Genomic DNA, 144,179 nt, shown 5'->3' on the forward strand with positions numbered 1-144,179 from the left:
TTAATGTAGTAAAAATATAATAATTTTGAATTATTTAATTACTAATCATGATGTACATACGAATCACATTCGATCAAAAACGTCTAATGACCTACAGAAGTGATAAGATAATAAAGAATTTTAGCATAGTTGCATGCATGTTTTGCATATAAAAGTATATGAAGACAATTTTATTATCAGAAAGAATTTTACATCAGGAGGAAGTTTATATTAAATTATAAAAAGTTTATATTATATTGAAAATCTTGCATATTTGCTACATGTTTTAGACTGACATGTTATGCTCTCTTATCAATTTTTTATATATGAAAATGAATCAACGATAATGTTTAATACATGTATATAAGAGAGAATAGCATCATTTATATATGAAAAAACATTCTTTTATCTATTGACGTTCTCTATTCGCCGTTGTATATTCGCTTCTTCATATTTTCTTACTTCGTTAACCGCCCTCTCTCTTTCTCTCTCTTATTGTGCGAGTTATTAGTGAAGGTAACTGTGTAACATTTCGAAATCTCGTTTCTGCCAATTAAACTCAAAACGCGAACGCGAAGCAAGAAGAATGAATTCCTTTGTTGGTCAATATAAATTTATAGCGTGATATACATGTTGCGTCGTTCAAAAATGTGCGAATTGCATTTGCCACTTATTGTTTTTTTTTCGTTTAAATTTTTTATTTAAATGTTTCAGTGTTATTTTTCGTCTCTGCTGTTATTAATACTATAGAATAATGCTTAAAACGGCGAGAAAATTTCCGTCGAAAGCGAATCGATTCGCTCGAATCGTCATCGCGAACCGTCCTTATTTTTTCGATCTAATAATTTCCATTCCCGTACAAAATTCTGCTAGATGATCACCAAAATAACGAGAAATATTCAATGTTAAAATTTCTAGTATTAATTATATATGTCGCATTACAAAAAGTTTACATATATATACAATAATGTGTAGTTGATACATTGGTATAAGTTGTAAACAGAATTTTAAAATAAAATATTATATATATATATAATATTAAATTAATTTAAATTTAAATTTTAAATAATAATAATAAATATATATTCTATTATTATTATTATACTATACAAAATAAATCTTAAGTAATAATATTAAATTTATTATTTATTATGATACGCTTGTATGGTATAATTTTAGAAAGACAATATTATATTAGAATATACATATCATAATATCTACATAATATCAATATTATTACAAAAGATGTAAAATGATATTATATATTTTCAGATTTGTTTAAATCTTAAAAATTTTGAAAAAAAATTGAATTTTTAAACGTGGCTGAAATATAACTAATGATGACGCCTATCCTGTCGAGTTATGTAATCTATAAATGTAGTTTTATGTTACAAATATTGGAAATAATCTTTAGTTTTCAGTGAATGAATCACGACACCATTTTTCTGAACGAAGAATTTTATGTTCCAATTGGTTAATATAAGGAACGTAGGAAAACCAATAAGAACCCTGTGGACCCTGTTAAAAATACATTCTGCTCATGCGCAACCCTTAGAAGGAATATCAGAGGGTAGCTTAGTGGTAGGAAATGTCGCTACAATAGCGGAAGAGTATAAGATTGGTCTGATGGACGTAGTGTAAAAGGAGCGGGAGAAGTCCTCTTGTGAGAACACGGATGCTTAAGTGGGGGAGTCCTGCCGCATGACTCTGCCGGGCCGGAGTAAGACCCAACAGTTAAGGCTCACGCGTCGTACTGGTAACTTACTCGGTCTGCTCGGCAAAGCGTTTTGGGCATACAATTTCATTTCGCGTACCGTGAACGAGATATGATTATATCACAACGACACAGGCAACGTTTGCAGCTTGTTTCGGATTTTTCTTGCCAGTGATAGTGGTGGACTATGTTATTCTCGCGCGTGATCCGTCGATCGAATAAGTGCGTGTGTTGAGGATGCTGATCGAGTGACACACAGTGCATTGGATGTACTTTGGATAGATTTACAAAAAAGTCCTCCCTTTGAAGCCGTAGAGACGATACCGATCCAAGTGCTACTTTACAAGTAAGTCGACAGTTACTATCAAATATTATCACTTTTAGACAAACATGCTTTTGTACCACACTTAACATCATCTTTGATTTCCATGTTGATATGCGATATAAACACAAACAAGTATCACGTGAATTTTATAAACATACACTCATATACTCATACATTTATATATTTTGATATATATATATATATATATATATATATATTTTTTTTGATTGATAAGATTTATCAATCGCAAGGATGCCCGTTGTAATTGCATTTTGAAGCATCTCAACAGGTGTCTGGAAAGCAAGGGTGCAGCACGTACGTGCGCGCAGACCAAGTTTCTCCGAACTAATGGCATACAATTGAAAAAAGCAATTTTTTTATAAAGAAATAAGTCGAAAATATGTAAAATAATTTCTTTTTTTATACTAAGTTTTTGAAAAAAATTATTTTAAAAATTGAAAAATATAATCTGTGTTTTTCTAAATGATTTCTCACAATTGATAATAGGCAATTTCAATAGTGATTATAGAAATATGTATAAAAGATATAAATTTTTTTATTGAAGAAATAAAAGTGGTATTTATGTGTTAACAGCCTCTAAATTTACAATTTAATATAAGATCTTTTTGGATATTTTTTTCAAATTAAAAAAAAATAAATTTTATAAATTTCATAATTTTTTTATAAAATCTGTTTTTAAGAAAGTTTTGCATAAAAGAATTTTATGATATTTTATTTATTTTGGACTTATTTTTTTCATGAAAAATAATTTTTTTATCTTACCACGATTGAAATAACTGATATATGAATGAGTTACTATTATAATAATCTAATAATAAAATTAATCCTCCCGCGCGTAGTCACACTGGAGGTTTGAAGATACAGTCTGAAATTTCTTTGATATGAAAAAAGAGCGCAGTCTGACATTACTTCGAACATTTGATTTTAAAATCTTTATTGAATAATGTAGTAGATATTTTGAAAAGTAATTTTATTTTTTATCTGATTTTTTAAAGCCTAGAACAGTAAAAAAAACTTTGAGTTCAAAGACTCAGTGTATTTACGTAAGGTCAGAAAAACATGTGTGCTAATGAAGAATTGATATTTTTGTGAAGAAAAAAGGGAAAATATGAAAAACTGAAATTAAAAATTGATTGTGTAATATTATTGAATAATGGTACGATATCTCTAATGGAAATCATGCAACTGACATCATTGAAAGTAAACCAATGATGCAATTTGTGTTATTGACATTGCGTCTGAATTTGCATAGAGAATATGGGTAAGAATACAGATTTTGAATTGAGAATACCAATAAGCCCCAGTGATGGTGGTGTTCCATAATTTTACGAATCGGTTGTCGTCTAGTACTTCTTGTGCCACATACGTCACTTGAATTACCACGCTTTCTAACGATAGAACTTCGTTCGCTACTCACGATAAGTAACCGTCTATTTGTGCGCACAAGTCGATAATTTTGTGACAGCATCGAATTGATCAGAGCCCATATCGCGCTTTCCGTTATCGTAAATCACACTTGAGACTAGGTCAAGTTTAGATTTAAATGTATTTGGAAATTCTAGAAGGGAGAGAGATTCTTTTAAAAAATGCTATTACTAATCTTTAACCCAGTAAGAAGTCAAAGAGTCTAGAAATCTGACAATTAAAACTTGTATTAAAAGCGAGAAGATTTATTAATTTCTTAATCGAAATAAATAGATGAGCAGTTTTTATTTAAAGTAAAAATTATTTTTTATTTGCAAATAAAATTTTAGTTTCTATTTTCACATATTTTTTTATATTTTAATTAAATATATTATATATTTGATTTTGTATATATTATATATTATATAAGTATATCTTTTATATAAAATAATATAAATTATGAAGACATCTCAAAATCTAAAAAAAGCCTATAAATTTTTTTCATAAAAAATCGAAATTATTGAAACTTAAATAAAAAAGCAAATAAGTCAAATAGTAATCTTTTTTGAGTTAAAAAAAAATTACCAGTTTTATATTGTTTTATAGTGCCTCTTATATTGTATTATACTGCCAATATTATATATTTTCATATTTTTTTTATTTTGAGAAGTATTGTACTGTTAAGGTTTGGCTTTAGAGGTCAGCATGTGTATAATAACGGAACTTAGAATTGATACTATAGAGAAGATTACTTGGTCAAAATTGGGTCGTAAAGAAGCGGTGCTTTTGATAAAAAAAAAAATTTTAAATATATGCCCTAATGTTTTATATTTTTTAAAAGAAAAATATTTTATTAATATTTTGTCACAAATAATTTCAATGGCATTTATTCTTGCGTCAATGTAGTTTTAAGAATATGAAAAGATTTCATATCTTTTGAGATTGTAAAATCTATTCGTTGGGATTTATTTTGAGTACATTTTCTCGATTAATTTAAAATTAATTTTCACACAAATTCTATCCTTTTAAATATATTCTAAGATTCTGTTTCTACGACATGATATTACAAATGCGAGTTTGTCCGCACGATAAACAAAATTTTGTAATACGCTATCTTTTCTTATCTCAGTCCACGTCATTTGAGACTTATTTAAATTTTTGTAAGTAAGAACACACAACTCTCTGTACACATTCTACGGTATATCTGTATATTATCTTAGTGATTTTTGGGCAATTTACAAAAGCCAATTCACCTATTAAGTATTCGAGCACCGATGACGATGGCGTGAACTATCTAAACTATGGCAATGACGACGACAGAGGCTGCTAAGTTTGCGGTGAAATTTCTCCGGAACGACTTCCTCGGCTGTTAGCTAGTGGGGATCCAACTTGTTGCTCGAGGTTGTAGACATCTCGCAAGGCGGTTCGTTGCACCTCGATGCCAATCTACGACTTGGGACAATCTCAGTGTCAGGTCGTCGATTTCTAGTGGCGCATGTATTTTATGCAATGATTCTCTTCTATTCTATTATAGCTCGATTTCGATCAAGAATTATCTTTGCATGCGGCAGGGCAATTAATATTTTAATAGAGAATCGATAGAATCTTTTGTTAATCGCTAGGTCATATACTGCTAACAAATGGATAGTTGACTAGATATTTTTTTGTACACATATTCAGTTTGATAATAATAATATTATCTGCTCAATTTTTTCACGTTTTACTAAATTGTCTGGCCCACTGAATGATAACGATAAAGATTTATCAGAAAATGTCCACATAGAGATACATAAGAATCGTTAGTCTTTGTTTCTCCAGCACTAGTATCTCTTTGTAAATAAGTAAAGTCGTAATAACAATATTATCGTGCTAGATTATTGCAGTTAGATATTCGTTCCGTTAAGACGGTTGAGCAAAATATGTCTCATATATTCTCCCGCAGACTTTTCATCACATAGTTAATGCAGCAGAACGAAGTCTCTATTTCTATTCTATCTCTTTGACGAGTAATAATGCTCATTAGATTTGCTTGTAAAATATTTTACTAAAGTTTCTTCATCATACGCCAAATTATTCTCTATATTAACATATAAGATATTTGTATCGATATAGGAAATATTTTAAACATATAATAGAAAAATACTTTGTTTTACTATATAAATTATAAATTATGCTGGTATAAATGTTGAATAACAAGACACTTAAAGAGAATTTTTTTGACGGAAGCGATTATAAGAATAATGAAATTTGAGAATCTAACATTAATAAAAGAAGTCACTTAATAATGGTATATTATTAAAAAAACGTATTTAAATAATAAAATGTTAACATAAGCGTTTGAAATATATTCATAATTTTTTCTACGTTAAATATTCTATCATACTATATATATATATTTAATATAATTAAATTAAAAAAAATAGATATATATAATTATGTACGTATATTTGTTTATAAAAGATAAATTTTCGGCGCACTTCTGATGGTCTCCTTAAAAAAATCACAATATGGCCAATTAAATTTTTAAATTTATATTATACGCTAATACGTAACAACCAATAAAGACATTGTTTTTTGTGGGTCAATTACTTTGTCGACGTCGTTTCGTAAACGGTCGATGTAATTTTACAAAACAAAAAGAGAGAGAGAAAAAACCAGAGAAACATGAGAAAGAAATGGCGAGAAATAGAAGCAGAAAGGGAATGCGAGGTAGACAAGGAAAGAGAGAGGAAAGACGAGAGAGAGAAAAAGTAGCGCCGTTGTTGCGAGAGAAGGACGGCGGAACAACAGTATGGCGGGGTGTTCTCACTGTTGCAGCAGTGACTAGAGAGTAGGTCAGTGTACCACATTAACCGGTACTCCGACGAGAAGGTGGGGAGGTCTTCCGACTCGTCGGTTCCGTAGAGGCTATAGATACCGCCTTTACCTCCACGGTCGCTCATGGTCGTCCATGGACGGCCATGTCTACGGGACTTCGCAGTGGTCGTCCGCGATCTTCACGGAGGTCGATGGATTTGCGGGGACCTTTATGTTCACCCATAAAAAAGCTCGTGTATGAAAACGTGTACATAACTGATGATGTCCATTGTGAATCTTTTTTTTGTAAAAATTCTTGTAATCTGTTTTATTCACTCTTTCTACCTGCTTTTAAATTTTTAAAAGCATAGCTTATAAATTTAAAGCTGCAGACAAGAATAAGAAAAAATATAAAAAATTGAAGAAAACGAGAAAAAGAAGTTAAACAAATATTTGACATTTTAACCTTCTAGACTATAGTTAATTAGACTGCATTTTTTATAAGCTATTCCAGTTTTTAGACTTGTATGTTATTTGGTCCGATATTGATCTATAAATCTCTGAAATTTTCTAATAATGCGCTCGGAGATTTGCTTCGTATGTACGCTACTTGTCCTTGCAGCGAAAGTGCTATGAAATGTCGATAGACCAGTGTTGTTTCGATGGCTCAACCGCAGCTATGCGAATGTCCACCAATCCGCGCCTACTTCCTCAACATCGTCTCTGTCCTCATCGTCTTTAACCTTTACCTTAAGGGTCGTCGCACTTTCTCCGACGACGGAGCGGTGCCAGGTTGCCTCGCGTACGCATCTATATACGTATCGAGCCACGACTAGATCTTTTTGACATCACAGTCAGCCAAAGGTCGGCTTCAATAACAGATAATACGATCAAGATCTTCGAGAAGAAATTCGTCGCGTAAACATAATATAATCACGATTCCTCGAGTCTTTTCACAAACAAAATTATTGATTTTGAAATATTATCAATTTTCTGGACTTGATTTGATCTTAAAATTTGATCGTAAAATAACTTTGATCAATTTTTTTGCTGATTTTAATTTAACAAGAGTAATATGTAAATTTCCAGATTAATAATATCGTAAAATGCTATAACAATTCTTTTGCACGTATATATTGGTTAATATTCAAGTGTTAATTATTATAAAATATAATATGTTATAAGTTCTATATATTAGAAAAATTTTTTGTTGAAAATTTTTAGCAAGAGAAGCAAATGTCAACGGTCAGATACCTGTATCGAAAAGAGGTCACACACTTTCTAGGGTAGATTATATTAAATTCAAAGTATGATTTTACTGAATTATACTGTTCTGTACATATATATGTATTTATGTATATTATTCTTATTTATCAAAATTCACGCTATCAAAAAATTTGATAACATAAATTTTAAGACTTTATTAAAAATCTATCGTTTCATTATTTAAGATTTATCATCAAAATTAAGTGCCAAGTTTTCAAAATAACGCAAGGATAAAGAATTTCTTTTTTTCTTTTATTTTTATTTCTATTCTTTTGTCAATAGAACTTCAAAGAATTTATATGTCTCTATAGAATACCTTTGGATACCATGCTAAGATATTTATGAGAAATTGGAAATAAAAAGAAATTTAAAAAAAGTTATATTACCTAATAAAATGGTACACAATTAAAATGACATACAATGAATCTCATTACATTTCCTCTTTTTTTAACATTTTTTTATCACCTAATATATCATGTCTGTATTCTTCTATTTTTTTTTATTCCACTTCAATTTTTATAAAAATCTTTACGAATATTGACAAAAGATATAAGAAAAGACATTTTCAATTTACGTATAGTTTTACAGATAATTTCATTTTACGGAATCCTAATCAAATATTGAATTCTAAATTACTCATGAAACATTAAAAGTCATTTATAGTATCTATTAATATATGCAATCAGTCAGAAATTAGCTAGAATATTTTCTGCTCATTTTCCAGAAAATGAGACAAGTACCTAGATAAATGTGCTTATCTGAAATCATAATGCTCTGATGTTTGATTAAAGATACTTTATCGACTTGTGCAAATTGACGTGTTTCGAAAATTGTAGAATAGTAATCGATAGTCGAATTAATTAAAAATGTGGTAATATTTATAGCATTTTTCATTTGCTCATACATGACAATCGGTATTTACAGAGTACTACTAATAACCCGTTAAAAATAACAACTCTCAAATATACCGTTATAATAGATAAAAGATAATACCCTCATTTAGTTGATCTATTTTGTAAGGAATTCATGCTAAAGTATCGCGGCGATACAATCGATCAATGCATATACTAATATCATTTGTATTCCTGTGCAAAAACACATTCTAAAAATGTTTCTTTATTATCTCTAGATTTTTCATTAATTTTTTATTATTAGCACATAAAATAAAATTAAAAAAAGATATAATTTCCTATGCTCCTATTTCTTATGTTTTAATATCCGATATGTCTGACTTAAACGTCTGTTTTCTACTTATAAATTAAATAATTTTTTTATTTGTGAATATAATCAGCAGATTATATCTTTCTTTGTTCCAATATTTTTATTTTTAATTGTGTCATTATAAGATTTTTTATTACTTTGAATTATTTAATTAATAAATGCAATCTGCAATTTGAGATACGCGAAAACTCTCTTTTCTTTATAAATTTTTTTTGTGTTATTGATACCTTACAATATTCGTAAATTGTTTTAATTGTTACATTATTATTCCATTAAATATTATTGTGACGATCACGATAAATATTAAAAATAATATAATATGTAATTCAGTCTTTTAATTCCTTAAGAGAAAAAAATAATTAATTAGTTCTACAAAAAAAAAAAAAAGAAAAATTTAATCTATAATCTGAAATTCAAAACGCTGAAACATTAAAGAAACGGTAATAATTTCCGCATTAATGAAAAAAGAAAACGACATTAAAAAAAAAGCGCGTTAAGCGAGTCTATTGGGAACGGACGAACGCGTTGTCCGTCGCTGCTGCGTAACGAGGCGAAAAGATCCATTCCGCGTACAGCCGGACACGGAAGTATGGAAATGAATTTCACGTTTGGTCGCGTCTGGTTCTGCGTGTGCGGTGTGTGGGTCACGGGTACCGAGCGGTTCCCAACCGGTCGTCCGCCAACGAGGTGCGCGAGGACGAAGACGCTCTCGCGCGAGCATGACTCGTTTGTACGATGTAGGTCATTCACGGGGAACCGCGTTTCGCACGCGCCATTTTTCGTAACGAAAAGGAAAGCCGTGATTGTGTGCGTGTGTATGCATGTATATATCGCTCTGCTCGGCTGCCTCGTACGCTTAGCAAAATCTGACTGGTCTTGCGTAGGCCTCCCGAGCTTCTCGGCTACCCGGTAACGGTGCCTCGACCTACTTCCGTTCTCCAGTATACGTGCCGATATAGTTTAGCCGGGCATAGTCATCGCACGAACAAGTGTGCCGCGCGTTGCGCGCCGCGTCTCTTCCGGCTGCTTGTGGGATGATACAGAGATTAAAATTCAATTTCAAATTGACTTTTTTGGGCGCGAAAAAATTACTGTAAGTAAAAAAATACAACAAATTAGAGCTCATTAAAAATAAAACAATTCAAAAAGAATTTGTAAATTCAAACTCTAGAAATTCTACCGCAAATATAAAAACATAAATATATCTACTGACAATGAGTAATAGGCGTATACTTATATCGAAAAAATGCGGATGTTAATTCGTAAGAGAGACAGGAAAGACGATAGCGCGACGCGGTAGATCGTCACGTGCGAGCAAGTGCGGGCGCGCGCGGGAATCGCGAGGAAAATCGCACGCATGGTCGCTCGCGTAGAAGTGGGTCGGCGCGGAAACCGCGGCTCGCACGCGCCATTTTTCACAACGAAAAGGAAAGCCATTCGGGCAAAATCAAGTCGATTTGCGTAGGCTTCGGCCGTGCAGCCGGCTGTAACGGTGCTCCGGCCTACTTCGGCCGCCCCACTGCGTCGCGGCTTGGGGCGCGAGGCGCGAGCGCGGTATGGTTTCGGCGTGTAGTCACGGCACGGATATTCGCGAGCGGCGCGGCGGCCCCCGACGGACTCGTGCCCCCCCCCCCCCCGACACGGGCCCGATGAGTGGACGGGCAGACGGACGGACGGACGGATGGAATGATGCAGGTATCTCCGCGTGCACGCGGGTACACGTGTACACGAAATGCGTGATCGCGTACCAATGGATGGTCATTTCATTCTGTTCATGACGCGCTATTAAAAAATTTCCTTTTTTCAAAGAAATTATAAATGTTTTTTTTTTTTTTTTTTTTTTTTTTTTTTAATTCCAAAGAAATATCTTACATTTATATTGAGATTGATGACACAACATTTTTTAAAATGAAAATAGATTTGTGATCGATCTCTTAAAATATCTTTTGTTACATGCGAAATATTTAGGTCAATTATTTATTTATTTAGTTCACATTTTATATTTATATTTATGAACGGAAAGATATTTTTGTTGTACGATTATTAGAATAGAAACAATTGCTAATGGGTGATCTTCTGTATCCTAAATTAGATTGTAATTATCAATTAAACGCTGATTCAAAACTTGACAAAAACTCTAAATTTTGTAAAACAGAAATTAAAAACAAACGAGAAAATGAAACAAATAAAGATAAATGTGCTTGTTCTATTTACAAATAAAAAAAATATTTTAACTTATAAAATATTAAGTAGAATATAAACATTATGAGTCTGGCATTCTAAATTTATGTCGGGAGAACTACATGTTGTAGGATGTTGAGAAATGTCGCGATAAATTTTACATATCTTGATAATATACGATGAGTTTTGTTTAAATACTTTTCTTAAAGGTCAGGATCATATACGGCAATTATTATTAATTTAATAATTATACTTATTGTTAATATTATTGTATTATTAAAATATTATATTTTATAATTATTTCATTATTATTTTATTGCAAGTTCTATATAAGTTTATCATCAATTAAAGAAATTAAAAAAATAAATAAATAAGTTTATGTTACATGAAATTTTCAAATATACAATATATATATATATATATATTTTTTTTTTAAACGTGTATATAAAATGATCTTAGGAGCATCTTCAATTTATACATTATGTCATCCTACATAATGCAATGCTGCGACAGACAATAAAAAATAATCTCAAAATCCCCGATAAAAAATAGAAAAAAAGAATTATAAGTAAGCACATCAGAATGTTTTGCGCAGTAGTGTAATGCCGCATTAAATTTGAAAGAAGGAGAGACGTGTTTCTTCGTATGTGCCTTCGTAAACACAGAGCAGAGTCGTAAACATCAAACGACTCCGCGCAGCTACGGCCGAATTTGTCGCGTCGCACGGATACCTGGTGATCCCATTGATAAGTAGCTCACTGAAACATTGTCGTAGGCCCGAAAAAGCAGGCCCGATCGATCGTTGCTCGCGGGCCCACCACGCGATCGTGCGAGGCACGTCCGCGCCATTGGATAACGGTACACGGTAACACGTCATGGCGAGAGGACCCCCCCATCCACCCGCTTTATGAGTCTCGGGGGGCCGGCGGCGACGGTGGGAGAACCAACTCTGAAGCGTTTACCGTCGACCGTTTACATTTGACAAGGACGGACTCTAACCGACGACAAGGACGGACTCGACGCCGAAGTTGAGCGCAAAGAGCGAGGTTTGCAAGAGGAGTAATGATGATGATGATGATGATGATGATGATGATGATGATGATGATGATGGTGGTGGTGGTGGTGGTGGTGCTTGCAGGAGCGACAGATACTACCAAGACGGCGAGGCCGATATGCATGTTTCTCATGACGTGCTTCCGCGACCACGCGGATATGTCAATCGGAACAGAAAGAAGAAAGGATATCAAATTTAAGCTTTTCGTACAGCAGGATGTGAGCAATGAAGGACGCGTGAATAGAATGAATATCCTCTTGGAAGTCGTAGTCTGGCAGGTGGATATGACAGTTTATCGATTGTCATGCAGCAACAGCTGTAAAAATCCGGAAGAGAATTAAATTGACATTTTCTTTAAAATTATCGCTTTTGGTTATCTTTTATATATTTGGTCTGAGAAGGACAAAAAGTGATTTTAATACAAACAGAAAAATATAAATAAAAATATAAGTAAAAGATAAAAAAAAAATATGTATATATATTTGCGAATTTTATGTAACATAAACTTGTATTTATTTTTTAATTTCTGGTTTTTCTGCCGTTTCTTCTCTTTTGGATATTATATATTTGTCTTTTGTTTTTACTCTAATTATCTCTGCTATACTATATTATAATATAGTATATTTGATATCAATGGTGTTTCATTTTCTTATATTATCGATATTGAATATATATTGTCGGAAGCACTTATATTTATTATCAAATCAATTTTGATTATCCGTCATAAATTGCTTCGTCTTATTGAAAATCCTTAATGAACAACGGTAAACGGTACAGACGATAAACAATAAGTATTTTACATTATAAATTTTGCTAGACATCTAGCAAAAAGCATTCTAGCACAATATTTTTTAAAAATAAAAATTGTACATTAATTAATTAAACTTGATAATATTACCATTTATGTGATAATAAACTAAGAAATTATATCGATGCATATTTTGTGATTGGCAGAATGGATCAGAATTCTGTCTGCAAGATTTGTTTATTTATATTTTTGTAAAGAAACTTCAGGTTAACTTTCAAGATGTTTTTTATATATAAGTTATATAAATGTATATAGTATAAGTATACATATATGTGTATCGTAAGTTCTATTTTCGTTAAGAATGAGATATGCAGATTTAATTATACTTATTAATACAAGATATTGAAAAGAAAAATTTCTAATTATAAAATTATATTTTATAAATTTAAATAATCAAATGCAAATATGTAAGGTAGATGAAACTAATTTATTTCGACACATTTTACAAGAAAAAAAATTTACATAATTTTTAATTTTTGTTTAATATTATAATTCAATGTAGCTGCAATAAGAAAGTAGAAACCTTAATGGAAAAAATTGAATATAAGTTTACGTGATAAGTTATGTGAGTGTGAATAAAATAATTATCAATATATTATAAAAATTAACAATATATTATCATATATAATATCTTATAATTTAAGGTAAGTATTTTCTATACCTAATAATGTGATTATAAATTTAATTGTACAAATTAAATAATAATAATATTTAAAGTTATTTGACACATTAATTTAACAACGATACTAATGCAAAGATATTGTTAATAAAACACATAGTAAAGCACTCATGTATATATATCACAATTCACTTTTCTCTTCATAATATAAGCTTAATATAAGCTTCTTTTTCTTTATGTGTCCTATCTGATTCCCTGGACATTGGCGATCACTTTGGCGATCACTCTGACTATCTAACATAGCTAGAAAGAGACAGAGATATTTGAGAAAGCAAATAAATAAAAAGAAAAATAATATATTTTTCTTTTTATTTATGTAAATTTGTTTGTAATTAAGAGAGAATATATAAATACATTTAATACATAAATACAATTCAATAATTTAATACAATAAATACGTTTAAATAAATATATTTTTTAAATAATACATTTCAAAATAATTTTTTTTTTAATTTTTTTAAATATTTGATTAATTTCATAAATTACTATAAGCTCATTACATTTTTCTTCTTCACATCTTATTTTTTTAACTTTAAAACAATATATAGATACAACAATTTAATAACTCTAATAGTAAAGTAACTATTAGAGAATATTAAATGTATATTACGATCACTAATACTAATGCTGAATGTTACGCTATTAATTTTTACATATTAATTTAATTAGAAATAATCAATGAACTAAATCATTGATGTCACAAAAATATATAATATATAGATTATTTATTAAAAAAATGGTAATTAGATATTTAAAACTTTTGATTATTAATTGTGATTTATTTTTCCATTACTCTTTTTTAATTAATTGGCAATAAATTAGAAGTGTAAAAGTAGAAAACATAAGTGATTAAAAAAGTAAATACAAACCATGTTTAAAATAAAAAAATTATTATTGGTTTTAATTACTATATTTTACAATTAGAATATATAATAAGTTAATTTGAACGGCTCCTTTTGTTAAAGATAGAACAATATATATAAAATTATATCGCTTAAGTCAGTTATTATTATATTATTTTTCCTATGTATAAACATATTAAGATTATAAAAAATAAATATAGAATTATACATATAATGTATATATTACATATAATTTTATATTTATTTTTTTTGTTATATATATATATGTATATATATAATATGTGAATGTATGAGAGATTTCGTGATGTATGTTTCTAATTAATGATTTAATACTAATTCTACAATACCTAATGCTTTGGTGTCAAGTTCTATAAAGTCTGTATATATTGCTTCTTGGTTCTTTACTGCATTAGTGATGTAAAAAATAAGAAATTATATAAATTTTTTGTTCCAAATTAATTTTTTATATGTTATTATTTACGTCGATGATATGGATAAGATACAAAAAATCCCTTTTTAATATTATTCATTAGTAAATTCAATATTCATGTATCCTATGCTTGTATAACAAAAATTGACTTTATGATAATTATATAAAAATAATCAAGCTTATGGTTAAAATTTATAATTACTTTTTAATCCACAAGTAAAAAAGAGAATGTTTGATATATTTTATATATATAATGAAATAAACTTGCAAATTTTTAATACTTGCAAGTATTAAAAATTAATTAACTTCTTCGAAAGAAAATAATATACATGCTCATTTCTTGTTTTTGACATCATAACTCAATATATTCTTTGCAGAAGACCAGAAATATTAACAAGAGAGTATATCGATAATCTTTTATCTTTATCATAAAATGATTTATTTACAAAATTTTAACAAAGTTGCAGCAAAGTTGCGCAACGTACAATGTTAAAAGCTTACTTAATAAAAATCTAAGAAAATAAACTTTTATAATATCTCTAACTTTCTTGTGGTACATGGCTAACTCCCTTAATTCTATGATTGTCATCGCTTTTATTACAATATTATAAAAATATCAATATTGTATATGTATAATATATATTGAATTATTTAACTTATATGATAGAAATATGCAGGGTGTTTGGAAAATGGCTATACACTTGTTTACTAACTGTATTTAATTAATAACATAACAGCATAAAATATTCAAATTGCTATTAAAGATTTTATCAGAGGTATATTATCAGAAGAATTGAAAAAGATTTTCGATAACAAGATTAGACGAGTTAGGATTTGTTCATATATTGGTGGAGGTTAGGTTTTACACATCTTTTATAAAGAAAGATTAATAATGTTAATTGTTGTTAAGTGTTAACTAATTTGTTAATAATACATTTTTTTTAATATATGAAATATAGATAGTATAGTTATATTTTCCGGACATCTTGTATTTATATTAAAACATTATTATTAATATTTTAATATTATGATATTGCAGATCAAAGTCAAGGGACAATGAAGAATTCAACAAACTACATCACGGAAAAATTAAACCGTATTAATACTTATTTATACATTTTTTATATATAATTAATTTAATCTCTGCAAGCGATTGTGGTTATTTAAAGAATGTTTTAGATAAAATTTACTTGTTTCGAGAAAAATATCCTCTATCATGATTTTATTCCAAATAAAAACGCTTTTATTATCAAAATCAGATTCAAATTAAAATATAATGATAATATTAGAACAGACTCGTAAAAAAATTATTATTTTATTAGATAATTTCATAATTTATTTTGAGACATATGACATATCGCTTCTTAAGATTAAAATAAATTATCTAGTATATTATGTTGCATACAGAATATCAAAATAAAATTAAATTTTAACATATTATAATAAAAATTATTATACTGTATTACAATATAATAATTTATATCGTAATATGTATAATTATTATATTTGCATGTTATATTATACTTGCATGTTATATTAAACTCATATCCATATTTACACACACACATACACACAACACACACACACACACACACAATATATATTTTCGTCTTATATGTATATATATATATATATATATATATATATATATATATATATATAAAGCAACAATAAAGCAAGAAATAAATATATAATACCTTATATTATTTAGTTTATTAATCTTTTGTTTTAGTACGTCATCTTACCTGTGTATCGTTTTTATTTTTACTTTTTTTTTTGGCTTAACAATCTTAGTTTTCATTATTCTGTATATTATTCTATCGCTTGTATTTTACACGGCTAAATTTCAAATTGTTTATTTTTATATTGACCTTAGATATTTTAATTCATTCCTTATGATATCTGATTTTCCTTTTTTTTTATTTTTTATTCTTTTTTGCTCTTTGATGCTTATGATATTTAATCTTTCTTTCTTTTTTATTCATTATCTAAATTATTTCTTTTTATATCGTTTCTTATTTTAGTTAAGTAGATGATATTGTGTATTTAATGTGTATTTTACAATATTTACGCTTATTGTTAGTTTTACTTTCACTGAAATTATTTAACAGTTTTCAGCACCATTTTTATTAATGCTTTTTATTTCTTATCCTTTTTTACTTATATGTAGAATAGTTTTTATTATTTTGTGCTATTATCTAGAATATATTTTGTGATGTCTTCCATTATAAATATTTTAATATTTTTTTACTTTTGTATATGTTTTTTCTTATTATTTGCATTTTAATAAAAAACTATTAGTATTATATATGTATAATATTAGCTTAATATTAATATTATTTTTATAAGCATTACACATACAATACATATAGAGATACGCAGAAATATATTTATATATATTTAAATATATTTGATTGCCGAGTGTACTCGGCCGTAGCTGGCTAATGTGCCACTGACCTAGTTAGCGTAGAATAAGTCTTTCTTCTTGAGAGAAGAGTGAGATTTGCGTGTACCTAGCGCATGTATACATACTCGTATATATGTATATATGTATACGTCGATATTGGTTATATACTGAATACGTAGATATTGTAAAAAAAAATATACATATGTATATATATTACAATATTAATAATATATATTACAATACTTAAGTATTCTGTACACAACCAATATTAACTCATACATATATATAAATTGTGTTCATACACACATATACACACACATTCGTTTAAATGTAATATGTAATGAGATATGAGAATGCATGTATAACGTACATTTGTGCGTATATATGTATATATGTAAGCGAGTGTGATCGTTGGATTATATCAGGTTGAATTCAACCTACCTATCTATCTACCGTACCAACATTGACCACAAACGAGCTAGGAAGCTGTACGACATGCCTCGCTTGCTTCACGGATTTGCTCTTGTTTATTCTTTTCTTCTTTCCTTTTTCTCTTTTCTATGATTATTAAGATTCGTCAACTTAAAAGAAAAATCTCAAAATAAAAGATAGGACAAAATTTTTTACTTTGTTATTAATAAAATCATATTTTTGTTTAATTTGTAAAATATACGAATATGTACTGTATATCTCTATATAAATGAACATATTCATGCATATAATCGGATTTATAATTATCAAATGATCGTATGATCTATCACGTAATTAAGAAAATTTGTGTATTTTACTGCCACTCTGTCATTAATAAACACAAATTAAAACCAACATTTACAGCAAAGTAAAATATTTCATTTATGTGGAATATTTATGCAAAATGTTATGAGATTTTTAACGTTACTTATTTTCTTGTAACTCTTTTTTTATGTAAGAAGTAAATTTTCTTATGGTTAAATTATTTGATATCCGCATACATTAAATAAAGATTAATAATATTGATTTGGTTAATGTTGGTTTTCACGACAGATACGATATTTCGACATGTAATGCATGTTTGCTCTTGTTTAATTTAAATTTAAATAGCTAATGGCAATCGATTTTTTTTTCTGTTTCAGAGACCGAAATTTGCATTGATAACCAGAGCAATAGTTGGGATAAGCCAGTTTCAAATTTGATTTCATTTCCCGACTCTCCGGAGAGTGGCTATCTGTCTTCGCCTCAATATGATGGTTCACAGTACTATCCGCCATGTCAAACACGATACATTTATCAGTATAAAAGAGCACCAAGATATAACGATTACTCTCTAGAAAAAAATACCTTATATCCAACCTCATTAAATGACGCTCCACAAGTTCAACCAACAACGGTCGAGCGTCTTGCCAATTTCGTACATTCTATACCGGTAGTGCCACCGGTCAACCACGATCATCTGTTTGTCTTGACCCTACCAGAGAAAATCAAGAAAAAAAAATCACAAGCAGTTAAAGAGAAGGACAACGCGCAGCCTCTCACACAAATACCCGAGCGATCTCATTTATACACATCCTCATGCGGACAAATCGGAATTCCTTTCTCTCTGCAACAATCAACCACATTTACGACATCAGCAGAGAAAAAATATACTACGGCGAATAAAATACCGACGAATGAACAAAATACTGTTAATATCGAAAATCTAAAATCGAAATTTGAAGCGACCGTTATTGACAATTGCGATAAGCAATTATATCAAACGAACGCAGTCTCCGCCAACCAGAGCTTTAAATTTCACAATTTGCATCCACAGCAGGAACAATTCCATCACTCTAATAAATCATCAGCTGTACTACTCACAATAGCCCAAAGAACTGATTTAGTGAAAGACACAATATTTCCAGATGATATTGTGGAAACCATTGCACAATTGTACAATGATTACGAACCCTCGATTAAGGTGATACCGTTGAATAACGAACAGGAGATTGGACAAGAAGTGCAAAAATTTCCTAAGATAAAAGAGCCCAATTGCTTTCAGAATCCGCATACAAATACTAAAGTAAAATCAGAAGGCAAAGAATTTGTGACAAGTATAACGACAAATAACCAGGTTTATCCTGTTTACGATCCAAGCATTTTTTTCAAATTGCCATCTCGTTATCCCGAAAAGAATTGGAGGAACAGTGGAGAAAACAGTGCATCGTTACCGCAGCACGTGGCTGTGGCAAATTTTTCAAACACCAACATTTCGCCAACATCGAACATCGTAACTGAGATGAAATACGAGACACAGTCGGGTCCACCGACGACGCCGTCGCACTTGACCTCTTCCGGCGTCGAGCCGCCACATAGCAGTCAGGCTTCCGGGATTGTGATGGGTGATTCACCAGCCGAAGTTGTCGGCGTAGACAGCCTGTTGTTGTCTCCTTGGGCTGCAAATGGTCCCGAATTCCTCGAGGGTGGAGTACCAGACGTGAAACAAACGGCTGGATTTCAAGATACTTCATGGGTAGACTCGCTTATGCTAAGTTCGACTGTCAATGTCGCTTCAGCTCAATCGTTAATGGAAATAAAGGGTCCGCTTCCATCCTTCACTAATTATACGGGACACCTTTCAATCAATGGCATATCTGGCCATCACTATCATACGATAGCCTCATCCGGTCAGAGGTCGTCAGTACCGTCTGCGTCGCCGACACCTTCCTCTAATCAGGAATACTACGAGTCGCCCGTAGTATCCTCAAGTACACCATGTCCTCAGGTAAGTCAAAAACATCAGCCACAAAATCATCAGCAGCCGCAGCAAACTCAGCAGCATCCACATCCTCAAAATCAACAATTGCCACAATCGACGCAGCAGATAGAATATGATATTGACGATATAGCAGAGATCATCGGTTCTGCGATAGCGGATACAACGGTGCCGGGAAATGGAAATGGTCCCAGTTCAGAACAAACTTCCGACACCTCAAGGGACCAGTGGATGGATATAGATCGGATCGCCGATTGGATCGGCATGCCGGAGTGCTCGCCCAAAACCCAAGAGACTACGTCGCCAAACTCGTATGCGCCACAAATTTACGTGACCACGACGCCAACCATGCCAACTCAACAGCACGCTGGTTCCACGCTACAGAATCTGCTTACGCAGAATTATGCGCCCTTGCTGCAAGCAAGATTGCAGGCCGGCAACACGGCCGGTCTTCAGAACGCATCTTGTGGCGAAACACCGTCATCGACAAGCCCTTATCCACCTCTCAGTCCGCCCAATCGAGTGTCCACGTCCTGCAGCCCTGATGACCTTTTACATTCGTCTTTCGCCACCCCTTCGCATCCCAGAAAAAGATCGCGATCCTCGGGTTCTGGACAGAGTCAGAATAAGAAGAATCCGGCCGTCAATGCAGCAGTATTACCATACGGAGCGGAATCTGAAGTGGTTGGCAATGGTCCAAAGAAGCCCGTTCACAGGTGTCAAATGTGTAATAGGGCATTCTTGAACAAGAGCAATATTAAGGTGCATCTGCGTACGCATACGGGTGAAAAACCATTCAAGTGTGACGTATGCAGCAAGGCTTTCAGGCAAAAGGCGCATCTTATCAAACATCAGCAGATTCACAAAAGAGGTGGCAGGGAATAGATTTTTTCTCTGATCGAAGGGACACACTTTATAAAATAAAATCGATAATTCTAATGATACATAACATAGGTAAAGTATATAATAAAAAATAGACTTATAAACATACTTAAATTACGCTATATCGTACCTATGAGACATGGCGATAATGCGGCCATCGTAGTGACAATATGTGATCACTCTAATCATTAGAATTTGTTGATTTAAATACGTCCCTTGTAATTGGAAAAAAATGAAAGCGGATACAATTCCGCTAATTTAATGGAGACGACCATGATCATGGATATTACCAGCGCATTTTTATTCAAGATTTTTATTCTTTACTTTTGCATATAATAGCAATAAAGCCATTAATTGAAATTAGTATTTTGATTGTCATTATTATATATATAAAAATTACGGTTTTTTATTTCTGCTCGTTAATTTTAAAATTAAACTAAAAATTGTTATTAGAAGATAATTTTAAATCTTTTCTTGAGTACAAAAGAGTAGAAAAAAGAAAATAAAATAATTTTAAATCTTTTTTAATTATATAAAAAAATTTTTATTATTGTAAATTTGATAAGTTTAGAAGTTTAGAAACTTTTCGCCTTATTTTTTTGCATTGCCAGATTGATGATGAATTCTGCATTTTATGCATAGATAATGTATATGACTTTATGCCTCATAGAGCAGATTATCTATCTATGTAGATTATCTGAAATATAAGACAATTTTTCGTCTTTGCTTAAAATATATATAGCAATGCAACATTTATTTATATTCAATGTATAGATACGGATTTATCACAGGATGTTGTATGTATGTGTTGAATATCACTGAAAGCTGATAAAAAAGAAGATATAGATAATAAGACAATTGGTTCTACATATTATCATTATTCTATATATTATCATTTTTATTTAGCATTAATAATATTCAATTGGATACTAATGATGATGATGATGAACGAAGTGCGATCTCGATTAATACTTAACTGCAAGAAGTAAAGAATAAAAATTTTGAATAAAAAACGTGCTGTTTAGAAAAAATTTGGATAATATTCAAATATCATCCGAATAAATCTGAAAACATACTGTGTTTAATAGAACTATCGAATCCGGTCACGCTATGTATACGAAACAAAGTTCATGTAAAATGTACACAAAGTTGTAAAAAATTATTTATTATTGATATTTCAAGGATAATTAATGCAAAATGCTGTATATACATATCTATATATGTTATGGTGATTTTTTTATAACTTTTGACATTATAATGACTATATAATTTTTTTTTAACTATTTCACAAAATTATTGATTATATTAATTAATATAAAAAAATTTAAACATTATTTATATTATTTATAGTGCTTGTAACTTTATTAAAGAATTGATAAATTTTATTTACTTTCTTCTAATTAACAAATAAAAATATTTTTAATATAATTATGTAATTGGAATTTAAAAATATTAAAAATATTTAAGAATAAAAGATAAATCAAAATTTTTCAAAAATTAAATTAGAAATTAGAACATAATATATAAATTGTAAATATATAAATTATGAATATAAAACGTAATGACTTTTTACTTTTGATAATAATATTTTATTTTGACTTTCACCGTAACATATTATAATATATATATATATTTTCAGACTATTATATACATAATGTTATAAATTATCAAATGTATACTATAGTATATAAAATATGGCAATAATAATAAAACGAGAAATTATTCAAAATATAAACCAAAAAATATAAAAACGTTCTGAAAAAACAGAGTTTTCATTCTACAACATTCTTTAGATAGTTTGAGACTTGTCATTCTTCGTATCTTTAAATATATTTCTAATATGTTCAAAACTTATTGAAAAACAGAGAGAGAGAGAAAGAGTAATAAAAATTTGACGATTTTAAAAATAAAATAAATGAAATATATAATTTGAACTTAAAATTTATTTTTTCTTATATAACATATAGAATGCCAAATTTGAATATATTGTTCTATATTATTACTTCTAACTCATTTTGAATATATTACTTCTAACTTATTTTTTAAGTAGCATGTCAAATATCGTCTGTCATTCTCCTATACTGTTTTATTGTTAGTCTATCACTCAAGTTTCGTATTTTTATTTGCACCGTGTTAGCTATAATTTTTTTCTTGTATATTAGTCTTGAGTTCGTTAATGTACTAGAAACAAAATTACAGCCATTCAATGCCAGACACATACAACCCAATATGGTGCAAGCAGCAATGCGAAACTTAGTAAGTAATATTGGAAAATGGCGCAGAACATTTGACATGTGCTGTTAAAAAAGTATATAACATGAATATAGTTAAATAACATTCTTTATCCTGATATACAATAAGAAACAAATGTTTAAGTTGTATTGTATTTATTTATTTCATTTTCAAAAACGTTAGATTTTAGAGACTTATAGAATATGAAATGATATTTATACACATATATTAATCTTTTTATTTTGACTGCCAAATTTTATATACTATATACACATATTATTTTTTTATTTGACCATTGGAAAGGCGGAAGAATAAGAGAAGAAATTATTTTACACTCTCATGAGTTATCTCAAAGAAAGAATGTTATGTTCTTTCAAATTAACTTGAACCTACGCATGACATAAATTGGAATTGAATCGATCGATTCTGCCGATTTCAATGACTATTCTAGTATTGAGCAACTCAGTTCTGCAATAGCGTTTAGCGAGTAGTTTCTAGTTCACTTCTATTATTTATATCGCTTTAATATTAATCCTTGTCAACATCCTATCTCTCAATTCTTTCATTATTTATCTTCTTTCGCATACTTTGTAAGATAGCCGTTTTTCTCCGCCTTTTTTAATTTAAGCTTCTATCCTTGTTTTTTCCATTTTTTAGTTTAGAAATTTAAGATACACCGTGTGTAAAATATTGTACGACAAATTAATTGCACTCCCCTCACGATCCTGTGATATAAGGATCAATGTACGGGTTTCTTTTATATATATAATATATATATATATAAATTGATGGAAGAGAGATGTGCGCATGCGCATGCGCGTTTTTGTTAGAATCGTTGTCATAAACAAAATACGAGCTTTCGATGGATCGACAATATAATCTCATAATTGTTCTAACGCGGGAACTTTCGCGATTCTTGATATTAGTCGTCGAATTCTGCGGATGCTTGCTGTATACTTACGCGACCTGTACTCATATTTATCTGTCGCTACTCGATCCTCGAATTCTCGTCACTATTGTGGTAGTTAATAATTACGGAATGTATAAAGTCATACGCATTGTATATGTACATTATTTATAAAAAAATGACGTTTAATTAAATGATTGTTACCGTAATACAATGCTGTCATTTCTTATGCCGAGAATGTATCCTTTTATCTGAATCTCACTTTTTATTATTTTTTATTTTCCACACGAATTCTTTTCGCGGTTAACTTTTTATAATAATCAATTCGGCAGTGATGCTTTATATTAAAAATATTTGTAATATTGTATAACAACTATATAAACTAAGACAGTTGCATTATTTGCAGTGATAGAAGGCAATTATGTATGAGAGATATGTATGAGAGAGAGACGATAAAGTACGATTTGCATTCCTAACATTTGTAAATACATTAACTTAAGCATATAGTTAACAAATGATAATATTACGATAATAAAGGAATGTAAATATTGTATGTTTTATGTGTGTGTATGTTTGTGTGTTATGTGCATAAATATTTAATCTTTTATAATTTATTGTTTTATATTAAATAAAGCTAAGAGATATATGAAAATTCACGTTCACGCGAGTAATATATTTTTTGTAAAATATTTGATTGACGTCATACAAATTCTTCCGTGATAACGCTTTGTGTTGCAACTAAATTTGAGAAAAATCTATATATCATGATGTTCACGAAGTTACGCCACTCTCCTAACATTATTTATTATTATAAAATTATTAGAATAATAAGGGAGTTGTTTATCCAAAAATCGTCGTAGATATCAACTTCCGGACTTTAGATATGAGTGTGTCATACCAAGCAGATAACGAGGCCAAATTACCGACGAACTTTAACAAAGGACAGTATTGAAAAAGGATCTGGGACAGTTTGCGTGGCGGTTTGTTCCTGGTGGTTTATGCTCGGTACATGAACCGCGGATTATTGTTGAATATAATGATATAACGGAATTATGATCTCGGAGGTTGCATGGTCCGCGGTGCGATGTTGTCTCTTCGGTATAGGACAAGGAAACACGTGATTTCATATGTCAAAGAAAGAAGAAAACCGAGAAACACAGTACAAACTGAGAAAGCAAAAAATAAAAGAGACAAAGAGAGGAATCTTTTATTTCTGTCTAACAAGACGCGAGAAGTTCCCTTGTGATCGTATATGCGAATCGTAAACACAGATATGACCACTGTGAATCTAACTGTACTGTTGATTAATCGACACAAAAGAGTATAAAAATATCGACATTAAGAGTAAATAATAATAAAGCACAATGCTAGTAAAAAAAAGGTTACAAAGCGATTAATGAAAAGAATACATTACTGCAAAGAAACTCTAAAACAAATAATTAGAAGAAGCTGGCTATAGACAAGGTAATAATCATAGTATAAGCAGAATAATCATAATATTAAAAGTTAAATGGCCAAATATATGTTTGAATCCAAAGAATGCTATATTTCTATAATATATATATATATATATGTTTTTGTAATGTATATGTCGTATAAAATAATATTTTAGATATTATTTAGTGATATGTATTATATACAGCAGCTTAAAGATCTGCAGAAGAAGCAACAAAGCGAAGCAAGATGATGGACCGACATGTCGCTGACTCAAATGAATCGTGGTTAAACTATCAAGGAGAGACCTGTACCGTGGTTCCCATGATGGTCCACGTACTCAGTCGGACGAGTGACCTGAATTTTTGGAGCTCACCGGCAAGGCTTCCTATCCTCAATCCTTACACAGTATCTTCTCTTTTTCTCCGTCCCTTCCAAACCACGAATATGTAAAAGACTCTGAAAGTGCTGCGAAAGATCGAATTATTTCACAGCGTGATACCGGATTGTTGCTTGTCAATGTTCCTTTAAGAGGAAGAAAGAAAAAAAATCTTATTTGTGTCAAAGTTGGCAGATTTGACGAACATACATCGTGCTTATATTGAATGTGTTCAATTAATGCCTCCTATTAGTTACGATGATTGTGTAATTTATTCGCAAAATGTTACATGTCTCATCACGTATGTTAGCGACCATCTGTTTGTTTAGTACCCTAGATATCTGAAATATGTACGAAACATGTGCAGGAAGTTTTAATACATTGCTAAAAACAATTGGCGAAAGCACTTCTTCAAAAAGCATACGGAACAAGAGAGAAACTTTAATATTTTTTTTATATATGTAATAATTATATAATTTCTCAATATTTTAATATATATAATATGTTTAATATATGTGTGAATATAATATATAATATATAATATGAATGTAATCTCCAAATATATTTAAATATTTACATATTATATTATATATATATATATGTATATATATATATATATATATATATAATATAAACGCACTATTTTAGCTTTATTGTACTAAACGCGGCAAATTTTTAAGTTTATTTACAGAATTTTTTAAAGAAAGACTTTCTCCATTGTTTTAGCAATGTATTAATCGTGAAATTTTTAATGGAAGAGTTGTTTGCTCCCTCCTCCCTCTCTTCCTCATAGGATCTCATATAATTTATATCTAATCTATTATTAATATATAACACTATTAATTATTTATAATTAAAAATATAAAAAAGTACTCATTATAATAAATTATTCAGATAAAATATAAAATTATATTTTGTAATAATAAATTTTTTAAATATTATTAATGTATGCATGTAAGTATGTATGTGTGTATTTGTAAGTATATTAAAAAGAAATTTATGCAATGGAAATATTTTATGACAGTTGTATAGGGTCATAATAGGAAAAAGGAAAGAGAAAGAATATTTTATAGGGAAAAGAAAAGGAAAAGAATATTTTATTATTTTTTATATTATATGAAATAATAAAACAATTAATATTGCATCATATGTGTGTTCCTTCTCCTTTTCTTTTCTCAAATAATATCATAATTATCATAAAACATTAAACATCTATCATATATTTTTTTAATATACTCGAAACTTCTCCGAAAAAGAGGGGGGAGGAAGGAAGAGAGACAGCCTATTATATTCGTAATATTTTTCTCGGATTCTCGAAGTGAGAAAAACCTATCGATGTGTCTACGAAATAGACATGGCGCACGCGACTTTTCAGATGAAGAGGATGCATATGGTGCCTAAATCTATACGTGTCACCGTATATGCATATATATCGCGTATACTGAGAGCGTTTTATATCGTCAAGCATATCGAGAAGACGAAACCGGATGCAACCTGGAGGACCAGCATCAATTATGGCCGTCAAAGGAGACAATGGACAATTCTCTCTCTCTCTCTCTCTCTCTCTCTCTTTCTCTCTTTCTTTCTTCGCGGTGAGTATGTGTAGCGCAGTAAGCAGTAGATGCGTGTAGCTCTTTTACTGTATGGAACCTCCTTAAAGAAAGTCTTTCACCGTATACATGAAGGAGGAGTGCCAGAGACTCGTTGTCGGCTGAGGAAGAGAAGGAGGAGGAGATGGTGGTAGTGGTAAAGAATGATGAGGAGGTAGAAGGGCAAAGAAGAACGAAGGAGGAGAAGGAGGAGGAGGAGGACCACGTTATACTACTTTGGTATACTTCGTCGGTACCAGGCAGCGATGTTCCACTTACATGGCACACTTTGCAACTCGCCTCGCTTCAAGATCCTGAAGAGTAGGTCTGTCTATCCTATGGTTCCGATCGCGCATCGTTAGCTGTTTATTACCCGCGTGTACCTATCTCGACACGAAATTCGTGCGATAGACCTGGCGACTCTGCCGCGGACATGTTTCTTGCAATTTATGTCAGTAAATTCTACCTGAACTATTTAGAGTAGTCAAAGATTCCGAATGCCATATGTTTAGAATTTTTATTTTTATGTTTGTGATAAAAATATGCCACAAGACCGACAGAAAGAGGCACTGTAGAACTATAAAATTAGAAAGTTTCTATTTTTAAATTGTTTTAATGATATGTAACAGAAATATAAATAAAGATCTTTCTTTTCAAAATTTTCTAAATTTGCGATATATGGCAAAACAATTCATGTATGATGTAATTTTTCTCCAACTAAAGCGAAAAACGATGTAAAATGCATCTTTCTCACCTTGCATCTCATTATTACTACTAGTTACTGGTACTAGTTTGAATAAATAAACAGATGCTACCATTTGTAGGACACGCGATCTCAATACAGGGAGTAGGCGTGTGATTAAATATGCTCTTGATACACAGATAAAAATTAAAGCAAATATAAAAATTTGCCTCTGATATATGAAAATTTGTTGTAAATATTACAAAAATGTCATGTCAATTTAATAAATTTTCTACATATATAAATGTAATTCTGTTTTAATAAAATTTGTTTATAAGTTTTTGAAATATGTGTTAATTTTTTATTACTTTTATTACATGTATTATTTTTTTATATATATGTTATTTTTTTATTACTACTATTATTTTAATTTCTTTAAGTTAATAAATCTTTTTAAATAAATATAATTTATATTTTAAATTAAAAATTAATAATTTTAGTTAATAAATAGATTTTAAATTGTACAATAAAAAATACTTTTTCAACATATTATTAAGAACCATGCGATTCTACTAATCCCACGCCATTGCTTTATGTGTTACACGTGCGCATCTTGGCGATTACGCTCAAACTAGGACAAGATGAAAATCGACATACTTGCGATTATGTGTGTAAATTTGGGTACATCCGTCAGATTTCCTGCGGAAAAATTATGATCGAGGAATCATCTGTCCACGCATAAATAAGAAATGGGCAATTTTTCAAAGTGCTAATTCGACAATGTACCGTGTCATGTCGTGATGAAACGACAGATATTTTTGGATTTCTGCTGAGAAATCGAAATGACGTTAAATCGCTCGTTTCAAGTTCGACACGCTTTCGAGAGTCTAAGGAAAGTTTTGGGACAAAAATCCATTTATACGTAAAAATTAAAAAAGCTAACGTGAAAAATGATATCAACGTATATATTAATTTAATTAAGTGCTTTTAATAAATTAATGTTAAATTTAATAAACTAATAGGAAGAGTCTATACGTATACGATGCCATAAATATTGCATCATTATGTTTGTATAATTTGTTTATATAGATAGATATGTATATAGATATATATAGATATAATATGTATATAGATATATTTAAATAGTTATATATTGTATAGTTTATACAGATCGTACGCATCTGTAATGAGTTAATTAATTTTTTAACAAGTTGCATTGTAATGATTTTTATGTGAGATTAAGTTGTCTAGATGTAAGTTATATTAGCATCCTATCTGCGCTTCTTTGTCAATTAATTCTGGATGTATGTAAAAAGAAAATGACATATATTTTTTAATTCTCGTCTAGCTAGAGAAAAACCGAAACATTTTTTATTCTTAATGTTTTTGTCAATTTTCTTCATATGATAAATTTTTAGTGATAAAGATATAACTTTCACGCCGTGTATACACCTAATATATTATGCATACGATACGAATAAACATACGTCTCTGTACACACACACACGCACACGCACACACACACACACGCACACACGCACACACACACACACACACACACACACATCATGTAAATATTTCTCCTAAAAAAATTTGACCATAAATCACAAATGACTCGGTTTTCATCGTATGATTGATTAGTAGTTCTTTTTCGGTGACGCTTAAAAAGTTTGATAATAAAAATACAAGATGTAGAAAATAATTAAAATAAGACATAAGAAAATAATATATACGTGATAAATGTCGACTTGTGTGTTGTAAAAATGCGTGTCATATAAGACAAATTATCTCTCGTAAGAATATGTTTTCAATTTGGGAGACTGTGAAGTGTCTCTTCCCCTTTCGCTCATCTCTCATTACCATCGAATTACGTACACGGGAATGAGACAGGGTGCAGAGTAAGAGGGAAGAAGAGAGAATTTCGCAAATGGACGAATAATTAAAGGCGATTCGGATCATGTGAGTGGTATAGTTCACACAGTTACATCTCGAACTCCTTCTCAATGGACGGCCCGGTTGGTATGGTTGGCAGGTGAGCAGCGATGTGTTGTACACACGCGTGTACATACGTTGCGCGCGTGCACACATACGGCATTCGCACATACACATCCGGCCGGGTAATGAGATTCTCTTCTCCGTGGTAAAGTTCCCATCGTCGTCTTGGCATATCGGTCCTCACACGACGCAACTTTGTTACGAGATTGTGTCAAAAGATACGCGACGCTCCATCGACGCAACACTCACCATCCAGGAACAAATAGACTTCGATGTTTTCCTTTAACGTACAATATATTAAGCTACAATTAATAATAGGCTGATTCTGATGTTAATTTGTTACATAGTAATTGTAAGTAAATATAAAAAAAAAATGAAAACAATTTTAAAAAACGTATTAGTAAATTAATAAAAAAATATGTATAGTGTGGATTATTAAATATTTAATGAATTTAAGTATATGCCTATTAACAATAAGTATATTTACCAAAAACCTACAAAATTTCAAATTCATGTATCTATCTATTTTTTACTGACAGTAACATATTTATAATAAAAATTATAATTTTTTTTACTAAAAAAATTCTTGAAAAGAGAGTCACATTTATTCTATTAAAGTAATTTACGATTTGTGACGATTATTGATTAAAATAGGCGTAAAGAAAAAAATATTACATATCAAGAATTGCTATTAATTCTGTCAATTTTATTAATAATTGTGAATTATTATAATAATTTAATATACGTTTGTTATATCGACTATTATAATCAGTTTACTGTTTATTGAGTTGTGGCAAATCGCGCATTAAATTATTTCCAAATAAATAACACACGCTCAATTAGTGTATGAAGATAAATTAAGATTTTTTTCTGTGAATATATTTCGCGAATGGTCTTGATAGTAGTAAAAGAAAAAAAGAGGAAGAATAGAGAAAAGTTGTATAGATGAGAAAGAAAGAGAGAGAAATACAGTTAAGAATTCATCGCACGTGTAACTGCTATATCTAGCTGTTCTTGCTTTTATCTGATGCTCCATTTAAATAGGAATTCCTAATTACAATTGTACGTTTCCTTCTCGTCGCGGTTCTTATTAGATATATGCATCGTTATACAAAAGCATACCACTTTTTAAGAAGTCTACTATTATTAAACAAAATTTGTAATTCAAAAATTGATGTCGAGAAATACTGTAACATATTATTATAACACTTATGCAAATATCCGTATGTGCTTGTATTTTATAAACATATAACGTTCTTTTGTAAGCATATATCAAGATCTCGATTCCTTGTTTTTTCCGACAATTTTTGACAAAGTGGATCAAATGTTTAATAAGAGAAAAATCACGAAGACATTTTATGAATTTCTAATTTAAATTTCGATCAAGAGTGAGCTAATGATTCGTGTGTTGATTCGTTTATCTTTTTAACGTAGTAGAAGCGCATGTAAAATAAATGATTAGCATGTCTTCGTGTGACGATGCCGTTGCCCTCATGATTGCTTCCGTACGATATGACGATTTAATGATTTATGAGAGTTATTATGATTCGAAATGATTTATGGCGCGACTCATGATAGCATGCGATTCCTTGCGCAAGGCTAAAAAATTCAATTCATCATTACCCATGTAGGATATATGATTAAAAGGACTACACCGTCTATGAAATGTAAATTGCACTATCCAGCTTTATCGTCAATATGTCTTTTCTCTTTTCCGAGAGTTTCGCTCGACAAAAATTATTCGTCGCGCATATATATATCTTTCAAATATTGAAATAAACAAATATGTACGTTAGATGCTGGAAAATGAGTTTTGCGTCGTTAAGTAATTAGTAGAAAGCTGTCCAGCGACATTTTCGTCTTTTATTTCTGTTTAGCTATGGAAATTAATTCGAGGTATCCACGCATAGAATGCGATTTTCGTTTCTAGACGGAAATAATTTTTGACAGAATCCCATAAGATTTCACTCGTGCGTGGCCGCGGTCGTCGTGATGCCAAGAGAAATCGAACTTGATCGTTAAGCGAGTCGCGAATCGCGAGCTCGGCCCATTAGCCGCGTTCGAGTCCCCTCTGGCCCCGTCGAGGCCCCAAACGCAAGGAAATTCATCATTAATAATGTTTTCGTAGCAATAAATTGTTTATCCGAGAATCAAGCATTTTTCGACATTGCGTGCGCGCAAAGTGTACTTTTTACACAAAGAGAGGTGATTCATATTTTTAAAGACGGTGATATATGTAAGATACGGGCTGTTTGAATAAATTAAAATATTATATTAATTTTCATTTTAAGATTGTAAACTAAACCAGGGATAAAGGCTTTTTTTTTAAAGAGACTCTTTTTATCAACGCGAGAAAGACAAGGCATTTCTTGCAATTAAAAAGTACGCGATAAACCTCAATATTATTTAAAATGTCTTACTTTATCTAAATTATTGTATCAGTGTATTGCTAATGTATTATTAATTATTGAAAATATATAGTTGTACTAATAATAAATTAGCACTTGGAATCTTTTGAAAATGTGTTTCTATTTGTATCGTAAATTTTTATCAACATTATATGTCGAATTTGATTCATATTAGAATAGTCGAATAAAAAATTAATTTATAAGCATACGTTGTTAATTTTATATCAGATAATAAAGAAAATGACAGACGCGTGTATAAGTATAGTATAAAAATTGTATAAAAATGCAAGAATGCTAAAAACGAAACAAAGTTGTAAAAATTGACTTTTTAAGTAACATTTGGATACAAACTATAGCAAATTTCTTCCTTTCTTCTTCCCTCTTTATCTTATCCAAGCATATAATTCTAAATAAAAAATGAACGACGCGACTATTAATATACGATATACGATATTAGTGTGTTGAAATAAAAATAGGCGGAATGTAAAATCGCATTATATAATTTCTAGGATCCTGTTTGTCGAACATCGTTCGCAAAAGTGCAGTGTTACGTTACGGCGGAATTCGCGGAGAGAATTTCCGCATATATCGAGAGCCACCTGTAAACCTCCCTCCCTCCCACCCTCCCTCCCTCTTTCTTTCTCTCTATAATCTACGCAGATACGATCAATCACCGTATTCGATGCTCGAGCGAGCTACGGAGGAAAGGTGCACCATATCATCGACAAGCTCGATAGAAAGCACTGTTCGATGTCAGCGTAACCAGCGCAAGTTGTTGCCGGAGATTTGTTGTTCTGTGTATGTGTATACGTGTATATGTGTGTGTGTGTGTGTGTGTGTGTGTGTGTGTGTATCGGAACGTCTTTGCCGGTATGAGTTAAGCGCGTCTGTGTTCTCTCGGGTTCCCCCGTACTGATGGGACCTTGTTTCATGACCCACATAAAGCAAGGCCGTTAACACTACTCACGACTCGCTCACATGTATGGGCAGCGGGGTCCCTGCGAGGTGCGCTCTGCGCTCTATGGAGGTCCACGTGCATCTCCTACCACACGTAGCGCGTCGGACTCCCGTGCGGGATGGCCCCAAATTCGTACCACCTGGTGTACTCGAAAAAGATAAGGGATCCGAGATATATGTACCTTGTTCGGCTAGTGTGTGTCACTTTTAAACTCAAGTGGTTAAATTGAGAGCTGACAGTCGTCTTTTTATTAACCCATTAAGAGAGAAAGGCCCTAATTAAAATATATAAAAATTTAATTGTGTGTTTAAGTCACGTTGTTTTTATTTTCTCATATTTATGCTGAAATTATTCAATTTAATAAGTACTGCTATTCTCTTGTATCTGAAAAATGACAGATATATATTTGAGAGAGACGACTATTATATATGTATGTAAATTTTTAGACATACGAAATGTATTCATTATTGTTTATGAAAGAAGAAGTACATGGCCTGCGTTTACTTTTCAAAAATCTCTTTTATGAAAATATTTTTAGAATAATTATTTCTCTTTTTTTTCTCTTTTAAAATTGTACGTTGGTCAATAATGACTTTCTTTGATCTATTTTTAGAAATATACTTCATGTCTGTAGCGTCTTTTAAAAAAATAAAATAAAGTGATTTTGTATAATAAAAGATAATCGATGAGAATTGACCGAGTCAATCTTGGGCTTCCTTGTATTACTTATATGGCATGTAGAAGCAAATTTTCCAAGATTTATCTTTGATCTTGAAAAGTAAAAAGACTTCTCATGTATGTGTGTATACATATTTGAATAAATCAAACTTTTTTTTCTATTTTAGAGTTGAATATATATATATATATATATATATATATATATATATATTAAATTAGTTTTGCTACTTCTTTTCGTTCTGGATCAGAATAGGATTGCACTTTTTCAAGTTAACGTGTGTATATAGTAGAAAGAGAAAAAATATTAGAGAATGTGAATTTTACTACATATTCATCTAAATTATTTTGATGAATTACTTTTTAGCTATCTTAGCAGTTACTGTAGTACGAGTGTTCAATATCATCATCAAACTACAAATCGTATTTCCTCAAAGAAATTTCTTAAAATTACATTTTGTTTTCCTCCAATATATGTATGTTTTTTTATTTAGGTTCACGCGTACCGTCCTTGTGTAACTTTATTAAGCGCGCGAGCGCAATCTTTGCGAAGAAGTTCGTTTTTATACGGTTCATCTTGATGAAGTGGTCCGGCCAGTGCGCAAAGAGCTCAACGGGCGAGATGAAGAAGCCACGGTGTTCCTCCGAGAGTCCCCGCTCCTGCTCCTCTCTTACGACGTGTGTATTTTACGCGCGTGTGCGTCGTGCCGTATCTCGATGCTGAGTAGGTCACACCGATGTGATACATGTGATGGTGCGAGCGAGGATATAGTGGTAGCACGTACCAACGCGCGCATGGCGTTATCGTGCTCGTGCTGGAGTCTGGTTGCAGGTCTGACGAGCAGGCCCATACAGTGCCACGGCACCTTGATCTTGATCTTGACTCCGCACAAGGCCCGGCATACGCCGCCGGGAACTTGGATGATTGCATTCCATGTTTTCATATTCCGTGTGAATAATCCCGCGATTTATTACGAGCGCACATGGTTGCATCGAAACTTCTTTCATTTTTTTTTTCTTTTTTGACATAGTTGTCATTCTTTTTGAAGAACCTATCTTCAAACTTCTTATCAAATTCGTATTTTTTATTATTTTCCAATTAAATTTATATTACTTAGAAAAGTATATATAGCTATATGTATATAATAGAATGTTTGTAATTAATATAATTATAAATGTTTATAATTAATCTAATTGCATGCGTGTCGGATTAAATGCTTTAATAACAAGTGTAGATTTCTCTTTGTACTTTTACAATTCGCATTATGCACGTTACGTTCTTCAATTTTATTCCATAAATTAAATCTTATAATATTCTATAGTAATACTCTATATTGTAATATTATATGCAAATCTTATTAAATTATTAGTTATAGAAGAAATGTGAATTTGATATATGTAATTGAATTATCACAATAAATCTTGAATAATAATACATATACTTTGTATTTAGACATATTAATTAATTCATATAATTTATAAACTCCTCTCCACGACATCTTCTATTTAGTTTTTATCTTTCTTAGCTGTTTTTTAGTAACTGTTTTTTGTGGATATATTATAAATATAATTATTGCTATTTTTCGCAATCGGTCCATATTAGAAGAAATGTATGTTACATAGCAACAGAAATTTCATTATATCTCTGTGTTAAACATTATTCATCTCAATTACGAAATCTTTGATTGTATTTAAATCTGCTTATTTTTTAAATTAAAATTTAATAAAGCTAAATATATCGCACTATATTCTTTACTTTTTATATATCAATGCCAATCATATTTAGTTGCATACATTCTCTTAAAAAGTCTCCTTTATAAATATTATCATTTATTAATTTTTATTATTCTTTTTTTAGTAAATATTATATCATTTCTAAAATAATCGCTCATAAGTCATAACAGTATATACAAATTTTTCTTGATATCAGAGTCTCAACGAACATAAAAAATAATATAATTTATATATCACAATACATAAATTTTTTTCATTTGCAAAATAATATCATGAACAACACATGTTAGAAAAGTTCATCGACCATGTGCTCCTATTCGATCATTTCGACCTGGATTCGCAGAGAAGGCTTCACTCTAAGGAGACATTAAAAATTGCGATTTACGTTTTCTGGCACGCTATCCGTAATTATCGACCAATTCGTGTCGATCACGATGCTGCTTTAGATACGATTTTGTATGTCAGCGCAAGAGGTGACTTCAAAGATCAGGAGCGAAAAGGGTTTGAAAACCAGATGTTTCTGATTCGTTTTCTTTTATTTTATTGGTATTATCCTCCCTCTCTTTTTCTCTTTACAAAGATTGTTGTCATAATGGAGACTTTGGCCGTATCTGGCACAATCTTGGATTCCGCGTGCGAACAGCAAAATCCTCCAGGCATGCTCGATTCAAAGTACTCATTTTAACGTTTTACCGATAACACATGTTATATTATACGTGAATAAATACCACTATTATATTTGATATTATCGAAAGTCAACTTGTAATGGAATATTTAATTTTTGTCATAATTTGTAGTAATCAAATCAATCGATAAAAAAAACATAATTTATCTCTGTGATCTAATAAATCACTGTGAAGTCTTATATTAGTGTTTGCATAAATAGTGGATATATTTAATACGTTGTTTAAATTTAAAAACATTTAATATTGTATTTTTTAAGACATTATTTTAAAGATATTTTATAAGATAGACGGGGATCAATAATCGAAAAAATCATTCGATTTCTTTTAGAAAACACTTTGCATTGAAACGTTTGCGAATGCAATAGTAATGAAATAATTGTTACTCTACAACAACTATCATTTTCATTCTTATTATTAGAAATAAAGAACAGTGATTTACCTCGTGAAAAATTATATGTATAAGCATAGTCACTTATGTATTCCTCAATAGCTGTACTGCTTTAAATTGCGATATTTTCTAGTTGACAAAATTAAGGTTTATTGTTAGTTTTGCCAATTTACTGCTAATCATTCGTTTATCAAAAATATTACACATGCACAACATTAATGTTACATGATTAACAAGGTGCGATGTATTATCGGTAACAAATCGAACGTTTCAATAAACATTTTTTGGGACTAATATTCTAATACAGGCTTTTAATCGCAAATCCTGTTCGTAGAAGCGTAATATAACAATGCGAAAAATCATATAATCAATTTAACTCATTGTACTTGAACGAAGTAACTACTCTTAGAATTTTATATACGAACTGATTTCACTCTAATATTAATTTCCTGCATTGCAACCTGTTTTCTATCTCAAATAGAATATTTTATTTTTTAACCACATAACTACAACTACATGCAACAGGCATTATTAAAAATTCAGTAGTCTCAAATTTCATATCCATTTCATATATATAATAATAGTATATGGATATTTTCCTTGTCAACCCTTGTGTAGTAATATCAGAACCGGAAGTAGATAATTCCCTTTACGCGATATAATGATAAAAAATATAAAATAATCACCTCAAAGTAACCCGTTATTAAATAATAAAATAATATAGTTATTGTATTATAGTTATTGTAATATTATAAATAATTTATAAAAATTAAGAATATATTTTTAATGATTTCTCTACTATATTCCACTTTGGTTCATTCTGGCTTTTTAAATACAATATAATCAGCCGAATTTAATTTGAGCTTTCTAATTGGTCTTGATCTATTAACAATTTTGAATCACATTTTTCTGTGAAGTCACAATTAAATTTGAAAAATTAACTAGACAAATCATACACCTTAAAATATTGAGCTAAGGGTCTACATTCCAGTACTGATTTTTAACTCGATGATGGCTTTTTAACCTGCATTATTTAAATTCGTTTTTTCGAAACTGTGTGAAAGCACATTTAACATATATTTTGATCATTTGCTTTGATATTATTCAAGTAGAATTTTCTTAGCAACAGGGTTTGCGTATCCATCACCGAATTAATATTTATCTATATTTATGTACTATAAATACTACGAGTAGTAAGGAAAATGACTCCAAGATGAATATTCATAATAATTAAAACCCATTTTTATCCAATAAACTCTCAATAACTAATAAAATTTGATAAATCTATCAAGAATGTTGATCAGGCACTTTTTACGTCAAAAAAATTAATTCATACTCTCTTTTGTAAACTCTCGATATTTTGTGAAATATAGTTATAAGTATCTTTGATTGTTCATGGAAACTCGATGAACTGCTGTTCATTTATCTATTTCCATTCAATCTTTTATATATAAAATAAAAAAAATATTTCAAACCATAACACCATGTTGTGCTAACAATTGCTTCCTTTGGTGAAGACTTGGCGATTCCATAATTTCATCATTTTTCACACTATCAAATGACTTGGAGGTTTTAAAATTATTTAGGACGTTCAAGCAATTGTTGCTCGTCATTTCGAGGGACTTGGATCTCAGTGATGCACTAGCTAACTTTTTGATAGTTTCTGAGATAGGATACTTGAAATCCGTTCTCTCTCTTTCTCTCTCCTTGATTCTTTGATTATCGTCAACCACCAATAAGGAATCCTTCTTCTCCATTTTTTTAGATTCTGTTTCCTTTTGCTTATCTATTTTGGGATCTTCATGTTTCATCCTTTGATTCTCATTTTCGTTAGTTTTTATATTTATACGTGCAGTCACAGTTTCCGATTGATTCTTGAATTCCAATCGCGAACGATCGCTCTCATCCTCTTCCTTCCTGTCGTCTTGACCTAATAAAGACTTTGGTGGGGCCTCCACGTAACCACTTTCATCACTATCGGCTTCTTCATCGAGAGAATCCAAAGTTAAAAATGAAGTTTGTTCGTTTTGCAAAAATTCACGATCTGTCCTATCAGGATATTTCTCATTCGCTCGCCTCTCTCTATTTTGTTCTTCGATCCTGCTCAATACTTCGCCCCTCGGTCGATAATCCACTACGTCGTCAAGATCTTCGATATCTTCAAAATCAAACATATTCGAAGCTGTATCCTCTTCTTCCTCCTCTTCCATTGATTCTTCTTCTTCGCTTCTTAGGGGAAACCTTTTCATGGGATGTACAGGATTGAAACGGGGACTACCGGTGCATGTCATGAAGTGAGGTGAACCTTCCGAATTTCTTCGTGGTCCGAATCCCTTGTCAACATGGTTCTCCGAAAAAACAACCCTCTTGATTGATCCTCGCCGATCGTTTTGATCTGAAAAAGTTTTAAAGGTAAGTAAGTTTCAAAGAGAAATGACATGCCATGCATTAACTGATACAACTCATCAAGCAACTGTCCTTTTCATATGTAATCAAATATCAAAATTCCTATCGTTATATATCCATTTTAAAAAATTTTAAATTTCTAAAAATAAAAATATACATACTAACAATAAACAGAAGAAGACATTCAATGTCCCATAAAATGACATTAAACAAAGTGTTAAAAAATATATACGATATTAGTAATTAATCGTATATTTTACTTTATCAACGTTAAGTGAAGTAGGTAAGTATTTTTTCTAGTTTACTTTTCATGTTGTGTAGAAAAATTGAATATGCAAAATTATGATAAATTGCAATTTTGCGTATCTTAATTAGATGTTACAAAAGACATAAATATGCATAATTGCAAGTTTATCAAATAAACTTGTAACTCTATCGTAATTGTTCTTGCATAATATTTCACAATAGAGAATTTGAAAAAAAATTCGTATGAAAAAAAAAAAAGAAATGATCATCTGGTTTGCGCAATTTTAATAAAATTCGATATATTCGACCGTAATAAGTTCTGCGAACAATACTAACTTCCTGCGAGGCGCTCGTCTGCACCGATGGCTCTCTCCTCACTTGTCGCCGTACTGGCGGTTTCGCATCCACTAGAGATGCTACCGTTCTCGTCAGAGGATTCGCGATTGAGAGCGTCCAACAGCCTGGCTATCCTCCAGCTATCCTGATCCTCCCAGCTGCGCGCCACGGTTTCCAAGGAACGCAATTCATCCAGCAGCCTCTGCTGTTCTATCTCTTCGGCTACTGTATCCTCTTCGATCGCTGATAGTTTTGGAGCGCTCTTTGACCTTTCCAAGGGCGGTCGATAATTCTGACCACCGGTGCTCAAAAGAAGCTTCCTACGTGGCAACGACGGATTGTCGTACAACGCGCTCGCCAGAGACAACCTGCAATAATTCATACAAATATATCATGATAATCGATCTCGTCAATAATATATGTTGGCTCATAATATCGCATTTCTCTCAACTATGAATTTCGTAATAAACACAGAATTAATCTTTTTAGCAAATTTTTTAAATTTAATAAAAATAGATTTTATTATTTTATATTTTTTCTCGTCATAAAATTTTGTTAGCTTTATCTTCTAGTTTGGTTTACATACTTCGTTGATTTTATCTCTAAGAAAAATCTCATAATCCAACTCTTATAAAGCTATTAAGTCTTATAAAGCGCTTTTATAATGTTATTAAACAAATTAAGAATTAATAAAATTTAATTTATTAAAATTGTTGTACAGTTTATCAATTTATCAAAATGTTTGTTCCTTATAATGTCTTCAATTAAAAAAAAAAAAAAAAAAAAGAATTTTGATTGATGCGTTGCAGGAAGTAGTGAACTAATTTGTATTAGTTATTGTATTAGTGCAATTCCAGCAGGAGTACTAATGTTTAACCTATGACTTGGAAACACTGACCCGAATGTACATTGACCGATGATCACTTCTCGTCCTGGATCGTGACTCGATCACGCGCATTTAACGATCTACAATCGTGACCAGAATCGTGATTGTACGATAGATGCATAAACATGCGTAATTGCGCATATTTCTCAAGAGAAAGAGAGAGAAGAGAGCAAAGATAGAAAATTTCTCTTCTCTCTTCAATTAAGCGATGGAATCTAATTTATATGGTCGACGGTATAACGAATGTGGCATGATAAAAATGCGAGGAATGCGCGCCATTGCCCGACATTGAAATGAGCCTAACGGAAACTCCGAGAATTCTGTTTGAGAAATTATGTCACACGATTGATCGATTTAATTTTAATTAGAGACAAATATATATATATATATATATATATATAATTTTGTATTTTCTTTTTATTTAACATATTGAATAAAGATGCGCGCAAATATACTTGTTATGTATGTCTTATTAATTCCCCTCTAATACAGATCTAATTCCCGGTAAACAATACCTCATAAAATATCCCCGTATCATTTGCTAATTCTTGTTAACTATTTGTAAGCTCTAGATAATGCCCGTTAATTTCCACTAATACTATACAATACGATCTTGCAAATTCTACCGTAACTCTTTTCACTTATCCTTATCTCCATCATTTCCGAGAGAGAAATACAACTTTGATATTAATATTCTTGAGTCGCTCAATCTTTTTCAATAATTAAAAGCTAATTTACTGGATTTAATATTGAACGATGAAGAATTTCCTCTCAGCTGATGTAATTTGCTCCTACATATGATACATGATACTGTCACACTGTCATTCTTACCTGGCATTTTGCCTGGAGACCTTATCCCGTCGAAATTCCAAGAGCGCCTGTTGCAGCCTGGTGTTCAGAATAGAGGCGAGTCTCCTCGCGGTGGATTCCTTGCTGCACAGAGCTGCATGACACCTCAGTTCGGGCCTCAACCTGCGACCTTCGTGCCTGTATACCCAAACAAAGAGTCGTGGATGTGAAACAGGAGCCGTGCAATAAGTCACACGGTGAGCCCAATACTCGGTGAGACCATGGTCCTTCGTGGTCGCGGTCAGGCCACCGTTGGTTATCGTCAGCCTCATAGAGACGTCGGGTCTACTGCTGGCCATGTAATTCCGCCATAAGGTTGATACAGGCTTCTCGACGCAGCCTTCACCTGCGGGAGCATTGAGATTCTTAAACTTCGGGAATTGTTATGTGATGCTTGGGGTTTTTATATTAATTGTAAAGTCGTTTCGAAGGTTTCAAGACTTTGTAAAATTTTAAAGCAAAATTACTCGAGCTATTTCATAAAAAAAAAAAAAAAAAATAAGCAATTTTCTCAAGAGCTTCTTTTAAATAAATTGATATTACCAGTTCAATTGAGAGAGTACAATTGAAAATGCCGCACAGATCTGTCGGCTCGAACAAAACTATGTATGTCTTTAGGACAAATCAGCTGGGTGTGTACAATATACGCGCATGCCTATGTGCAGCTATGTATTACGACATTTTTGTCGCGATTGAGCATACAGATGAGATAGAGTTCCGCGTTTCGTGTTCTCCGAGGTACATTCTGGCTTTCGATACAGTTCGATTCGCCGCTACGCGCCGATTTCGATCGCGTTACCAATTTAGAGATACAGGAAACACAAGTACAGTTACTTAGCAGAGTTCGAAAGCGAGCCGAGCCAACAGGCGAAATAGGAAGAGAGGGATAAAGAAAGAGAGAAAGAGAGAGGGGGAGGGAGGCGAGGAAAGCAGAGAGAAAGGCAAGAAAAAAAAGGAGATGTAAGATAATGCGCAATGTTGATGGGAGTCTTTTGCGAAAAAAACGCGGTTCTTCGCACAAAAAAAAAAAAAAAAAAAAAAACGACAGCATAACGCCGCGTACTCGTTTATCGATATAAATATAAATGCGATCCAGTATTTTTACTCTAATTAACACAATGATAAATTAAAATCTAGTCCAGGCAGACCAACGTGATTTTGAAGCAGATCTTTTTTTTCTGATTGCATTCATGGAAGATTTCATTCCTGCCGATCTTTTCGAATCTCGTACGTATATACAATACTATAAAATTCTTTATAATTATGACAACTAAACTGATTTATTGCCGATGAATAAATTAATTTTGTTAATAATTGCGAACGCATGTGAATCCTATCTGTAATTATGCGTCACATCACACGAACTGCCCCACCGGTCAAGATCGATAATTGCAATACGATTGCTGGCGAAGCGGCGATTTTCTGGAGCGACAAAAAATTCTCTGGCATTTTATACGACGTCTTAGGTCAATCATTATGCAAATAGCGCGCTACACGCGTAATCTCTCAGCGTCACCAGCTGCTTTTAATTTATATACAGAATACTTGATAACGACAACTTAACGGCTTGATAATGACTCTGTGAAAAAACACAGATAGAAAACAAGACACATAAGATGATTAAAAGCTTAAGAAATATAAACAAAGTCTAATTAATTAGTTGAAAATTTATCACAAATATAAAAGAATGTATTCTAATAACGATCGTTTCATAAATATTATAAATTTCATAGGTAACTTTTATCAAGCTTTATTTATTTAGTTTAGCTTAAGTTTAAGAAGAGCAACGTTACTGAAAATTATTTATTCTGTAAATTTTAATTTTACTGGTAATATTAATATATAATAAATATTAATCTTTGTAGTCTACCAATTTTTTACTCGGTTTCTGGTGTTATATATGAGTCCCAATAATGTCTTGTCGCAGTTTCAGTTATCTCAAAGTATTGAAAAAAATCTACAAAAATTTATATAGGTATTCCTTGACATTTGTAAAAAAATGATCATGTACAATAAAAAAAGGTAAGAAATATATTTTAAATCTTTTTTTTTTATTTGATTGATTTTCGAAATATCTTATTGTTAAAATATTGATAAAGTCAAAATAATTCATATATAACCTTTAAAGGTTAATCAGTAGATATGTTAATCATGCGTAAGTCAAAACAGTGATGCGTTAATGAGATAATATTATTTTGTGGTTATTTGACAGATACATGATCATTAAGAAAAAACATATATATATATATATATATATATATATATATATATATATATATATATTTATTTCAAAATAATAATTTCGTCGGATTCTAAAAAATACATATCTCGTCTCTTCTATCAATCTGTTGCGTCGCTTTGAAGACAGGCTTGCCGATTTAATGATACTAAACTAAATATGCCTCAGTCATCTGATTCTAATTCAGGATCTTTCCTGGACAATATATATATATGTATATATATAATATAATTATATTATAAATGATATATAATTATAAGAGAAAACACATTTATTAAACGTGTTTATTGAATTTCGCGTGCTCGTCCAGGAAAGACCGTGAATTAGAATCATATGACTGAGGTATATTTAGTTTAGTATCATTAAATCGGCAAGCCTGTCTTCAAAGCGACGCAACAGATTGGACATTGATAGAAGAGACGAGATATGTATCTTTTAGAATCCGACGAAATTATTATTTTGAAAAAAAAATAATTCGTCTCTGTCATTTTCTCATGCGATTTCGTAAATTATTCGTGATACCTACGCGGATCTTCAAGCGAATCACGCTATACTTGCTGAAGAAGATAATCGCACGAATGTTCGTCCTCGTTTCCATCCGCGTTTATTAGCGCTAAATGATCGTAACGCGATTCCGAATATCTCGGGAAAAAAAGATAAGTCGTTTCTTTCAAACGAACGTCGAGAGAAAGCATGTATGTCCACGCAAATCGAGATCTGCGTGTCGCAATCGAACTGTGACCGACTATCCGGAAAAAAAAAATAAGAGATCGAATGCAAATGAACCGCGGACAACAATGATGGTTCTATGTATGCCTGGTTAATTTGCGTATGGGAAGCCTTATACGTCAGTGGGGAACAACATTTTATTCCGAGCGTGTCCGGAGAAAGTGCGCGCGCGGGGAGGAGAGCCAATAAAAGCGATCCTTCGTTGCAGGTGAAACGCCGCGCAGCGTCCATTGGCGTGCCGCAAAGTTCTTTTCGACTGCAACATCGTTTTTGAAAAATGAAAGGCTGTATGGATGAAGGAGTGAAACGAGAAGAGAAGAGAAGAAAATCTCTTTATTCGATTTTACGAATTTTATTTTCAAAGTAATATATTTATTCGTCGAAGTTTGATTAATATTTTTATTCTTGAAATCTCCTAAAAAATATCTCAGTAAAAAATTATACAAGAATTATTATCTTTGGAATAAAAAAGAGTATCTGTAAATGGTAAATCTGTTAAAGTAGCGAAACTCAGTATTTCATGACGGGTTGTGCGCGAATATTGCAATGGAATTATTGCGAACGAAAAAACCAAGGGTTTGATCTTTGAGGTAATTTTTGTACAAGGGCTAGGTAATTCAGCGGCAATCCCAGCAAAATTTTGGGTAATCCAAGGTTATTTTTGGTAAATCTAAATAATCTTTAGCGTTAAAATAATTTAAAGTAAAATTTCTTTTTCAAAACTTATTTTTAATTTGAGATACTATTAGGTAATTTTAAGTAATCCGAGGTCTAATTTAAAGGTAATCCGTATCAAAGGGTAATTTTTGTACATTATAACTGTTAGTGACCAACCCCTCGGAAAAAACAGACTGTCTGGAACGACGAGGAACAGGAAGCAAGAGAGGTACCAGGATCGTCACCGAAACTAAATTATATAATGCGTTTACGTGTTAGAAGTTCGATATTAAAGATAGTATTGCGACCGTTAATTTTTCCTCCGTTAACTGCTGCCATGCGTATCGACTCTCGTGCATTTTGTCTGGATTTTTGCGAAAATGCGCGCATCGCGGAACGCGAAACTTTCCACGAGAAAACAACGTTGGGATCGCATGACGAGACCGAATGTCGCGTGCAGTCAGACGATGAATAACGTTATACGAATGTAGGGTAAACGGTGCAATAATAACGGAGCCCCCTTTTAAATGAAATAAATCATTCCTGAGAAACTCTGACTCTTGAGCAAACAATTTTCATACGTCACTTCTGTGTTTAATTACTCAATTAATTGTATATTTGTGTATATCTTCCCTATACATTTAAGTGTTTAATTTATAAATATCGATCTAAGAATAAGTAATTCAGTATTTTATCTTTATAATTTAAAAATTGCCTCAGTGCACTACAAACATGTCTATTAAAATTAATACTAAAATTAATAATGTATTTTGAATATTTTATTCATTTGAAAAAAAAGCACGAAAAAGATATTTCTCATGGAAAGAAATATAATCTTATCTGCATTGATTGATTGCTACAATAGTAATGATAAATAAGCTGGCATGTGTGCGAATGTATCAGCTTCGAAAAAACTCTTATCGATCGTTTCATAAGAAGAAGAAATACATTTTCATAAAATATACATAACTTTAATATAACTGTATAACACAGATATACATTTTTTATATAATGTACTATATAAACTGTGAAAAAATATATATTAAAAAACTATTACAGTAACAATAGAGAAATTATTCAGTAATAATAGAGAAATAGTCTTTATATATTTATTATTATTATTATTATTGTGTGTGTGTGTGTGTGTGTATGTGTATGTGTCACTCTGTTTAAGCGGAAGCTCTGTTTAATCTTCTCGTAATTACATAATAGGAAACGCTCTAGAAGTTCGTCTGACAAGAAAAAGAAAAAAAAAGTTTTAAAAACATAATAATTTAACGACACACACACATACATAGTAAAACTTCAATGTTTACAACTTTAGCGAGACTGCGTGTCGCATTTGCTTTCATTGATGTTTTTTTTTTCATTGCCAATGTTCATTTCAAGCTTTTTACGAGCACTTCCTGACTTTTGCGGTTTTCACGAAATTGCTTGTCTTCGGACAATTTTAAATTAAAGAGCACTTGTAACATGCTATATTTATGAACTAACTTTGCATATATAATTTTTCTTTATATAAACTAAAACTTATCTAAAGACAAAAGTAATATTCTAATAATTTCTGCAGTTATATAAAAATATTGTGCGTTATATAGTTATAGTAGAATTAGTGTAATATATCACTATACTTTGATTTTTTATCGATATAAAGATGAAAAAACTACTATTAAACGCTATTCTTTTATAAACTGAAATATGTTCTTAGAATTTACATTTTCTCGCTTTTGTAATGTGTACTTTGTATTAATATCATTGATCTCGATTTTATTGGTAATAACAAATTAATGTTTCTTTTTATCATCAATTCAAATCGAATCAAAAGAAAATCGAATAATTGTCCTTGTGATCTTTCTGACCATTTACAGATAACAATTTCCGTCTATAAGATAATATAGATATTTTATACAACAAATGAAAATAGCATAAAATACAATAACGAATGTTATGACCAATAATATTATAATACAACTTAAGAATTGATTTTATTCGAAATTAATAATGCGTATTAAAAGGTTAAAATTTATGTAATTGCTGAATGTACTCAATAACAATCAAGAATTAATTCAAAATTAAATAAAAAGAAATATATAATAAGTACTTAATATATATATATATATATATATATATATATACTTATTTTTTTTATTGTTATACATATTTATAAATAATATTAACGACCATAATAAATTAAAAATTATTTTACCTATTCTCATATTCGTAAGTAATCTCTTTTCTAGAGATTAAATTTTTACAATTGTTAAATGTTAAACATTAACAGAACTATTTTATGATTTTATAAATCTTGTATAATATAAGATATATATTTTGATTCATATAAATATATACTATATTGTATAATGTACTGATTTGATGCAGAGTTATCATATTTATTCAATGTTTTTTTTCATAAGTTAAAACACCATTAAAATTAAATCCGCTCGAAATTAAATTAAAAATTACAATTTTGATTCTATTTATTAATTCGAAACTTAATTTACGAAATTTAAATTTCAGTATAATTTATTCTTAAGATGTAACAATTGAAGTTCTATCACACACTATGTAATATTCTCAGCCAACGGCAAACAATAAAAGCGAATGAAAGATTCCTGTGTGAGACTCGCTAACTAATAGGCTGTTAACTTCACACAGAGAATGAACAAGTGGATAATTATTGAAAAGCGAAACATGTTTTATAGTCTCTAGAATGTAATACGACTGTGATTAAAAAATAGGATGCCGGTTTTGTGCTCTCTTGGTATAATTCGCAGCTTATCAGATATATACATAGAATTGCGCAACTTGTCAAAGATGCAACGTACCTATTACTTTTCAATATCGCGATCGAATACAAACTGGAACACGTAAATCGCGTGATGTAAAAGAATGATGTATTTTAAAAAAAGAAGAAAACAATCGCGTTGGATGTCCGCTATATTAAAAGCTAAAATAAAAATATGTCCTCGCAAAAACTATAGAAATAAAACGATACGCTAAGTAACTTTTTTAGTGTTAAGATTTATAACAGTGATTTTATAAAATTGCAAGATTAATGATTTTAATACATCTTGCGCGGGTGTTTTCCCGTACAAAGCGACTTTAGTCGCTTCCCGCGCAAGATGTGTTAATATTAATCTTTCGCTTTCATCTAGAATTTTAATTTTCAAAGATTTTACATAAATATTTCCTTTCTTATTTATCATAATAAAAAATATATACATATAACTTTTTTAAATCATGCAATATTTTATTATTTGCGTTTTTTTAATGTAGTTTAAATTATGGTATAAATAAATAAGTACATAAATTTTAATTTTTTTAAATTAAATAATAATTGAAGAACACGAAGACAAGTCTCACAAAAACACTTTCTTCTTTCTTTTTATTTTTTTATATATTTCAATTTTTGTAATCCTTAAAGATTGTAATGTTAAAAAAATAAATATAATATCAAGAAAGTCTGAAAATAAGTTTTTTCAGTTTGATAAAGCTACAAAAAATTAGTGAAAATAAACTCCGCAATATATAATACCTATAGTTTTTTTTGTATACATACAAACGTCTCTCTCATGAAAAATTCAGATATTTTTTTCAATAAATACTCAATATGTTAAAAGAAAATAATTATGTTGCTTGTTGTTTTGTCATTTGTTTTTTTTCGGTTTTATGTAAGCTAAAAATGCACGGAGCATAAAACATCATGTATCATGTATTCTAGAAGGTGACGCGAAGGTCGACGAGAACAAGTTCGAGGCAAAACTGGAAACCATAGCACGAATTCGATGAAGGACCACAGAGTAACACAGAGAGACCGAAGCTTTCTTATATATTTTTTTTTATTTTTCAAATCGCGACCTCGACGCGGTAAGACCGTTAAACCTTTCGAAGCTAAATTGTGTGTATTTGTATATGTGTGCGTCTATGTCGCACAAGAACAGCATTTCGGAATATTAAATAATTTTTTAATATATATTATAGGACTGAGGTTAATCGAAGCTAAAAAGTTTTTTATGTTTTTCTTAGATTTTGAATCAGTTCTGAATACTTTTTAAATTATTATCATTAGCTTCGATCAGAAATATATTTAAAGTATATTTAAATCATACATTTGATATGTATCTGAATTTAAATGAAATATTATAATTTCAAGTAAATATATATACGTATAATATACAATGTATCGTAGTAAACTGTTATATTTTTAACTGTCAATGCGAAAGCGACGATAGTAACTTTTATTATCAGTCAAACAGGACTTAAGTTTCCAGTATATATCTAAAAAAAGCGACATAAAGTCAATCTTTATTTTCTTTAATATCAATCACATCATATCTAAAAGAAATCTGTATTTCATATTGTTATTTATAAGCTAATCTTTCACATGTGCCTTATCAGATTGTGTTGCAACATACTGCAATCGGTATGATTTGATAAGAATTTTATGCGTCTAATAATAAGAAGAGAGAAATAATTAATAAAATTATTTCTTTATAATATATATATATCGCTAAGAAATATTTATTTCACATACATCATATGTAGTTAACTATTTTTCGAACTGAAAATTCTATGTTTTGTTTTTAAATCCGTTTTCGTATCAAGCTTCACGCTGATTAAAGATACAAACATACGACACATTAAACCTGTCGCGATAAAGAGTTAAAGCTATTTATAGTCTATGCTCATGTCACTATTTGATGCTAAAATTGTCACTCTAATACCATGTTTCTGCTATTTTAAGTAGAAGATCATTGAATATCTGCCTATAGTTACACAAAAACTTTCAAGAATATTACTCTAATAATTTGGATTATTATATATGTAAAAAAAATATTAATAAAGTCTTCAATTCCAGAATGCATACTCTCATAAAGCAGATACAAATTAAAAAAAAAAATACATCAAAGTTATATAGAAAATTACTTGAAAATGTCTTCTTACAATTAATCTACATCTAACTCTTCTTATTATCGTGTTTATCATTATTGATAAAAAAAAATGCTGTATTTATACCAATGAATACAAATATTTAATCAGCTGTGTACATACATCCTGTTTTACATCATCAATTTCTTACGCATAACGCTAAATACAATCCCGGTTAGGACTAATACGTGTTATAATGTGTGTATGTATGTATGTATGTCCATGCAACATATGTCGTCAAACGACACATTCCACATACCGGCTTACCTCGGGGGATAATCACAAATTAATTAATGGTCGTATAGACGTCAACGAATATAAGCCGTACCGTAATAATGGCGCTGTCGACGACGATTAAAAGGCCGCGACGAAAAGATGACGCAGAGAGAAAGTCAGGGGCTCTGTAACGTGTATACGCCTATGTCCGGTCATTGCACTACATAATTCCTTCTCCTTTTTAACCTCACGCGCAGCAATGATCGCTCTACGATCGTGTCAGAGCTCAGAATTTCATCGAATTATTTCTCCATTTGTTGTTGCAATTGTGTTTCTCGCGATCATATTTCGGTCGACCGTTTCCGGAATGCTAGTGCACGTCGAGCAAGCCGGAAGGCCGTGTCATTTTGCGCATAACACGGAGCGAACGTGAGAGAGAAGGTCATGTGCCGCCTTCGTTATCATGAAAGTTGCGCTTTCGGAAGTCGCAACTTTCTCACTAGTGCAAATGCCTCGGCAAACTTGAACTTGTTTTTTGTTTAACAGAAACTTGATGAAGGAATTTGTCGAGGAGGTGTAATATCTTTTCAAATCTTAAGATTAAATCTTTATTAAATAAATATAAATATAATAAGTGAAAGAAAATAAATATAATCGATAAATTAATTAAACGTTCTATTGCTTCAAAATACACGATTTAATTTAACAGTTATTCCAAAGTGTATATTTTTAATGTATTTTTTGTTCACTTTTTAAAATTTTTCAATATTTATTAATTTGTTTATAGTTGCTGAAAAATGGACCGAAGAGAAGCTGGATATCTAGTTAATAAACTTATTTATTATATTTTTTTCTTTCAAAGAGTGTGCGGCCAAAATGTTTTTTCAATTTTTCTTCAGTCGATTTTCAAATTAATTTTGTGATAAAATGAAAGATAATTACAAGTAGATTACAATTATATAAGTCAGAGTGTAGCCTTTTATCGTTCCAAAGAAAATAAGCTCCAAAGATTTCAGTTCGATCGGCATAACATAAAAAATAAAAAAATTAAATATAATTTATACAAACAAAATATAAAATAATAAATCTTAATATTCGCGAAAAACAATACGACTCGAAGTTAATTGAAGTTTCACATTGTTTCGAAAATATTTCTCAATTGGGGACTGGGGAGAAAAGATTTATGCAAAAGTGCAATTTAACGTAGAGAGATAACGAGAAGGGTGAAACACGTGTATGATAAACGCTTGACCAATATAGAATTGACCTTGTTGAGCTACTGGCAAGAAGTATCGCGCACTTCCGGTTGATCATTTACGTATCAAGGTTTCACGATCAAAAGTATGCGCATATATACGCGACGTATATCTATCGTTCTTAATTGCTGTTTATCTTGGAGGCGTAATTACCAATGACGAATATCGTCCGAATGTAACTCCTGTTTCAATTTTTTCTATCATTTGATAACTCAATTGAACGACGATAAGATACCGGCGATCTTGATAATTGATGAGATGCTAAATTTTTGCAAATGTATAAGTCGTGATTTTTAGAAATGTTTACAAATAAGTAACAATTCTATGATAAACTCTACTTCTAATTTAATATAACTACTTAGGCGATAAATTAAAGAAAAATTTAAGTAATTTATGGTTTTCATTAATTGTCCAACATTTTTATAATTAATGAAAAGATAAGACTTTCATAGATATTTATAAATAATAACAAATAATACCATTTATTACTGTTTGAATAATAATTATTATATAAGTGTTTATGTGAATGTTTTTATTAAATGATAAACTATTTATTACTTTTTAAATAATAATTATATGATCAATTGTGCAAATATTTTAGCTAGTAGTAAGATAAATTGTATATCTCTTCGTCTCATTCATTTCTTTTTTGGCGATTAGATGGTCATGTATGTAAATTATTTACTTCTATTAAATTCGCGTATATACATATATGTATATACACGTATTTGTATATGCGATTATTTTTTCCAACTTATTTAAGTATAGATATTAAAATATATTTGCATGTATGACAAGTTGAGAGAATTATTGATATTTATCTATTATTAATACATTTTTATTATCTATGATTTTAATAGTTTAATATGACGTTCTTATATAAATAAACATATCCGTTTCTCACATTGTGGTACAATTTTTTTTAGTGTTTATAGAGATATTTTTCTATATTTTTTTAGAGATATTATTTATAAATATTTTTTATAAAATAGAGTAATTCATGTAAATTTAAATAGTTTAAGAGAAGCTGCGTAATCTTTACAAAATAACGTTTCATAATTTATAGCATATATGTATAGGTTAATTAAATTTTCATTAAATATTTAAATACGAAAAATATATTTTTAATAGAAAAAATAAAAAATTACTTTGTTAAAATGCCAAATATAGAATTTTAGAATCTATTAAATAAAAATTTCTCTCTCATGTGTATAATACAATTGTAAAATATAAATCGTACTGGCAAATGTGATTTCATAAAATCAAAACTTTACTCACCTTTGGCCCATCCAGTCAACACGTTTCCGAGATACGCGACCTTGTAGGAAGGATCATACTCAGTTATCGACACGTTGCCTCTGTGTCGTCTCCAGAGTCGGCCCAGTCCTCTTTTCAAGGATCTCAGTGTTCTCTGACCGAACTCCTTGCTTGCGCCGGCCGGTTGTACCATGCCAGCATTCTCATCGATAGGATCCGCGACGACATCACCCATCGTCTTCATCTTCGCGTTTTTCTCACCCGCGGAGAATTTCTCCCCGAATTTTCGCGTTTGTTTTGAGTTCACGTAAAAAAAAATTCCTTCTCGCCCGAAACACCACACTACATCGTGTCACTGCTGCTTTGATGTGTTTTATTGTTCGATGTCGGAGAAGAGATAAATCTCTTGCTTGTACGGCTAAGGTAGACGAGAGCTGTTTCGAGACTCTTGATCGATGTCAGCGGTCGAGGGAGATTGTAAAACTCGAATAAATTGTCAGCACTTTAAGCGGCTGCCGATCACTTAGACAGGAACTGTCTGTTATTCGTCGATTTCAAGGCCGTTCTCTTTCCTCTATCGTTGCTCACGCGTGCGCGGAAAAGTCACAGCTACGTCCTTTCGTGTGACCCCGCGTATCATCTCCTTTTCTTCCGCGAGTGTCACTGTGCGTTCTTCTTGCCCGCCGGCGAAATTCACGATACGTCTCTGAAATAAAAAAATTAATGATTATTGACACAAGGTTTAAAAATTTGTTTTATACAAGGTTATTAGTGACACCGCTCAATCTATATACATGCTAGTTTTTCGAATATAATAGATTCGATTAGAAACGTGTAAAATATGTAATTCGTAAAAGTAGGTTAATGAAGGTAGATCGATTGAAATTTATTGGGTCCTGATCGAATTCGTTTAATTCAATATAATCTTGTTGATTTTTCTAATACTATCAAATATGTGGTAATTAAAAATTCGATTTTTGCAAAATTGTTGAAATCATTATTTAATAAATAAATATTTATCAAAAAAAAAACTTCCTTTCATTTGTTCTCTTTTATTTTTTTTAGATTTTTGATCATATTAAAAGATACAAATTATATATGGGAAATCGAAGCTAAAAATATGTTATGCAAATGAATTATTTACATGAATTAGAGATTGATGTCTAAAAGTTTTTGATGTTCACTCTTCTGACTGTTTTATCGTTATAATAAAATTATTAATAAAATTTCTTTATTTAAAATTTATTTTTGTTTCGCAATAACGTTATGAGCGTCCGAAAAGTTGCAAGGTTAAGTTTACAAGTATAATAAAAAAATTTTAATCGTAGAAACACAAAAATTGACTCTGTCAATTTTCACGTTGATCGTATATCAATCATAAAATCATAAAATCCCTTGTGAAAGAAATAATTTAAAAAAAGAATTCTTTTAAGAAAATTTCCCAATTTAATTTAGATTGTGCAAAATACTCTTGTCCATACAAAAATAAAATAATATAGAAAAAGAAAAAAGAGAGCAAGAAAATACTTTTTAATTGTTCAAGGGGTCTCTCTATAATCTGGAAAATCAAGAAGATTGCCTTCAAACGCTTAAAAAGATTAATTGATAAATAAAAATAACGGTGAATAATCTATTCAAATTATGTAGAAAAAATTTCTCAAACATTCTTTCTGATCTTTCAAAATATTGTTACTAAAATTCTAGGTAATAAAATATTTTAAAAAATCTTTTAGTGTAACTTCTTAGAATAAGTTTTTTTCATTGTGTGCGTTTTCTAATAGTTTTCACTAATCTAAAAGAAAAACACAGAGCGCCATTTAAGTTTTAAGTAGATTTGCAAATGTACTAAAAAAACTGAATAGCTTTTGTAAGATAAATATTTTTTACTTGCATAATATTTTCATTTTTTTATCACTAAAAATTACAGTAAATTACAGAATATGTACACTGCATATTCAATATTTTGTTAAGACGTTGAATATATTGTATATACAGAAATAGGTATATATATATATATTTATATAATACATATATTTTGAACATATAATTTTTACAACTTGGCTTGCCAGCAGCTTACAAACTTACAATATAAAAGTAAAATGTTTCAAATTAATAAAGAAAATATTTTTTTAATCAGAAGGATAGTTAATAATCGATCAAACTGGCAAATAAACTTATTTATTTAGTTAGATGTTTGATATACAGACGATGTTTCGACTTTTGGTTTAGGTTCTTATCAAGTCTTAAGTTAACGATGTAACGGTTAGGAGTAAAAATTCAAACGTTACATTTATACGTCAAATAGTGGAAAAAATATTTTTTTTAATTTCTTGGATCTAAAATTTCATAAGAATACTCTGATTTTTCCTATAAAAGGAGTTCCTGAGAATTCTAGGTTTTCTATATTTTTGCAGAAAATTGACATCCTGGTGAGAGAAACTAATGCAAAAAAAAATTCGTGAAATACGTAAATTAATAAATTATAATCAGAAATTGTATCGGAATTTTTCGTCATAAAAAATAAAATAATATAAAAGCATTAATTATTTTTCCTTGGAGAAAAAAAAACTTGTAATTATTAGCTAATTATTTAGACACTTTCAATTGATATCAAATTAGTTTTTTCCGGTATGCCTCGTGGAACTATTATACATAACTAGTACGAACAAAAAATAAAATTGCGCGTTTTTTACAGAAATTATGCAAACATGAAAAATTACTTTTCACGCAACGCACGATAGACGTGCAGAACTGACGTTGATAAGAATTTAAAGAAGAACGAAAAGTAAACTTACGGTTTCGTGACTTTTTAGTACAAGGCTCTTGCCTATACTATGTTCGTTTTAAGACCGTTCTATACGAGATGTAATGAGTACGCACGTTTGTCCGATTAATTTATCTCAACGGAAATTACGGTTTTCACCGGAAGTCTTACCAGCCGGACTACCGCAAGATTTCTCAATCTTCATTAAAATTCGTTTAACGCAAACATTCGTTCACATAATAAATACAATTTTTGTTTAATAATAAGACTTAATAAAATAAAAATCTTTAAAATAAAGGTATTAGTTTGTTTAATATACGCAATATAAATTATATAGAAATAAAATTATATAAAATTAAAATAAATATTCCATGATTTTTTACAAACAATTTCTCAATTATTTTACCGTTATCATTAAAAAGATTGATCGCGAATACAAATTCAGTTTTCTGAAGAAGAACTATTTCGCGCACTGCTGGAGCATGGCGGTCGGTTGCCTCAACATTGCGAAAGAATATTGCGGGAGAAATATTTCCGGACTCGTATGAAACATTTTTTTGCCTCTTCTGGGAGATGCGTTCTTCTAGTTCTAAAATTAACTATTATTATTCGCTGAATGTCCCGCATTATCACGCTACACTGCTATGTTGTTTACGAACAATTCTCATAATTGAAACATGTGCGTCCAGCGCGGATAATTTGTACGCTTTTGTATAACCGGCATAGTTATGCAGTGACAGGTGGACTTATTGTTACGTTTAAACGTGACTTACCGCGCTTCTTGCTAAATAACGTGAAAGATAAAAATTGTGACAGCACGCTTTCATAATCCATCGCCCATGCGAATCCTTTGCTGTTATAAATATATACAATTAAAAAAATAATTTTTCAGCGTCAAAAATATTTTTTAGAAAATTCATCAAAAAATATTATATGTTTTTAATATTTACGGAATTACTTTTGAAATTTGTTAAATATCAACGTATCAACATGTTGACTTCTGTGTGTGTAATATATATACATATTAATTAGTTACATAATGAATCGTATTAGAATAAACAAATAATATACCTCACTCACACTAATAACGCATCTTACTCGTATTATCTATTGAATTTAATCATTCGTAAAAGAAGTATTCAATCCAACCTTGAAGTTTAGCAAAAAATTTGTGACGTATATGTGTATCAAGTGGTACAATAATTATTCCTTTTTTTCAAGTAGAACATTTGTCATCAAGAAATGTACATTTTTAACGTGCGAAACAAGCGAGTTTTTTTCAATGCGTATAGTCACGTGGCATAGATACAATGTATATCAACAATTTTTATTTTGCTCCAAAAAGCATATAAAAAAACATACATGATTATCGCGTAACAGTCATTATTTGAATTTTTACGTTCAAAACATTACAATCTTGAGGCATAAAAAAGTGACAGGTCTAACAACATATCGCAACAATATAAAAACAAGTATGTTTGAACTATAATCTCTCATTTAAACATACATTTAAATACACGTGATATTGTGTAAGTTATGCAATTAGGCTAATAGGACAAATCGTTCTGTGAATGAAAAAGAAGTAAAATAACAAGTTTTCGTGTCCTTTTATGATGACTATATCGCATGTTTCATATTATATAAATATTATATTTTATATAATTTTTATATACCTAGATGAAATAAAGTTAATATTCGTTTTAAAATCTAGAGGTTTGAAACTCAAGAAAACGTTTCGTCATCGCGTTTTTTTACGATTGAAAGAATCTCGAGATGCGTAATTCCATAAAAAGAATCCGCAAGGCAAATATTTATATTCTCGTGTAGAGCACATCTATAAAATATCCGAGGATAAACTTAAAAATGGTTCGGCAGATTTGCATCTACAGAAGAGTGAATAATTATAATGTCTGAAATGAAAAGTAAGTGATTTATTAAAAATAAATCACTACAGATTTATTGATTGTCTCTGTCATTATTGTCTGTATCTAAAAATGTTTACGCCTTCGGGAAAGACAAATGGTGCATAAAACCATTCGTCTAATTCACGTTCTCCACAGTCATTGTCTTGCGGAGCAAGTCACATTACGTCAAGACTGACATTGATCACATGAATTGCTGATTGTCCGTGTATTTTGTTATAAATATAGTACGGTTTATTACCGCAATATGCAGTTTGGTAATCTTTGCCGGTTAAAATAAAAAGAAGAAAAAAAACAAAAAAAAAAAAAAAATACCGAATAAGACACTCTGATAACGATGTCGATCTTGCTTCCTCGCGCTTCTCAGTCGCGAACGTTTAACCCGTGCAGGTATTTAACCCGGCGTTAGGCGTAATATTTTTCCTTTATTTTGCTTTGGTTCTTAAAACAACTTTGTCTTAACATTATGTTAATATATCAGGCATTAAAATATGTCAAAACAGTAAAGAACAAATTTGTAAATATTACAATAGATAAAAAAAATCGCAGTGTGTAGTAATATGGCTTAAAATAATATCTATTTGTATCTATTAGATATTGCGACCTAACGAAGAGTTAATCCTGATGTCGGGAAGCACGTGCATCAATTAAAATCTCGCAAACAACTCGAGGCCGCTCAATCCAGATGAACTTTATTTTTAGTAATGCTATAGATGAGAACTATATGCTTATGTTATTAACATATAAATGTTTTGATTAAAATTGTGAATTTTAATTAATTTAATTAAATAAAAATTAAATGGATATATTTATACAGAAACCAAAATGTTCTGCATTATAAATCAAAAAAATAATAAGATACTTTATTACCTTTAAACTAAAAGTAAATTAAGCTATTTTTAAATATTTTAAGCTAAATTCATTAAAGTAAATTAAAAAACACACAATAAGTAAAACATAATTATTTGCTGACATTCGTAATTTCACTCCGCTATTGTGTTATCTCACTGTACTATTATACAGTACTAAATCACTTTCTGGCGCGTTATGTAATTATAAAAGAATTTATAAATATATCTTACTAGGGAACTCAGTAATAAAGGTAATTTACACTGTTACATAACCCCGGCACTTTGAATGATTTCATTACTGCTAATTATTACTACTAAAAAATAATCATTTTTTATATTCACCATCTTGTCTTTATAGGAATGTTATACAAGTCGCTGTTACTGTTGTAATGACGCAAGAAACATTGAAAAGACAACTACTCTATGCACGTACAACCGTTTATTTGCTAATTAGTCTTTTCTACTATATAGGCAGAAATACAGGACAGAAAGCAGACCAACGGAATATTCCGCTGACACGTGAGCAAACGCGAAGAAATCGTTTTAACTTAATCTTTTCCGCCTGATTATAACACCTGCCATCACTAGGAATAATTATTTACTCATATGCTATGATATTATATTATATAGTGAAATTCCTTCTTATTATTGTTAAAAAGAGAGTAAGTATTCGTATATTTTTTTATTTAATTTATAAATTTATGCGTATTTAATACATAAATATATTCTCACGTTATTGTTTTGCACAGTCCGCTTCAGAATTCCTTAAAAATATAGGTGAAATCGCGTAGAACATAAATGGACTTTTATTCTTTGATTTTATAAAGCAAGTTTGTTTTCCATTATAATAACATTGCAATGATAACGCGAGAAAAAATAAATAAGAACTAATACATTATGTATCCACATTCATACCTAATGCATAAATTAATTTATTTATTCATACAAGAAAATTTTCTAAAACACGTGAAGTACGCGCATGCATATCATCAGATATCATATCGATTGCACATTACATATATACGTGACGCGGCCACAGATTTGAATCTTTCAGCAGCATGAAATTGCTAAATCGTGAAAAAATAAATATATTTAGCAAACACACGAAATACGATATGATCGCCCGTTCACAATGTCACGGAATTATAAATAACTTGATTATACCTGAAGCTTTCGTTGGTATAATATGATGTCAATGATAGATGAAGATCTATCTGAGATAATCTAGAATTCCCCCAACTTATATTATAATGATATAATTCGTGGTACGCAAATTATTCGATTATTTGCTAAACGGATTTCTAGGTAATAAGCGTTTAATCGAAGGTCGTAATGCGTTGTAATATTATAACTATAAACGTTCATTTATCTCGGTAATTCAATCTAAAAAAATCTGTAAATCGACCAAGATTGACGAAAAAAACAAAACGAACAATTGCATCTAGATAATCACTAAAAAAATACATGATTATAAAGTATTCTATTCTGCAGGATAAGTGTTAGGTTGAGTGTTTTATTAGCATGCGACAAAAATAATATAATTGCTGATATTTTTTCTTTCTCCTTGTGCGTTTTTGCCGAGTCTTTTTCGTCAGGTTATAAATATTTCATGAATTAAATTTCTACCAATTAACATTGATGTTAAATTTTGTAATAAATTTTCAAAACTGTAATTTTATGCTAATTAATTTACAAATATCTAGGTTGATGTATTTTATAAAAAACAAATTCGTAGATTCAGGTGACCTAGAACGTGCGAAGAATCTACGAATATACTTGACATTGTGAGAAATATGTTAGAAAGACAATGTTGATATAAAGTCATTGTCAAGTCATGTAAAGTAATTTTGTTGTTATAATGGCGTAGTGTTGACAACTAAGCTTAAATAATAGCGAAGCAAAGTAAAGGATCAATCATATCTTCATCTATACACGTAGCTTTTTTAAAGAAATCAACTTTTTAACATGCAATAAGATATGCTGTCTATTATAAAAGTCAATTCAAGATATGTAATGATATAACTATATAATGACCAATTTTTCACGATCCTTATTGGTGTATTATGATTTATTGAATTATTGAATTATTAATATAATATGAATAATACAATTTTTTTCTTTGTTCTATTATATTCAATGATAGAGTGCTAAAGAGTTAAAGTCGATTATTAAGTTAAGGTTAAAGTTGACAAAATCAGTCCCATCAGAATAGAATTGACAAAACATTATATGACGCACATCAAATTCCATGTCTGATTAATCTTATCGATGACTTCATACATTGTTGTTCAATAATATCCTCAACGCTTTTGCACGTGTATGTAATTGTCATCATTGTATTTATCATTCCAAAACATCATTAAATATATATTTTAAATATTTGCTGTAAAAAAATCATTGAAAACAATTTATATATGCATAGGTATTATTAATGATGAAAATATGATAAATAATGTGTATCATAAATTTGAACAGATATTTCATGTCTTTTATTATAACTGATTAAGTATTATATAAATTTTTATTGATAATTAAGAACAAACAACATAAAATATTTTTTATATATTTTTAAGATTTAAAATTTCCAAGTTCTATACCTTTTAAATTTCATAGAATAAGATTCCAGTTTTAATTTTTACATAAAAAAAAGTTTACAATTCTACATATAAATTGTAATATTCCGAATGTGTTTCTTATATTTTTATTCTAATAATTAATAGAAAATGAATAATACTAAAATCATAAAAAAAATAATAGTCGAGTCTCGACTATTACAGTTATTACAATTCAACATATTGTGAGTCTGCTAGAAATTACACTGCAATTTTTTCCACGTTTTTCATCACGTCATCGGTAGATACTCGACATACTCGACAAAAATCTCACGCTCGTTGTCAAGCGTCAATGTAGCGAGAGCCATTTAACATCTCTCTTCTCGCGAAAGTGGTTCAATTCAAGAGCGAATGAAAGAGAGAGAATCGGACGAAAGAAACAGAAGAGTAAAGTTAAAGAGAGATGGGGAAAGAAAAGACATTTTCGCCGTCTGTAATTGTTGCGGTGGGTCGAGTCGCAAGACAACGACTTGCGAAAAAAAAAAAAAAAGAGAAAAGAAATGGAGCATGTCCTTTACAACACCGTCGTATCGTCCCACGATTGTATGCTAAGACGATACTCTCGCGACGGGTATATATTGCACCCAACACTTCGCGGGAACTGATTTCTAAACGACTGCTATTTGCCATAGGATCGCGAATGTTGCGAAATATGACTTACGATTGCAAAATTTACGCCAGTCGATGACTCGCGGTCGCAGCTTTTCCGACTGCATCATGAGAAACTATTCTATTAAACGCGCATCTTTTCTCTAATAAGTTAAATTTCCAATGTAATATATATATATATATATATATATATATATATATATATATTGTATATAGGGATAATTACAATATTTTAATACGTCGATTTTAATGTAATTTTAAATGTTGATATTATTATTGTTTGTCTATTTTATTTACATTCAAAACTAATTATATGTAATACACATCTCAAAATAATTTTTTTTTTAAATGGAGAGGAAAAACTCTATGTATAAGTAACAAAAATAATTTTTAAAAATCATGTAAATATTCTAATTAATATTAAATCCTTAAAACTTAACGATATCTATAAATTTAATGTGTGTAACATTGGATTCCTTTTTTATAACAGATACAACTGAAAGAGGTCTTTTAAAGATCAAATATTCGACGAAAATGATCAAAGAATAACATTACTTACAATATTACAATATGTCGATATTACTTTGAACTTTTGCTATTTTTTAATTATATTATTTATTGATATGCAAGATGATAATATCGACTTTGATAAATTAAACTTGCATATACAAAAATTATCGTAGCAAAGTATCGAAATCTTTTAATACATATCTTTTGTATCACGAATGATATAAAAAGAGCGGAGTAAACGGTGCATCGACGATGTATAGTGGATATGATAAAAACGCGAGTAGGGATACTCTTGTAACGGGCATTCTCGGACCCGTTGGAAGGCCGTTGACTCCGCAAAACTTTCGCCGGCGCTTTCATGTAAAGCAAATACAAAGACATAATAATCTAGACATTGCAAAAAAAAAAAAAAAAAAAAAAAATGCTCAATATCATCACCGCAATTGATAACTTTTCGATAAGAGTGTGCAAATTTTTTCGTTGAAAAAATGTTATATCTCTCGTATTCTTACTATCAACGTAAATTATTACTACATGTAATAATTATGAAGGCTATTAAAAATACGATTCAATTAAAATTTTTAATACAATTCTTAATCGAGGATTAAAATCACACTGCCATTTATATAACGAGATATTAATATATGTAAATTAGCATTATTGCAATTATTTGAAATGGAATACTAGTATTTTAATTATACTATACGGTTCACAAGTTGCATTCGAATATTATAATATATATATATATATATATATATATATATATATATATACGATTTACGGTATACTCCTGATCACTTCACTTGTCCGATCTGGGATGTTGTATCAGTTCCGGCATTGCATCTGCGCGAACTGTACGAAGTAACGAAAGGAAATAAACAGATGATGAGGAGATTGCAATCACGTTTATGAGTTCGATCCGAGCAATAGCTCGCAATAACTCGTTCGGCATCGCAAAGGTAACGTCAACCGTGCCAACTCCTCGAAGCTACTAAAAGTCAGTCATCGTCTTCGTTCCGGCTGTTTGCTTCTCGCTTTACAACGGAGGTATACCTATATCACGTAGCCGTAGCCGCATTGTAAAACCGCCGCGCGATGCGGTGAATATAAAATTCGCAAAGACATTTAACGCGACGTCAAACGCGGATTCCCGATCGGCGGCGGTGGCGGCCACCGATGCATTCTACGTCTTCCCGGACAAGGAAGAGCGAGGAAATGCGGCTTCTTCGCGGTCTCCCGCACGCCGGGAGACTTTCTCACGCGAAAAGGCGTCGTATATATTTGTAGTATCCCGAATATATCCGTCTCTCTTTCTCTTCCGGCGGCAGTTGGCCACGGCAGCGGGTCCTAATTGCGATCTCTTACGACCACCGCCTACGCGTAACCGCAGTCATTTAAATTTGTGTCATTATAATCCGTGTGCGCGGGACGAGGTGCGAGGGGAAAGACCTCCGACCGCTTGGGAGGAGGGGACGGTGAAATCCGGATAGATTCTCTCTTTCGGCGAAAAACTCCATTCCTTTCGGGAAAGGAGAGATGTAACAATGGCCGACGTGTCTCACGGATATCGCTCAATTGATTTGGCATGCGAAACATTCACTTTCGAAACGTAATGATTAATTACAAGACTTAGCGCAAAAAGAGTCGTCAAGTTATTCTAATCGTTATTATTCTGAATTATTGTTTCCGAATTGAATTACAGTTTCTTTGTTACTTATTTGAAATTTTGTTTTTGTACCGATTGTTATCATCTTGAATTATTTTTTGTAATTAATTAATAATGTCACGTACGTGAAGAAAGTACTAGTACTTGAATTTTAAATCTATGTTTATATGTCTTTCACAGTTTTTTTTTTCGACTACTTTTCATGATTCTTTGTTGCAAAATTTAAAATTCCGAATAGTCTACACATATACAATTAGTTAAACCTGTTTTATTAATATATTTAACAGCAATTTATTGTGCAAAATAGATAGTGCAGAAATATGTTTCATAAGGAAAGCTATAAAAATGATAGCAAGGAAGAAAGCTGGTGTTTATGAAACACTGTAATATTAACAGAAGGTCTCCTGTAGGAAGTACACTTGATGCGGTTAACATGAATGAATTTGCATCATAATAGGGTCGCACATATTAAGAATGATGCGCTAATGTTTCTAGTGTATCAGCATAATTACCTTGTAATTATCTTTCTTGCAATGTGTTACGTAAATGCGTAAACTGACTGGTATGCCGCTTAATCAAAATAAGAATCAGTATTTTTCCGTATTTTTGTTTATCTCTATCATCTTTTTTCTCGATCATTGTAAATAGCAAGAACGAGGAAACTCGGACTGAAATACACACAAAAACCACTTTTTTATATAGTCAGACTTTCAGAATCTTTAACATTAAGTTATTGATATGACGTCTACGAATGTTCGAACGAAATCGGGATAAATTCGACAATTTATTTTGTTTGAGTTCAATTCTTAAAAAACAAAAAACTAACACGAGACTACAACTTTAATTGTTTTTAGAGAAATGCGTGTGTTTACCTACTAAAATTATTTTTGAATAAACTGACAACGAGAAAAATATAACTATATGAGTCTGATGCATGTTTTGGAAGAAATTCCTTAAAAATATTATATCACTATGAAAAATACGATCGTGTTTTTTGTTTGTGCTGTTTTGTTATTGAAATTTGCCCATATTTTACAAAGATAAATTTTATTTTAGTTCCCATATGTTTTTTTCACCTTCAATCGGTTTACACAAGAACTGATTGATAGCTTTCGATGTTCTTGTGCGAAAATAATCGATTTCAAATTAATCAAAACTTTCGCAAATGGCATAAAATACATACAAGAAACTCACATGTTTATATATATATATATATATATATATATATATATATATATATATATATATATTCTCCGTATACTAATCCGATTGATTTGCAGTAACGACGTAAAGATGATCTGTGTGAAGTCAAGGATCTACATAACGTTATCGCTTTCAACGGCCTGAATTCGAGCGAATCACATGCACGATCAATGCTGACACGAAGAACTGTATCGCCGTAGACTACGGCAAAAAATCGCAACCACTTTCTACAATGTCCTAGTTATAAAGTCGTGATTGCATTTCGACGTATTTACCACAGGGATCACACGTTTGCGATCATTGTCCCGCTGACCGCATCATCATCAACGTCGTCGTCGGATGTCTAATCATCTAGATCGACCGATCGACAGCGCAAGAAGAATTCAAAAGACGAAAAATTCATTTGAAAAACATTAACATTCAACATCATCGCCGTCTACAAAATACTCCGTCGATCATCTATTCGCAACGACCGATCGTAAAATTTCATGTCTGAATGCGACACGTGTGCAAATGGGAACGCTAAAAAGCCAAGGTCGCTTTTTCAAATATCTGACCGCGCTGTCAGATAAACCTATGAAGAAATGCCATACGCATAATCTCGAAGCTCATTAAAAACTTCGCCAATTGGTATGTTTCTTTTTTCTTCTTTTCTTTCAAACTCTTTGGCATTCCGCGCGAAATTACACACTTGCGTATAGAACGACTACGATCGTCGATGATTATAAGTGTTCCTTAGCCAGCAGGATAAACGCAGTCGAGATTGTGAGAAAAACGGAAATGTCCTCCTCGTCACGAAACTCCATCGCCGCTGTCGGCTCGCGTAGTATCTTTGCTTTAACTTAACTTAAGCTTCCTATCCTTGAACCTCCGAGAGGAGATAAAGCAGGTACAATACACACGTACAGGGAGAAAGAGAAAGAGAGAGAGAGAAATGGGTGTGGCTGGTGTATCGACGACCGGTCGCGGTGGAATGAAAGAGACGGCGAATGTCAAGTGTGTCACGCGAGTGAAACGTTTGCTTGCATTTTGCGGTGCGGTTTATTGCGGCGCGCGCGATTGTGTGCCAATCCGACTTTGTGTGTGCGCGAGTGGCTTCGGAAGCGATTACGGGTACAGGGCCTGTTGCTGCTGCTGTAACCTGTCGCGATGTTGGTCGTCGCATGCAACGCGACGCGTTTTATTGGTGCTAATACGTCGTCTACTGAAAGGACTGCTTGCGAGAGTCGTTAAGCGACAGATCGACCAAACTTGCATACCGGCAATCGAGCAAATGTTTCTTCTATGATGTCTTTTAGAGAAGGTCATGAAAGGTAATCATACAAGGATATTATTTCAAGAATAAACTTGAAGAACGCGGAATATACATATATATGTACATATAAATTTTGAAATATAAAATACAAGGTCACTAACTTAAATAAATGTTTTTTTTTTTTTTTTTTTTTTTAACATAAGTAATATTAATTAATAATGTCATATATTCTGTATTGTAAGATTTCTTTATTGAAAGATGATCAACAGATATAAAATTAAAATAAAAAAATATATAAAATATAATTAATGTTTACATTATATATATGTTTATATCCTTATCTTTATATAATCATATTTGCATTATATAGTATATGTCTGATTATCGAAAAAAAAAACGAATGGAGTGAGAAATCAGTCGTTCGAATTCCACAAAAGTCAAAATACGTTGAAGAAAACAGAAAAACAATTAGACTGAGTTTAGTAATAAAAAATGTGTTTGTGAGAGAAAAAATATCTATCCACGGGATGTTAATCGCAAAAAAGAATAACGGACGTACGCGACGATAGACATTAAAAGGGACAGTTAGATGCTAACCTCGTGACTAAACTCACTTAATACTTTTCCGGTCGTCACCTGCATCTACAGGAAAGCCTAGTCACATTTCCTTGTTACTCATCGTTTTCGCATCTGACAGGAAGGCGAAACAACAAAAAAAACCGTCCATTAGCATGCAGCTATCTCACATAAAAGTCTCATCCTGCATACATAGTATATAGCATTTCTTTTTTAAAAAATATATAATCTGTTATAATTAAAAAATCATAGAAAATTTAAATCGTTCTAATTCAAATGTCTGAGTGGCATTCAAAGCTAAAAAGTAAGACTTAAAATATATTTCATAATGCATACAGGAAAATATCTACATAAGAGAAGCAGTATTAGCGATTTGCTAGTTTCTTTTCTATACAAAGAGATTATTCCGTTTCTAAAAATAAGACCGCGAAAATGCGAGATCCCTGATTTATGCGGTAGATCGTTTTTATCTAATTTAAATAATAGTTCTATAACTGAGTAATCATATATTCCATAAGATAACCGTGCAAGCAGAGAATTCATTATGTTCAACATTGACAGGTCGGAATAAACCGAAGGGCATAACGTCATGCAAACCGCGAGCACATCGCGCGATCGGAAAAATCCATAATTTGACGTTTCGTTCGAGCGTCATCGGATTATTTGGATTACTTATATATATTTCTTTGCATGCAATTTCCAACTATACGTGAATTTTATCCTTAAACAGAAACCTTAACAGGATTATATCGCTCAATATATCATTTATTGAAGTGGGCCTTGATGATAAAAACGCTAAGAAATATAATTTCTTATTGTTTATTATATTTTTAATGTATATTATCATGGCAATCTAAATACTGTTGTTGCTGCAATGTCAATATGTCCTAAACTCTCTTTAAAAAGTTAAAGTATTATTTAATTTATACATATACATGCGCTCCCTCTTTCTGTGTGTGTGTGTGTGTGTGTGTTATCATCTCTCCATTGCCGGTTATCTCAATAAATTATGACCAAAAGTATAATTAATCACTAATATTCCTTTTCAATTTTTTATGACAATCCAAAATATTTTTATTTCAGAGGAGAATCTAATGTAAATCGAGAGATGATGGCGCGTTAACGACTTAATCGACTTAATAGTTTCATTTGGTCTACCTTATGTTGCAAATAATAATCGATATTTCTGAGAAACACAGATTTATAATTTAATGTATCCAATTACCAAGTTAAATTAAAATATTGATTAAAGGAATAATTCATTCTTAATTAATGTTCATTAAATTTTATAATTTAATTATAAATTATGCTTTTTATGCAAAAATATAATTTGCAAATGCAAATCTTTTTTATTTGTAATATTTTTAATCTCTTTTTTTCATAAGACTCTATGTGTTTATATATGTACACAGATTCACATGTCATTTTTTTTGTATGCACGTGAGAATATATAAAAATTTAATTCCTGATATATATTAGAGTAGAAAAATATTCTAATTATAAATATTCAATGCGTTGCTAATTGGTGAGTCAAAAATTATTAGAAGGCAACCTTTATTCTAAAGGCATAAAAAATGGCACGCGCACCTACATACATATTTCATTACATACATTCGATAAATCAGGCTTCTCAGTAAATTAAACAACCGGGTTGAAATTCATTCGTTTAGATTAAAGTTTCGACAAAGTATAGACGGACGCGGTTCAATTCCGGGAAGGAAACTCTTATGAATTGACAGAAAGACATGAAAGCTTAACGAGATTTTTACATTAATATTCTGATAGAGAAGTAAAATCTTTTCTTCGATATCATATATATATTGAATGTTTGCCGGAATGTTTGCATTCCTCGCATGATAAAAAGAGAAAAGTAGCGGAAGCACACGCATATGAGCGTAGTGTGCATTACACATATTTGCGCGTGACACAATACGTCGGTCTACCGTAAACTTGACTTTATGAGCATTGAGCACCCGGTGTTGAACGAAATGCCATGCATGTGGCTTAATTTTTTGCGGTTACTTCTGCACTTGTTTCGTCTCGCCAGTATAACGGTTTGCCATCATTGTTGTGCGATCTCCTCCAAGTCGTTGCGACCGATATGAGGTCAGATACGAAAATTGATTTTTTAAAGCTGAAAGTTCCACACTTTTAAAATTATCACACTAATTTCAATATATACACGCATGCACACACAAAGAAGCATAGATAAAGGCATTACTTATCATTACTTATTAGATTTTATCAACTTTTTTTGCATTCTACAGGATAAATTTTCACCAGATATCAAGTATTGATTTAAAATTTAATATTACATGCCGCTGATATTAAATAAAAAACTTTCTACATTAAATTTTTGTTCAAAATAAAAATAAGTTATATTTTTTTTTTTTTTATCTTCTGGCACATGTAATGTATATTTTATTCAAAGAAAAATATTTTTATTAACAATTTCGCGATAAATATTTTTTTTAACATTATTCTTTTGATGAAACAGTTCTTTACGATCTTTTATTTCGCAATTTTTATCAAGTTTTAAGTCAATCGCACTCTATCACTTCAAGTTTTATATCATATGTCTACATGGTTACGCGTTGTTTGCATGTACGAAATAGATGATGTATCCTAAAATTTCGCGGATTTCAATTTTACGCGATTTAGTCCTCTCCATCTTTTCGTGAAACAAGTCGAGAGAATTTTTGCGAGGTGTCGCAATTTTCTACGGAATGCAAATTTCATGTAGTATCATGCACATAATGCCATGCGTACGATCCACCAATTGTTCGCTTTCGCGATTAATTGCCGTATTTGCGCGCAACTGTCGCGTAATCCATGTATCATCTGGCTGGAACTTCCGGAATGCGGCAGATTATTCCGCGAGCATACTTCCGTATGCGTTCCGCGTAACGGAGCGTTGCAAGCCGTTTGTCCACGATTCGATGTAATTAAAAAAGTTTTATAAGAACGATGCAGTTTTAATCGCAAAGGAAATAATAAAAAATTATTACTTTCGAAGAAATTTGGAAATTTCTATGTTTGTATATAAGTTTCACAAAATCTCTCTTCCATTATAAGTATTTTTTTAATTTCAAAATTTATCATTTACTACCATTTCAATTTTTATTATTTTACTTTTAGTTTTATAATTACAAACAATAAAAGCTAAAAATTTTAAACTGTATTAATACTGTAATTAAATAACGTACAAAAAATTAGACTTTTTATTTCAATTCAATATATTTTTAGAAAGTGTAAAATACTGTATAATAATTTTTTTCAAAATAATTTTTTTCCTAAAACAAAAAACTAATTTTAAATTTATCAGACCTATCGTTAAAAATAAAGATGATATGACGACCTATTGTGTAAAAGATGGTTTGCGTACATGCAATAGTGTAATAATATGACCTCCGAGAAATTGTCCTACAGAATTTTCTATGAGAATCAACCTTGACATTCAGCTTTAGATTGGTATGCCTACCTTTACTTATGACAGCTGGTTGTAGAGATATAGCAGGTATAAAAGTGACGTCGCTTATATGTCCACAGGCTATAACGGCATCTAACAGTTTGATTCAATAACTAATCAGTAGGCTGACAATGCGAATTATATAAATCGACGATTGGGATAATAATCTAATTAGATAAAGGCGAAATTCATATAGTTGTTCGCACTACATATAATAGCTAAACGCATTATAGCAATCGAGATGCACCGCGTCTTATTAAGCTACCACTGATGAGATTTGCCAGCAGAACGCGGCACAAATTCCCTTGTGGTTTTACCAGTTATCTCTCCCGCGATGGTAATTTCGAAGAGTGTCTGAGAGAGAGTCGCGACTTGTCCAAAGCAGTTGTTAATCGTGCGTCTCTCTTGCGGTCCCTAATTTTCTCGTTAACATGCAACGCCCAGCTGTGTGTGTGCGTGTGTGTGTATCACGCTGTCATATTATTTTCCCATTTTCGTGTAGACAAATTTATTCTCCTAAACTTGCAACTCACAATCAGTGTATCGCATATAGGGGCTAACACTTAATATTTCTTGTCTTATACTGCACATAATGTCGCATCGTCAACATACTGAAATAGTCTGACTTTGCACAATATAGCATCGACAAAACGAATCTGCATTAATATTAATACCTAAAACGAGCATATCTTTAAATTACAAATAATCTATACACAAAGTGTAGTCTACGCATATATAAATATATAAATATATATATATATATATATATATATATATATATATATATATATATATACGCATATATATCGTAAAAAAAAATATTAATTTGTGCTTTTGTGATGTAATAAATTTCTTATAAATCGATCGATCGACGTAAACAGAATAATATATGTATAATTATGATTGCAATTAAAACATATCATTTAAGTATTCATAATGCAGTGATGACGTTATTTAACGATTACTTCCCGACGCTATATTACGCAGACCGTTTTAGTATGTTAGCAATGTGATATTAAGTGTAGTAGATTAATCAAAATTATTAGTTTGATTAATTTATTTAGTGTGCAACAAATATATATTCTTCGTATGTTTAATACTTGTAACATATGTCGACCCTTATTACTGTAATCATTATTTATATTTACTTTTTTTGTAAAATATTTTCCAGAAGGAAACTAAGCTATTTATTTACGAATGTAAGCACATCAGACTGCGCAAAGTTAAAGCGACAGAAGTGCGTTATCTCGTACTCCATCTATGTAGTATCCGGAGGCAAGAGAAATGAAATAGCAAAGTTACGGTACTCGACTAAAAAAAACCGGTTCTTTAATTTCCTGCTAATGCGTTTAGGGACTTGATAATTCTCAGTAATTAGCCATAACTCATTAAAATAGCACGAAAAAATAGGATGAGAATGTAATAGATAATTTCCGTTTTATATATAACTATCAATTCCTTTCAATAAATAAATTTTTTTATATAATTTTATTTGATATTTTTTTATATTTTACAGTTTTTTTATAGTTATGTTTTATAGTTTAATATTAAAAAAAATATATATTCAAGAAAAAAAGATAACTTTTTTACTTTACAACTCTGCAAATAAATTAAGTTTTTTTTATTAAAAACAATAAAAACAAATATTCTTATTGTACTGTTAAAATAGAGACTTTTTAAAAAAAATATCCAATTATTCATTTATTTATAATTACATATTTCTTGATAGCTTATGCATGCTAAAATATATGAAATATATTCTGTATTATATGTATATAGTTTTTATCAATATTATTACTAATACATTTGAATATTGTGAAATAATTGATTTATTTGGAATATTCTCAACTATTTCTTTCCAATACTTTTTCTTGAATAAATTCCTTGAAATTCAGAAAAGGATGTGTCCGTAATTTAACATCAGAAAATAAACGTTGCCTGCGAAGAATTAATTATGTTCTTCGCGAAGTTCGTCCGGACATCATCTTCAGCAGGAAAGGGATAATAAAACGTTGTGGCACGCTACGATTAATCATCGGTCCTGCGGATTTTACGCGAGATTATGTAACAATTTCTCAAGTGATATTCATGTCGTCGTATCGATTATCATGGATATAACTATCAGCGCAGGTTGCAGTTAACATGCGAATATTATCGATCAATAGTATCGTTTACCTCGTAAAGATGTCACATTGGATGTAACGATTATTACGTAATGTGAAGGAAATATACGGGGCTGCGAGATGGAATTGATAATTTCAGGGCCGATATCACGCGCGAGCAAACCAAGCAATTGCCTGGCAAATTGAAGGAGGGTCGTGGCATTCGGCCTTATTTTTAGTCTATACACGGTGTCTCAGCACACACATCGCGCGTACATGTCAATATTAAGTCATATTTAAACAAAAAAGAAACGCCAATTGTTTCAACATTAAATGCTGGAATTGTATAACTGACAATTAAAATTCAGATAATAAATCTTTATTTCTTGTTAAATCTCACAAGTGAACTGTTTTTAACAGAACTTTTTTACATGTGCGTGTGTATGTGTAATTTATCAATCAATAAAATGTTTTAAATTAAAAATTAAAAATGCAAAGTACATCGTAAGAAAAACTAGCACTGTTAATTTAGAGAAAGTACCTAACATTTAACAAAATTGCGCCGCTGGCACATTTTTGTGCCAATTTTTCTGAATAACAAGAATTTCTCTTTTTCTGCTTATTTTGAGTGTATATGATAAATAAATAAAACCAATTTTCTTATTTTATTTATTATATACTACAACATTGAAATATATTAAAATTCTTTCTTTCAATTATAAATATTCTATATTTTAGAATAACAAGTAGAATATTTTTAGTGGTAGTTATAAACCTATGGTGAGTTAGTGTCATTCGTGTATATAGAGAATATAAGTTTTCATTTTCATTAATAAAAACTTTTATCCTTCGAGTATGATTTTTTGAGTATGATTCTTAAAAATATTTTGCTGTTTGTCGAATTAAAATGACTATATATTTCTATATATTTTTGTAAATGTTTTAATTCATATATAATAAATATAAAATTTTTCGTCAAGTTTTCATATTGAGGATAAAATATCTCGCGCAATCTAATTCAACTATTTTTAAATAGATGTATAATAACTATTATATATAATAAAATATTTACTTTAATTATATAACGAGCTTCCTGCTAATGAATTGGATTAATATCATAAATTATTATCATAATCTAAACATCTCTTATGATCATCCTATAATGCTTCTGTCTTTTTTAATTACTTGCTTGTCGCTATTGCTGTCACTCGACTATGTAAATATTTTGAATACCGAACACGTATTATTTCGAGGTTCTCACAATAGATATGAACTTGAATTCAATTTTCTTTATACTTTGTCTGCGTCATAGAACTAGAATGAAAGGGAGGAGAGCTAATTGAAGTTAGGTAACTTAAATTGCATCGGTGCATTGCAAGCGTGGTTGCAATCTCGACGTGTATTCGCAAGTTCGCCTGCCCAGTCACTGATCGATATACCAGATTTTATCTAAAAATTCGTAGAGCACATAGCAAGCAGCACGAAACGTGACGCATATTTAACAGAATCAAAATGAATAATGCACAAGGCACGAGCGTTATATTAAGAATCATGAAAATCTTAATAAAAATTGATACTTATTTTTTTCAATCCTAGCTTCGATTAAATATTTTATCAATTAATATTATCGTGTTCTAAATAAATCTTCCTACAATATTATTATTTTATAATAATATTTTTATTGCGGTATTTTTTTTTTTAATAAATAACGAAAATTTATCACGTGAGTAAATTTACAACGCTCAACTTTAAATCGGATTTGCAGGAAATGTAATTCTGAAAAGTCGTGAATATCTCATTAAAGGATATTTTTAATCTATGTGCCTACCTTGCTGTCTTTATTGAAACGTCGGGGATACGCTTCTTCGAGAATGATCACAGCTTACGGAAACATGTGCGCGCGAGCATCGATTTTTAATGATGTTCACGCGAAGAGAGACTTCTCGATAATTGATTTTTTTCGTGTTTAAATATTCGTTTAACGTTAAATTTTTGAAAAAAAATTGTGCGTTGCACACACCACAGCAGCCGAGCACCAACTGACGCGAAACATGACTGCTCGCCGGAATGAGACGGTGGTATCTGGCTATAGATGGCGTCTATCGCTCGGCATGCGATTGGCCAAGAGTTTGGCATTCGCAGGTGGGTACATACGTACATACATGTGTACATGCATAGCATGTGTGTACAATGGAGCGCGTTAATGGTGTGCACCTGTGCAGATGCACTTGCAATTAAGGTAGACGTATCATTCAGGGCCGGATCAAAAGTAATAAATCATTATTAAGCTTCGAATTAAGGGCCACTGCACAAACTTTTCCGTAATGCGTTACGTTAAGTATTGACCGTAAACTTAAACCCATACATAAACTTAAACTTTAGTCAACGCATAAACAAAAACGCATGACGCTTTTACTACGTTAAGTTTTTGTATAGTACTTAACATAACGTAACGCGTTACAGAGAAACTTGTGCGGTGGCCCTAAGGTGGTGGTTATAGTGCCCAAATAGCATACATAGAAAAAGATGTATATATCTAAAGACATCCAGAAGATATCTTGAAGACGATCTTTGAACGATATCTTTGAAATGTGTTCTGAGTGTCTTTTGAATATGCTATCTGGATGAGAGACAAAAACCATGTAATAATAATGGATAAATCATAATGATTAATTAATAATTAATGAACAATGCATGATAACGACATTTTAATAAATAACAAATACGAAACGTAATTGTTCGCTTGAGCTCAAATAAATCTTATTTTAGTAAGATTTTTATTTAATAAATTTATCAAAATTAATAAAATTTAAATATCTTTATGACTATCATTTAAATTGAAACTTTGTTAAAAAGATCATGCTTTATTAAAACAAACTACTGCAAGTAAATATATAATATATTATATATATTGATATATATTATATTAATATTATATTAATATATTATATTATATTAATATTATATTAATATATTATATTATATTTATATTATATTAATATATTATATTATATGCACAATATATATTATTTAACACGCACAATATAAATATAAATATAAAAATTATATATAAATATAACAAACTTTATGTAAGCTGACTCATGTGTATTAATATTATACGTCTTTAACACGATATACAAAGTACGTGGCACGAGTAATTTAAAGTGAATAGAATGGACACGGCGCTAAAGTACCAGGGGAGCCGGTAGTTTATTTGCAACAGTATCATTAACGCACCGCACTGTACACCTACGCGATTACACATATATGTATAGACGATATATATATGTATGCATATACATGCGTGCCTGCTTGCCACTATAATATGGCCACGGAAGTACATATACCTGCGACGTTTTGAAGTGATGAATGAATGAGATGCAATCACACGCGACCACATACACAATTGTTTTATATTCTTTGTATCTTAAAATATTCTTGTTTTTCTTCAATCGCACTATTGTTCGACTGTTCGCCCATCATGCAATAAAATACAATGTATATATTTTTTACTACCATAAAATATTGGCGTCATTTCCAATTTGTTTCGACAAACAATTAAACATAAATTAATGCAACCAAATTAATAAAATGTGAACTGAGAAATTATATTTTTTTTTTATATTTTATTAATTATCAAAACTATTATTAAACATAATTCTTATTATATAGTAAACAAGAAATTAATAATATCAATAAGAAATATATTACATATTTGTTGAAAAATATCACATTCTAAATGTATGCGTTATATCTATGTATATTTCGTTTAAGTAGAAATTAATTAAATATGTTAAAAATTTTGGAAAGAAATTATTGTTATTCAATCAAAAGCAAAGTAATTTCTGCGAAAGATTGTAAATCTTTAAATTAGTCTTCTGTGTGTTAATTCTCCGAAAACAGAAATCCTTATGTAATAAAATAACAATTTTAATGAAGAAGAATTTTGTGTGCCCGCAGCATGAAAAATCATATTTATCATTGATTGTAAATAATGAAAGCATAATACGTTAATTTATCCTTAATTAGATGTACATTGTTAATAATCGAAATTATACTAATTCGTCATGAAATTGTTATCAAAAATTACCAAACACGCGTCTTATTTTCATGAAAGTAATCAAAGTCTTTTCAGAGTGTCTACTCTGATTTTGTAAAAAAAATCCCCTGAAAATTACTAACCATAAACTTGAATAAAAAAACATGTCATAACAATGAATAAATCATTATAATTTATCCAGCACACGTATGCTTGTGATGTGTAACTATATAATAATTACTGCTCATCGTCTGAAAAGACTTGATAAGGACCAAAGATCGAAATGTCGTTATCATGAGAAGCTTGTTTAACATCGAATAAATGAATTGAAGCTTAATTCTGCCAGTTTGGTCGCCTAACCAATATACCTTCTGAATTATTTCATCGCTAGCGATATCATTCACTTTTTAACTTTAGAACTATCAAAAAACCAAAACTCAATAATTAATGAATTTCTACAAAATGAGACACCATTTTCACATACACCACTGACTTTACAAAATGAAAAGCAAAATTATCAAAAAAAGAATTTTTGAAAAAATTTCCTGAATCTCAATCAAATTCTATAAGAATTCCTTGATTTTTCCAGATACAAAAGAAATTCCTGAATATTCCCGGTTTTCTATGTTTTTTCAAGAAAGTAGACATCCTGTCCTTTATTCTTTGGACTTTGCTTTCAGCTTTTCTCACTATATATATATAAATTGAATTCTTTTTCTATCTATCTCTCTCCTTCTCTTTTAAATTATAAACATTTTATTTTAATTAAATAATTAGTACGAAAATTACATATTACTTTATCAATGTAATCGATATTATGATGAACGTATAATACATGAACCTTTTTTTATTTCGAAAAAGCAATATGACCTTTGAACGCTATCTCCATACTTTATATCATATATCATCGAAGTATTATATGTCATTTCTTTTATCAGAATAAACAGCTATAATTGGTGCTCAGGTGTTAATGCTTCGTAAGCATGTAGGATGCATTCGCAAGTGCGTATGCCAATGCGGATGTGTTGCAAAATTATGGAATCACGAAATACGTTGATCTATGCACGGAATATCATGATATCGAAGATGTTAAATCTGATAAATGAACCTAACGTTGAAAGGATAACGCACCGTGGATTGAATGTTGAATTAGAAAAGCAATAGGTTAGATTAGGGTTATCAATTATTTATAAAATCACGCAGTGATGAACTTGTCAAATTTTTACAGAATAAAGCTATTGATCATATGTACTTTAATTATAATACATATATAACAATTTATATAATGAATTAATATTGTTGAAAATATACAAATATAATAAAATTATAACTATCTTTTTTGTAGTAATCCATAATTATAAAAGTGTAATACAATTATAAATATATATGTATGTAATACTGTTATAAATATAATACTGATTGTAAAAAATATATTCAAAAATAAAGTTAAATTTATTATCTTATACTCCATTACATTAAATACAGTTAGAAATATTTTTCATATTTATTATAGAAATAACATGTTTATTTATTAATTCAAATAAGTTAAGTTAAACCTCCCAAAAAATTGTGTGTGATTCTATTTTTGAATAGAAAGTTTTTTTAATTATATTATATAATTATCACTCTCTCTCCACAGTATAATAGCAGATTTCAATTTATATTATATTAGTGTTTACAATTAGTTGATTTTATTTCTAAACACATTTAGTGTTTGTTTTAACTGCAGGAGAAGTATGATATAAAAGGTATTAATACAGTTGCTTCCAGTAATTGAGAAAACAGATTAAGACATACTTTGATGTGTATAATCAGCTGGCTATCTGATTTGCGTAAACACAAAATAATCTCCAGTATTTTTGTATATGATGTAAACGATGCAACTTCGAACAATATATATTTACAAAGCGCGTGTATGTCAAGTTATTTCTTTGAAAAAAGCATCAACTATTTCACGTTATATTCAACAAATAGAATTGGCGAGACATTTTTTACTAGTTATGTTTCGTTACTTGTTTCTTTCCAATATTACATAGCTAAACTAACAATAACAGATATTTATTAAAACAGCTTACACAATATAAAATATGTATATTAGTGTGTAAATATATGTTTTTTTTGTTCTTTTGCACTATTTTAAACGAGTAAATTTGCATAAACTCATCCTAATGGTTAATAACCACACGGACAATATAATTGTTACGAACATTGCATACGAAACACAACTATGCCTAGTGCTGAAGAAAGGCAGCTATATATGTAATAGAGATTATTCTCGGTCGGAGTAACCTTTTTTAATCGAGTTGACCCTAACCGGCAATTAAACAAATTGGAAAGGTCTTGTACGTCGGAACAAAACCTTTCATAAGTTATGACATCAGCAAATATGTCGAAAATATTAAAGATTACCGGGAAATATCTTGATGCTACTTTAATATTCATGTACATAAAATTTTAATAATTTGTTGGAAAATTTTATATTATAATATATATTTCTGTAGAAAAATAAGTACATATAGTAATGACAAATCAGATTTATAAACATATATGAGAACGAGAAAAGAAAAAAGCATCTTTGGAGATTTATAGCGTCATTAATCATGTACAGTATACATTTTCATTTTAAAAGACGCGATTAACATAAGTCAAAGTATGTAATGATGTTCTCGTGATTCGTGACTACTTCGCATCGACCCCGAGGAACCTTTTTAGATTGTCATTTTTTTTCACTTTTCTTTCCTGACAATATTGTCAAGTCTAAATAGAGATCTAAATTTTCTAACTAATTATATTTTCCACTTTTTTATCTCTTTAGCTGTTAAATTATTTATTTGAATTATTATTATCACTGAAAAATTGTTATCTTTTTTACGGATATAATAATTTATATGATTGTTAACAATTGTTAGGTATTTTTAGCCTATATCTATAAGTATTATCTATAATTACTTTTAGCCTATTTTTAATAATTAAATATTATTTTCAGTCTATAACTATTTTCAGCCTATATATATATCTATAACTAGTAAGTATACTCTAGCAATTACATATTATAAATGTGAATAAAAATGCATAATTTGATTGCATATCAAGCGTTAAATATAGAAATACTTTTTATGACAACATAAATCCATGTCATGTTTGTAACACAATAATAACGTCTTTGATGAATAGCGATTTAGAAAACATAGATAAATGGTGCTTATTTTCGATACGTTATATTGTAAAAAAATAAGATTAATCATAGTAATAATCTAATCTTGAAGCGCAATGAATCTACGTTTTAATTTGAATTTTAGTTGAAACACTAAATTAAAAACATAAAAACCAAGTTTTTATCTCGATCAATTATCTAATAATATCGATAACTCGTAAAGTTATCAGAAAAAAAATATTTTAGTTTAATTTTAAGTACGGTATGTTTTTACGCGGGATTATGGAATGGATTATATATATAGTCGCGCAAATAATATAATATAATACTTTCTTTCTGCAAATATTTCTCTTCCGGGATTTTCCCCACTCTCTTTCTTTACCAATTTCTCTTTCCCTTCATTTCTCAGTCGTTTTTCTTCTCGTTCGCACGAAGTAGTTACGTAACGCGAGAAAACGTGCCTTGCACAGTAAGGATATCCGGATAGTAGCGTCCTCTCACTGAATGCCAAATATATTTAACATCGTAATTTAAGTAAGTCTAATTTATCCATGTATGACGTAAATGATAGACTGCACATGCACTGTGCGTCTTCAAAATAATATATAGAAATTTATTAAATGCAAACGAAAAATATAAAAAGTATAAATAATAGTAATCACTCTCTTATCTCTGTAAAATCGGCACTCTATTTCTAAAGTTTTTATCCAGAATTTTTATAATTAATAAAATTCTAGTTCTTCTCCAAGAATGTGATATAGATTATAATACATATTTTAAAGAAGAATTCTAAAGAAAAGAACTATAAGAAATAAAAATTTGAAGATATGGCCAAATTTACGTTTATTCATCATATATTGTATTTTAATTAGGCATGATTTGAATTTTAATACTTTTCGATCTAACTCTTAATATATGCTGCTCAAATAAAAAAAGAGAAACAAAATTAAATTTCTCCCAAAAAATGTACCTTAAGTACTAATCATATATTCATTCAAAAGTTGAAAAAAATATGGCATTTATTTTGATATCGAAGAGACATCAATAATTCTTAAGTATCAATTCTCTCGCTTTTTATTAATCAATCTATTTATCACAATCAAGTTATTTATTAATATTATTTTAAGCGTAAAACTAACGTGTTTCAGTTTATTTAGTAATTATATACAGTAAATTATATATGTTTACAAGATATTGTATGAATTGTCATCAATAAAAGGTTTTATTCGACAAGAATCTACTTGTCATATATAGGATTATCATAGATTATCATTATAAATCGATTTGAAATCGAGCAAAGATTATTTGTATCAGACAATCTCAATTCTTATATACTCTATATATACAGCGACGATAAATGCGTATGTGATAACTCGCTAAATCCATTGTCGATAATCATAGGGAACGATTAAACAAAGATTAAGATAATATAAATAGTAAATTAATCATTCAGTATTATCACTCGTAAGTACACTATAAAACATTTCTACGTGACATTAATATAATCGATTTGATTTTTGCAATGATAAATATTTTGTAAAATTTTTTATATCTAAATTTTCCATAGTAAACTAGAGATTGAAATTTATAATTATATAATATAGAGTTAATATTTTTTAAATCATATAATATGTACTTTAGAATCGTTGCACAGATATGTGCATAATAATAAGAATTCTAAAAAGAAGTTCTTATATATTTATTAGAATATTTTCACATGACTTTCCCTTCGCATAGCTTAGCGCTTAGTATGTCACTGCCGTGAGCTATGTAGGTAATTGAAAACGCAAATTACCGGTTTTAATTGCGACAAAAGATGTCTTTATTTCAAATATCCAAATTATGCCTATTTTACATAAGATAAGTGTCAATGAATAAACGAACGCAAATTATGCACATCGAAAAATTGATATACGCGAGCAATAATCTATCTCGTAAAAAGGTACGAGCTAAATGAATTATAATTCAAGTTGGAGTATCGACATCGGTGACGATAATCACGCGAATATATTAAATTTTTGTATCTTTTTTCGAATGCAGATTTCAGTTTCAAATCAGTCCGATCAATGATCGATTGTCGTTTCCTTTGGGAGCTAGATGTAACGCCTAACGATCAGGAAGGATAATGATTATGATGAAAAATTCATCAGGTACCGTATAAGTAATATATCGGGACAACTCGCGAGATAACGTCCATAACTCACTCTGCAACATACAATTGGCATTTGATCTATGCGATCATATTTATTTCCTGAACATTAGAAATCTTATTCGCAAATTTCAAAATATTTAGTTTTAATTCTTTCATCTAACACACCTTATGAGTTACATTGTTTCCAAAAATTATTTAAATTTAATAAAATTCTCTCTCGATATATGTGCAAATTAAATTTTTTTATCATAAATCTTATCATGTTTATAGAGTGGATGTTTTCCAATTTCTCTATATAAAGTCGAACTTTATTATTATCGAATACAAAAAGAATATTAAATCTGAGAAGGTTAATAAGATATAAATATCATTATAATAATTTAATGATCCTGTGTAGGTATTATTAACTAAAATTATTAAACAATCTATTAAAAATTAAAAAATATTATTAATTCATTCTTTGATAGATCAGGAATCGGGAAAATTCAATCAAAACAGATTCACGCACATCGAACAATTTATGAAACGTACGCGCGAAGCGGAATATTATTATTACAGTGTGCAAAGCGAGACGAGTAGCATCCACGATTTATAGCACTTGTTGCCGTTATGTACCGCGGATTGGATATGGAAATAGATTATTGTGCGCGATAAAGAATGACGTGCTCAGGATAAAAGCAGAGGTAGAGTGAGAAGAAAAGAAGGACGTACTGCGAAACGTCTTCTGTTAAGAGGCCTCAAGGCGTGGGTCGTTTTATCGCTTCGAGGCCCTGTGGTTCTACAACGAGTATCGAGATGATACAGAGAGCCTGATACAGCGTGGCGATAAACAAAATTAAAGGCGAATATTCCTCCACCCTCATCTTGCCCCTCGAATCGATCAAATTTTGTCGGAAAAATCGGACAAACGAAAGCCGTAGAATTCGTTGCGTCAATAGGAGAAAATGAAAGTTTCCTTTGAACAACACAACATCGTACATACTCGTTGCATTTCTCGTTCTTTTGCAATTTTCTCGTTTCATTGCAACCGTCTTATTTTTAGATTAGATGTAAACTTAGCATACCATGCACTTTCTATAATGTTGGATCGACATCGCGTAAAACAGAGAATTGAGACTGCAAGTTTGTTTTTTTTGTTTCTGTCTTTTACTATATCTTTCTGAAGACACATGTGTATAATCGATAATGCGACTCTATCTTTTTATGTCTACATCGTTCATCGAGCTGCCGTGCACGTGCGTTTCACGAAGATCGCATACATACAAAGATCGATTACATATATTAACAGCGCGTTTCTTAGGAGAAAACACGTGCGAGCGTGTTCACGAATGGAGCTCCCGTTTCGAAATACTTGTGACCTAAACGTAAGCTAGGTAAGTGAAAGCAGTGCACTTGAGTGAAAGTCAAATTCACCGCGCCTGTCTCTCGGAACTTTTAATAAGTGTCATTAATCGACAGGATGGAAACGTTAATGACAAGGCCGACATAGTGGGTTCGACGCGCTGCGCAAATCAACGCCGACGCAAATTTGAAAGCGAAAGGAATGCTCTTCAGTATTACATTCCATGCATCATGTTTCTTTTTTTATAATTTTATTCGTATGATGTTAAAACCGAGAAATTACTAAGAAATCTGAATGTGTTATAATTTATGATGTATTTTATTATTAATGGGAATAGTATTAAAAAAATACATTACCCAGATATTATGAAATAACTATATGTACATATTTTAAATTGACGATTTAAGAAAAAATATACCGATACAAGAAATTTCAGTTAAGAGATTATTAAGGAAAAATTGATTCTAATTCACGTATGTATGTAAAAAATATTCTAATCTCTTTTTTAATTTTTTAAAATGTTTTTATAGAACTACTCTATATGTGTTAATAATACACGTATTTAAGTTTTTAAGCTTACTAATGTAATAAAATGGTAATATAATAAAATGCAGCCTTGACAAAAACAAATAACTAAACTTAAAATAATTGATTAGCTATTGCAACATCAGCTCATTTAATATTTAAATAAAATCGACGAAAAGGTAAACGGGTTGTTGTTTGGTTTTCTGAATTAATCAATACAATGTTAGTTAATTTAATAAGGCGATAAATTGTTCTATTTTCATAACATATATTACTACAAAAAAAAAAAAACAATGACAATATATAAAAGTCCAAAATCCTAAGTATGTCAAATAATAAGTTATATATGTACATAAATTATAATAATTCTGTCATAGATACATATATCGTAGATATATACGTTTTTTTACTTAAGGAATTTGCAACAAAAGTTTTTAATAACTATATTAACTCACTAGAAAAACTCTACTCATTTTATATTTAATTTTTTCGCTTTATAAAGCGCTTCAAAATTGGAGATTATAATTTTTTTTAATTATTTGTGCCAATAAAAATTGAGTTTGCGATAAAGTTTTTTTATTTTTAATCGTTTTTAACTTAAAAAGCGTTGATTCTTTGAAAGATAGATTTGTTAAGAAAAAAATTATCCCAAACTGAGCGCAAAATTCGTGAATAAAAAATAATTAAGCATCTGAAGCACCCAGTATAGAATTGAATACATCATATCTACAGGTGTTGTTGTAAAACCAAATATGAAAAAATATTTTCCCGTAAAATATGCAAATTTCACATCGCGACCCGGCACGATACACTCGCGCATTCCCAGTGCGTGTCGCTCGCGTCGCTACGATCGGTTCACGTTAACCGATGCTCCGCCACCGCATTCCACCTGTCAGAATCAGAAGGTGGCTTCGGGTACAAACATCCATCCAGATATGGGAAAGAACAAGCGCGACGAAAGAAGAGAGAGAGAGAGAGAGAGAGAGAGAAAGAGACACAAATACGGTGGACACCGGCCGTTGGCCAGTCTCTAAAGTTCTTGTCTCAATATGGCTCGCGCGCATACATGTATACATACGTATATGTATGCATATACAGTCACGCGTGTATGATACGGAGAAAGAACGAGAGAGAGAGAGAGAGAGAGGGAGGGAGGGGGGGAAGAGAGAGAGAGAGAGAGAGTATGTATATGTATTCGAATACAAATGTACTCACCGTTCTAACAGCCATCGTCCATCGGCCGGCCACGCCGCATTCTAGCTGCGATTTTCTCGCGGCGAACGGAATATACTTGAGATCGCGGTTCACCCGCGAAATCTTCCGGAAAGTAACTTCAGACTGATGCTTGCCGATCCTTGCTCCGCGTTGACCTTCGCTCCTCGCGACCTGTCCCACGCGTGTCAATAATCGCTATTCACGCAGCTTGTTTTGCTTTATTTTCACACTGTAAAGGAAAAGATTACTCGAACACGCACTACGTTGTGAATTCGCGGGGCCACGAATTAAAACTCAAGAATGTAAACCGTGTATATGTACGACGCGAAAGGACGAAGCGTACCGATTACTCGAGTCAAACGCTCGCCACAACATAACTGGATACCGCTTGGTGGGGGAACTGAACCGTCGCGAAGAAAGATGCGCGGGAGGCAGGAGAGAAGGAGAAGGGCCGCGAAAGTAGGGGTAGGGCGTGGGACAGTAGAATTAAAGGAGAGGGGAAAGACCTCTTACCAGAACTTGAGTAGGAGGCAGAATGATCGAGACATACAAACGGCATATTGTATTTATTCATTTCCGGTCACATTGCAAAAGTGCAAAATTTATGTTTTCTCTCTCTCTCTCTCTCTCTCTCTCTCTCTCTCTTTGTTTTTTTTTCTATTTTATAGCAACTGCAAAAAATATACAGTAATGTATAGTTATCTCGCGACTTTCTTTAAGATATAATTTATATTCAAAATGTTTGATTAATTTATATCACTCTCTTTTTTTTCTTTTTCTTTCGCATATTTGACTTTTTTAGACAACGGAAATACATAGTTTCTTTTTTTAGCAAAACATAATTAACTACATGTGTGTAAATTTAAAGATGTGATATACATATATGTTGTTTCCACAATTTCAAACTGTCAAATTTTGCATGAATAAATTTAGAGATTAGAATATACATTTGTATTAGAAATAGTATGATTTTTCAATATTGTTAGACAAAAGATGTCTCGTGTTTTTTTCTGTCATCCTTTCTTTTTGCAATGCTCTTCCGCATAAATATAATTTTTAAATATGACTACATAAATATCTAAAGTTATTAGCTAAATGGATTAGATAAATCGATAGATATCCATTTTTTCTCATATCTACACTATTACGTAACGTGAAAAAATGCCCATATAATTTCCAGTATACATATATACACTGTCATAAATTCGATTATAGGATCGCGTGTTTCTGCTTCAATAAAAATATCGCGAGTTAATCTTTCATTTATTGAACAAACGAGTCCGATGATATCAAAATATCCGATTTCCTGAAATGATGTATCCCGATTGCTCTTACTCATGTTTCAATTTTATTGGAATAAACCGATAGCAAAATTTATACAATCATTTCTGGAAGCAATCAAATCCACGCGTTCAGACCGTTATGAGGTAACAATTCCGAATGATCCTTGTAACATTGTATGTTTCAAAATTTCAATAGCAATTTCGAGTAATTTAGAGAGATGACATATACGCTGATGGAACAAGAACGTATTTTATATTTCTCTGAAGACGAATATCTTTTACCGTGCTTTCAGAGACGTGCGATAATGTATAAATCGCTATGGATAAAATAGATTCTAGGAGAATAAAAATAATAAAACATCTTGAACAGAAAGAGTGTTTCTAACTATCAATTATTGATTAATTAATTCGTGTTGGGGTTTTACATAATTCATAGAATTACATAAAAGCGACTTCAAATGACTACTTTTTATAGTGCCTACATAATATCATGAAACTTTTTTGTATGGGAATGCATTTGAACTAACTATGTCTAGTGTTATTTCCTTATTTGCGTTTACAATGTGTAATCATGTTTATTCTTGGTGCAGCGTTACAATGTCGCGCAGCAGGTGCAATTAAGAAATTCTAAGAAAAGTAGCAGAGCATTAATAGCGGCGTCGACGTATAACATTGCACTGTGCAGCTTCGTGAATACCTTTTCCGCAGAGCATACAAAATTTATATTGTATTTTCGATGTATTTATACAATATTTAAAATTTTGAAAATTATAATACAACTCTTTTTCTGTTCTAAGAAATACAATTTCTATTCTGGAAAATGATGAGTTGGCTATTAATGAATCGTTACAAAAGAATAAAAAATAAAGTAATATATACATATTATTTATTGTATGTAGGTACATATATTCATATATATACATATATTGTACTATATTATTTGTAGTTTATTTTTTGTACAACTAAATTCAGATGCAAATGTAATATGAAAACTCTCTGATGACATACATATCTTATATCGATATTAATAAGTTATAGCTTGCTCTAAAAGATGACTTAACGAACATCTCACATAATTGAACGAACTATTAAAATTTACTGTATAATACACATTTATTTCAATCTTTAAGCCTTTTCTATTTTTACTGATCAATTTAATCCTTTTTTCTTAAATCCATAAAGTTTTTATGATTTATATAAATAATTGATATAAATAGATTTATAATAAAAAAACCTTACCCAGCTAGCAAAAGTAGTTATTTTGACATCAAAAAGATTACTTTTGACGTCTTTTTGACTCATGTATATATAATTTAATTGTTCTTGTAAAGTTTTTTAAAACATTCCATTTTTTATTGATAAACACACATATACAATATACTATAGTATTTTATTATGATAAACATAATCAGGATAATAGAACTCTACTATATTATTATTTATATATTTTTCTTATATTTAAAATGAATTTTTACTTGGCGTTACAAATATTTCTAAGTGTTTGATTGTTCAATCAGGATAAAAAAATCTTTAGTTTAGTCTAATTATCCAATTTTTAATTTGAACTATTTGTAATATTAGTAGAATGCTACATTTATTATATTATTTTTTTATTGAAAAAAAGTTAATAAAATTTGAAAGACACCCATTTTCCATCAAATTGTGTTTATTTTTAAATCTGCATTGGAGATCACATTTAAATTAATATAACGTTTCTATTTATTATTATTCCCGTACATCACCAATTAAATATATCTAATCTATAAATGTAATTTCAGTTTTTTAAACACAGTTGTATATTTTATGGCGAAAATAGCATCAAACGGAATGCACCCATAAGCATGTGCAGTATGACACAATTGTCATGTGACACAAGACATGTGATCAACTTCATGATAGGCTGCGTTCAGCAGAGAAAGCAAATCAGTGAGAGCTTAGTGATTCTTTATTGTGATTGGTTCTTGCATTTAGACCTTCGATGGATCTAAGTGCAGAAACCAATCACAATAAAGAATCACTAAGCGCTCACTGATTTACTTTCTCTGCTGAACGCAGTCATAGAGTTCGCTGGTTCGCTGTTCTTGAAAGCACATGTGTTGAAAGTATAACCTCACTTTTTAAAGGTAGAATTTGTATTGTTTTTTTCGTTCAAACTTTATTCTATTTATGAATGAAAATTCATAAAAGAAAAGAAAAAGAAAAATGGAGTTTATGCGTTCTGATAATGACGATGTGCCATTTGATAAACAAGAGGTATGAAGTATTTTTTATAAGTTTTGTAAAAATATTTTATATACAATTTGTACAAATGTTGTATGTATATTTTTTCATGTGTTATATTTCAGATTGAGACAGTACAACAGACTATTATAAAAAATATCAATTCTCATTTAAATCAAACTCGATCCGATGGTTTACTTATGCTAGATAGAATTCTGTCTACTTGTTCTAAGGACACATTATCAAAATATGGTTTATTCTGGATAACTCATGCTACTAAAATAGTGGAAAACATGCATAGTAGTGCACAAGATTTAACACTGGCATGTAAAGTATTAGGATTTTTAGTTGAACATTGCAAGAATATGCCTGAATTACATAAACAGATTTCTACACGAAATGTAAAACAGATCTTAAACGCACTTAGTGCTTTACAAACAAATGCAAAATGTGGAGCGGTGTATTACTTAATAGCTGTTTTGCTATATCATTATCCTGAAGTTTGCGAACGGTTTCAGGTAATAAAATCGACCAAAGTTTTAATTCAGTGGTTCTTAACCAGTGTTCCACGAACTTGTTACAAGTGTTCCGCGAAATTATGAAAGCTTTAGTGTACACTGCGCGACATTATATTTTATTTTTATATAATCTATAATTATGTTGTATAATTTAGGTATAACTTTTAATAAAAGATATGTTTATGTACATTTTTTCGTTGGTTTTATGATCTTAATGATTTTGATGTTCCACAAATTTTCCTTCTAATCAAAAGTGTTTCATGACTTTAAAAAGGTTAAGAACTACTGTTTTAATTATTAGTTAAATATTTTATATTACATATAAAATTTTTTAAGAATATTGAATATTAAATTTATTAAATTTAGTAAATTTGTATATAAATAACAAATTATTTTAATGTTTTCAGGGATTGATAAAAAAAATGATATTACTACAAATTGATTCTACAGATAACAATTTGGTTAATGCAAGCGCAAAATGCTACGTTCTTTTTTCTAAAGCAACAGAACGGTCATTTAAATCACCAGAAGCTACATCTATATATAACAGATTAATATATAATGAAATGTTGCTTTGTAATAATTTGCATGCTATAATGAATCAATTATTTTGTGAATTAATAGAGCTGAAAAGTGTAGATGTCCAGGATCAACTAGAATTACCATACATAACTGGTAAAAACTACAACAAACAGAAACAGAGATTCTCAAATTTGTGTGTCTATCTCTCCTCAATGTTACGGTACTAATTTTCTTAAATATATATTACTCTATATATATATATATATATATATATATATATATATATATATATATATGTATAATTGATTACATTTCAACATTAATTTTTAAATATGTGCATAGTTCTTGAGACATAATTAATTTATAATTACAGTGGATATGAAGCAAAAAATTTTGTTTTACCTCAAAATATTTTAGCAGTTTTGAAACGAGGATTGATGATTACACCATTAAATCTAAAGAATATAACTTTTTCCAACGAACAGATGTTATATATAATCTTGCCAAAATTACATATCAGTTTGCTCACAGTTTTGGATGCATTGATAAATGGGTATGTTGATAAAATATACTTTCATGTTGAATTAAACAACATGAATAGCATGATTTATAATAATATAAATATATATTTTTCAGATTTGCACAGGAGTTAGTACCATTTGGGAAAACAATATTAGAGTTATTTGAAAAAATATTACAATGGACAAGCACTGACTTAGAAAACCAAGTAACGTTTAACAATAGTAAACCCTTCAAAACTGTAAAAATACAGGCTTACAAATGTCTCTGTTCGTGGCTGATGAATACCAGTTCACTGTCGGGTATAGAGACAATCGCAAATGAATGTATAAATTCCATATTGAAGGATATAACACCAGAACGAGATCGTATATTATTAACTGTAAGTTTTAGATATGAATTAAATAATGTTTATCAATAAAAGTATAACTGATATATTAAAGAATTTTTAGAGAAATCTATATACTATTCGTGAACTATAAGTTAATAATATATACATATTTATATAATAATATGTGTATATTTAGAAATTATCTAATAAAATTTACTTTATTATCCTGTTTAAGGTGCATCAAAAAACGCAGCATTTATCTAAACGGGCAATGAAACGTTTTAAACAGAGTCAGTATGAAAATAGTACAGTTTTGAATAATGAAAAAGATTCTACTAAAAGTGGACGTTTAGATCCAGATTTATGCAGAGAGGCTCTTATTACTTTGCAGAATATACTTTCCAGTAGTACCATATTGTTAAAAGATACGTTTTACAAGGTAAATTTTTTTACGTTTACTCTTATAACAAAATATATCTATAACTTATATTTGAATTTTTTTTTAGAACGTGTTGAATACTGTGATACCTTTATTATATAATTTTTATTTGAGTTCTTCTGAACAAAGCTTTTATAAGGAAAACAACAAATGTCGTTTGGAACTATTCAAAGTATTAAAAGCCCTGCAAATGAACCCACATATTACATTAGCATTTCCTATACAATATTGTTTAGAAATATCACACATGGCAGTTCATGATATTGATATAAATATTGCTCAAGAAGCAAAACTGGCAATAGCTGAATTAGAAAAAATTATACATCCTGCTGCGCCTACATTACAATTACCTCGACAACAGTAAATATCTCAAATTTTATTTAACTTTATATATCATATGTAAGAAATAAATTCTACACAAAAATATATTGTCAATTTGCAGGGAACCTGATGATGAATTTGTTTCTGAAAGTCAAGCAGAAGAAGTTACTACTACCAATAAGTTAGACAAAAGAAGTCGCTCTGAAGAAGAACTTTTCCAAAATGTAGATGCAACATCTGTATGTAAACGGCCAAAAATAATTGCGTCAAAATGTGTTGAACTAATACAGAATGGAAATAGAATTGAATTAATAGAAGTGAATAATAGCGTATTAAATGTAGATAAATCTCAGTTGGAGGAGAATTCATGTGAAGACATTACTAGCAAATTAAATAAAAATGATAAAACTGAAGAAGAGCTTCCTAAAGATACAGATATAGTCTCATGCAAACAAACAAACTTAATTGCCCCAAAATGTACTGAAATAGTTTCGAGTGAAAATACTATAGAACTAATAGAAACGAATAATAGTGTAATGGATGTAAATAAATCTCAAGGAAATGAAAATTTATGTGAAGAAGGAACTGGAAATATATTACAAGAACAATGTGAAATACATTGCAGTAAAGAGGAAAATCAGCATAATATTGATAAAATCATAAATTCCACTACCGAAAATAAAGTAGAATGTGAATTAATTACACATGTTAACACAGAAGACGAGAAACAACTCAAAGAAAATTTAATATCATGTACAAATGAAACAGATAAAAAAATAGAAAATATTTTTCGTCAGAATTTTTCTGGAACTACCGAAGAAATATACATGGAGATGGATGAAAACCAAGAAGACTCGAACAGTACACGAGACTCTCCAAATCCATTTCAAGAAGATGCAGATTGGTGTAATTAGATTGTGACAATGTTTATTAGATATATTTTTTACAATAAAAAGATATATGTATAAAGTAGAAGTCAAGAACAAATTTAACCAGCGAATGGTAGTCGTGGTATAGTAGGTATCTTTGGTAATCCGCCATTCGTTTTATCTTGAGTATCCACTTCATTCGGTTTGTTGGTATTCTGATTGGTCGATTTGTTTGCGACATTGAAGCCAGATGTAAGATCGGGGACAAATTCGTTTATCGTATTGACAGGTTCTTGAATTACAGATACCGTTTCTTTGGCACCTTGTTCTATTAATTGGAGAGGCACTTTGTATAAACTACACATGGGTGATTGTAATCGTTCTGGCACAACGGTCCATAGTCCCATCTCGCAGTATCTAGAGCATTAATGTATGACAAGTAGTTTAATAATGTACTGTCATAAATGAACATGTAATCTGTAAATTTTTCGCAGCGTTACCTGAAATTATTCATACTCTTTGGTTCCGTTGTGATACTAATGAAAGAGTTTGTTTTATCTGAGAATTTTGGAATTATATCTGGCACCCAAGCGCTGTCATTAGAATGTACACTTGTAGTAGGCACATTAGGCGTGCCGCTTCTTGCGAAATTTGCTATCATGTCCGTGAAAATTTCAGTTACATTTTCATCCATTTCATCTGGTTTATTGTTGTCGATTATTTTTTCGCCGGTAATCGTGTTTTGATTGAATATATATCCTAAATCGTCGCCGTGATTTAAATTACCTACAATATAGTTAATTATTTTAATATTATATAATAAGAGAATATTCAAAATTTATTTTATCCAGATTATCATAAATTATACCATTCGATGATTGTTTGGCGTCAACGATTGGCAATCCGGCGAGGAAGTTTTTACCGTACTTTCTTTTTCCTTTATGGTCGAAAGTATACAGAAACGCATTTGCTTTTTTGGACCAGTGATCGATGGTCAGAAATGCAGGAGCATTATAAAGCGAGTCACTCAAAGCTTCCGCGACTTTTCCGATCGTATTCCGCGTGTTATCACTTCCAAAGATGTTGAAGTAGCCGCGAAAAGCTTGCGGGATTAAGCGCGATCCGTTTCGAAAATTCGGAATAGTTCCTTGTAAATAGGGTATGAAATCATTGGTCAAATAATCCGGAACCGTGTTTAGTTTATTTTGCACTTCATCTCTGTATTGACCAAAAACGGCACCTCCCGTTTCATCGTTCATGACTCCTGTCAATAGTGGTATAGATGGAAAATTGCCGAGCTTCAAAGAATCCTCCGGGGATGTGGTCATAAAATTCGGGAGCGATCTTAAAGACGCAATTAGGAGAGTGAGCATGTAAATTTAAAAAGAATTTAAAGAGCTTCTCTCGAATTTCTTTATACCTTCCGTCATCGGAACCTTCTATGACAGGACCGGATCCAAGTAGATTAGATAAGCTGGAGATGAAACCTCGTGCGACCGCACGAATGTTTTCTAACTCGGAATCGATTCTGATTAATTTTTCCACTGGCAATTCTCGCAAACAGTAAACCATTTTTCGAGTATCGCTCGTTGGACAGCCATTTTTATGCGCTATATATCTGGCCGTCTCGGAAGGATTCTTGTCGAAAGCGAAATGAGATAAAATCGAGCCGGACATAGCGATCAAACCGCTGAAAGTATCTGTAAAACGATGTAATGATTCTCTTACGTTAGCGGCATTAGTAAAAAAAACATCTGTTCGTAATGCGCGATAAAAATTATATTTATAAATAATATATATGTAGATGCCAACACATTACTTTGGCAGAATTTTGACAACGATAGCATCATGGCAGAACTGGCGCCGGTACCGTGACCAAAGGCTATTACTTTCTTCGGATTACCGCCAAAGAAATGTATATAATCCTTCACCCAGTCAACAGCCAGTATCATGTCAAACATCCCGTTGTTTCCCGGCATTTCTGGCGTACCTGTACTCAAAAAACCTGAAAAAGATTTCGATAAAGTCTCATTTTCTTTCCTTGCTACGTATCAAAATTATGTCTATTCTCAGAATTTTTTTTTTTTCATTATACCTAATGTTCCCAATCTATATTGAATAGACACGACGACCATTTTCTTTTTGATTAAATTTCTCATTTCATATTGACACGCTGCACCCCTTCTAAAACCACCTCCGTGAATCCATATCAATACAGGATAACCGTCACTGGTATCCGGAAGCGATGGCGTGAAGACGTTTAGAAAGAGACAATCCTCACTTCCTATAATTCTGTTGGTTCCATCATAGCTGGGCTGAGGACAAGGAGGCCCCCAAGTAGTGGCGTTATAGTCTCCTTCGAGATATACAGGCGAAGCTCTCTGTAAATTTATTTTTTTTGTGATGTGAATATGCTATTTTAATGACAACAGTTCTATTACTTTGTGTTTCAAGGGAAGAGTAAAAATGATTAGTGTATATAACTAAAATTATTTAATTTTAATTATAATTAGAAATATAAACATATAATATAATAGTTCTGTTGTATATAATCAATAAATAGTTGATAAATCATCTTTACTGATCGAGATATAAAAGCGCAGAATTGTATAAAATGAATTAATGTTTACTGAATAGTACATCGATCGGTTTACGTAATATGTAAATTTTAACGTTTGTTCTTTATTCTACTTTTTGTACTGGATTGATAACGTATTATCATCAAGTTCATTAAATTGGGCCGTTGTAACAGCAGGATACATCGAGAGATAAAAAATGATATTCTTCATTCAATTCGATTGTGTTTTCGAATTTTTTACATTAATAATGTAAAATATACAATAATAAGAAGCGGTCTCTTGTGCTTATATGGAAGGAAGCTATTATTATTTGCGATTGCTTGTTAATGCGACGTACACGTTTACTCGATAGGTCATTGAATTTAATTATTACTCACATTGTGTTCCTATAGTATTGCAGTTTCACATAACGGTCTAGCCACATAATTATTTGCGCTTGTAGATATATATGTTGTACGAAAAATTTTAATTTAATATACTCTCTTTACGACTTTATATAATTATAATTAATATCGTGCTATCTTTTCAAATTTTAATTCTCGAATCTGCATTATTATGATACTTCGAACTTTTATTGATGAAAATTGCATTAATGAATAGCAATCTTTTAACAGAATTATTTATATTTAATAGTTGTGACATTTATTCGATGAATATAAACCAATTAATAAAGATAATTATGTTAAATATATGTGAGTGAGATATGCATACATAATTAATAATTGTATATAATCTTACAATTATATATATTTTTTCTTACTTGAAATCTGGCTTGACCTGTTGGTGGTTCTCCAAATCTGATTCCACGAAAGATGTAAAATCCTTTATCAGGATCACGATTACCGATAATACGCGCGTGTCGATCATTTTTATTCACAAAAACTACTGGATCGTCTTCAGGTGGCTGTGCGGCCGCGATACCACCGACAATTCTCTTTTGTCTAATCAAATCTGCATTTTTCGCATCGATTAATGAGCAAAGTAAAAGAACGAAAAACAAGCCACCACAGCCATCCATTTCGAACGCAAGAGTTGAAATGAAAGAATAACTATTGTGAGTACCTTGTCGATGTGAATAAATTAGGTGGGGATACGTTATATCAAAGTTTTCGCGTCTTTGTGCTGAAAAATTACTTAAAAGTCACTTCCTCATACGTTATTAATGTGTCTGTAAATTTTATGTATTTAACAATTAAGGGCATTTGTTATTTTTATACGCATAAATAATAAAAAAAAATTTTTATAGAATAACTGAAAATAAAACAATTAATTATTTTATAATAAACATGTTAGATTTTATAATAAAAAGATTATTAAAATAATTGATTTTCTTATATATTTTTTACGTGTAAAAAAAATTAAAATAAATGACAAACTTAAAAAGTCACTTATATATATATATATACATTATTTATATTATTTATATATACATATAATATTTATAACTTATATTTTTTATTTATTACAATCTATATTTATCACAATCTAATTTGTAAAAATATATTATCGAAATATAATATATATCAAAATGTATAAATTTATTTTCAAATTTATTATTCAAATATTGTTTTTATATGCACGAGCAGGAGATTTAAAATTTAAATGTCATTTCTTGGCGGGTAGATTGCACGATCAAGAATGCGTTCATAAACCTTACCTGTGGATTAGTGTAGTATTGATCAATCAGAATAAAGAATCCGTGCTCCGTTTGTCCTGATTGGTCAATTAAATCCGGTGAGGTTTCCGAACGCACTTCAAGCGAAGGATCCAATCATGACAGATCAGCTACCACCACCAGCCGACGATAGTCGACTTCCGCTTTCCCTTTTCTCTATTTGATGTCGGCTCTTTTGGTACGTGTGTGAGTTTTCGCTGGCGTAGAATATCCACTTTAATTTGCACGTATGAAACGAATCCATTGAAAGAAATTAAAAATTACGTTCTCTTTGCTATACGTGCGTAAGATGTTTTCAATATTTTCGCGAATAGGGAGACATTACATTTGTATTTATGAGCGTCACTTTGAGGTTAACATGCGCCAGCTGAAACATATAACGTGACACGATAGTGTTTTATGTGTATCGCATAATACCGTATTATGCATGATATCGTGATTTCTTTTCAGATTTTGAGTCATGGGTCGAGTAATTCGTGCACAGCGTAAAGGTGCGGGATCTGTCTTCCGATCTCACACCAAGAGGAGGAAGGGAGCACCAAAACTTCGCTCTCTAGACTACTCTGAAAGACATGGATTTATCAAGGGTGTTGTAAAAGTCTGTAACAATTCCCTATTTTACTATAAAATAATTCTAGAATAACTGTAATGAGATATATTAAGTTGACTTTATGGACTTGGTTCAGTTTACTATGAATTACTCAAGCTTGTATTTATGATGATATTCATATGTATCTACATCTGATTGAAAGATGAAATGATGTTAAATCAGAGGCTCTTCCTGAGGATATATTTTTTCCATTTTAAAAATGTTTTTTTAATTGTATAAATTTTTAAAATTTATTGCTTTTCTTTGTTATTAGGATATTATTCATGATCCTGGTCGCGGCGCACCATTAGCGGTGGTACATTTCCGTGACCCTTATAAATTCAAAACCCGTAAAGAATTATTTATTGCACCAGAGGGAATGTACACTGGCCAATTTTTGTATTGTGGAAAGAAAGGTATAATAATTTTTACAACAAATAACATTAAATAATGATCTAATGTTTTGCCTATAGTAATCATTATATCTCTTATTTATAAAAACTTATTGCATATTAATTTTCTCATATTTCTTCCTGAATTTTTCAGCCAATCTTCAAATTGGAAATGTAATGCCAGTTGGTATGATGCCTGAAGGTACTATTGTCTGTAATTTAGAAGAGAAGACTGGCGATAGAGGTCGATTGGCCAGAGCTTCTGGCAATTATGCTACAGTGATAACTCATAATCCTGACACTAAGAAAACTAGAGTTAAATTACCTTCCGGTGCGAAGAAAGTCATTCCCTCTAACAACAGGGCAATGGTTGGAATTGTCGCTGGTGGTGGACGTATAGACAAGCCGATACTGAAAGCAGGCAGAGCATATCACAAATACAAGGCGAAGAGGAATTGCTGGCCTAAGGTATACTTTTTTATTTTATCCATTTTCATCGCTAATATAATAGCAAAATCTAATTTTTTCTCAATGATGCTAATTATGACATTTGAAACCTGAAGAATTTCATGTAGACATTTTTTTTGACTGAACAATATAAACTTGCTTTTACACTTATAATTAAAGTTTGTATATTTTGTCTGAGATGTTTTGAATGCTTTTAGGTTCGTGGTGTTGCTATGAATCCCGTGGAACATCCTCACGGTGGTGGTAACCATCAACACATTGGTAAGGCGTCTACCGTCAAGCGTGGAACCAGTGCTGGTCGTAAGATCGGTCTCATTGCTGCTCGTCGTACTGGACGAATCAGAGGAGGCAAGACCGATACGAAGAAGGACGATTAGATATGAACTGATAATTTTGTCACACATGTACAATAAAAAAAAAAGAAAATATTTACAAAACCATATTTCTCGCACACTCGAAGAAACCTTACGAATTCTAAACAGTTTAGGAAATCGCGGTTGAATACAAAACTGAAGTTGAAAATCATTGGACTCTTTGAAAAATTAAATTTTCCTAATATAACTAAATTTATTAATTAAATTATAATTTTCTCAAACATATTAAGTTTAATATTTTTATAATTTTAATTTTGAATTTGCAGATATTAATGATGCAATTTTTTCTTGAATTAATTAAAGAGAGTTTTGCTTTTTTTTATATTTATATCTTTGAAATTTAATAAAATCTTTGGTATTTTGTAAATTATTAATATATGACAATAGAAATTTATAGAAATGAAATCTATAGTAATACATGAATTTAAATGTATATTTTGATATAATAATGGGAGGGGGGGGGGAATATTAAAATATATAGATCTTTTTTTTCTCTCTCCAATGTTGATGGTAATCTTTATCTATATTAAAAAAACATTCTAGTATCTTCATGCTATAAAAAAAAAAGATTGTGTAAAGTCCCGATTTCAGATTCTTAATTACAGCATCGAAAGCATAATTAATTTATATCTTTAACAAGATCAGTAATTATTAACTTAATTTCCTCTATACATATATATATATATATATATATATATATATATATATATACGATATAAATATATATATATATATATAATAAATAATATATTTCTGTATATCTACATATATAGATATTTATTGAACATCAGGATAATAATCGAGACATTTTCTCCCGGATATTTCCCGTCTGCTTATTACTTTGATATCCGGCGGAAGCGCCACTAGCCACTATTTCTGCCAATTTGCCACCATTTTGCTAGCTCGTGTCTCGGCCATTTTTGTTGCGTCGACGTCAGTGTGCGGCCAGGGGCCTCTCGCGCTTTCCTCTCGTGAAGTTTAGCCAGTTATCTCCGGAATTCCTCCGCATCGCGTGTATCGAGGGACTGATCCGACACGTGCCGTTCTTCGGTTAATCGATATAAAAGGTCGGCCATCACGAAATTGTTGGCGAGCGTAAATCTCAAGTCCGCGAGACAACAAAGACAGAGGCAGCGCGTTAGGGACGCGTCCGGGAACTTTTTCGGCTCAAGTGAGGCGTGTGTGTGTGTGTTAGAGAGAGGTCGAGAGCTAAAAGGGCTTCAAGCGACAGAGCTGCGAAAACTACGCACCGAGGCAGAGTAATATGAGTAATGCAGCCAACCAGAATGGATCAGGTCTAGAGCAGCAGGTAAAGAACAGGACAGGAAAAGAGAACGTGTCGCGCCGCTTCCGCGCGAGTCCTTTTTCCTTCCTCTCCATTTTTTTTCCTCTCTCATTTTTTGCGTCTCCATGGCGTCTCCCCTAACGCGATCTCCGTTTTGTCCTTTCCGTGAAAATGTTTACATAAAATGCCTATTCTTGGAGAAAAATATACACGGAGAGAGAATTTCCTTTATCCGATCGAAGAAATGGCCCTTCGCCACGAGCATGATGGGCTATCGTCACTCGGACAGTTCGTGACGTACGCTACGTATAATGGCGGCAAGAGATTCCTGGAACAGCATGCCTTGTGTCATGACGGAATTCGTGTTCTTTGTATTTTTTTAACGGCCGTTAATTCCAGTGATTAGATCGTGAGTTATGCGTAAACGGTCGATTCATTTTTTTTTCTTTTTTTTTTTCTTTTTTTTTTTTTTTTTTGGCAATACCCATTGAAGAAAATGAGTCATCGTTCGGATGACTGTTGCGTGCATTTTAATACTTGATATTATACTTGCGATGATATAAAATATTTAGCTTGAGTCTTTCTGTCTTTAGTTAGCTGGTCTGGACTTGCAGGGCTCCCGCCAGGGTCGCTACGTACCACCGCATCTTCGTTATAAAACTGCAAGTCAGTATTAAAATTCTCTAAACACCTAATTTTTAAGTTAAATTAATGAGAAAATATTTGTATCTTTGTTAACAAATATTACTTATTTATTGCTCATGATACCTATAACAAAATACTAAATAAATTATAACATAATAAATTAATAAGAAAGATTGAGTCACAGCTGATAAAAGTATTTTGGTCAGTCTAGTGTCTTGATCTCCTAATTTATCAATTCAGTTAAAATAAGCTCTCTTTAAAATTTATAAAGAGGAAACAAAAGGCAGACAATATGGCAGTCTGTCTCTATCCAATAAATAATATCTCTTGTTACAAACAATACCGTGAGAAGTACAAAAAATGAAAATTTCATGGTGATGTACAATTAGTGGATATTTAGTAGCAGATGTTTTAGTTCTATTTTTTGAGCCATCTTCAGTGCATGTAGTATAAATATAGTATAAACAACACAAGATTACAATAAAAGTCAAATACAGGGTCAAATTAATAGTCGAGGATTAAAAACCTTTTTAGAGGTCCATTGCAATAATAGGTTCTTGATAGTGTTATTTTTTTCACATGTTCCTTGCTAATTAATTGGTTAGGAGAAATGTTACACGTGGCATTTTTTCATTATCATATTACAATATTGATAACGAAATGATTACAAAGATTTTTCTAATCGGTGTAACAAGAGAATGTAATGTAGTCTGGATAGTCATCTTGACGATGTGACAGTTGAAGAGTAAAATGAACCTATTATTGCAATGGACCTCTTAAAAAAGTTTTTAATCGTTGACTATTAATTTGACTCTGTATTTGACTTTTATTATAATCTTGCATTGTTTATACAATATTTATACTACATGCACTGAAAATAGCTTGAGAAATCGAGCTGAAACGTCCGCTATTAAATATCCATTAAAACATCACAGAATTTTCATTTTTTGTACTTCTCACAGTATTGTGTGTAACAAGAGATGTTATTTGTTTAGATTAAAATATTAAATTAGAGTTTTATATTTAAAAATTGCTCAGCTCTCTACACCTTTTGTTTCCTCCTTATTAATTTATCAAATAAAAATACTTTATTATTATAGAACAAAGATGATTAGATATTTATGTAAATTAATTCTTTTTCAGGTAGTCCACCTTCGGATTTAAATTACTCTTCCAACCCAAGACCGTTTGGCGACAGAGATAGAGGTGGAGATCGCGACCGAGAAAGGGATCGAGAAAGGGGTAGAGGAGGCGGTTATCGAGACTCGCGAAGTCCTCGCGATATCGATTTCGCGAACTTTGGGAGCTTCGGCGGGCGCAATAGGCGCAGTCAAGAAAATGGAAGGGATTTCAGATATTCCAATTCTGAGCGCGATCGACCAATTAGTGGTAATGATCGCTGGCAGGAGCCTAGTAGAAATGATCGCTGGCAAGAGAATAGAAATGAGAGGATGGGTAGTGGAAGATGGGACGATAGAGGCGGCAGAAGCGGCGGAAGAGGCGAGGTCGACTGGACGATTCCGACTGGCAGGGATGAACGATTGGAGATGGAGCTGTTTGGTACTGGCAATACTGGGATTAATTTTAGCAAATACGAGGATATCCCAGTTGAGGCTACTGGAGAAAACATACCGCCACACATCACATCTGTAAGTATAATATATGAAGGATGCATCTTGGTATACATTGCTTTTTCTAACAAGTTCTAATTTGATCGCTTTCTAATTTTCAGTTTGATGAGGTTAAGCTGACAGAGATAATAAAAAATAGCATCACCTTGGCAGGATATGACAAGCCTACACCAGTGCAGAAATACGCGATACCGATTATCATCGGACGCCGTGACGTGATGGCCTGCGCTCAAACTGGGTCCGGTAAAACAGCGGCCTTTCTAGTGCCAATATTGAATCAGATTTACGAGAGCGGGCCGCGACCGCCACCAGCGCAGGCGAATTCTTCTGGTAGACGTAAACAGTATCCATTGGGTCTAGTATTGGCCCCTACGAGAGAACTCGCTACACAGATATACGACGAAGCGCGGAAATTCGCGTACCGATCGCGTATGCGTCCCGCGGTCGTATATGGTGGTTCCAACATAGTAGACCAAATGCGCGAATTAGATCGCGGTTGCCATTTACTTGTGGCGACACCAGGACGTCTAGTAGATATGTTGGGACGCGGTAAAATCGGCTTACATAATTGCCGGTAAGACATAATAAAATAACGATTGATTTAAGAATGATTATGATTATATCTTATCTTTATTTGTTATTCTTATTTTTCAGATATTTAGTTCTGGACGAGGCAGATCGCATGCTGGACATGGGTTTCGAGCCACAAATAAGACGTATCGTCCAAGAAGACAACATGCCGCCGACCGGAGAGAGGCAGACTCTCATGTTCTCTGCTACTTTTCCAAAAGAGATTCAGATGCTGGCCAGAGATTTTCTTAGCAACTACATTTTCTTGGCGGTTGGTCGAGTAGGTTCAACCTCCGAGAATATCACGCAGAAGATTGTTTGGGTGGAGGAACATGACAAACGTTCATACTTGCTTGATTTATTACAAGCTAGCAATTTTACGGACCCTTGTGAGTTGTAGTATTCAATTACGATTTAAATTAATATGGAATTCTACATTGTAAAAATTTTATAATTAGCAAATTTCATATTTAAAAAAAAAAGTTAATATTATATATTTTTATTATCGCAGCTGCAGAGTCCCTTACTTTGGTATTCGTGGAGACAAAGAAAGGAGCCGACATGCTTGAAGAATATTTGGCCTCTATGGGATACCCAGTAACCAGCATTCATGGTGATAGAACTCAACGCGAACGAGAGGAAGCCTTACGTCGCTTCCGTGCAGGCAAAGCACCGATTCTGGTTGCAACTGCAGTGGCAGCACGTGGTCTCGATATACCACATGTTAAACATGTTATTAATTTTGATTTGCCTGGCGATGTTGAGGAATATGTTCATCGTATTGGTCGTACTGGTCGTATGGGCAATTTAGGTTTGTTTCTTCTTAAAATTAAATTTCTTAAAAGGATTATCTGTGAAAAATGGATCAGATGTACATCGTTTTATTTTATATAATTTAGGTTTGGCTACTTCATTCTTTAATCACAAGAATCATAATTTGGTACGCGATTTGGTGTCTCTACTTATCGAAGCCAATCAGGAACTTCCACCCTGGCTGGATGATATGTATACTGAAGCTAGATATTCTGGAGGAGCATCTCGACGTCCAGCCGGCGGCGGCGGCGGCGGCGGCACTAAGGGACGTTTTAGTGGCGGTGGTTTTGGTGCAAGAGATTATCGTCAACAACCCAGTTCTGGACCTGGTCGTAGTAATGGACCCTCTAGACCTGGTGGTTATGGAGGTAAATTAAAAAGTTATGAAATATATTTAAAATAAAATAAAATATAATAAAAATTGAAACAGCTACGTTTGTAAAAAAAACAATTATTTAAATGTTTGGAAATTAGAACAGGTTTAATATTGTACATTTAAATGTGCGTATTTTTCATTTTGTTACAGGTGGTTATTCAAGTTATGGAGGTAATTATAATAATTCATCGTACAATAATTCCACTAACAATGGCAATAGTGGCCCTGATTGGTGGGGAGGATGGGACAAGTAGACGATTATTTCCACCTCTATTTCTACTTCTATCATTATTATTATTACTCTACACGCAAATTCAATTATATGTAAGGAAAACACACGACATTATTACGTCTGACACTACAAGCACGTGTTTTGCGCGCTTTATACATATGCGCAAAGTACAGACAGTTTTATGTATAATACGTATTCACGTTTTTGCTAACTGCCTGTGCACATCGATTTTTCGATGAAAAAGCAGAAAAAGAATACTTACATTGTTTAAATTTTCACTATATTACATTTGTTTACGCGCGACATTGTGACAAATCCTGCGTGCAATTTAATATTCGTGCCGGTGGATCACCGGTGACTATTTCGAACGTAAATGATCTCACCATACAAAAATGCGAGTATCATAAATGGGATTTGTTCAACACTATTAGTTAGATATCCATCCAACATTTCGTTGCCGTGCTGAGAAACACGTAGTATATAATCACTAACGAATCAAATCGATAAATCGTTAATACCTGTTTGAAGGTGATAACGATGTAACACATAGTAGGTGGTGAAACTTAGTAAAATTTTTTAGAACTCCTGTCGAGACTATATGGGGCTCATTGTAGCTTTATTATTTACATTTTCTTCTTTTTTTCATAAGGGGACGATGGGCGTATCTTCGGTTTATCAATGCTCGACACTATTGTAAAACGTTTTATAATAAACGCTTTTTATTGTCTTTGTTATCACGATAGCCAGTAGAAGAGTCGCGCTGTTTTCTTCGAATGCACGACATAATTCTTTGGTTACATATATGCACGTTCATTAAATGCCTAGGATACGCCGAATCATCGTTACCATCATAGATTACATGACGATTCCTTATTATTTTTTTCTTAATTTACTGTGTAGTTTCAGCGACGAATGGTACTTTGTTGTTTTGCCGTCCCCAGAGACAGATGTTGCGCTGGCAATATCATAAGTTTTAATTGAATAAGCCACGTGAATTTTTCGGGGATCGAGAGTTTCGGTATCGGCGAAGAAAAGGCAACACATACACAGGCTACGTCTTAAGATACCTTTAGAAATCTTACATTTTTTTTTATAGTCTGATATGTATACACATTTCTACTGATTACAATTTAGTAAATTTCAAGACGCGCGCTTATGCAATTTAGAGCTAAATGTTATTTTCATAACTCTGGCCCTTGTGCAGTGGGACCTTGATATCCAATTATATAATTGAGCTTATCGATTAAAGGAATAGTTCATTTATAAAAAATATAAAAGTTTCGTTTATACGTACAGAAATAATTTTATTATATATATATATATATACATGTATACAATTTTCTTATTTTTTCTACAATATTTTGGTTGCATTATTTCGTATTTTTTAGAATATAGACATTTAGAGACCACTAAATGATGAAAAAATTTTCTTTAAAAGCTCTTGATCTCATAATATACTGAATTATGAAAAGAAATGAAAAATCTGAAGTTTTTTTCTTATGAAATACATTAAAATAAATAAATTTTGTTAAATATTATCACTTATGTTCGTAATACATATTAGTAAAATATGAAAATTTATCTCTTTATAATCTTACATTAATAAATGCATGTACATGTAACTTATCCATATATACATTTATATAAATCCATAGTCTACATTTTTACAAAAAAAATAGATCTTATTATTCAAAATTAACTATTTATTAATTCACGAATCGAACAGAGTTTTCAGTATATATCAATTAATGTTATCAAGTAGGAGTGGTTGCTCTCTAATATCAGAATTTAAGTACATTTGCAGTGAAGTACAGGAGCTTTAATAAAAAAAATATTAAAAATATTAGGAGAAAAAAGAAAAAAAAAATATATGCGATATGGAGGTTTCACTGTATAAAAACGGCTAAAAATATGTATGTTTTAGTGGAAAGCAGGTATATATAAATATGTACCTGAACTGTCTTGAGTAGTTCTACAGACAGAGCTACGTTGATCTTACATAGAACTATGCTTCAAATAGCATTTCTAAACGTAACAGAGACGTTGCCCTGCGAAATTGGTACGGCGCTTTATAAAAAAATCTTAGTCTACAGTACACACACCGAGTGTGAATGTGTGAGAGTGCTCATGGAAGATAAATTATATTGAGACGGGTTAAAAATACGGTTGCAGTTACAGAGGAATATTAAAATCTGCTATAAGAGCAGAGCGGAAAAGATGGTGGACTCAATTTCATTAAAAAAAAAAAAAAAAAAAAAAGGAAAGAAAACAAACGAAAGCCCCTTGAATAAGGAGATATACGGGGCACACTCATATTATTTTCTAGCTGTATTTATCAGTATGATATACGCGCTATATATAAATACATACAACTAAAATAATTGAAAAAACGACTGTGATATCAAACGATCTTGTGACATTCAATTTCCACGCGAATTGATAAATGTGAACAATTAACGGAATAACAAAATGCATCAATCAGGTATTGAATGTCGGGAAGATACTAACTCAGTTTGAACTGAGAACGGAATATTAAGTCGTTAACAGTAACATACACAAGACAACGTGGCTGTTGTCCGATCAGGAGAGGGCTGAACGCTAGGCTCTTGCGGTCTTAAGGGACCTACCTAGGGCATTGTTTCTGCTTAAAATAATGCGCATTATAACGGTATATAGATGAGCTCGAGCGAGAGTCATTACTGGATGATAATGATGATGTTGGTAGGGCTTTATAGGATGTCGATATCGTTTCGTGCAAACGTCGGATTCTTATCTATCTAATCTACTACGTGAGAGGGGGGGAGGGGGGGAAAGGGAAAAAAGTACAAATTCGATTTGCGTCACAACCGACAAGATTTTTAGACACACGTCATACTTATACCTGTTATATTACTAGATTTAATAGTGCAATCGCGTGCGTGAATCGTATGCCGTGTGACCGTGGACCAAGGTGTGTGAATGCCTCTTTTTACGAGAGGGATCGATAATTATTTCATCTAGAACCATTCGAGGATAGCGTTTAACGAGGTAAAATATTGTTGGCTTTTGATCGCGGGTGCGAGTGTTCTCAAATTTTTAATACGATTCGTCATCGAGGCTATTTGGTCAGCTCTCGGAGGCCCTGCCAAGAACATTACTAAGAGAGAATCTTTCGTGGATAGCGATACGTTGATTCGACAATACTCCTCGTGTCGTGTCGTGCAAATATCTCTACTACGGTAATAAGCTTTGTATGATTATCAATCGGCAGATTTTGCATACGTATATCATTTCGCAAGAAAATTTAGTTCAGAGACTGGTATTACATATGCAAGCCTTTGCATCTCCTTTTTTTCCTATTTTATTTCGTATTATTTTATAAAGTGACGAAAGAAGAGAGAAAGGCATCAATAGTCATTGGATTTTAGTGAATCGTATTGCATAATACGAATTTCAAGACGAGCAAATTTCATTAAACATTTATTTATAAACAGATAAAGTTGATGTATAGTAGATCAAATTTAATGTTATACGTAGATCTGATATCATTTTACAATTAATCTTTGGATGCATACGAAAAGTTTTTAAAATCTTGCAGTCTCTTTACCTTTTTATATTTCTTATTTCTTCAAAAATTTAATCTTTTCATTTAAATAATTTTTAGCGAAACTTGAAGCTGGCTTCTGTCGTGTGTGTGTGTGTGTATGTGTGTATGGGTGTGTGGGGTAGTGTGTGTGTGTATTCAATTTAAATTTATGCTAAAATCATTTTTACAAATCTTTATCATAAGTCATGCATCCAAGGATTAAGATCCAATTGTACTACTGATGCATTAGACATTCGTGACGCGTTATGTGTTAAGCGTTTCAAGCCAATGCATTTCGAAACAATACACTTTTTGTTTGTAACTGACATGGTGGACAGAAAATATATAGAACAATATGTATACTTATAATTATATATATACTTAAGGCCATTTCCATATTAATGTTTTCTATTTTTTTTTTTTTTTTTTTTTTATTGTAATTTTATTTTTTCCAAAGTGATAATATCAATGATATTTATCACATGCCGATAGAAAAACTTTCGCTTTATATTTACATTATAAATCTTAGGACGCGTAATGTCAAACTTAGGAAATCGTTGAATGTTCCTGTGAGATAGTCAAATGTCCACCGTGTAGTAATAAAATGTATAAATTAAAAATACGGTTGATTTATATAGTGTATTAGTATACACTCTTAGCGGGAGAGAATAGAGAACGATATAATAAACGATTACTATTTATTGATCGATTTAGTATTTATTTTCTACGTTTACACGTTTTGGAAGGTAAACAGTAAAATATCTTCTGTACTGTGTATTGTATTTTTCGTGTCATGTTTGGTCCTCTGAAGTATATCGGACGAGCAGCCTTAGAGAAAAACACTTTATCGTATACATACAGAGAACGGGATGATCCAGACGAAAGATTAATTTAAAAAAAAAATATTTAAAAGAGCAAAGGAAACGAGGGAAAAAAAGAGAGAAATGAAAAGAGGGGCTATCAGTTTACGATGAATTAAAAAAAGGAAGGGAAAGAGACAGAAATAGCATTGACTGTGACTGCAATCATTACCGCGGGAAGGAAAGAAAATTGCATGATCCGCAAGGAACACATTACACATTGTAAGCCGTATTATGTAATAATGCGATGCGTGCGCGATACATATTATGCCGCCGGCGAGAGCGGAGAAATTGTTCACGTGCGAGTATAGTCTTGTATTTTTTATTATTTTACACACATACGCGCGTGTGTGTGTGTGTCGGTAGGCGATTTCCGACGACACCCGTCGAAGGAAGGGATCGGATGCGTTAAAACTTCCTTACCTTCTCTTCGAGAGATAGCGATAAGAATGCGAATCTGGCTATAATGGGACGCGCGCGCGCGCGTACGTGCGTTCTCGATAGAGCGAGGCGGGATGGCAAAAGAAATGTCTTCTAACTTGTTCCGAATGTTTCAATTTGGGGTCGAGGATCGTCGTACGTGTCGAAGATCGAGGAGAGAATAGTTAATACGGCCGGGTGCAAGAAAGAAGAGTCGCGTAATTCAGTTGCAACTTAACGTAATCACAACGGTGCGTCTGATAAGAGTAACATATTATAAAAGCGACATACAATGTTGCACTGTATGTATGATTGTTTAACGAATCTGCGTGCGACGTTCCTCGCGCGTTATTTGCTTGTAACTGTAATGATACTGCTATATACGTTTACTTCACTCGATATCGAGCGAGAAAGAGTATCTTAAACGGAACGGTAAATGTACCATTCTGTCGGTCTCTTATTTAGTAATTTACATATTTACGCGCTAAAATCGAGGCGAAATCGAACACGCGAACAAAAAAAAAATGTTCCGACAAACCGTTGTGTATGTTCACACGTACGGTTCTATATACATATATATATAAATACATATAAATATATATTATACGCATTGGATAAATTAATAAAGAAGTGTCTCAATGAGAATGCGAAAGAGAAAAATTGATCAAAGAAAAATTAGATGAGAGGATCAATGTGTGTCGTACACTTATCGTTCATTAGCAATAAGTTACTGTGCGTGTCGCAAAGCGCGTGTACACATACTTCTTGCATGCGTAGGTACAACGTATGCTCGTGAAGAATGATGTAGAGTGTCAATATTGTTACAAAATACCTCATACGGGACGATCACATATTAATTCGGTATTCTTTCATTCGGTGAATTTTTTGTTTATTTATATAGTATTATATGAAGAAAAAGAAAGAGAAGAGCGAGTGAGACAGGAGACCTACAAAATGAATATAATAAAGATCACAAAAGAGGATTAAGTGCAAAGTCCTTGTTTCTGCGTCCTTTCCACTATCTATATAATATTCCGATGTGTTTGTATATTAAAAAAAAAAAATAATTAAATCGATTGTCTAGCCAATTATCATTTTTATGACAAAATTTTAAAAATGTATTGAAAATTGCAATTATATTAAAATTATAAAATGTTATACATAATGTAGCGAAACAAATTAAATTTGACCGTATCTTAAAAATTTGTACATCTTTTGCAGTTGATTTGATTTTTTTCACAAGCATTGTATTAAAATTCTGATTAAAAGATATCAAGATAAATGAGAGAAAAATAACACTTTTATCTGTTTATATTTGTAGAAATTAATTCGTGAAATATCATTTGTTGCTAATTACTTTGGAAACTCGAAAATTTTTATATACAAATAGAAAATTGTGAGATAGTTTTATTTAAAAAACTATATAATAAATACTTGTAAATATATTATTAAAAGAGATGCATATCTCAAATATAATAAGAAATATATAAATGTATTATTAATAGTTATATATGAAAAGAAAATATATTTTTCGAATTTATGCACACAAAGTTTAAATAAAAACACGAAATGTTTATTCTTAATGAATATGTGTATTATTTTATATCGGTTTAATCGTGCCCAACCTAATAAATTTTTTTTTTTTACATTTTGTTAAAGAAAAATTATTTATTGGAGTATGTAAATCGTCTGTTAATTTCCAACATTAATTTTTCCCGCGATACGTAAAAAAACTCGCTTATCAGATTCGACCAAATTTGACTCGAGATGGTGGGGGAAGCACGATGCGCGTGGCACCAATCGCATAAGACCACGACGCAATGGCGGCGTGGCTGGACAGTTTTGTGTTATCGGGTGGTTAGGTGTCATTAGGTTTTCTCGTCGTGATCTCGGAATAATTTTCTCGTTTAGAACGTCGCTTCGTTGAAATCGGTGAATTAATTTTCCTCTCAGTCATGCACGGTCTTCTGATAATGGTACTGTTGGATTTAACCTTTGACTGTAGGTATTCCTAACCTTTCTCATAAAATTTAAATAATTGAACATATCTGACTTTGTGCTCGCATGCAATTGATAACGGCGGTTTTTCAGTGGTCGGAAGTGTTTCTCAATTAGAGATCAATAAACATCTAGAATACGGCAGGGAATTCCTGGCGAAGGGCCAGTTACAGGACGCACTATCGCATTATCATGCAGCTGTTGGTAAGTTGAATTAGATATTGCAACGCGCGCTCGATCTTTAAATTGCATCACTAAACGAATTTAATTGATGACTAAATTGTGCCAGCGTAGAAGAAAAATAGAAAATTAATAAATTTTTTTTTTCAGAGGGAGATCCGACCAATTATCTGACATATTATAAGAGAGGCACAGTTTATTTAGCATTAGGTAAAGCCAAATTCGCTCTCCTTGATCTTGATAAGGTTTTAGAATTAAAGGCAGACTTTACACCAGGGAGATTACAGCGTGGTAACATTCTACTCAAGCAAGCTCACTTTGATGAGGCTGAAATAGACTTTCAAGATATCGTATGTTACTTCTTATACATTTCGTATATGAAATTATAGTTTGTATATAGAAATTTATCCTTGTTTCTCTTATTCCAGTTATCTGTAGAGCCAACTAATACGGATGCCTTGAATGCCTTAAATAGGTTATACGCAGCTAGGGAAGAAACGAAACTAGTTGATGTGATGATATACAATGGTGATCATGCAACAGCTGTACAGCAGATCACTCGAATCCTTGAAGTATGTCCGTGGTCCTCTCATCTTAGAGAACTAAGAGCAGAGAGCTATCGTATCCTTGGAGATTATATGAGTGCTATATCTGATATACGCTCAACCACAAAATTGCTGTCTGATAATACAGAAGGATTCTTTAAACTCTCGACATGGTTGTATCGTCTCGGACAAGTTGATGAGGCACTAAGGTGAGTAATTAGCCATATATATATTGCTAATAAAAAAACGAAAAAAATAAAATTTGGTTTATTCAAATCTGACATAAATATTCAGGGAGATTCGAGAGTGTTTGAAACTTGACCCAGACCATAAACAATGTTTCCCATTTTATAAGAAGATCAGAAAGATTAATAAGTTGCTACAAGATGCAAGGGCAGCACTAGAGGATACAAAGGATTATGATACATGCATCGATTCAGCTGATCGTGTATTAACGCAAGAGCCAAATGAAAAGAATGTACAGTTTACAGCTTTTCAGTATCTTTGCAAATGTTACACGGGCATTTCTGATGCAACTCATGCGATCGATAATTGTCAAGAGGCATTGAAAATCAAAAGAGAACCGGATCTGATTTGCGACAGCGCGGAAGCTTATCTCGCCGCGGAAATGTTCGACGATGGTAATTTACATCTTTTCAGTTCGCGTATTTTATAACGATGAAGCGTGTATATGAGGTTTTCCATTTTAGATGATGATTGTGTAATGTAATAAACATATTGTTTTTTCTTTTTTCAACAGCCATTAGAGAATATAAGGATGCCTTAGAGATAGAACCGAATATGCAGAGAGCCAAGCAAGGATTGCAAAAAGCGCAACAACGTCAGAAACTGTCGGAAAGCCGAGATTATTATAAAATTTTAGGCGTATCGAGAAACGCAAACAAGCGAGATATTATTAAGGCGTATCGTAAGCAAGCACAGAAGTGGCATCCTGATAATTTCCAAGAAGGCGAAGAGAAAAAGCGTGCACAGAAGAAGTTCATTGACATTGCTGCTGCCAAAGAAGTTCTCACAGATGATGAGAAGAGAGCGAAATTCGATCAAGGCGAGGATCCTTTAGATCCGGAGTCGGGTCGACATCAGCAGGGTTTCAATCCCTTCCAGGAATTCCATCACTTCCATGGTTCTCCCTTCCAATTTAAATTCCACTTTAATTAAACGCGTCATAAAATCTCATAATAGTGCAAGTATTATTCTCGAATTTTAACGTCCGTCACTTCAAAAGCGACGGTAGCTTTATTTCGCCCTAGCCCGAATTTCGTTTTGCTACGTCGTCGATGGAGATCGCGCGTGTTTAACCTGTCGGACAAATTCGGGAGAATTTTTGTAATTGAGCAAATCGATGAGTCGTTAAACACAGACCAATGGCTATCTAGCGATACCGGGTAACGAACATATCCCGGAACGCGTTTAATAAGAGATTCAAAAATAGACTTTAATCGCTCACTATGTTTACTGCAAAAATTATAATACAGTACTCGCTCTATCTAGTACATGCATACAGACTGAACGATGAATATAATATATTTCAATTCATATAAACATCCGTCGGGCATAATTTTATCATTGTACTATCGATCTGTATACTATGCTACTGATAAAATTGTGATTGTTCCACGTGTTGCAGTACACACGGATGGTATGTACAGTAATCATCACACTGCCACTGATTATTTCAGCGGCTATTCATTTTTAGCTTGGAAACGTGCAACAATTAGATCGAATTCGAAAGATATTGCACATTTATCGAGTATGAATATATTTGATCAATATTTATATTATTACTTTTGCGCATACAGTATTCGTACTCGGTAATGTTCACATAATGTGTAGCTGTGCGTTTGCATGAGTGTGAGTCAAAACTTTATGTAAATACTGTATTTCTGAGATATTTGTTTAAAAATATATTTGAATAATTTATATATCATTACAGAGATATATTGAAATTATTAATATACATGTAAAGAAAGCGTAAGCGATTATTAAAACGTCGAACTTTGTATTGTTTGCTCAGGCGCTAAAGTTCTCATTTTTTGTCAATTTTGTTTTGCTAACTACTTTTTTTCTTTTTTTTTCATCAAACGCTCTTTCTGTTTGCTTAATTTCTTTCGTTTTCTCAATCGTTTTAGTAAGTTTTTGTACTTTCCTAATTGTTGTCTTACCATGTAACCTCTCCATATCGATTGGATAATAGTCGCAGCTCTGTTCAGCTTCGCTTCTTCCTGCAATCTTTCTTCTTCGGCGATGCATTCTTCGATCAATTTTTGTTGCTTGTCTATCAAAGCACGCATTTCTTCCATTTCTAATTTTTGTTCTTCTATAAGATGCTATCAAAACAAAAATGCAAACTTGTAAGTAATCTAAAAATTTGAAAATATACTATCATTTACATCACATTTTTTTATGTTATACAATTTTGTTTGACTTTTTTTTAGATTTTAATAATTATATTTATTTTTACTTATATATATTTTTGACGCTCGGAGAGAGAAAGAATCCTGATATGCGAATAAATAATGTTTTTCTATTGCTATACTAAAATATTACTACTCTCTTACATTAATCTTCGTATATACCTTTAACTCGTCGATTTTCTGTTGCTGTTCCACAATTTCCTCGTTATATCTTTTCGTCCACATAGCTACCTGCTCTTCTTTCTCTTTGATATCTGCCTCTAAGTAAGCGTTCATTTCCGCTGATGTAATTTGTTCCGCGCTATGTTCCTTCGAGTAGTCGCTCAATTTGTTTAATAACTCTTTCTTTTGTAGGAACAATTTGAGTTCCTGTTGGTCTAATCTGGCCTTCTCCCATCTTTCCGCGTAGCCTAAGCATAATATCGATCAAGAATCGTATTTATATAAATACATGTAAATGATGCATTTTACCTAATTTTCCGCTGTTTAAAAATATCGCGTGGTCAACTTGCACGTCGCTTTCCTGCGTGAGTTTTATTGTGTTTTTTCGGTCCTCTTCATTCGCTTTCTTGTTAGATTCCAGCAGTTCCTGGAGTTCCTTAGCTTGGCTGAGCCAGATATCGGTATCTGCTTCGAGATTACGTTCGCCTTCCTGTTTCTTTGCGATATTATTAATTTCTTTTTGCAGACTATCGAATCTGCGATTGTTTTTTATGTCGTGAAGAACTCTTTCGAGGACTTGGTACACATAATTCCTAAATACAGATTCGTTAAAGGTGTGCATGAAAATTACGAAAGATTTAATATATTTAAATATTATATTTAAATATTTAGTATATTTAAATATTGTATTTAAATATAATACATATATGTATAAGCACACAAAAGTTCTGAAAAGGATATTTTGGAATATTATTTTATTTTTGTTTGTTTTTAAATTGTTAAAGACATTAGAGCATGTCGAGTTTACATCATTATTTATTATGTATTAGAAAAATGTCAGTGTGCGCCTTTTTGCGCACCTATCCCTTTGCATTTTTTCAGCCTCTGTAGGTACGATTGGTAGCAGACCCATATCTTCTCTGAAGATCCTTCTAGGCTCATCGGGCACTCCATACATCTCGTCGATCGTCTTAAACGTGTCATCCCAACGTGGATCAACCTTGGCCGGTATCATGAACCCTATTATGGCGAGCTGATCTAAACATTCTTGGAGGACGCATGATATAGCAGCCGCTTCCAACGGAGTGAACGAGTCGGTCGACGAAATTTCCATCTTCATACTTTGCACTCCGATATTCTCTGAATTTTCTTTTTTCGATGCATCCTCAAGCGACTCCACAGATTGATCCGAAGGTGTTATTACAGGCGATTCAATCAGACGTAACGGCTGAATAATAGATGTTATTAACATGCGAGACGAGTTATGCTGAAGATTATTTAAATCAAGTTTAAATTTAAAGTTGACAGTAAAGTGATCTTTTCAGCAAGATGGATTTCTCATTACGAATTATGTTTCACTTTAAAACCTTGCATATTATATATGTGTAGAATGACGCATTTAATATAAAAAAATACTTTTTTTAAATTTGAAATCGTGCATCAAAAAGTACCAATCGGTAGTCGAATTTTTTAATTTTTCAAATTGCGTTTACAGTTTATGCCATGGATTTTTTTCCATATATAATTTAATATTTAAATAATTCTGTTTAATGTAATTTTTATCTTTGTTACCTTATGATGAAGTTCATTAGCTGTATCCAACGTAGTTGGAATATTAGATGATAAAAATATAGCTCCACGGTCGGTGATTATATTTTCATGCTGTTTCTGTTTTATTAATTTTTCATCTTGCAATGTTGCTGAGAAAGTCTCGGAAAGAGAGTTTTCTTTAGCCAGTTGCCTCGTGTCTTCAAGTTCGTTATTTTTCTAAATATGCATTTATATATGTACTTTACTTTATAGATATAATTTTCTCTCTAACTATACATTAAACATTTTTCATTATATGTAATATAAGTATAATTAAACTTTGATTAATTCTATTTATATTGATTTTCACTGCGATATAACATTAATCTTACTTTTTTGTCTTTAATGTTTATTTTAGAGACTTTGTTCATATTTTGCATGAACGTGTCGGCTGTCTGTTTCAATGTTTTCTCAACGGCACGTCCATCCGTTGACGCATCGTCGACGATGATTACATTCCTACGAGCTTGTTGAGCAATTATCGACGATAATCTATTAAGCGCAATATCCTTTTGAAATGCTTGAGGTACGTCTTGAGATACTTTTAGTTCATTTATCATATTGTCAGGTTGTGCTAATAATATATAACAGTTATACATAATATTAGGCCATTTTATATCAAATTAAAAATGTTAAATAAACAAAAATTTAGATGGAAAAAGTTAAATATTAAATAAAAGTTTAAGGAAAAGAAAATCGATTTTAATATTATTAAATTATCTCAGAAAATTATTAAATTATTTAAATACTAATTATATTGCGATATTCACTGCTAATCAATATCTTAAAAATTATGACATGAATAAAAATAGTTGTATCGTTAACAGAAATTTAACCTACGAATTTTACCTTTCTGTCTCTTTTATTTTTTCTCGTCAATTAGTACATCTACCAGAAAAATACATAGTGTGAGAGCGCAAAATATTGGTACAGAAATCTTGGGTTTAATTTCCTCCCAAGTCATATTGTTGGATCGAATTTTTGCTATTGTCAAGTTTGTAAAAATTTGAAACTATATAGAGCGGTAATCTCGAACAAAGAAAAATCTCGAATTCCATATGAACGTCACAAGCAAAGATCATTTCATATTTATATATAATAATTAATACGTACGTTTTTTCATATTTTACAAATAAATATTATTAATGAAAAGAAACATTCTTTCTCTTTGCTTGTCACATTTAGGATCTCGTCAGCTGTATTGAAAATAAAAGTATATTTAATAACAATGATACATTATTTAGTCTACAAATACATTAGATAAATACGAATCGGCAATTTTTTTCATTTAATGACTAAAATCTTTGAACACGTAATATTATCTTAATAACTATATTTAAGGAGTATAGTGCACCATCAATCATTCTACAGAATATGACAAATAATGTAATCTTTTTTATTGGCATATTAATCGAAAATTTATTTTAATTCGTATATTTCTATATAAAAAAATAATCAAAGTTATATAGAAACTTAAATAAAAATTAATAATAACAAATTTTAATGTAGTTTATATAGATCCTAGTTAAGGATTGATATCGCGTGCGCGATATATTTTTGTACTTGCTGCTTATATATACAATATATATCATATTCAAAAATTCATTAAAAATTTTAAATTTATTATACCTTAACAACAAATGTAAATTTCATTGCAAAAATAATTGAATATTAACAAGATTTAAAAATTGGCATTTTCTTTAAAAGTTGCATCTATCACGCAAAAATTCATTAGATATGATATTATTTCTTCTCCTTACTTAATTTACTAACAATAAATTCTAGTAATCACTAGTTTTTAAAATATTTAACGCGTTTTATAGTTCAATAATACTTTGCTATTCTCTATAGCTGCTCTCTTTTGCCTACGGCTCTTACTTCATTTCCTATTCTATGCATTTTACTCGTTACAATGTGATATATCACTTCATTTTACATAATATGGCTATTGTCATGGTAATAATAATGTAAGAGCCTTCGTAATCTATATAGCTTATTTTATCGCGTTTACATACATTATATTTCAATGCAAATTAGTTATAACTACGCGGCTGTAAAAGCGCATTAACGTTGATCGATATAGATTTTCATTGCATGTATGTGTGTGTATATAATTATGCATATATATATACCTATTATAAGGCAGAAGTTATTTGTGTAGGGCAAGCATTCCTCGTTGCTCCAAAATAAATTTCTACATTATGACGTTGAATAGATCTTTTTTCATGATTGAAAATGCTATTATTATCAACTCAACATTTAATGTGAAATATTTTGATTATACGCTCTAAAAGGATCTGTTACTCGCGTAAGAACAATGAGTGTTTATTTTTAAAATATTGACACTTTACACGAAGTAACTGGTATATTCATGGGGCATTACACCTCTTCTAGGATAGAACGTATGACTCGTGGAATATTCTAAGAGATTTGTGATCGAACTCATGTAAATGTCGGCAAATCTAAACAATCTTCTGGAGAAATAAGTCGGGTTATGATATGTTCTGAATACTGAACCAAATTGTTTGTTGAAGACAGATTTGATCTCGTTTCTCAGTTCGTCCCGTTCTTTCATCCATTCGTCTAGCTCTTCTTGTACTTCGGGTCCCTCATAATCCTGATGTTCCTCAATTACACCAGTTAACATCTGAAGCCAGTTAGCATTTTCTTTGAACTTTGGATCATTTAAGGTTTCAATTTCATGCTGTAACATAATATGCAATTATTTATACTTTGTATATTTATATTATATTAATTTTATAGCTTTAATATTCTTTCGCGATAGCAAATTTGTTTTCTTCAGAAAAAATTAATAAAAATTTTGTTTAAATTACCGTTAATTCTTTAATTATAGCACCCGTTCGCCAACCATGTTCTAAAGTTACATCCGCCAAATCACTGTAGGGATGATCGCCAAAGTACAATACTTGATGCCCTCGCCATCCAGTCATATCTTGAAGTTGTTTAACTGTTCCCTAAAATAATTCATCATTATTAAAAATGTGTAATGTAGTTTTGCAAGTGTGTAATTTTCTAAGATATTGAAACAGAGAGACTCACTTCAAGATATATGATACCCTTGTTGAGCTTAGTGACTCGATCCCATAATTGTGTTTGTTTAACTTCATCATAAATTCTTAAAGGTCGTGATTCTTCGGTAAAAAATCTTGGTTTTCTCGCTTGAACAATCACTACATCGAAAAAGTCTTTCCAATTTTCACCTACCAAAAATTGCATACCTTTATTACTGTAAAATATTAAGAATTGTTTAATTATTATATATATTATAAATATTTTATCTGCATTAAAATTATTAATATTTGAGAAACGTACACAAAATGGAAAGGACTATTTGTGACCAAAAACATTTTCTTCTCAGCTTTTCGAAGTCGATCGAAAAATCTCCTCAAATCTTTATTCTGTTCTAGATATTCAGACACATTTTCCACCACTAGTTGATGCATTATAGGATGGCAGCTTTGCACAGAATTCTAGAAATTATACAACATTAATTGTATAAATAATTATCAGAATTACACCGGTTACAAGATAATACAGTTTACCTTAACGTCTCTAAACAATATCTCCGGATGATAATCAATGTGATTTTGCAGAAAGTACTCCATAACGTTGCACAATAAACCCATTTCCGGTACCGAAAATAAATCGGCTAATTGAACCATTTTCGTGCGATGTACACCATCCTTAAACAAATGTACAATTAGAATCTTTTCCAAAATTTATATATATATATCACAAACATTAATATATATATATATATATATATATATATATATATATATATATATATATATGTATATATATATAATACTCACCTTCTGCACAATAAAACGATCCATCATCAAAAATACACATGTTGATACATACAAATAGAGAAAGTTAAGCATTTTAAATATATTTTAAAGAGTTTTCTTTACAAATAAAACAAATTGTAAGTTTTAGAATCGTTATTTCTTTTCTCGTAGTATAAAAGAAAGAAATTTTAAGGAAAAATTCTTGATAATTAAAAAAAAAAAAAAAAAAAAAAAAAATCTCTTATCAACTCGTAAAAAAATAATTTTGCATATTTATATAACAGATTTACAGCTTTAAGCAGACCATGCATTGTTTTTATTTAGAAGGAAAATGCATCATGCCATTTCATGTTACATATACTTACTCTTTTAACGCGTTATTATATTTTTAATTTTAATTTACAATTTTCTCAATAATAAACTTACGTGAGAATGTTTGTGTGGTGCCTCCACGTAAGCTATTGGTATTATCCTATTTTTGTAGATTAGGAGGACTTCATCGTCGGGTACAGGATGCAAACCACGATAAACGGCACCCAATTGAATTTGCAAGAAACTGTCGAGTTTCAGCAAGAGACCCTTTTCGATGTCGTAATGGAGGCCTCGAACGGCGAAATCTTCTCTATATTCCAGATTGGCAATTCCCTCTGGATACTGAAGGGGCAATTAAATGAGTTTAAGCAAAGTTCAAGATGAAATTCTAATCGGAAATATAATTGTCTTTTGATTTGGCAAAAATTCTGAGTAGCTTTGAATAGTACTTTGAGATGAAGGCAAATGGGACAAAGTTTTGTACATACTTTTAATTCTTTCAACTTTCTCATAAAATATAAAGATCAAATATAGAGATTATATTTCCGACACTATATATATATATATATATATATGAGATTAAAGAATTTTTTAAATATTATACTTATATGATTAAATAATTTATTAAATAAAATAGATGCAAGATATGAGCTCGTGACACACATATACTTTTTCCTATCTACAATTAAACGTATGTATAATTAAAGACATATTTATAGTATAAAAATAATTTTTTTCATTTAAATTATTATGGTATAAGAGCACATAATTGTATTTCATTTAAAAGAGAATATATTAAAAAGAACACACACACAAGAAAATACATGGATATAAGCATTATGATATTTTTAATGAATAATTGAATTGATATATGTATCGCACAAATGTAATAGATACCTTATATTTCTTAATGAGCATGTCGCGTCCCAGATTGTAAAGTAAATAATCCATGGATGGCTTGTAACAGGCCAGCGTGTAATCGTAATCAAATCCATAGACCTGGACCTCTTTCAAATCAAGTTCATTGCAGGCAAATACACCTTTCGGATTTACATCTTGCGGGAGTTTTTTCGCTAAAATTGAAACAATATAAATAAATTGACAACACTACAGATACCTATTTGCAATTTTTAAAAAATTATGTTTGAATCGCATATCTTAATTTGATGTAATAAAAAAAAAAATCTGATCTGTAATAAATAATATGTAATAAAATAGAATTTATAATAAACTTTTTTTATATTTCGAAAGAGATTAGAATCTTCTAAATACATCGTTATTGTTCTTGATCTGAATTCCATGCGAATTTAAGGTCCTTAATTGGAATGATATGAGAACTACAGTTATTACTCTTTCAGACCTAATTGGCGATCAATTCGCGCGGTGCTCTCGTTTCATTCTACAGATACACAAGCTGATTTTCACTGTCCTAGATTTTTCTGCCTATACATTCGTCTCTGCTTTCGTCGTGCCGTGAGAAACCGATCTCCGATCTAAATCTAATCTGTCTCCGTTGTTCTATCCTTCGCTCTCTCTCTCTTTCTCTCTCTCTCTCTCTCTTTATTTCTCTTTCTCTCTTTTTATGCGGCCTCTTTATGTCGTTCTTTTCGGCGCCGTCGTAAATTAATTAATTAAGATGAATATCCGATGAGCTAAAAAGTAATGGGAAAAGATAGCAACCTCATCAATAATTTATACTTTTTTTTTATCTGTTCTTTCGAATAATTTATTTGATGTGACTTAGCACGTCTTAGGTCGTCTGTTTAGAACGATAAATATAGTATAACTAATAAGTTTGTCAACACGAACAATTTGGCACGAGATATGAGATACCTTTAATCTTAAATCTTGCGATGCATTATGTCATGTTTCTCACACCCGTAACAAATTTATGTGAATGTGCATCGGACTAAATGCTTTTCTTGATAAAACTTTCTGTTTCTATAATTTATTGACGTTCCGCGAATTTATGAATAATAATATATACGCGATCATTAATTTCTTAATTATATAAGTGACAAAATATGCGTTGTAATAGGGCTTTGATTTTATTCCGTATTTCGAATATATATGTAAATGCTCAACGTTCATCCATTCCCTTTCAGAAAAACGTTTACTAAGAAACCGTTTATACCTTTAAATTCGTTATTATAAACGAAACGTATAAATATTTAATAAACGTTCAATAAATGTTTAATAAACGTGAAAATATTACGTTTTAATAAACGTTTTTAATAAACAAATATCTTATATACTATAACGTATTATAACGTGTTTTTATTTAAACGTATAATAGCGGGCCTTAATTTGCAATTTGTACAATTTGCATTTAAAATCGCGTAAAGAAAAAAAAAGATTTCTTTTTACAATCATCAAGGCATGTAATCGGCAATATTGAACGTCCTTCAAAGGTATGTTGTGAATAACAGGAAAAGACTAATCGTGCACGATAATAGTTACTCTCGAACACGTGGCGAAATACTCGGCAGCATGCCAGAATCGCAATGAATTTCCTCATCGTCGCCTAAAAATACTACAACACGAAATCTCTCTTATCCGCATAAAAAATTCGAGATTTAATTAAATCTTGTCCCTTCCTTCCTAAATACGCGTAACGGCGCATCCCCCTCTGAGGGGTGACAAATCCGCGTGCCAATAATAGTAATTCTTTCGACATGCGCGCCGTGTCAAGGTCGCACGCGCGCATCTTATCGATATATCGAACGCGATGCGCGCACACGTCGTGAGCGCGAGACGGAGACTCGCGCATGCGCGGAATCGTGCGAGCGAGACGGACGTATTTAGACGTCGAACGTCGAACGACGCGGATGACGCGGACGACGCGGCGACTGGCATGGCCGCGGACCGCCGTTTTGATACTCACACTTGCACTTGTCGAACGTTCTCAGATAATTCTCGCGCATAACCTCGCGCGACACTTGACCACGGTTGAGGGCGCGATCGCCCACCACGCGTCTCGACCCTCCACAGGACCCGCTGATCTGACATAGCCGCGCGAGACGAGTTTCCGCGGCGCGACAAGTTGTCACGACGATCCTCGCGTGGAACATCACGGACGATTGGCGGGCGCGCGACGCGACTGTCGCGGCGGCGCGCGGCGATTGGCGTTCTGCGCGGGCGGCCGATTTGAATCGAAGCGCCGTCACGAACTAAGGAAAGGAACGTAAGATAGATAACTCGGTAATCGGAAGTTGAAGATGATTGGCTGTGCCATTTGGTTACTATCTCATTTTCATATCTTCGCGATTGATTGTCCCGCTGTACGTCGCGTTTTTATTGGTCGACGCGCTCGATGCGCTCCGTCGATTTCATTACGTCGCGTAGGTGACATTCCCTTCTCGATTGTTTATTATCTTCAAGGCCGCGCGCAAAGTGCCCGCGTAAATCACTGTAATTGCGCGCGCGATATATATACGGAATATTATTTATATAACAGGAGGGTTATTAAGCGTGTTAACTGCTATTTGTACTCAATGAGTTTAAACGTGATATACATCGATACGATGAGAACATTATTTAGAAATCGCAGCGTCTCTTATTGCGGGTATCGTCGAGTACGAAGTGGCTATTTTAAGGTAATATTTTAAACATTCTGAAACGCTCTCAAGAAAGTTTTGAGATATCTTAAAATTTTCTGTTCTTTTGTATTATTAGATAACACCTTTGTGTTTGTGATAAAAATACTTTAAATTTTAAAGAGATGATTTTTAAGAATTATACGAGACATTTAGTGAATATTTTAAAATTTTCTTAGGATGCTTTAATATTATTTATTATATTTATACTGTAAAATGATTCTAATCATCAGATTTTTCAACGACATCTTTCGTTATGATTTGCATTACTAATTACTTTTATCATGACGAAATGATTCGGGATAAACAGGCTTTATTATAATGATATGATAGCATTCTTCATCGATTTCTGTATTTATTCCTGTCATTTTATTCTCATTTATTTCTTCCCTTTCTCGAATATTCAAAAAATTGCTTAAATGAGCTGTATTTCTGGGAAAGAAAAAAATGTCACATTTCTCCTTTATTTTATTCTCAAATGACAGAGTAAAATTGATTGGTTCAATTCCAAGCTATTAAAATACTCGTGCATTCTAACGTGCTACGTGACGTTAGATATCCAATTAGGGTCGGCCGAATGTTCGAAACGCTTTGGCGCTTTTAGAAAGCCAACCGGACGATATCTGCCCGCGGGATCTGTATTCTGTGGCTGATTCCCTTCCCCTTTATTTGCTTAATATTTTCCTCGCGCTAGCTCGAGAATTGGGTTAATTACCACACGAATCCAATCTGCGTGATTTGAATGCAGCGATCTCATGTGGAGGTTTTCTTTTTTTTTTTTTTTTGTGAGTTAAATACTCGGCGCCCGACGCAAATATATATATATATATATATATATATATATATATATATATATATATATATTCCCAGATATCCCTGCTGTAGCGTCCGCGTGCAACATATACGAGAATGTTCTAGGATAGATACTTAACACACTTTGCACCTGATCCTAATCGCGAGAAACTACCCGCGTGCGCTTGCAACCGGTACCGATTATACGTTTCCATATTTAATGGGTGGCCGCGAGCGGACAGTGTCGATAGTATGATTAACGATCGCGATTGTGTCATCCGTCCATTTCTTTGGTTCGTTTCTTTCGCATCCTCATGTTCTGCCGTTATCGATTTACTTAAAAGATCAGATAAAAAAGGCAGATAAACGAGTCGATTAGCTTAGGTGTAAAATTATAGGAAATCATCGGTTAATGAAATGGAAGGATGAGAGAATACGAAGGAATGAATTATACTGCGTGTTACAAGCGGCTTTTAAGCGATGTGCTTCGTACGATAATACGGCTAAACACCATCAAAGATATTTTGTAAAATAGTTCATTTTTTTATTTACGTATTCTTTGTCCTGTGCTACTTGCAACTATCGATACAAATGTAGTTGAAACAAGAAATCGCGCCGTGAAGTTAATAATCTTGTCGCAGAATAACACCGGCTTATGATATTCAAAAATGATTATTCACTGCGCTTTGATCGATGGATGTCGGAAGCTGCACAATTTTCCAACATATCCGCATCTAACCATCCTGCTGCTATTGGTGACACGCGACCTCATTACCTTAATCTAACGTAGTCTTGGATCCCCGGTCATCGTACTCTTCTATGATAATTTAATCGTACATATTCTCTGCGAGAGCATTATTTCCAGCGATCGATTACCATATCGGTATATAATTATGATTATGAATGTTACATAACATTTTTTTTATTATGTCTATCACTGATATTATAGAAAAAATAATAAAAAAATACATAAAAGATAAAGGTCAAAAAAGTAATACAATAATATTATATATATATATATATATATATATATATATATATATATATATACATTCTCTCTCTCTCTTTCTCTTATCACTCAGAAAAATATTTTAATAAACGTCATATTATAAAAATATACATATTTGACAAATGTATGCGGATATTTTTTTAGAGCCCTTTGATAAAAATGAGACGAATAAAATTACAAACTTTTACGATCGAATTTTTAAAATACTAGTCATCGAATTTCGACTTCAAATATACAATTTCACAGTATACAATCGAATTTTACGTTATAACAAAGTATGCGTACATTCACAATATTCTCTGTAAAATTTCCCATACATTTTCCGTGATACCCTGAGGCACTGAATGCACATTCTGCGTCTCGTATATTGACAGTTTCAGCAGAATCAACGTTGTTGCTGCTGAAGACTCGTTCGTTCGATGATCGCAAATTTTACATCGTGATTGTGTCATGTTAAAAATAGCAGCTTTATTTCACTCCTTTATGGAGAGTTAAATTTTATGCTTGCAACTTCCTACATTATTTAATGCTTTTCAACGTAATTTTATCCCTCCGTTGTATCAATTATTTCCGATTAATGTCAATTTGGTATTTCTAATCGTTATATTATATTTTTGTTATTTTTATGCTAGGAAGATAATTTAAAGTAAAATAAAAAAGTAAAATTAAAGTAAAATGTAAGAAATATTTATTAGAGGGAATTTTTGAGAAAGAAGTATTTTGGAGAAAGATAAATTTTGCGAGAGTGCTCGTTTTTCAAAAAATGCTTGAAAAGAATTTCTCGAGTGATTTATGAATGCTTCTATGAATGGTTCTTTCTTTTTTTGCCGAATTATGTACGTTTATATCTCGGTAATATTACTATCACATAGATGTAATGAGTTATGCGAGCGAGATACGCTAATTAGCTGATAATTACGCTCGCAATTTTCGATCTGCATTAATCTGTTACTTAATGGTTCACACTAATTTTAGCTTGCGGTCATTAAGCTCATCTATTTCTTCGCGGATCGTCGAATTTGCAGCGATACTCGGTAAACGCGTCCATTAATTAAGTAAAAAATAAATGAGAGTCACGAATAAGATTCAACCTATTGGTTTAACAATAAGTTAAAACTTTACTCATCTTTTTTACAAAAATAAATCGACGATCTTATAGTTATTTACAGAAATATCTTTAATGGATGCACTTTTTTCAAGCTGTTAATTTTGCTATTAATTATGTTGTTAATTTTTTATAAATAAAACAATGCTTTTTTTTAAATTGAATATAATAGAAACTAATAAGACAACATTGATAAACTAATTTAATATTCTTAGATATTTATTTCTCATGCATATGGTAAATGAAAAATTATAAAGGAATGTAACTCTTTCTTATTTGTATGATACAATTGGGACATTCAACGCTCTTTAGATCAGATCACTATCAAGCCGGAAGACGATGTTTTTAAGATTTTCTCCTGAATGCCTGAAATTGTGAATTGTATGCGTACTTCCTGTATAAAGATACTGTCGCATTTCCCATCACACGGATGACTTCTTGACTCGGTTTTTATCGCTCGCATTTTAACTCCTTACAGTTTTATAACAATTGCTCGTATTTGTCTTCTTGGTTAATTACAATCAGAGAGACCGTGTTAATGGTGCCTGGAGACTTTATGCGTACGGGAAGTGCGATTCTCTCTTTTAATGACAATGAAGTGTAATCTAAAACTCGGCATACGTGGATAATGCAAAATCGCTTAAAGCAAACACGTTTTTGCTATAACGTGTGTGTCTGAAACAGCAACTATATAATACAATAGCGATGAACGGTGATCGTTTAAACACAGAAACGGTTTTAAAATGTGTTGAATCATATCAAGGGCTTCAAATAAAATAACGAAAAAAAAAACATAAAAGTTAGTCAGAAAATTAGTTAAACATAAATGCTTTGAAGCATAATATAAAATCGCATTCCATAAAGCATAAAACTATGTTCCTTGGGCAATCTCTGAATATTTCAAAAATTAAAAAATTTGATATTTTTTTACTTTTTTAAAACGTTATTTGAATTATTTATATATGTGCATTTATAAAGCTAACTCTATAATTATATAGATTTTTATCTTAAATTTGTCATAATCGGAATTGACGCATTTTGCAATTTTTAAAATATTTTATTAGATACGCTTTAGTGCTGATAGAATACATTTTGCAATGTCTGTTATATTTAAGGAGGACACAAACCGCTAGGTTGTTTCAGTTTCAAGATGTAACTCATCTTCGGCTCACTGCTGATGGAAATTGCTTTAAAAGGCTCAAGTCTAATTAATATCTTTTCTCTATAGTCGCACACATTTAACGTGCACGTGCGACACGTAAAATTGCAGTATGCGTCACTCAAGGATGCGCGAGTGTGTGAGTGCGCGATCGCGCGCGAACGGCGCAAAGGTGGCGAAGAACGCAGATCGCTAAAGGCGCTGTTCCGGTGACCTACTCCGCGATTATCACTCACTGGTGGCCGATCGTCGATGCAAGTGCGTGAACGTTAACTAGTGTTGCCAACTATACCACACCATAAGAAAAGGAGGACGCTGCGACGCGGGGACGTAATCACGATATTGCGCGAATTGTCTTGTTTTTCGGGCATTTTCTCGGCGCGGTTCTATAATAGGTGCATTGAACTGACATTTGCCCGCAAAGATCGCGAATCATGATCATTTTACACTCTCAATCCAATTTATAATAATTTACAATGATTTATTATTTTTCGTTAGCATTATCTGAACTTATATTTTATAAAGAATATACAGTAAAATAAGCACAATATTATATATTGTAAACATCCTTGTTTTGTGCTAAAATACTTTACATAAATAATTAGAAAGTATTTTGTAGCAACACACAGGGGAAATTAATTTTCCAATTATAATAAAATGTTTCAACTGGCATTTTTTTATAGTCGAATCTATTATTAAATTATATGGGATGTTTTTTGATATTATTATGGGCCTTTAAGTTTCATACATCAAATTATTATACATTGATGTAAATTTTAAATTTTCGAATTCTCGAATAAGGACTTAATCTTTTTTTTATTAATATACTTTCTCTTTTACTAAAATTAATTTATAATGTATAACATACATATAGAATTACAGAGAACCATTTTTCCATTAAAATAGAGATAAAACAGCATGTTATTGATTTCTATTGATATCAGCTTTCGGATATAAAATATATAAATTAATTAAATCGTGTAGAAATTAGCCATACAATAATCAGCGAGTCAAGTCAGCGGCATAAAAATTCGAATCTGTTTTTCGGTCTCCTTCTTACAATTACTTCTCGTTATTAAATGAATGATGAATCCGGATCGCTGGCCGATAATCGTCGATTTCTGGCAAGAGTCCGCGCGGAGAAAGTATGGCTGATCGAAGGATGCTGCGATCGATCTGGGCGGCAAAGCGTGACCGATTCGTGAACATTGAACATGATTTTTTGATCGTGAAGTGTTTTTGCTCGTCTCGAGTTTATCCTATTTTTCGAGCGTTTACCGTAACCGTTGACTTTTTAGTGCAACTGCTATAAGTACATATATGATGTCTCTCTCTTTCTTTTAAACGATGATGCTATCTATCTATATGTCTTCTAACGGGTCTGAAAATTTTCTTCGAATATTAAATCATAACGGATTAAAGTAACAGCGAATTCGCAATTCGGGGATGAGTACATGACATTTATTGTACTCATGATGATTAAGTAAAGATTGTTAAATAAATACGGCATACTTTTATCGAATATATTCGGCAAATGAGGGCATTGTTTGGAACCTACTTAACATATATTTCCAACTTGTTTGCACAAGTGCGGCCGCGACTTTCTTATCGTGACGTCACTCTTACATTTATCGTGTGACTTGATGCGTAAGAAATTGAGCCATGCACCGTGTTTTATTGCCGCCTTCCTCCTTAAGCTATGCAAGATAACGCTGCAAGGGTGATAGCGTATGTTATCTTGCGTAGTTTAAGACTGCCAAGATTTGGCGTCACATACATGTGAATGCATGATTGATTCAACAAAAGAGCAGGTAATCAAAAGAAACACCTAATAATTCTTGTGATTTTTTAACGCTAGTTGCACGCGACAAAATAGGTCGGAAAATAGCAGGATATTTATCACTCAGAACAAGGCAAACAAGACGTGCAATTACCATCCCAGCAAGCGAGAGAGCAATGAACTGTAAGCAATAAACTGCCCTTTCAGTACAAGTAGAAATCTTCTTGTTAGGTTTCAATTGATCCCATACGTGTGAACTTTATATTAAAGTGTACTATATTTAAACCAATTTTTCATGTATCAGATAAGGAATACACAATGTTTAAGAAAGATTTTAAAAAATTTTAAAAATAGATTTGAAAGGGCTAAATATTCTCCGAAAATTTAATGAGCGTAAATATGTTAATTTGTCGCTTGAAGATTTTAAACATATATTGGAGATTTAAATATATAATGATATTATTATGAGGCACGACGAAACGACAACTCTCTACGCTTACCGGATGGAAAAACAGCCTTGACCTAGTCGGGTAAGCATGTGTCTGATCGACGTATCTGAAAATAGTATTTTATGACCAATTCGCTATCGGCAGAGACAATTCAGTTTTATACGTTCTAACCGCAGGCAGCACAATAGAAACGTATCATTGCAATAAGCAGCTGACGTAACAAGCTTTAAGTTGTACATCTCGCGTTAACTGATTCTCGTTTCTTTTGTCGTGTTTCTGTCTTGCATAATTGGAAGAAAAAAAGTAATGGTTGGGAAAACCCGTCTTACAAACGTGTGAGATAGCTTATTATCGTCTCATAGGACTAATTATTAATTATGTACTTTTTTAACATAGATGATAAAATTATATAATTAGAAATATGTGATTAGAAATATCTGATTTACAATTTAATGAAAACAATATAAAATACATATAATTATATATATATATATATATATATATATATATATATATATATATATATATAAAATCATCAATTTATATATTACGTATAGTTAATATGCATTAAATAGTTACTGTCGCATTGACGTTTAACACGCGACAATTGAATCAAAATATCGATATGTCAACTTTAACAGATTCGTGATTCGCGCGATTACATTAGATTATAATTCTCTAACCAAATAGAAAATTCTTCTAATCATTTAATTTTAATTAAGTTATTAAAAAGAGATTACATCTCTTTATGTACCTTAAATTAATTTATCATAATTTTTGCTATTATTGCTTAGGCAAAATCCTTCCTTTAAGCATAATTAGATTAAATTACAAAATACATGGTATACCATAGCAAAATGATTATAAAAAATATTATTGAAATTACGTATATTTTTAGCAGGGCATTAACACAAATACGAAATATCTCCTCCTCATTTTACGGTAACAAGTTATTTATGCGGCTCATCGTTGCGGCGCGATGCTATAATAAATAATTTCGATTAAAGGGCTCCGTTTATCACACAAATTCAATAGGCAACGCTTGCCCCGGCTTATAACCCCGCGACTACAGTGTGTTTCAATTAAAATCGTAATAGAATACATTATCACCTCTACGCCGAGTATAAATTTTCCCGAGTATAATAGTCGAAAATATTTCTTTTGTTTAACGAACGCGACTGTGGTTTTTAAAACGCAAATATGAGACTGAATGAATATTGTTTGTTGTTATTTTACATTGGTAATTAAACTGAAATTTTAGTCATGACAGAGTATTTTGCAAAATAAGATTTAAAAACAAATAAAAAGTTGGGATAAGTACAAAATATTCCGACGCTCGTTTACAAGAGGCTTGAATCTACAAAATTGAGACGCTCCGTAATCAGGGCTCGATTGAAATTTTCGTCAAGGGAAAGTCGGCTGGACGTTGGTCAAAGAATACGTTCCTGCTACTGATTTCCACCTTTTCTGGGCCACCCTGTAGAGAAAGAATATCGAGACGATAGAAGAGTCGTCGACGATCCGCATACCACACCGTCGAATGATCGTGCGACGACGTTACCGCACACAAACACGCATACGACACGTACTCGGGCTCGGTTGTTGTAGGCCGGAGAAGGAACGAGACACTACAAAGTGGCGTGCCACGGGAGTATGGACCTTGCGAGCGGTCAAAGTCGTGGCCTACTTCACTTCCTGGCTCCGAGAAACTTTCTCCTCGTGCCGCTCGTGCGTTCACGCGAGAACCGAGAGCGGCGGGGTATACACGAGATCGGAGGTACCGTCAAGATCGCGGTATTCCCGCGCTCGTCATCTCTTCGAGGATGATGTACGGTGGACGAAAATGTCAATCTAGCTCTAAAGACGAGTGTTCGCACTTTAGCGTTAAATGTTTGGCCGTGTCAATTCCAGTTTGATTTTCCTATGGGTAAACAGTCAAATAACTGTATTATTTATAATGAAAATTGATTCATTACAGAAAAATAATTGTAAATTTTCTGTAGAATTATGTGAATTTACCAGTAGCAAATTTGTGCAAGTTAAGTTTAAAATGTGGATTTCCTTATGCTATGTATAATTGATTCTTTTTATAGATTAATTTCTTTTTTCATTGTTTAGAAAGATATAAATATGATAAAGATATAGATGGATTTAATTTCATTTTTTTTCTTGAAAAAACTACAAAACATGTTTGACATTTATACATTTATAAAATTTTCCTCTTCAGTTAAATTTAATTGTGAATTTTTTTATGATGCTATGTATAAGTGATTGCTTTAACATTTTATAGAGTAATTTCTTTTTTCATTATTCAACAAGATATAAATATGATAAAAATGTAGATCTAATTCAATTCTTTTTCTTGAAAGATTTACAAAACATAATTGATGCTTTTATAAAACATTTATAAAATTCTTCTTCAGTTGTCAAATTTAATCTTTAATAAAATAATACTAAAATACAATATAGATAGATATGAGCTCGCATATTATTTCTGGAAAATGGATCAAGTCGTTGCTTTAAAACTTTATTTGAGCGATTCAGTTTTGATACCGTAACCATTCGAAGGATATTAATAATCCGCCGTTATCGGTGCTGAAAACGGTCTCTCATCATGTCCTGATTTTTGTTAATCGGCCAACATATAACTAAAAGTATTATTCGGAACGTTCCATTGGCCGAGTATCCGACGGTACATCCGAGTATGGGCCACGATCCATAAACCATGTGTACGAAGCGTGCACCACTCGCTTGCGCCAGGTCGATAATCCGCGAGCGACCAGCTCTCGCGAGGCAGTAAAATATCCCTGCGAGAGTATCGGACAAACACCTGAGAGAATTGGTACCTCTCGGAGTCGTAAACGCGTATCTTCGCTTCTCCTGGTGCACATTTCTCGAGAGGGGCAGGCCGACGAGTTTCACCGATTACCTTTCGAAAAGGTTGAACCTTGGCGGCGATATACTTTCGATATGTCCGATTCGATATTCGATGTCTGTTAGTTACACTTCGGAAAATTGCAGCTGACTGACGGCCCCGACGCGACGGGTTTCGGGCTCCCGATTGTAACCTGTTCGGGGCCAGAGAACGCCGCCGATCGCCATGTTCTGATTGCTTGAGGAATCAGAGCGTCCTCTCCGTGCTGGTCGGACTGATACAGATTTCGCAAGTCACTGTGATCTAGACGGTGCACCGACGATAATAATGCGCTGGTAATTAAGCATTAGTGTACGAGACATCTATCTTTGTCTCGAGTTTGATGATCCAGATTAATGTGTATTTTCGCAATTTCATTTTTCTTATGCAAATGGAAGTATTGTCGAAATATCGTTTTATTACGTGCAATATTATTATGCAGTATTATGCAGTATTTTTGTCCAGACATTTCGTATAATTAATCTAAAACTAATAATTCTTGATATGTTTGTTTTTGTAATATATATTTATAATGGAACAATAAAAAAAGGAAATTTTTTTCGTAAACACATACATTAGTAAAAAATTAGATTGCAATAGATTTTTAAAGTATTCTTCACAAATATATATTTGTCCTAAAATAAGAATCACGATATAATGACTGCGTACAAATTACTTAATCTAAAATAGATCGTTTCAATACACGATTATTCTGCAAAAGGATGCGAAAAAGAATAAGAAAAAATACACAATAATTGTGAACGTATACTAAATGTACAACACGCTAATGTGCATGAAGAGAATTTGCGAGTGAACGATTATGGTCCGTTCAAATTGATGGATAGGATAGAACGTATCTAGCCCCGTCAGTGAGCGAATATTCTGTTTGCGAATGCCGGGCACCAATCGATTCCGGATGCACTTCGCAAAAGCTGCGGGAGTGCTAGATGCGATTCTCCCCGCAGTATCGATGCGGCTCGAATTCCGTTGCGAGAAAAGCCAACTGCAATGCTATTGTTGGCGAATGCACTACTCGATCGTATTACGAAATTTATAGTAAGGGCGCAGAAAGAAGTGCGATACTTTCAACAGTTGAAAGTTCAATCGAGAGAAATAAAATGATGAAAAAATAAAGTTACTGTAGAACGTAAGACACGTCAACTAGTTGTAATAATTGTATAATTCCCTAGTTAAAATAATATATAAGTCTTTTAGAGAGGAATCATCATTTTATTTATAATCAAGAAAATAATATTTTTATCAAAATATTAAAAAAGTTTATTGAAGAAGAATGTTCGCAAAGATTACAGTTCGACAGCAGTTAAGCTCTAAAAATTGCAGTTTGATAGATGGGCATAATGTAAAAAATAAAAAATTAAACATAATTTATTTTATTCGATTGTTGATATCAAGGGTTATATCGCACAACTTTCATTACGTCAAAATAATATATAACAAAATCGTAATCCTGTCATATACTACTAGGTATCAAATGTTGCACATTAGGTGATTGTAGTATCCGACTGTGCGAATACTAGCCAATAAGATTGTGTAATATAACATTTGATATCAACAATAATTAGAATAAGTAGAATAAAAAAAGTTTTGTTTTTATAAATTATGTTTAATTTTATATTTTTGGTGTTGTGTCCATCTATCTAACTGCAACCTTTAAATCTTATTTTCGTTGAAACGAAATAAAAGGCTGCACTCTAAAACTTATACATATATTTGTAATCTACTTATAATTATCTTTGATTAGCACAAAAATTAATTTGAAAATCGAAAAATTTGAGAGTCGACTAAAGAAAAATTAGGAAGCATTATGACGTCATTCTTTATCGTCTAAAAAATTTCTTTGCAATATAATGTTAAAATATATAATTTGTCAACATTTATCTTGATATATTACGATATAATATAAATTTCTCTACATTTACTAAGAGGAGAATAAATTGAATTTTTCATTCTTTAAATGACACTTTTTTGGTTTTTTTTAAAGATTATAACACAGCGATACATAAGCGTAAAGAAAGAAATGTATAATTACTTAATTTTTGATTATATGTCTCCTATTGTCGATTCATAAGCTGCTTCCCGTATAATAATTTACAGAAAATACTGTAATCACTGTAGTAATAATGACAGTCATAATAGCGCGATGCTAAGTGTTTATCCGAGCTGTTATGGCAAGAATATATTATTGTAAGTTGATTACAAACTATTAATTCGGTAATGTAAGTAGATATTTTCGATCAAGCAAATCATTAGTTAAATTTTTGGAGAAAAAAATAATAGGAAAATCAAACTCAAAACATAAAGAAGAAAGGTGCAAAAATCAAAATAAATAATTATTACAGATATGTTCTTTTATTATATTATCTTACTTTCATTGAAATAAAATTACGGAATATTATTTATATAAATATTTACTTTTTATATTTGTATATAATAGCAATTACTCCTAAATGACAAATATGAAATTAATGGTCTATTTCGCGATGAACATCACTCTGCAAAGAAGTAAGGGTGTAAAATGACTGCCTTGGAAACTATTCTTTTGTATCGTAATTCGAAGTAAGTGTAACGCGACTGTGAAAAGACAAAAGAATTTAATAATCCCGACGCAATCTTCACTCGTTCTCGGGCATTTCTTCTTATAAAATATAAAGGAGCAAGTTCCACTCTTAATGTGATTTTAAATGAAAGGCGTTGAAGAAGAAGAAGAAGAAGAAGAAGAAGAAGAAGAAAAAGAAGGATAAGAAGAAGAAGAAGGAGTACACGCGTCATTTTATCGCATATCTCGGTGTATCTCTTATCCTATTTACTTGTAGAATCTTGATTCCGGATACGCAGGATGCAGCTGGTGAAAGTGAGTTCAGGGGCGTAGCCCGAGCGCGTTGTTGAAGAGATTCGATCAGGTCGAGTGAAAAAGCGATGTGGCCTTACTCGATCGTACATAATTACTCTTTAAATGAATTTTAAATGTAAAAATATGTGTCACTCTTATTTTGTAGAAAAATTTGTGTCAAATTTTATAACAAAAATTGCAAGCAAAGGGCTTTAAAATATTAAATAATATCCGCACACTATTTACATTTTTATTATAGAATGTGATTCAAGTATTAATAATAAAAACATTACATATATATATATATATATATATATATATATATATATATATATATATAAAGAGAAAGAGAGATTATAATGATTATATTAATTTAAAAGAAGATAAACGTGTTGTAAATTTCGACTATCAAAGGTTTGCGTCACACACAAGACAGTTTCAAGAAATGATATCGTAACTGTTCATTGACGTCATTCTATATCCGGATTTCCGGTGGTCGCATGCCGTTGACGTGCAAGAGGCGAAACGATAAAAGTGAAAAGTGAAAGCAAGCAGTAGCTCTGCTTATAGATATTGTCATGCGCAAGACGGTATGAAAATAGCAAGCAATTGTCTTTCCTTTCACTCGTGTTTATGCATGGATTAAAAATATATGCCGAAAGTATAATAATGTGTTTTATACTTTCATTAACGGATTATTTGAGAACGACTTACATGGACGGGATATTTTCATGAATCAATATACAATTTTAATAAATATTTAAAGAAAAGATTGATCTATTTTTGAATTACAAAGGCATGAGAATGAAAGATATTTCGCGAATTAAGCTTCTGAAAGGGTGAATGCAACCCCTAAAAGGATTAACGCGAAAAGAGAACTTTGTTTTAATTTCTGTTAAAAAAATCACAAACCGGATTCAAATCTTTTTCACTTATGGGTCTTTATTAAACGAGAATACACAAGTAAAGCAAAATATGAGAAAAAAATATTCATTATCGAAAAACGGGATTTCTCGACAATGAGTCATTGTCACGCAAATGCGTGACGGTAAGCGGCTGACAGTATAGAAAATTGACACGTGGGTGGTGAAAGTGAATGTGTCGACTGACTTAAACGACGTCATCATTACCAATATTAGAGAAGCGAAAATGGAGCGCTTTTTAATGACGTCAATCGTAATCCAGGAACGAACGGAGAACGTTTTTCTCCACTCGCTGAATAATACAACACATTCTTTAAAGAGAAAGTGTACAATTTTTAGTATACCCTACATACGGTCCATTTTATTGATCGAATGGTCCATTTTAATGATTACCGTGACGGTTACTAACTTTCTTCGGATATTTTTTATCGGACTCGATTAATTCGTATTTCCAATCGTCGCGCTTGTCTTCGATAAACTAGGTATTCCATATTCATTGATGTGAATAGAAATCAATTAAGTTCATCTAATATTACGCAGAAATTGCTGTATGGAAGAGGAAACCAACACGATGACGACCGAGAGAAGGCTGATTCGTATATCAGATTTCCCGTTATTCAAAATTAAATCAGGTTCCACGAGTCATTACGAGAAGAAAGCAGATCTCGATTAATTCGAATTAATGGAATGACACTACGAAATACACGGTATATTGTGCAATCTACAGGAATTACAACTCACGCTTTGATAAGAGTCACTCTGCGATAAGAACGATCATAATAACATTTCACTGGTGAACCGTAAGATGCATTATATATACTAGGCAGACATAGATACCTACTTTTGTTAAATACCATCCTCTTTGTAGACTGAACTGCAGTCTAGGTTCACTAATCCCGGGTTAGAGACGTGCTATCCCTTTTTAAATTACAATCCCACATGTAATATAATGACTGAGACGGAGAAAATTTAGTTAGCCGATGTTAGAGAACGATGTTGGCGCATTCGTTCCTTAGTCATATTACCCCGTGAATGTTGCGTGAAATGGTACATATTATTCCACTTGGATGGCTCATTTCAGTGAAACTTAAATTGAAACGAAAGATAATAGTTGTTTCCACGTCTTAAGTTATTTTACAGATGACGTCTCTACTATTTTTTGGTCTATTTTGTACCGCCATATTATAAAATTCAGTATTCTACAATTGGTCGACGTATATGTTTAGACGTATCTGTTTTTTTCGATATGTAAATTTCAAATACGATTTAGGGCAAGATTACATTTTTATGGATTTTTACGATAGTAAAATAACCGAGCTGGAATGCGGAATGTTATAAAATGGTTTGATATTAGTATTTCCATATTTATGAGCCGCTCTTTTAATACATGCCGGCATCTGTCAGTTAATTCGATGTAATTTTTCGACATGATATCCGTTGATAGGCAAATTTTCGAACCGTCACGTCGCTCTTCTACTTTCACGATCATTTTACGATTGCGTGTTATTGCGTGTACGCGCAATTATGCACACAGAAGCGGTGGATACTGAAAACATACGAGACTACTTTCTACCATTTTCGCGTATCACGAAGGAGTTAAATGCGAAGGATAATCATGCGTCAAAGGATATACTGACGTACATGATAATTTACATTTGACACGAGCGCGTATTTGCGTGTGGAAGTGTATTCGCACCAGACACGAATATTACACGTTAAACTTCTCATCGTCGAGCGATTAGCATATAGGCACACTGACATACTAAGAATCTCGAATCTGTACGGATTGTCCCAGAAAGTGCAATCTTCCTTCGAACTGAGAATATTAGAAATCAAACTAAATAACATAGCGATCGATTATATATCTCATTAATATTTTCTTGCGATTCATATATATAGGAAAAAAATTTTTTTAATTATATGTATAATAAAAAAGGAAACATTCAATCTTCTTTTATAATTGAAAGTTTTTTATTATACGTAAAGAAATTTTTTTCTTCTATATATATATATATATATATATATATATATATATAGAAAATTACAAAAAAGTATTAACGAGATTTATAGTCGATATAGTTGCTATTAAAAAAAAAAAAAAGAAAAAAAAAAACTTTACAGAGAAAAAACATCTAATTCTGTTTGATCAATCCCTTTCGCAGCCGTCGAATTTTTATTCTCAATAAGTAAGTAAAGTTGCATCGCAAGTGCATACATCTTGCAATCGCACGCTTGCCGTGATTCGTCTTGAGCGAATTCGCGTACGTCACGCGGCGCGAACGCGACGAAGATTTATCCCGCACTCACCGTAATTACCGGCCGTTTCTTTTTCGCTGTTCGTCAAGGTTTGGCGAATGCACTCTACGCTCCTTCTCTCTGTTTCTCTCGTCGAACCCGAGCGGTGAAAAGATGAAAGAAAGTCAGCGATTCGGTGACCCAAAATTACGGGCGCGTATAGGTACTACATCGGCACGGTCGCTGCCTGTAATAAACGCCCACAAAGCGATTGTCTTCGAAATCGTTCGAGAGATCTTCTCTCGCGTGTACGAATAATAGGGTACGACCACATGCCGTTGATGTGTGTACCTACTTTGAGCGATCTCTCTGCTTGTCTCATTACAGGGAGAATTCGAAACGTTTTGCCGCGTGTGAACATCTCTGGAATATTATCGATTTTATTAACACGCGATCATACGCAAAATATCGTTTTCTATTAATGATGTAAATTATCCTCTTCTTTCAATACTTGCATCATTTCGTTTATATCGTGTCTGTAAAGAAAATGAGGATTATAATTCCTAAAACACGTGATAAACTTTTTAAATAGTAGCGGCTAAATTATAGGCTCATAATTTTCACACATTTGAACACGAAAGCCCAGTTTCAAATTTCTAACATCTCAATCGGATTTCCTCTATTTTATTATCATCATTACAATCTCGGGAATAGCATCGTAAAACTCAACGTACCACTTTTTAATCAAGATTCCTAAATAGCTCGTATCAATATGTGGGTTAATCTGTTTTTGCATAATATTGAGCGTGCGACGATTAATCATATAATAAAAAAGGCTCTTTTCTCCGTCTGTACGTCGCAAGTTACGATCAATCGTGGATCAATCCGAGTTGATGTTACGTCGCCTCGATGGGACGCTGATGCATCATCCACAGTTTGTAATGTTAATCTCGTGGGTGCGGTTCGTGAAGAACCCCCCCCCCCCTCCGGCATCGTGATCCGAAAGTGTGTCACAACTAAATCTTCCGTTTGACTTAGCCGGACGTCGGGTGTGCGGTCGAGCGGCAGCGCGATCGAAATCGACGTGGTTTATTCGTTCTTTCGATACTCGCCGTCGAATTCTTGCGATTCCGGTGTTACCGGAACAAGAAATCGGTCAGACTCGCACGGCTGCATGCCTTTGCGTACCTACCGTGGCGCCTCGAAAAGTGTCAATCAACTTACGCCTTCATTATACTGATTCACTGACGAGTCTGGACATTCTTAAATCACGTTGAACTAAAATTTTTAATTTATAAAATTTATATTAAGAAATATAATTTTTAATACAAATATAATGTAACATATTTAATAATAATATAATGTTATATTTTATTATATATATATATATATATATATATATATATATATATATATATATAGCAACTAAAATATTTATATAAATAATTATTTAAATAATAAATATTATAAACATACAATAATTACAATAATAAAAAATTACAATATATAAATATGCAACAAATATTTATTGAAATAAAAGTTAATACAATTTTAGATTTATGTTGTGCATCTATTAGTTTCATTGCAGAAAGAAGAAATGGAGTTGTAGAGATTAAGAGCCTTCCTGTTTGCGGAAAGATCATTTAATGTGTGCGTGTGTAGTTCGATACGGAAATAAATATAAAAACATTGCGTCGCGTGATGACACGTAAAGATATAGATTGAGATGCAACGCGCACGTTTCATAAGTCCGCGTATCCGTGCGCGGGTGCTACGTTTCAGTAATCCGAAGACGAGTTTCAGCCGTGCGGAATCCAAGAGATTAGAGCTTAATCGCGAGAGTCTAATTGCTCCTCCGAGGCTACGGTAACTGTTCCAGACTGGTACGTTGTATGCCAAGAATACCGGATCTTCGTGCACATATACCAACGCGACCCGAGCACGGCTCGGGAGAAAGTCCTCCGAACGTGCGATATCCACGTTACCGTTTCGTAAAAAAAAAAAAAAAAGTATTTTCAACATTCATGTGTCCCGCGCGATTACAACGTCGGGGACAGATGATGGCATTCATATGGAGATATTGGATTGACATTGAAGATTAATATATTCACTTAAATCTAAACCTGGATTTAATTAATGGAAGAGTATTGCAATAGAAAGGAGCAAAATATAATTTTGATGTACAACAGACACACACACACACACACACACACATACATACATAGTATTAGAATATAGTTGGAATTACGGTATTTCTGGAATGTTTCTCAATGTTAATTTACGAGATACTATACACTATAAATCTCTGGGGTATACTGATCAAAACATTTGAGGAAATTATTTTCATGACAGGAAGCAATTATTGAGATAATGCTGCGACAATGCTTGGATAATGTGCGCACGGATTATAACTAAATGCACAAAGCATCATTTATGGCAATGATTACGGTGCTCTTTGTCAGAGTAATTTCAGAGAGATATGGGTGTGTATAGTTTCTAGGATGACCCACTTTTTAACTGCATGAAATATTAATGAGAGATGTTTTGAAGATTTTGAAACCGATCTTTTTACTTGAGCAATACATTCTTATAAATTAATTGATTGCGTTAGTATTTGTTATTAATTTTTTGGATATTAATTCTATATAACAGTGACATTAAAAAAAAATAAAATAACTATAATAAAATATACTTAATTATTTATATAATAAATATATATTATAACAGAACATATGTTGACAATTCACAAATATCAAATTGTATATATGTATATGTTTACTAGTATTTATTGATTATATATATGTGTGTGTGTTTAACTGTCTTTTATATATGTTTTCTTATATATGTTTTATATATGTTTTCTAGCTGTAAACTATTGATTTTTGGGCTTGGCCTATTTTTGTTCCGCAGTCTGCAGTCTGCAGTTAACAACCACGATTTTGTCTCTTTTTTTTCGGATGACAAAAGCTTACGCCATCCAACCTTGATATGAATTCAACTTCTATGAAATATGAAATTTCCCAGAAACATTGATCTTTCAGTTACAGGGAAAGAGAGAGAAAGAGAGAGAAAGAGAGAGAGAGAGAGAGAGAGAGAGAGAGAGAACTAAAGAAAAACAAAAAAAGAAAGAGAAATTAGAAATTAATTTTTTTTTAAATATTAGATCTTAATAAAATGTAATTTCATTATTTATTAATTTTAAATATATTAAAAAATAAATTATATTATAAAATTATGTATTTTATTAATAAAGTATATTAAATTATAAAGTAATAAAGTATATTAAAAAATACATTTTATTAATTGGATCTAATATGTATTTTTTATTTAATAAAACAATTTTTAAGTTAAAATTTATTTTCTATATCTATTTGATCCTTATATATAATATGCACAAAACTCTTTAAATCTTCAGTGCTAATTTCGCAATAATTGACGTGGAAGCTTTGACAATAAAACAATCATCATTTTAGTATTTGTACCTGAAAGATATTCAGTGGGTTTGGAACGCCCGCTGTGAGGACGAAATTTATTTGTTGCGGTGATCTTTCCTTTCTTTGCTGGGGCTTCCGCAATGAGTCTACTTATGTAGGTATCTAGACAACAAAACAAGATCCGTGTGAAAGCCGCACGGCGCTCTCCTGAATGGTTGCTGACGTCAGAGCGCGAGGAAAAATTGCGCAATTTCACCATTCCGGCTGAGGCGGAATTTGTTCGCGCAGCTTTCTTCCGGAATTGGATCCGCTTGAGGAAACGAAATAGGAGAGGGAGAGAAAGAGCGAAAGAGAAGAAGAGAGGAGAGAAAGAGAACGGGGGTGAAATGGCGATGATTCGTTTTGTAAAATGCGCGGTGTGTATTGTTTTCTCTGGTGGTGCTTACAAAGTTCTCAATTAACATACATTAGATATGCTAATACACAATAATCAGTACAGTGAATCGTAGAAGAAGAAGAATATAACAGAGAATTCACAATATTCTATTTATATGCTAAGGTCCTTTAAATTTCTAAACTGACATTAATTTCTGCTATAATAAATTAGATACGTTGATGGGAACGAATTTTCTTGGGGATAAAAAAATTTTATAGTGATTTATTGACTTGTACCGATATAACGACAGAGTTAATTTTTTTTGTAAATACATTACACATTTGACGATATGTGCTAATTTTAGTGTGCAACGAGTACTAAGTTAGTAGACTATTTAACATCTCAAACAAGCTTGTTACCGCTATAAATGACACTTCTTCGTTCTCAGTGACGAGTAAATTGGAGAGTTTCCTTGACCTGAATAATCAGTAGATTTACGTAGCTGCTTAATGTACTATTATAATAGCCTGTTACACGTAACCGTTTCTTCCTTATGCACGGATGAACGAATTGCGCCAGCGATCGAGAAGAAACTAGACACTTAATAAGACCGCATGCACCGTAATACGTGTTGACCTTCACCTAAGCACGCTTCCAATCATCATTATCGCGGCGGGTGTTACTTTCCTTCCGGTATATCCGTCTCTCGAGAATATTTTCCGGCCTGGTTCGTTGCCCTCGAATCTCCTTTTCAAAATAGATCGTTACTAAACGAGATAAAATTATTTCTCTCTGAACTCTGTTCTTTAATCTTATACCGGAGAGGATCAGTTTGAAAGTTCGCTCCGAGTTAACTCTTGCCCTAAATTTCATACTTATCTTGAGCGAAAGGAAAGGAGAAGTAAAACTTTGTGAACTTCTTTAAGATGTCTTGATTTTACTTTCTCAGTAATTCTAGTAGGTAGCCCGGGGTCGTTAAAGAGCTTAGAATATCAAAAAGATGGTATGTGATCGATTTAAGTTCTTGACTAACTCATTATTTCTAATTTCAATTTTAAAATTTCAAATTTAATCTTTTAATACTTTCATAGACATGATATATAATATATAATACTTAATTTTAATTAACTAATTTTATTTTCTCCTTGCAAGTTCTTTCTTATTATACTTTTCAAATCTGACAATTGATAAAAATGCACGAAACGTTGATCCCACTAATTCTTTTTAAATATATACAAAATTGATTGTAGAAAAAATATTAATATTTTATTAAATAATGATAAGAAGCAAATGCAAGTACAATAAAAAAATCATATAATCACAAGAATAATTAAGTTTACTTTTATTTCTTAATTTTTTTGTTAAACTTAAAATGGTGTTTTATTTGCAATTCTATGCGCATTAGGAATTTAATTTTACATTATTCTGTTATATTATAATTATATTTCATCATATTTCTATGAATTAAAGTTCTTCTACAAATTGAAATTATTCCGCACATATTGGTAAATAAATAAATAAATATGAGCATCGCATTCCTAAGACCGTGGCCCTGAACGTGGGCAAGAGGACTTTCGCTGACATCCGGTCTGTGTTCGACTTCCGCCATCGCACTGGTGCAGTGGAGCCGAGATAGAATGAACTTTACTGAATCCGAGCTCGGTGACTCAGATCATTTTAGTCGTACCACGCAACTCCCGTCCACGACGATGATTAATAAAATAGAAAGTCGCGTTCAAATAAAAGGTTCGAACTTTTTGTCGCGTTGCTCACGCCTAAAAACAGGGAGAAGAATCGAGGAGAGCGGATTTCTTTTTTTTTGTCGCATAACAATCGGGATCGACGAGACGATACGTAGAATTTCGATTTTTCCACTAGGCGACGATTGCACCACTCGCTGTGGCCGAGGTGGTTTTTGGTGAAAGCCGACGACTCCGAGAGGGGAGAGTATATAGGCCGCGTGTCGTTTCAGGCGTGCTCACAACTAACGCACTCTCCAAAGTCGCCGGTGTCCTTCGAAAATACCCGACAATCGAATATCAAATCGAGTACCGACTTATCCTTTCTCCGGCGTCCCGCTCGTGAAAAAAAAAAAAAAGAAAAAAAAAACGAAACTTTCTCTCTCGAGCTTTTCGACCGGTCCCGAAGTGGAAGAGGTGAAGAAAAGGTACGCGCTCTATAAGAGGGAGGACACGTGGCAGAAAGAAGTCACAAGTGCCAAGTGTG

General features: G+C 31.6%; 10 protein-coding genes across 13 annotated transcripts in view; 6 read left to right on the forward strand and 4 right to left on the reverse strand.

Annotated features, from left to right (window-relative positions):
* Positions 1-1,655: 1,655 nt before the first annotated feature.
* Ich (zinc finger protein ichor) lies at positions 1,656-22,136 on the forward strand. Its single transcript, XM_072911433.1, has 3 exons — positions 1,656-2,039; positions 15,781-15,837; positions 18,261-22,136. The coding sequence occupies exons 2-3, from the start codon at positions 15,798-15,800 to the stop codon at positions 20,759-20,761; spliced, it is 2,541 nt and encodes an 846-aa protein (XP_072767534.1). The 5' UTR covers positions 1,656-2,039; positions 15,781-15,797; the 3' UTR covers positions 20,762-22,136.
* Positions 22,137-23,218: 1,082 nt separating this feature from the next.
* Positions 23,219-85,196, reverse strand: LOC140674406 (uncharacterized). 2 transcript variants are annotated; one of them, XM_072907914.1, is made up of 6 exons: positions 84,798-85,196; positions 52,853-53,537; positions 41,531-41,894; positions 39,814-40,181; positions 38,301-39,220; positions 23,219-30,256 (listed from the first exon to the last, which is right to left on the reverse strand). In XM_072907914.1, the coding sequence occupies exons 2-6, from the start codon at positions 53,073-53,075 to the stop codon at positions 30,188-30,190; spliced, it is 1,944 nt and encodes a 647-aa protein (XP_072764015.1). In that variant the 5' UTR covers positions 53,076-53,537; positions 84,798-85,196; the 3' UTR covers positions 23,219-30,187. The 2 variants fall into 2 exon arrangements, with proteins under 2 accessions (XP_072764015.1, XP_072764022.1); XM_072907921.1 differs by lacking the exon at positions 84,798-85,196 and adding an exon at positions 74,199-74,418.
* A 2,919-nt stretch (positions 85,197-88,115) lies between these two features.
* Positions 88,116-91,925, forward strand: LOC140674078 (proline-, glutamic acid- and leucine-rich protein 1). The gene is made up of 8 exons (XM_072907428.1): positions 88,116-88,333; positions 88,426-88,818; positions 89,226-89,560; positions 89,714-89,893; positions 89,977-90,241; positions 90,426-90,629; positions 90,697-90,989; positions 91,072-91,925. Exons 1-8 carry the CDS (start codon positions 88,283-88,285, stop codon positions 91,862-91,864), a joined length of 2,514 nt encoding a protein of 837 aa, XP_072763529.1. The 5' UTR covers positions 88,116-88,282; the 3' UTR covers positions 91,865-91,925.
* Positions 91,902-95,435, reverse strand: LOC140674096 (carboxylesterase 1D). The gene is made up of 7 exons (XM_072907451.1): positions 95,159-95,435; positions 93,915-94,200; positions 93,639-93,824; positions 93,240-93,519; positions 92,688-93,163; positions 92,320-92,605; positions 91,902-92,236 (listed from the first exon to the last, which is right to left on the reverse strand). Exons 1-7 carry the CDS (start codon positions 95,414-95,416, stop codon positions 91,939-91,941), a joined length of 2,070 nt encoding a protein of 689 aa, XP_072763552.1. The 5' UTR covers positions 95,417-95,435; the 3' UTR covers positions 91,902-91,938.
* Positions 95,436-96,169: 734 nt separating this feature from the next.
* Positions 96,170-98,047, forward strand: Rpl8 (ribosomal protein L8). Its single transcript, XM_072886469.1, has 5 exons — positions 96,170-96,251; positions 96,524-96,671; positions 96,937-97,078; positions 97,209-97,522; positions 97,720-98,047. The coding sequence occupies exons 2-5, from the start codon at positions 96,534-96,536 to the stop codon at positions 97,897-97,899; spliced, it is 774 nt and encodes a 257-aa protein (XP_072742570.1). The 5' UTR covers positions 96,170-96,251; positions 96,524-96,533; the 3' UTR covers positions 97,900-98,047.
* A 760-nt stretch (positions 98,048-98,807) lies between these two features.
* On the forward strand, positions 98,808-109,401 carry Bel (ATP-dependent RNA helicase bel). Its single transcript, XM_072907439.1, has 8 exons — positions 98,808-99,205; positions 99,775-99,847; positions 100,970-101,475; positions 101,559-102,031; positions 102,112-102,416; positions 102,539-102,838; positions 102,927-103,208; positions 103,367-109,401. The coding sequence occupies exons 1-8, from the start codon at positions 99,161-99,163 to the stop codon at positions 103,468-103,470; spliced, it is 2,088 nt and encodes a 695-aa protein (XP_072763540.1). The 5' UTR covers positions 98,808-99,160; the 3' UTR covers positions 103,471-109,401.
* Positions 109,402-110,099: 698 nt separating this feature from the next.
* Positions 110,100-112,964, forward strand: P58ipk (dnaJ homolog subfamily C member P58IPK). Its single transcript, XM_072911079.1, has 6 exons — positions 110,100-110,294; positions 110,385-110,495; positions 110,622-110,821; positions 110,900-111,225; positions 111,311-111,657; positions 111,777-112,964. The coding sequence occupies exons 1-6, from the start codon at positions 110,249-110,251 to the stop codon at positions 112,193-112,195; spliced, it is 1,449 nt and encodes a 482-aa protein (XP_072767180.1). The 5' UTR covers positions 110,100-110,248; the 3' UTR covers positions 112,196-112,964.
* An 89-nt stretch (positions 112,965-113,053) lies between these two features.
* Positions 113,054-115,449, reverse strand: LOC140676218 (uncharacterized). Its single transcript, XM_072911080.1, has 4 exons — positions 114,474-115,449; positions 113,923-114,206; positions 113,614-113,861; positions 113,054-113,364 (listed from the first exon to the last, which is right to left on the reverse strand). Exons 1-4 carry the CDS (start codon positions 114,863-114,865, stop codon positions 113,092-113,094), a joined length of 1,197 nt encoding a protein of 398 aa, XP_072767181.1. The 5' UTR covers positions 114,866-115,449; the 3' UTR covers positions 113,054-113,091.
* Positions 115,450-117,527: 2,078 nt separating this feature from the next.
* On the reverse strand, positions 117,528-122,440 carry Nt5c (5' nucleotidase C). 3 transcript variants are annotated; one of them, XM_072911078.1, is made up of 9 exons: positions 122,215-122,318; positions 120,691-120,982; positions 120,228-120,403; positions 119,445-119,672; positions 118,767-118,910; positions 118,537-118,694; positions 118,264-118,450; positions 118,038-118,178; positions 117,528-117,907 (listed from the first exon to the last, which is right to left on the reverse strand). In XM_072911078.1, the coding sequence occupies exons 3-9, from the start codon at positions 120,279-120,281 to the stop codon at positions 117,551-117,553; spliced, it is 1,269 nt and encodes a 422-aa protein (XP_072767179.1). In that variant the 5' UTR covers positions 120,282-120,403; positions 120,691-120,982; positions 122,215-122,318; the 3' UTR covers positions 117,528-117,550. The 3 variants fall into 3 exon arrangements, with proteins under 3 accessions (XP_072767179.1, XP_072767178.1, XP_072767177.1); XM_072911077.1 differs by lacking the exon at positions 120,691-120,982 and having other exon boundaries at positions 118,767-118,907; positions 122,215-122,440; XM_072911076.1 differs by lacking the exon at positions 120,691-120,982 and having other exon boundaries at positions 122,215-122,440.
* A 21,422-nt stretch (positions 122,441-143,862) lies between these two features.
* Positions 143,863-144,179, forward strand: part of Dyl (transmembrane protein dusky-like) — a 23,116-nt gene continuing 22,799 nt past the window's right edge. Inside the window, exon 1 of the mRNA XM_072911410.1 lies at positions 143,863-144,179. This exon is cut by the window's right edge and continues 62 nt beyond it. The gene's annotated coding sequence lies outside the window, so the exon portion shown is untranslated.

The sequence above is a fragment of the Anoplolepis gracilipes genome, chromosome 2 (genome assembly GCF_047496725.1).
Source record: "Anoplolepis gracilipes chromosome 2, ASM4749672v1, whole genome shotgun sequence".
NCBI lineage: Eukaryota > Metazoa > Arthropoda > Insecta > Hymenoptera > Formicidae > Anoplolepis > Anoplolepis gracilipes.

Bases quoted from the DNA above. Each gene is read 5' to 3' on its own strand.
- Bel (XM_072907439.1), top strand. From the start codon at position 99,161: ATGAGTAATGCAGCCAACCAGAATGGATCAGGTCTAGAGCAGCAG. The intron at 102,417-102,538 runs GTGAGTTGTAGT...TTATTATCGCAG, and splicing joins TAGCAATTTTACGGACCCTT to CTGCAGAGTCCCTTACTTTG. The intron at 103,209-103,366 runs GTAAATTAAAAA...ATTTTGTTACAG, and splicing joins TAGACCTGGTGGTTATGGAG to GTGGTTATTCAAGTTATGGA.
- Nt5c (XM_072911076.1), bottom strand. From the start codon at position 122,401: ATGTTCCACGCGAGGATCGTCGTGACAACTTGTCGCGCCGCGGAAACT. The intron at 118,695-118,766 runs GTAAACTGTATT...TATAATTTCTAG, and splicing joins TATTGTTTAGAGACGTTAAG to AATTCTGTGCAAAGCTGCCA. The intron at 118,451-118,536 runs GTACGTTTCTCA...AATATTTTACAG, and splicing joins AATAGTCCTTTCCATTTTGT to TAATAAAGGTATGCAATTTT.
- LOC140674406 (XM_072907914.1), bottom strand. From the start codon at position 53,075: ATGAAGACGATGGGTGATGTCGTCGCGGATCCTATCGATGAGAATGCT. The intron at 41,895-52,852 runs GTGAGTAAAGTT...ATGCTCCCGCAG, and splicing joins GTTGACTGGATGGGCCAAAG to GTGAAGGCTGCGTCGAGAAG. The intron at 39,221-39,813 runs GTTAGTATTGTT...AAACTTTTTCAG, and splicing joins AGACGAGCGCCTCGCAGGAA to ATCAAAACGATCGGCGAGGA.
- P58ipk (XM_072911079.1), top strand. From the start codon at position 110,249: ATGCACGGTCTTCTGATAATGGTACTGTTGGATTTAACCTTTGACT. The intron at 110,295-110,384 runs GTAGGTATTCCT...GCGGTTTTTCAG, and splicing joins GTTGGATTTAACCTTTGACT to TGGTCGGAAGTGTTTCTCAA. The intron at 111,658-111,776 runs GTAATTTACATC...TTTTTTCAACAG, and splicing joins CGCGGAAATGTTCGACGATG to CCATTAGAGAATATAAGGAT.
- LOC140674096 (XM_072907451.1), bottom strand. From the start codon at position 95,416: ATGGATGGCTGTGGTGGCTTGTTTTTCGTTCTTTTACTTTGCTCATTA. The intron at 94,201-95,158 runs GTAAGAAAAAAT...ATAAATTTACAG, and splicing joins CAGGTCAAGCCAGATTTCAA to AGAGCTTCGCCTGTATATCT. The intron at 92,237-92,319 runs GTAACGCTGCGA...TTAATGCTCTAG, and splicing joins AAGAGTATGAATAATTTCAG to ATACTGCGAGATGGGACTAT.
- LOC140676218 (XM_072911080.1), bottom strand. From the start codon at position 114,865: ATGTTAATAACATCTATTATTCAGCCGTTACGTCTGATTGAATCGCCT. The intron at 114,207-114,473 runs GTGCGCAAAAAG...ATCTGTATTTAG, and splicing joins GAAAAAATGCAAAGGGATAG to GAATTATGTGTACCAAGTCC. The intron at 113,365-113,613 runs GTATATACGAAG...TTGTTTTGATAG, and splicing joins AGAAAATCGACGAGTTAAAG to CATCTTATAGAAGAACAAAA.
- LOC140674078 (XM_072907428.1), top strand. From the start codon at position 88,283: ATGGAGTTTATGCGTTCTGATAATGACGATGTGCCATTTGATAAACAA. The intron at 88,819-89,225 runs GTAATAAAATCG...TAATGTTTTCAG, and splicing joins AAGTTTGCGAACGGTTTCAG to GGATTGATAAAAAAAATGAT. The intron at 90,990-91,071 runs GTAAATATCTCA...GTCAATTTGCAG, and splicing joins TTACAATTACCTCGACAACA to GGAACCTGATGATGAATTTG.
- Ich (XM_072911433.1), top strand. From the start codon at position 15,798: ATGAAGAATTCAACAAACTACATCACGGAAAAATTAAACC. The intron at 15,838-18,260 runs GTATTAATACTT...TTTCTGTTTCAG, and splicing joins CATCACGGAAAAATTAAACC to AGACCGAAATTTGCATTGAT.
- Rpl8 (XM_072886469.1), top strand. From the start codon at position 96,534: ATGGGTCGAGTAATTCGTGCACAGCGTAAAGGTGCGGGATCTGTCTTC. The intron at 96,672-96,936 runs GTCTGTAACAAT...CTTTGTTATTAG, and splicing joins TTATCAAGGGTGTTGTAAAA to GATATTATTCATGATCCTGG. The intron at 97,523-97,719 runs GTATACTTTTTT...GAATGCTTTTAG, and splicing joins AGAGGAATTGCTGGCCTAAG to GTTCGTGGTGTTGCTATGAA.